The following is a 144179-nucleotide window of genomic DNA, read 5'->3' on the forward strand; positions in this document are numbered from 1 at the left end:
CACAAAACGTGCTTACCTCACAATACCTAACATAACCTAACCTTACCATCACCGAAGTCAGAGAATTCGACATTGCCAAAATATCCACAAAAAGTTCTTATCCTACCAATCCTCACCCATCTGAGCCTAACCATCAACGAAATTAAAGAATTAGACATTGCCAAAATATCTCCAAAACATGCTTACCCCTTAATACCTAACCCAACCTAACCTTACCATCACCGAAGTCAGAGAATTCGACATTGCCAAAATATCCACAAAAAGTTCTTATCCTACCAAACCTCACCCATCTGAGCCTAACCATCAACGAAATTAAAGAATTAGACATTGCCAAAATATCTACAAAACATGCTTACCCCTTAATACCTAACCCAACCTAACCTTACCATCACCGAAGTCAGAGAATTCGACATTGCCAAATTATCCACAAAAAGTTCTTATCCTACCAAACCTCACCCATCTGAACCTAACCATCACCGAAATCAAAGAATTGGACATTGCCAAAATATCCACAAAACGTGCTTACCTCACAATACCTAACCCAACCTAACCTTACCATCACCGAAGTCAGAGAATTCAACATTGCCAAAATATCTATAAAAAGTTCATACCCCACCAAACCTCACCCATCTGAACCTAACCATCACCGAAATCGAAGAAATGGACATTGCCAAAATATCCACAAAACGTGCTTACCTCACTATACCTTATCCAACCTAACCTAACCATCACCGAAAATAGAGAATTCGACATTGCCAAAATATCCACAAAAAGTTCTTATCCTACCAAACCTCACCCAATTGAACCTAACCATCACCGAAATCAAAGAATTGGACATTGCAAAAATATCCACAAAACGTGCTTACCTCACAATACCTAACATAACCTAACCTAACCATCACCGAAGTCAGAGAATTCGACATTGCCAAAATATCCACAAAAAGTTCTTATCCTACCAAACCTCACCCATCTGAGCCTAACCATCAACGAAATTAAAGAATTAGACATTGCCAAAATATCTACAAAACATGCTTACCCCTTAATACCTAACCCAACCTAACCTTACCATCACCGAAGTCAGAGAATTCGACATTGCCAAAATATCCACAAAAAGTTCTTATCCTACCAAACCTCACCCAATTGAACCTAACCATCACCGAAATCAAAGAATTGGACATTGCAAAAATATCCACAAAACGTGCTTACCTCACAATACCTAACCTAACCTAACCTAACCATCACCGAAGTCAGAGAATTCGACTTTGCCAAAATATCCACAAAAAGTTCTTATCCTACCAAACCTCACCCATCTGAACCTAACCATCACCGAAATCAAAGAATTGGACATTGCCAAAATATCCACAAAACGTGCTTACCTCACAATACCTAAGCCAACCTAACCTAACCATCACTGAAGTCAGAGAATCCAACATTGCCAAAATATCCACAAAAAGTTCATACCCCACCAAACCTCACCCAATTGAACCTAACCATCACCGAAATCAAAGAATTGGACATTGCAAAAATATCCACAAAACGTGCTTACCTCACAATACCTAACCTAACCTAACCTAACCATCACCGAAGTCAGAGAATTCGACTTTGCCAAAATATCCACAAAAAGTTCTTATCATACCAAACCTCACCCATCTGAACCTTACCATCACCGAAATCAAAGAAATGGACATTGCAAAAATATCCACAAAACGTGCTTACCTTACAATACCTAACCCAACCTAACCTAACCATCACCGAAGTCAGAGAATTCGACATTGCCAAAATATCCACAAAAAGTTCTTATCCTATTAAACCTCACTTATCTGAACCTAACCATCACCGAAATCAAAGAATTGGACAATGATAAAATATCCACAAAACGTGCTTACCTCACAATACCTAACCCAACCTAACCTAACCATCACCGAAGTCAAAGAATTCGACATTGCCAAAATATCCACAAAAAGTTCTTATCCTACCAAACCTCACCCATCTGAACCTAACCATCACCGAAATCAAAGAATTCGACATTGCCAAAATATCCACAAAACGTGCTTACCTCACAATACCTAACCTAACCTAACCTAACCATCACCGAAGTCAGAGAATTCAACATTGCCAAAATATCTACAAAAAGTTCATACCCCACCAAACCTCACCCATCTGAACCTAACCATCACCGAAATCGAAGAAATGGACATTGCCAAAATATCCACAAAACGTGCTTACCTCACTATACCTTATCCAACCTAACCTAACCATCACCAAAAATAGAGAATTCGACATTACCAAAATATCCACAAAAAGTTCTTATCCTACCAAACCTCTCCCATCTGAACCTAACCATCACCGAAATCAAAGAATTGGACATCGCCAAAATAACAACAAAACGTGCTTACCTCACAATTCCTAACCCAACCTAACCTAACCATCACCGAAGTCAGAGAATTCGACATTGCCAAAATATCCACAAAAAGTTCTTATCCTACCAAACCTCACCCATCTGAACCTAACCATCACCGAAATCAAAGAATTGGACATTGCAAAAATATACACAAAACGTGCTTACCTCAAAATACCTAACCTAACCTAACCTAACCATCACCGAAGTCAGAGAATTCGACATTGCCAAAATATCCACAAAAAGTTCTTATCCTACCAAACCTCACCCATCTGAGCCTAACCATCAACGAAATTAAAGAATTAGACATTGCCAAAATATCTACAAAACATGCTTACCCCTTAATACCTAACCCAACCTAACCTTACCATCACCGAAGTCAGAGAATTCGACATTGCCAAAATATCCACAAAAAGTTCTTATCCTACCAAACCTCACCCAATTGAACCTAACCATCACCGAAATTAAAGAATTGGACATTGCAAAAATATCCACAAAACGTGCTTACCTCACAATACCTAACCTAACCTAACCTAACCATCACCGAAGTCAGAGAATTCGACTTTGCCAAAATATCCACAAAAAGTTCTTATCCTACCAAACCTCACCCATCTGAACCTAACCATCACCGAAATCAAAGAATTGGACATTGCCAAAATATCCACAAAACGTGCTTACCTCTTAATACCTAAGCCAACCTAACCTAACCATCACTGAAGTCAGAGAATCCAACATTGCCAAAATATCCACAAAAAGTTCATACCCCACCAAACCTCACCCAATTGAACCTAACCATCACCGAAATCAAAGAATTGGACATTGCAAAAATATCCACAAAACGTGCTTACCTCACAATACCTAACCTAACCTAACCTAACCATCACCGAAGTCAGAGAATTCGACTTTGCCAAAATATCCACAAAAAGTTCTTATCCTACCAAACCTCACCCATCTGAACCTTACCATCACCGAAATCAAAGAAATGGACATTGCAAAAATATCCACAAAACGTGCTTACCTAACAATACCTAACCCAACCTAACCTAACCATCACCGAAGTCAGAGAATTCGACATTGCCAAAATATCCACAAAAAGTTCTTATCCTATTAAACCTCACTTATCTGAACCTAACCATCACCGAAATCAAAGAATTGGACAATGATAAAATATCCACAAAACGTGCTTACCTCACAATACCTAACCCAACCTAACCTAACCATCACCGAAGTCAAAGAATTCGACATTGCCAAAATATCCACAAAAAGTTCTTATCCTACCAAACCTCACCCATCTGAACCTAACCATCACCGAAATCAAAGAATTCGACATTGCCAAAATATCCACAAAACGTGCTTACCTCACAATACCTAACCTAACCTAACCTAACCATCACCGAAGTCAGAGAATTCAACATTGCCAAAATATCTACAAAAAGTTCATACCCCACCAAACCTCACCCATCTGAACCTAACCATCACCGAAATCGAAGAAATGGACATTGCCAAAATATCCACAAAACGTGCTTACCTCACTATACCTTATCCAACCTAACCTAACCATCACCAAAAATAGAGAATTCGACATTACCAAAATATCCACAAAAAGTTCTTATCCTACCAAACCTCTCCCATCTGAACCTAACCATCACCGAAATCAAAGAATTGGACATCGCCAAAATAACAACAAAACGTGCTTACCTCACAATTCCTAACCCAACCTAACCTAACCATCACCGAAGTCAGAGAATTCGACATTGCCAAAATATCCACAAAAAGTTCTTATCCTACCAAACCTCACCCATCTGAACCTAACCATCACCGAAATCAAAGAATTGGACATTGCAAAAATATACACAAAACGTGCTTACCTCAAAATACCTAACCTAACCTAACCTAACCATCACCGAAGTCAGAGAATTCGACATTGCCAAAATATCCACAAAAAGTTCTTATCCTACCAAACCTCACCCATCTGAGCCTAACCATCAACGAAATTAAAGAATTAGACATTGCCAAAATATCTACAAAACATGCTTACCCCTTAATTCCTAACCCAACCTAACCTTACCATCACCGAAGTCAGAGAATTCGACATTGCCAAAATATCCACAAAAAGTTCTTATCCTACCAAACCTCACCCAATTGAACCTAACCATCACCGAAATCAAAGAATTGGACATTGCAAAAATATCCACAAAACGTGCTTACCTCACAATACCTAACCTAACCTAACCTAACCATCACCGAAGTCAGAGAATTCGACTTTGCCAAAATATCCACAAAAAGTTCTTATCCTACCAAACCTCACCCATCTGAACCTAACCATCACCGAAATCAAAGAATTGGACATTGCCAAAATATCCACAAAACGTGCTTACCTCACAATACCTAAGCCAACCTAACCTAACCATCACTGAAGTCAGAAAATCCAACATTGCCAAAATATCCACAAAAAGTTCATACCCCACCAAACCTCACCCAATTGAACCTAACCATCACCGAAATCAAAGAATTGGACATTGCCAAAATATCCACAAAACGTGCTTACCTCACAATACCTAACCCAACCTAACCTTACCATCACCGAAGTCAGAGAATTCAACATTGCCAAAATATCTATAAAAAGTTCATACCCCACCAAACCTCACCCATCTGAACCTAACCATCACCGAAATCGAAGAAATGGACATTGCCAAAATATCCACAAAACGTGCTTACCTCACTATACCTTATCCAACCTAACCTAACCATCACCGAAAATAGAGAATTCGACATTGCCAAAATATCCACAAAAAGTTCTTATCCTACCAAACCTCACCCAATTGAACCTAACCATCACCGAAATCAAAGAATTGGACATTGCAAAAATATCCACAAAACGTGCTTACCTCACAATACCTAACATAACCTAACCTTACCATCACCGAAGTCAGAGAATTCGACATTGCCAAAATATCCACAAAAAGTTCTTATCCTACCAATCCTCACCCATCTGAGCCTAACCATCAACGAAATTAAAGAATTAGACATTGCCAAAATATCTCCAAAACATGCTTACCCCTTAATACCTAACCCAACCTAACCTTACCATCACCGAAGTCAGAGAATTCGACATTGCCAAAATATCCACAAAAAGTTCTTATCCTACCAAACCTCACCCATCTGAGCCTAACCATCAACGAAATTAAAGAATTAGACATTGCCAAAATATCTACAAAACATGCTTACCCCTTAATACCTAACCCAACCTAACCTTACCATCACCGAAGTCAGAGAATTCGACATTGCCAAATTATCCACAAAAAGTTCTTATCCTACCAAACCTCACCCATCTGAACCTAACCATCACCGAAATCAAAGAATTGGACATTGCCAAAATATCCACAAAACGTGCTTACCTCACAATACCTAACCCAACCTAACCTTACCATCACCGAAGTCAGAGAATTCAACATTGCCAAAATATCTATAAAAAGTTCATACCCCACCAAACCTCACCCATCTGAACCTAACCATCACCGAAATCGAAGAAATGGACATTGCCAAAATATCCACAAAACGTGCTTACCTCACTATACCTTATCCAACCTAACCTAACCATCACCGAAAATAGAGAATTCGACATTGCCAAAATATCCACAAAAAGTTCTTATCCTACCAAACCTCACCCAATTGAACCTAACCATCACCGAAATCAAAGAATTGGACATTGCAAAAATATCCACAAAACGTGCTTACCTCACAATACCTAACATAACCTAACCTAACCATCACCGAAGTCAGAGAATTCGACATTGCCAAAATATCCACAAAAAGTTCTTATCCTACCAAACCTCACCCATCTGAGCCTAACCATCAACGAAATTAAAGAATTAGACATTGCCAAAATATCTACAAAACATGCTTACCCCTTAATACCTAACCCAACCTAACCTTACCATCACCGAAGTCAGAGAATTCGACATTGCCAAAATATCCACAAAAAGTTCTTATCCTACCAAACCTCACCCAATTGAACCTAACCATCACCGAAATCAAAGAATTGGACATTGCAAAAATATCCACAAAACGTGCTTACCTCACAATACCTAACCTAACCTAACCTAACCATCACCGAAGTCAGAGAATTCGACTTTGCCAAAATATCCACAAAAAGTTCTTATCCTACCAAACCTCACCCATCTGAACCTAACCATCACCGAAATCAAAGAATTGGACATTGCCAAAATATCCACAAAACGTGCTTACCTCACAATACCTAAGCCAACCTAACCTAACCATCACTGAAGTCAGAGAATCCAACATTGCCAAAATATCCACAAAAAGTTCATACCCCACCAAACCTCACCCAATTGAACCTAACCATCACCGAAATCAAAGAATTGGACATTGCAAAAATATCCACAAAACGTGCTTACCTCACAATACCTAACCTAACCTAACCTAACCATCACCGAAGTCAGAGAATTCGACTTTGCCAAAATATCCACAAAAAGTTCTTATCCTACCAAACCTCACCCATCTGAACCTTACCATCACCGAAATCAAAGAAATGGACATTGCAAAAATATCCACAAAACGTGCTTACCTTACAATACCTAACCCAACCTAACCTAACCATCACCGAAGTCAGAGAATTCGACATTGCCAAAATATCCACAAAAAGTTCTTATCCTATTAAACCTCACTTATCTGAACCTAACCATCACCGAAATCAAAGAATTGGACAATGATAAAATATCCACAAAACGTGCTTACCTCACAATACCTAACCCAACCTAACCTAACCATCACCGAAGTCAAAGAATTCGACATTGCCAAAATATCCACAAAAAGTTCTTATCCTACCAAACCTCACCCATCTGAACCTAACCATCACCGAAATCAAAGAATTCGACATTGCCAAAATATCCACAAAACGTGCTTACCTCACAATACCTAACCTAACCTAACCTAACCATCACCGAAGTCAGAGAATTCAACATTGCCAAAATATCTACAAAAAGTTCATACCCCACCAAACCTCACCCATCTGAACCTAACCATCACCGAAATCGAAGAAATGGACATTGCCAAAATATCCACAAAACGTGCTTACCTCACTATACCTTATCCAACCTAACCTAACCATCACCAAAAATAGAGAATTCGACATTACCAAAATATCCACAAAAAGTTCTTATCCTACCAAACCTCTCCCATCTGAACCTAACCATCACCGAAATCAAAGAATTGGACATCGCCAAAATAACAACAAAACGTGCTTACCTCACAATTCCTAACCCAACCTAACCTAACCATCACCGAAGTCAGAGAATTCGACATTGCCAAAATATCCACAAAAAGTTCTTATCCTACCAAACCTCACCCATCTGAACCTAACCATCACCGAAATCAAAGAATTGGACATTGCAAAAATATACACAAAACGTGCTTACCTCAAAATACCTAACCTAACCTAACCTAACCATCACCGAAGTCAGAGAATTCGACATTGCCAAAATATCCACAAAAAGTTCTTATCCTACCAAACCTCACCCATCTGAGCCTAACCATCAACGAAATTAAAGAATTAGACATTGCCAAAATATCTACAAAACATGCTTACCCCTTAATACCTAACCCAACCTAACCTTACCATCACCGAAGTCAGAGAATTCGACATTGCCAAAATATCCACAAAAAGTTCTTATCCTACCAAACCTCACCCAATTGAACCTAACCATCACCGAAATCAAAGAATTGGACATTGCAAAAATATCCACAAAACGTGCTTACCTCACAATACCTAACCTAACCTAACCTAACCATCACCGAAGTCAGAGAATTCGACTTTGCCAAAATATCCACAAAAAGTTCTTATCCTACCAAACCTCACCCATCTGAACCTAACCATCACCGAAATCAAAGAATTGGACATTGCCAAAATATCCACAAAACGTGCTTACCTCTTAATACCTAAGCCAACCTAACCTAACCATCACTGAAGTCAGAGAATCCAACATTGCCAAAATATCCACAAAAAGTTCATACCCCACCAAACCTCACCCAATTGAACCTAACCATCACCGAAATCAAAGAATTGGACATTGCAAAAATATCCACAAAACGTGCTTACCTCACAATACCTAACCTAACCTAACCTAACCATCACCGAAGTCAGAGAATTCGACTTTGCCAAAATATCCACAAAAAGTTCTTATCCTACCAAACCTCACCCATCTGAACCTTACCATCACCGAAATCAAAGAAATGGACATTGCAAAAATATCCACAAAACGTGCTTACCTTACAATACCTAACCCAACCTAACCTAACCATCACCAAAGTCAGAGAATTCGACATTGCCAAAATATCCACAAAAAGTTCTTATCCTATTAAACCTCACTTATCTGAACCTAACCATCACCGAAATCAAAGAATTGGACAATGATAAAATATCCACAAAACGTGCTTACCTCACAATACCTAACCCAACCTAACCTAACCATCACCGAAGTCAAAGAATTCGACATTGCCAAAATATCCACAAAAAGTTCTTATCCTACCAAACCTCACCCATCTGAACCTAACCATCACCGAAATCAAAGAATTCGACATTGCCAAAATATCCACAAAACGTGCTTACCTCACAATACCTAACCTAACCTAACCTAACCATCACCGAAGTCAGAGAATTCAACATTGCCAAAATATCTACAAAAAGTTCATACCCCACCAAACCTCACCCATCTGAACCTAACCATCACCGAAATCGAAGAAATGGACATTGCCAAAATATCCACAAAACGTGCTTACCTCACTATACCTTATCCAACCTAACCTAACCATCACCAAAAATAGAGAATTCGACATTACCAAAATATCCACAAAAAGTTCTTATCCTACCAAACCTCTCCCATCTGAACCTAACCATCACCGAAATCAAAGAATTGGACATCGCCAAAATAACAACAAAACGTGCTTACCTCACAATTCCTAACCCAACCTAACCTAACCATCACCGAAGTCAGAGAATTCGACATTGCCAAAATATCCACAAAAAGTTCTTATCCTACCAAACCTCACCCATCTGAACCTAACCATCACCGAAATCAAAGAATTGGACATTGCAAAAATATACACAAAACGTGCTTACCTCAAAATACCTAACCTAACCTAACCTAACCATCACCGAAGTCAGAGAATTCGACATTGCCAAAATATCCACAAAAAGTTCTTATCCTACCAAACCTCACCCATCTGAGCCTAACCATCAACGAAATTAAAGAATTAGACATTGCCAAAATATCTACAAAACATGCTTACCCCTTAATACCTAACCCAACCTAACCTTACCATCACCGAAGTCAGAGAATTCGACATTGCCAAAATATCCACAAAAAGTTCTTATCCTACCAAACCTCACCCAATTGAACCTAACCATCACCGAAATCAAAGAATTGGACATTGCAAAAATATCCACAAAACGTGCTTACCTCACAATACCTAACCTAACCTAACCTAACCATCACCGAAGTCAGAGAATTCGACTTTGCCAAAATATCCACAAAAAGTTCTTATCCTACCAAACCTCACCCATCTGAACCTAACCATCACCGAAATCAAAGAATTGGACATTGCCAAAATATCCACAAAACGTGCTTACCTCACAATACCTAAGCCAACCTAACCTAACCATCACTGAAGTCAGAAAATCCAACATTGCCAAAATATCCACAAAAAGTTCATACCCCACCAAACCTCACCCAATTGAACCTAACCATCACCGAAATCAAAGAATTGGACATTGCAAAAATATCCACAAAACGTGCTTACCTCACAATACCTAACCTAACCTAACCTAACCATCACCGAAGTCAGAGAATTCGACTTTTCCAAAATATCCACAAAAAGTTCTTATCCTACCAAACCTCACCCATCTGAACCTTACCATCACCGAAATCAAAGAAATGGACATTGCAAAAATATCCACAAAACGTGCTTACCTTACAATACCTAACCCAACCTAACCTAACCATCACCGAAGTCAGAGAATTCGACATTGCCAAAATATCCACAAAAAGTTCTTATCCTACCAAACCTCACCCATCTGAACCTAACCATCACCGAAATCAAAGAATTGGACATTGCAAAAATATACACAAAACGTGCTTACCTCACAATACTTAACCTAACCTAACCTAACCATCACCGAAGTCAGAAAATTCGACATTGCCAAAATATCCACAAAAAGTTCTTATCCTACCAAACCTCACCCATCTGAGCCTAACCATCAACGAAATTAAAGAATTAGACATTGCCAAAATATCTACAAAACATGCTTACCCCTTAATACCTAACCCAACCTAACCTAACCATCACCGAAGTCAGAGAATTCGACATTGCCAAAATATCCACAAAAAGTTCATATCCTAGCAAACCTCACCCATCTGAACCTAACCATCACCGAAATCAAAGAATTAGGCATTGCCAAAATATCCACAAAACGTGCTTACCTCACAATACCTAACCCAACCTAACCTATTCATCACCGAAGTCCGAGAATTCGACATTATCAAAATATCCACAAAAAGTTCTTATCCTACCAAACCTCACTTATCTGAACCTAACCATCACCGAAGTCAAAGAATTGGACAATGATAAAATATCCACAAAACGTGCTTACCTCACAATACCTAACCCAACCTAACCTAACCATCACCGAAGTCAAAGAATTCGACATTGCCAAAATATCCACAAAAAGTTCTTATCCTACCAAACCTCACCCATCTGAACCTAACTATCACCGAAATCAAAGAATTCGACATTGCCAAAATATCCACAAAACGTGCTTACCTCACAATACCTAACCTAACCTAACCTAACCATCACCGAAGTCAGAGAATTGAACATTGCCAAAATATCTACAAAAAGTTCATACCCCACCAAACCTCACCCATCTGAACCTAACCATCACCGAAATCGAAGAAATGGACATTGCCAAAATATCCACAAATAGTGCTTACCTCACTATACCTTATCCAACCTAACCTAACCATCACCGAAAATAGAGAATTCGACATTGCCAAAATATCCACAAAAAGTTCTTATCCTACCAAACCTCACCCAATTGAACCTAACCATCACCGAAATCAAAGAATTGGACATTGCAAAAATATCCACAAAACGTGCTTACCTCACAATACCTAACCTTACCTAACCTAACCATCACCGAAGTCAGAGAATTCTACATTGCCAAAATATCCACAAAAAGTTCTTATCCTACCAAACCTCACCCATCTGAGCCTAACCATCAACGAAATTAAAGAATTAGACATTGCCAAAATATCTACAAAACATGATTACCCCTTAAAACCTAACCCAACCTAACCTGACCATCACCGAAGTCAGAGAATTCGACATTGCCAAAATATCCACAAAAAGTTCTTATCCTACCAAACCTCTCCCATCTGAACCTAACCATCACCGAAATCAAAGAATTGGACATTGCAAAAATATCCAAAAAACGTGCCTACCTCACAATACCTAACCTAACCTAACCTAACCATCACCGAAGTCAGAGAATTCGACATTGCCAAAATATCCACAAAAAGTTCTTATCCTACCAAACCTCACCCATCTGAGCCTAACCATCAACGAAATTAAAGAATAAGACATTGCCAAAATATCTACAAAACATGCTTACCCCTTAATACCTAACCCATCCTAACCTTACCATCACCGAAGTCAGAGAATTCGACATTGCCAAAATATCCACAAAAAGTTCTTATCCTACCAAACCTCACCCAATTGAACCTAACCATCACCGAAATCAAAGAATTGGACATCGCCAAAATAACAACAAAACGTGCTTACCTCACAATACCTAACCCAACCTAACCTAACCATCACCGAAGTCAGAGAATTAGACATTGCCAAAATATCCACAAAAAGTTCTTATCCTACCAAACCTCACCCATCTGAACCTAACCATCACCGAAATCAAAGAATTGGACATTGCAAAAATATACACAAAACGTGCTTACCTCACAATACTTAACCTAACCTAACCTAACCATCACCGAAGTCAGAGAATTCGACATTGCCAAAATATTCACAAAAAGTTCTTATCCTACCAAACCTCACCCATCTGAGCCTAACCATCAACGAAATTAAAGAATTAGACATTGCCAAAATATCTACAAAACATGCTTACCCCTTAATACCTAACCCAACCTAACCTAACCATCACCGAAGTCAGAGAATTCGACATTGCCAAAATATCCACAAAAAGTTCATATCCTACCAAACCTCACCCATCTGAACCTAACCATCACCGAAATCAAAGAATTAGGCATTGCCAAAATATCCACAAAACGTGCTTACCTCACAATACCTAACCCAACCTAACCTATCCATCACCGAAGTCCGAGAATTTGACATTGCCAAAATATCCACAAAAAGTTCTTATCCTACCAAACCTCACCCATCTGAACCTAACCATCACCGAAATCAAAGAATTCGACATTGCCAAAATATCCACAAAACGTGCTTACCTCACAATACCTAACCCAACCTAACCTATCCATCACCGAAGTCCGAGAATTCGACATTGCCAAAATATCCACAAAAAGTTCTTATCCTACCAAACCTCACCCAATTGAACCTAACCATCACCGAAATCAAAGAATTGGACATCGCCAAAATAACAACAAAACGTGCTTACCTCACAATACCTAACCCAACCTAACCTAACCATCACCGAAGTCAGAGAATTAGACATTGCCAAAATATCCACAAAAAGTTCTTATCCTACCAAACCTCACCCATCTGAGCCTAACCATCAACGAAATTAAAGAATTAGACATTGCCAAAATATCTACAAAACATGCTTACCCCTTAATACCTAACCCAACCTAACCTTACCATCACCGAAGTCAGAGAATTCGACATTGCCAAAATATCCACAAAAAGTTCTTATCCTACCAAACCTCACCCATCTGAACCTAAACCATCACCGAAATCAAAGAATTGGACATTGCAAAAATATAAACAAAACGTGCTTACCTCACAATACTTAACCTAACCTAACCTTACCATCACCGAAGTCAGAGAATTCGACATTGCCAAAATATCCACAAAAAGTTCTTATCCTACCAAACCTCACCCATCTGAGCCTAACCATCAACGAAATTAAAGAATTAGACATTGCCAAAATATCTACAAAACATGCTTACCCCTTAATACCTAACCCAACCTAACCTTACCATCACCGAAGTCAGAGAATTCGACATTGCCAAAATATCCACAAAAAGTTCTTATCCTACCAAACCTCACCCAATTGAACCTAACCATCACCGAAATCAAAGAATTGGACATTGCAAAAGTTTTACAAAACGTGCTTACCTCACAATACCTAACCTTACCTAACCTAACCATCACCGAAGTCAGAGAATTCGACTTTGCCAAAATATCCACAAAAAGTTCTTATCCTACCAAACCTCACCCATCTGAACCTAACCATCACCGAAATCAAAGAATTGGACATTGCCAAAATATCCACAAAACGTGCTTACCTCACAATACCTAAGCCAACCTAACCTAACCATCACTGAAGTCAGAGAATCCAACATTGCCAAAATATCCACAAAAAGTTCATACCCCACCAAACCTCACCCAATTGAACCTAACCATCACCGAAATCAAAGAATTGGACATTGCAAAAGTATCCACAAAACGTGCTTACCTCACAATACCTAACCTAACCTAACCTAACCATCACCCAAGTCAGAGAATTCGACTTTGCCAAAATATCCACAAAAAGTTCTTATCCTACCAAACCTCACCCATCTGAACCTTACCATCACCGAAATCAAAGAATTGGACATTGCAAAAATATCCACAAAACGTGCTTACCTTACAATACCTAACCCAACCTAACCTAACCATCACCGAAGTCAGAGAATTCGACATTGCCAAAATATCCACAAAAAGTTCTTATCCTACCAAACCTCACTTATCTGAACCTAACCATCACCGAAATCAAAGAATTGGACAATGATAAAATATCCACAAAACGTGCTTACCTCACAATACCTAACCCAACCTAACCTAACCATCACCGAAGTCAAAGAATTCGACATTGCCAAAATATCCACAAAACGTGCTTACCTCACAATACCTAACCTAACCTAACCTAATTATCACCGAAGTCAGAGAATTCAACATTGCCAAAATATCAACAAAAAGTTCATACCCCACCAAACCTCACCCATCTGAACCTAACCATCACCGAAATCGAAGAAATGGACATTGCCAAAATATCCACAAAACGTGCTTACCTCACTATACCTTATCCAACCTAACCTAACCATCACCAAAAATAGAGAATTCGACATTGCCAAAATATCCACAAAAAGTTCTTATCCTACCAAATCTCTCCCATCTGAACCTAACCATCACCGAAATCAAAGAATTGGACATCGCCAAAATAACAACAAAACGTGCTTACCTCACAATTCCTAACCCAACCTAACCTAACCATCACCGAAGTCAGAGAATTCGACATTGCCAAAATATCCACAAAAAGTTCTTATCCTACCAAACCTCACCCATCTGAACCTAACCATCACCGAAATCAAAGAATTGGACATTGCAAAAATATACACAAAACGTGCTTACCTCACAATACTTAACCTAACCTAACCTAACCATCACCGAAGTCAGAGAATTCGACATTGCCAAAATATCCACAAAAAGTTCTTATCCTACCAAACCTCACCCATCTGAGCCTAACCATCAACGAAATTAAAGAATTAGACATTGCCAAAATATCTACAAAACATGCTTACCCCTTATTACCTTACCCAACCTAACCTAACCATCACCGAAGTCAGAGAATTCGACATTGCCAAAATATCCACAAAAAGTTCATATCCTACCAAACCTCACCCATCTGAACCTTACCATCACCGAAATCAAAGAATTAGGCATTGCCAAAATATCCACAAAACGTTCTTACCTCACAATACCTAACCCAACCTAACCTATTCATCACCGAAGTCCGAGAATTCGACATTATCAAAATATCCACAAAAAGTTCTTATCCTACCAAACCTCACTTATCTGAACCTAACCATCACCGAAGTCAAAGAATTGGACAATGATAAAATATCCACAAAACGTGCTTACCTCACAATACCTAACCCAACCTAACCTAACCATCACCGAAGTCAAAGAATTCGACATTGCCAAAATATCCACAAAAAGTTCTTATCCTACCAAACCTCACCCATCTGAACCTAACCATCACCGAAATCAAAGAATTCGACATTGCCAAAATATCCACAAAACGTGCTTACCTCACAATACCTAACCTTACCTAACCTAACCATCACCGAAGTCAGAGAATTCAACATTGCCAAAATATCTACAAAAAGTTCATACCCCACCAAACCTCACCCATCTGAACCTAACCATCACCGAAATCGAAGAAATGGACATTGCCAAAATATCCACAAAACGTGCTTACCTCACTATACCTTATCCAACCTAACCTAACCATCACCAAAAATAGAGAATTCGACATTGCCAAAATATCCACAAAAAGTTCTTATCCTACCAAACCTCTCCCATCTGAACCTAACCATCACCGAAATCAAAGAATTGGACATCGCCAAAATAACAACAAAACGTGCTTACCTCACAATTCCTAACCCAACCTAACCTAACCATCACCGAAGTCAGAGAATTCGACATTGCCAAAATATCCACAAAAAGTTCTTATCCTACCAAACCTCACCCATCTGAACCTAACCATCACCGAAATCAAAGAATTGGACATTGCAAAAATATACACAAAACGTGCTTACCTTACAATACTTAACCTAACCTAACCTAACCATCACCGAAGTCAGAGAATTCGACATTGCCAAAATATCCACAAAAAGTTCTTATCCTACCAAACCTCACCCATCTGAACCTAACCATCACCGAAATCAAAGAATTGGACATTGCAAAAATATCCACAAAACGTGCTTACCTCACAATACCTAACTTTACCTAACCTAACCATCACCGAAGTCAGAGAATTCTACATTGCCAAAATATCCACAAAAAGTTCTTATCCTACCAAACCTCACCCATCTGAGCCTAACCATCAACGAAATTAAAGAATTAGACATTGCCAAAATATCTACAAAACATGTTTACCCCTTAAAACCTAACCCAACCTAACCTAACCATCACCGAAGTCAGAGAATTCGACATTGCCAAAATATCCACAAAAAGTTCTTATCCTACCAAACCTCACCCATCTGAGCCTAACCATCAACGAAATTAAAGAATTAGACATTGCCAAAATATCTACAAAACATGCTTACCCCTTAAAACCTAACCCAACCTAACCTGACCATCACCGAAGTCAGAGAATTCGACATTGCCAAAATATCCACAAAAAGTTCTTATCCTACCAAACCTCTCCCATCTGAACCTAACCATCACCGAAATCAAAGAATTGGACATTGCAAAAATATCCAAAAAACGTGCCTACCTCACAATACCTAACCTAACCTAACCTAACCATCACCGAAGTCAGAGAATTCGACATTGCCAAAATATCCACAAAAAGTTCTTATCCTACCAAACCTCACCCATCTGAGCCTAACCATCAACGAAATTAAAGAATTAGACATTGCCAAAATATCTACAAAACATGCTTACCCCTTAATACCTAACCCAACCTAACCTTACCATCACCGAAGTCAGAGAATTCGACATTGCCAAAATATCCACAAAAAGTTCTTATCCTACCAAACCTCACCCATCTGAACCTAACCATCACCGAAATCAAAGAATTGGACATTGCAAAAATATCCACAAAACGTGCTTACCTTACAATAACTAACCCAACCTAACCTAACCATCACCGAAGTCAGAGAATTTGACATTGCCAAAATATCCACAAAAAGTTCTTATCCTACCAAACCTCACCCAATTGAACCTAACCATCACCGAAATCAAAGAATTGGACATTGCAAAAATATCCACAAAACGTGCTTACCTCACAATACCTAACCTAACCTAACCTAACCATCACCGAAGTCAGAGAATTCGACATTGCCAAAATATCCACCAAAAGTTCTTATCCTACCAAACCTCACCCATCTGAACCTAACCATCACCGAAATCGAAGAAATGGACATTGCCAAAATATCCACAAAACGTGCTTACCTCACTATACCTTATTCAACCTAACCTAACCATCACCGAAGTCAGAGAATTCGACATTGCCAAAATATCCACAAAAAGTTCTTATCCTACCAAACCTCACCCATCTGAACCTTACCATCACCGAAATCAAAGAATTGGACATTAAATAAATATCCACAAAACGTGCTTACCTTACAATACCTAACCCAACCTAACCTAACCATCACCGAAGTCAGAGAATTCGACATTGCCAAAATATCCACAAAAAGTTCTTATCCTACCAAACCTCACCCATCTGAGCCTAACCATCAACGAAATTAAAGAATTAGACATTGCCAAAATATCTACAAAACATGCTTACCCCTTAATACCTAACCAAACCTAACCTAACCATCACCGAAGTCAGAGAATTCGACATTGCCAAAATATCCACAAAAAGTTCTTATCCTACCAAACCTCACCCATCTGAACCTAACCATCACCGAAATCAAAGAATTGGACATTTCAAAAATATCCACAAAACGTGCTTACCCCACAATACCTAACCTAACCTAACCTAACCATCACCGAAGTCAGAGAATTCGACATTGCCAAAATATCCACAAAAAGTTCTTATCCTACCAAACCTCACCCATCTGAACCTAACCATCACCGAAATCAAAGAATTGGACATTGCAAAAATATCCACAAAACGTGCTTACCTCACAATACCTAACTTTACCTAACCTAACCATCACCGAAGTCAGAGAATTCTACATTGCCAAAATATCCACAAAAAGTTCTTATCCTACCAAACCTCACCCATCTGAGCCTAACCATCAACGAAATTAAAGAATTAGACATTGCCAAAATATCTACAAAACATGTTTACCCCTTAAAACCTAACCCAACCTAACCTAACCATCACCGAAGTCAGAGAATTCGACATTGCCAAAATATCCACAAAAAGTTCTTATCCTACCAAACCTCACCCATCTGAGCCTAACCATCAACGAAATTAAAGAATTAGACATTGCCAAAATATCTACAAAACATGCTTACCCCTTAAAACCTAACCCAACCTAACCTGACCATCACCGAAGTCAGAGAATTCGACATTGCCAAAATATCCACAAAAAGTTCTTATCCTACCAAACCTCTCCCATCTGAACCTAACCATCACCGAAATCAAAGAATTGGACATTGCAAAAATATCCAAAAAACGTGCCTACCTCACAATACCTAACCTAACCTAACCTAACCATCACCGAAGTCAGAGAATTCGACATTGCCAAAATATCCACAAAAAGTTCTTATCCTACCAAACCTCACCCATCTGAGCCTAACCATCAACGAAATTAAAGAATTAGACATTGCCAAAATATCTACAAAACATGCTTACCCCTTAATACCTAACCCAACCTAACCTTACCATCACCGAAGTCAGAGAATTCGACATTGCCAAAATATCCACAAAAAGTTCTTATCCTACCAAACCTCACCCATCTGAACCTAACCATCACCGAAATCAAAGAATTGGACATTGCAAAAATATCCACAAAACGTGCTTACCTTACAATAACTAACCCAACCTAACCTAACCATCACCGAAGTCAGAGAATTTGACATTGCCAAAATATCCACAAAAAGTTCTTATCCTACCAAACCTCACCCAATTGAACCTAACCATCACCGAAATCAAAGAATTGGACATTGCAAAAATATCCACAAAACGTGCTTACCTCACAATACCTAACCTAACCTAACCTAACCATCACCGAAGTCAGAGAATTCGACATTGCCAAAATATCCACCAAAAGTTCTTATCCTACCAAACCTCACCCATCTGAACCTAACCATCACCGAAATCGAAGAAATGGACATTGCCAAAATATCCACAAAACGTGCTTACCTCACTATACCTTATTCAACCTAACCTAACCATCACCGAAGTCAGAGAATTCGACATTGCCAAAATATCCACAAAAAGTTCTTATCCTACCAAACCTCACCCATCTGAACCTTACCATCACCGAAATCAAAGAATTGGACATTAAATAAATATCCACAAAACGTGCTTACCTTACAATACCTAACCCAACCTAACCTAACCATCACCGAAGTCAGAGAATTCGACATTGCCAAAATATCCACAAAAAGTTCTTATCCTACCAAACCTCACCCATCTGAGCCTAACCATCAACGAAATTAAAGAATTAGACATTGCCAAAATATCTACAAAACATGCTTACCCCTTAATACCTAACCAAACCTAACCTAACCATCACCGAAGTCAGAGAATTCGACATTGCCAAAATATCCACAAAAAGTTCTTATCCTACCAAACCTCACCCATCTGAACCTAACCATCACCGAAATCAAAGAATTGGACATTTCAAAAATATCCACAAAACGTGCTTACCCCACAATACCTAACCTAACCTAACCTAACCATCACCGAAGTCAGAGAATTCGACATTGCCAAAATATCCACAAAAAGTTCTTATCCTACCAAACCTCACCCATCTGAACCTAACCATCAACGAAATTAAAGAATTAGACATTGCCAAAATATCTACAAAACATGCTTACCCCTTAATACCTAACCAAACCTAACCTAACCATCACCGAAGTCAGAGAATTCGACATTGCCAAAATATCCACAAAAAGTTCTTATCCTACCAAACCTCACCCATCTGAACCTAACCATCACCGAAATCAAAGAATTGGACATTGCCAAAATATCCACAAAACGGGCTTACCTCACAATACCTAACCCAACCTAACCTAACCATCACTGAAGTCAAAGAATCCAACATTGCCAAAATATCCACAAAAAGTTCATACCCCACCAAACCTCACCCATCTGAACCTAACCATCACCGAAATCGAAGAAATGGACATTGCCAAAATATCCACAAAACGTGCTTACCTCACTATACCTTATTCAACCTAACCTAACCATCACCGAAGTCAGAGAATTCGACATTGCCAAAATATCCACAAAAAGTTCTTATCCTACCAAACCTCACCCATCTGAGCCTAACCATCAACGAAATTAAAGAATTAGACATTGCCAAAATATCTACAAAACATGCTTTCCCCTTAATACCTAACCAAACCTAACCTAACCATCACCGAAGTCAGAGAATTCGACATTGCCAAAATATCCACAAAAAGTTCTTATCCTACCAAACCTCACCCATCTGAAACTAACCATCACCGAAATCAAAGAATTGGACATTAATAAAATATCCACAAAACGTGCTTACCTTACAATACCTAACCCAACCTAACCTAACCATCACCGAAGTCAGAGAATTCGACATTGCCAAAATATCCACAAAAAGTTCTTATCCTACCAAACCTCACTTATCTGAACCTAACCATCACCGAAATCAAAGAATTGGACAATGCTAAAATATCCACAAAACGTGCTTACCTCACAATACCTAACCCAACCTAACCTAACCATCACCGAAGTCAAAGAATTCGACATTGCCAAAATATCCACAAAAAGTTCTTATCCTACCAAACCTCACCCATCTGAACCTAACCCTCACCGAAATCAAAGAATTCGACATTGCCAAAATATCCACAAAAAGTTCTTATCCTACCAAACCTCACTTATCTGAACCTAACCATCACCGAAATCAAAGAATTCGACATTGCCAAAATATCCACAAAACGTGCTTACCTCACAACACCTAACCTAACCTAACCTAACGATCACCGAAGTCAGAGAATTCAACATAGCCAAAATATCTACAAAAAGTTCATACCCCACCAAACCTCACCCATCTGAACCTAACCATCACCGAAATCGAAGAAATGGACATTGCCAAAATATCTACAAAACGTGCATACCTCACTATACCATATCCAACCTAACCTAACCATCACCGAAAATAGAGAATTCGACATTGCCAAAATATCCACAAAAAGTTCTTATCCTACCAAACCTCACCCAATTGAACCTAACCATAGCCGAAATCAAAGAATTGGACATTGCAAAAATATCCACAAATTGTGCTTACCTCACAATACCTAACCTAACCTAACCTAATTATCACCGAATTTAGAGAATTCGACATTGCCAAAATATCCACAAAAAGTTCTTATCCTACCAAACCTCACCCATCTGAGCCTAACCATCAACGAAATTAAAGAATTAGACATTGCCAAAATATCTACAAAACATGCTTACCCCTTAATACCTAACCCAACCTAACCTAACCATCACCGAAGTCAGAGAATTCGACATTGCCAAAATATCCACAAAAAGTTCTTATCCTACCAAACCTCACCCATCTAAAACTAACCATCACCGAAATCAAAGAATTGGACATTAATAAAATATCCACAAAACGTGCTTACCTTACAATACCTAACCCAACCTAACCTAACCATCACCGAAGTCAGAGAATTCGACATTGCCAAAATATCCACAAAAAGTTCTTATCCTACCAAACCTCACTTATCTGAACCTAACCATCACCGAAATCAAAGAATTGGACAATGCTAAAATATCCACAAAACGTGCTTACCTCACAATACCTAACCCAAACGAACCTAACCATCACCGAAGTCAAAGAATTCGACATTGCCAAAATATCCACAAAAAGTTCTTATCCTTCCAAACCGCACCCATCTGAACCTAACCATCACCGAAATCAAAGAATTGGACATTGCAAAAATATCCACAAATTGTGCTTACCTCACAATACCTAACCTAACCTAACCTAACCATCACCGAAGTCAGAGAATTCGACATTGCCAAAATATCCACAAAAAGTTCTTATCCTACCAAACCTCACTTATCTGAACCTAACCATCACCGAAATCAAAGAATTGGACAATGATAAAATATCCACAAAACGTGCTTACCTCACAATACCTAACCTAAACTAACCTAACCATCACCGAAGTCAGAGAATTCAACATTGCCAAAATATCTACAAAAAGTTCATACCCCACTAAACCTCACCCATCTGAACCTAACCATCACCGAAATCGAAGAAAAGGACATTGCCAAAATATCCACAAAACGTGCTTACCTCACTATACCTTATCCAACCTAACCTAACCATCACCGAAAATAGAGAATTCGACATTGCCAAAATATCCACTAAAAGTTCTTATCCTACCAAACCTCACCCAATTGAACCTAACCATCACCGAAATCGAAGAAATGGACATTGCCAAAATATCCACAAAACGTGCTTACCTTACAATACCTAACCCAACCTAACCTAACCATCACCGAAGTCAGAGAATTCGACATTGCCAAAATATCCACAAAAAGTTCTTATCCTACCAAACCTCACCCATCTGAAACTAACCATCACCGAAATCAAAGAATTGGACATTAATAAAATATCCACAAAACGTGCTTACCTTACAATACCTAACCCAACCTAACCTAACCATCACCGAAGTCAGAGAATTCGACATTGCCAAAATATCCACAAAAAGTTCTTATCCTACCAAACCTCACTTATCTGAACCTAACCATCACCGAAATCAAAGAATTGGACAATGCTAAAATATCCACAAAACGTGCTTACCTCACAATACCTAACCCAACCTAACCTAACCATCACCGAAGTCAAAGAATTCGACATTGCCAAAATATCCACAAAAAGTTCTTATCCTACCAAACCTCACCCATCTGAACCTAACCCTCACCGAAATCAAAGAATTCGACATTGCCAAAATATCCACAAAAAGTTCTTATCCTACCAAACCTCACTTATCTGAACCTAACCATCACCGAAATCAAAGAATTCGACATTGCCAAAATATCCACAAAACGTGCTTACCTCACAACACCTAACCTAACCTAACCTAACGATCACCGAAGTCAGAGAATTTAACATAGCCAAAATATCTACAAAAAGTTCATACCCCACCAAACCTCACCCATCTGAACCTAACCATCACCGAAATCGAAGAAATGGACATTGCCAAAATATCTACAAAACGTGCATACCTCACTATACCATATCCAACCTAACCTAACCATCACCGAAAATAGAGAATTCGACATTGCCAAAATATCCACAAAAAGTTCTTATCCTACCAAACCTCACCCAATTGAACCTAACCATAGCCGAAATCAAAGAATTGGACATTGCAAAAATATCCACAAATTGTGCTTACCTCACAATACCTAACCTAACCTAACCTAATTATCACCGAATTTAGAGAATTCGACATTGCCAAAATATCCACAAAAAGTTCTTATCCTACCAAACCTCACCCATCTGAGCCTAACCATCAACGAAATTAAAGAATTAGACATTGCCAAAATATCTACAAAACATGCTTACCCCTTAATACCTAACCCAACCTAACCTAACCATCACCGAAGTCAGAGAATTCGACATTGCCAAAATATCCACAAAAAGTTCTTATCCTACCAAACCTCACCCAATTGAACCTAACCATCACCGAAATCAAAGAATTGGACATTTCAAAAATATCCGCAAAACGTGCTTACCTCACAATACCTAACCAAACCTAACCTAACCATCACCGAAGTCAGAGAATTCGACATTGCCAAAATATCCACAAAAAGTTCTTATCCTACCAAACCTCACCCATCTGAACCTAACCATCACCGAAATCAAAGAATTGGACATTGCCAAAATATCTACAAAACGGGCTTACCTCACAATACCTAACCCAACCTAACCTTACCATCACTGAAGTCAAAGAATCCAACATTGCCAAAATATCCACAAAAAGTTCATACCCCACCAAACCTCACCCATCTGAACCTAACCATCACCGAAATCGAAGAAATGGACATTGTCAAAATATCCACAAAACGTGCTTACCTCACTATACCTTATTCAACCTAACCTAACCATCACCGAAGTCAGAGAATTCGACATTGCCAAAATATCCACAAAAAGTTCTTATCCTACCAAACCTCACCCATCTAAAACTAACCATCACCGAAATCAAAGAATTGGACATTAATAAAATATCCACAAAACGTGCTTACCTTACAATACCTAACCCAACCTAACCTAACCATCACCGAAGTCAGAGAATTCGACATTGCCAAAATATCCACAAAAAGTTCTTATCCTACCAAACCTCACTTATCTGAACCTAACCATCACCGAAATCAAAGAATTGGACAGTGCTAAAATATCCACAAAACGTGCTTACCTCACAATACCTAACCCAAACGAACCTAACCATCACCGAAGTCAAAGAATTCGACATTGCCAAAATATCCACAAAAAGTTCTTATCCTTCCAAACCGCACCCATCTGAACCTAACCATCACCGAAATCAAAGAATTGGACATTGCAAAAATATCCACAAATTGTGCTTACCTCACAATACCTAACCTAACCTAACCTAACCATCACCGAAGTCAGAGAATTCGACATTGCCAAAATATCCACAAAAAGTTCTTATCCTACCAAACCTCACTTATCTGAACCTAACCATCACCGAAATCAAAGAATTGGACAATGATAAAATATCCACAAAACGTGCTTACCTCACAATACCTAACCTAAACTAACCTAACCATCACCGAAGTCAGAGAATTCAACATTGCCAAAATATCTACAAAAAGTTCATACCCCACTAAACCTCACCCATCTGAACCTAACCATCACCGAAATCGAAGAAAAGGACATTGCCAAAATATCCACAAAACGTGCTTACCTCACTATACCTTATCCAACCTAACCTAACCATCACCGAAAATAGAGAATTCGACATTGCCAAAATATCCACAAAAAGTTCTTATCCTACCAAACCTCACCCAATTGAACCTAACCATCACCGAAATCGAAGAAATGGACATTGCCAAAATATCCACAAAACGTGCTTACCTTACAATACCTAACCCAACCTAACCTAACCATCACCGAAGTCAGAGAATTCGACATTGCCAAAATATCCACAAAAAGTTCTTATCCTACCAAACCTCACTTATCTGAACCTAACCATCACCGAAATCAAAGAATTGGACAATGCTAAAATATCCACAAAACGTGCTTACCTCACAATACCTAACCCAAACGAACCTAACCATCACCGAAGTCAAAGAATTCGACATTGCCAAAATATCCACAAAAAGTTCTTATCCTTCCAAACCGCACCCATCTGAACCTAACCATCACCGAAATCAAAGAATTGGACATTGCAAAAATATCCACAAATTGTGCTTACCTCACAATACCTAACCTAACCTAACCTAACCATCACCGAAGTCAGAGAATTCGACATTGCCAAAATATCCACAAAAAGTTCTTATCCTACCAAACCTCACCCATCTGAGCCTAACCATCAACGAAATTAAAGAATTAGACATTGCCAAAATATCTACAAAACATGCTTACCCCTTAATACCTAACCCAACCTAACCTTACCATCACCGAAGTCAGAGAATTCGACATTGCCAAATTATCCACAAAAAGTTCTTATCCTACCAAACCTCACCCATCTGAACCTAACCATCACCGAAATCAAAGAATTGGACATTGCCAAAATATCCACAAAACGTGCTTACCTCACAATACCTAACCCAACCTAACCTAACCATCACCGAAGTCAGAGAATTCAACATTGCCAAAATATCTATAAAAAGTTCATACCCCACCAAACCTCACCCATCTGAACCTAACCATCACCGAAATCGAAGAAATGGACATTGCCAAAATATCCACAAAACGAGCTTACCTCACTATACCTTATCCAACCTAACCTAACCATCACCGAAAATAGAGAATTCGACATTGCCAAAATATCCACAAAAAGTTCTTATCCTACCAAACCTCACCCAATTGAACCTCACCATCACCGAAATCAAAGAATTGGACTATGCAAAAATATCCACAAATTGTGCTTACCTCACAATACCTAACCTAACCTAACCTAACCATCACCGAAGTCAGAGAATTCGACATTGCCAAAATATCCACAAAAAGTTCTTATCCTACCAAATCTCACCCATCTGAGCCTAACCATCAACGAAATTAAAGAATTAGACATTGCCAAAATATCTACAAAGAATGCTTACCCCTTAAAACCTAACCCAACCTAACCTAACCATCACCGAAGTCAGAGAATTCGACATTGCCAAAATATCCACAAAAAGTTCTTATCCTACCAAACCTCTCCCATCTGAACCTAACCATCACCGAAATCAAAGAATTGGACATTGCAAAAATATCCACAAAACGTGCTTACCTCAAAATACCTAACCTAACCTAACCTAACCATCACCGAAGTCAGAGAATTCGACATTGCCAAAATATCCACAAAAAGTTCTTATCCTACCAAACCTCACCCATCTGAGCCTAACCATCAACGAAATTAAAGAATTAGACATTGCCAAAATATCTACAAAACATGCTTACCCCTTAATACCTAACCCAACCTAACCTTACCATCACCGAAGTCAGAGAATTCGACATTGCCAAAATATCCACAAAAAGTTCTTATCCTACCAAACCTCACCCAATTGAACCTAACCATCACCGAAATCAAAGAATTGGACATTGCAAAAATATCCACAAAACGTGCTTACCTCACAATACCTAACCTAACCTAACCTAACCATCACCGAAGTCAGAGAATTCGACTTTGCCAAAATATCCACAAAAAGTTCTTATCCTACCAAACCTCACCCATCTGAACCTAACCATCACCGAAATCAAAGAATTGGACATTGCCAAAATATCCACAAAACGTGCTTACCTCACAATACCTAAGCCAACCTAACCTAACCATCACTGAAGTCAGAGAATCCAACATTGCCAAAATATCCACAAAAAGTTCATACCCCACCAAACCTCACCCAATTGAACCTAACCATCACCGAAATCAAAGAATTGGACATTGCAAAAATATCCACAAAACGTGCTTACCTCACAATACCTAACCCAACCTAACCTAACCATCACCGAAGTCAAAGAATTCGACATTGCCAAAATATCCACAAAAAGTTCTTATCCTACCAAACCTCACCCATCTGAACCTAACCATCACCGAAATCAAAGAATTGGACAATGATTTAATATCCACAAAACGTGCTTACCTCACTATACCTAACCCAACCTAACCTAACCATCACCGAAGTCAAAGAATTCGACATTGCCAAAATATCCACAAAAAGTTCTTATCCTACCAAACCTCACCCATCTGAACCTAACCATCACCGAAATCAAAGAATTCGACATTGCCAAAATATCCACAAAACGTGCTTTCCTCACAATACCTAACCTAACCTAACCTAACCATCACCGAAGTCAGAGAATTGAACATTGCCAAAATATCTACAAAAAGTTCATACCCCACCAAACCTCACCCATCTGAACCTAACCATCACCGAAATCGAAGAAATGGACATTGCCAAAATAACCACAAAACGTGCTTACCTCACTATACCTTATCCAACCTAACCTAACCATCACCGAAAATAGAGAATTCGACATTGCCAAAATATCCACAAAAAGTTCTTATCCTACCAAACCTCACCCAATTGAACCTAACCATCACCGAAATCAAAGAATTGGACATTGCAAAAATATCCACAAAACGTGCTTACCTCACAATACCTAACCTTACCTAACCTAACCATCACCGAAGTCAGAGAATTCTACATTGCCAAAATATCCACAAAAAGTTCTTATCCTACCAAACCTCACCCATCTGAGCCTAACCATCAACGAAATTAAAGAATTAGACATTGCCAAAATATCAACAAAACATGCTTACCCCTTAAAACCTAACCCAACCTAACCTAACCATCACCGAAGTCAGAGAATTCGACATTGCCAAAATATCCACAAAAAGTTCTTATCCTACCAAACCTCACCCATCTGAGCCTAACCATCAACGAAATTAAAGAATTAGACATTGCCAAAATATCTACAAAACATGCTTACCCCTTAAAACCTAACCCAACCTAACCTGACCATCACCGAAGTCAGAGAATTCGACATTGCCAAAATATCCACAAAAAGTTCTTATCCTACCAAACCTCTCCCATCTGAACCTAACCATCACCGAAATCAAAGATTTGGACATTGCAAAAATATCCAAAAAACGTGCCTACCTCACAATACCCTTTTTTTTTTTTTTTTTTTTTTTCCTATGCGTGGGAGGAGAAAATCTTCAATAAGACTCCCTCTAGTCCGCACTTGAGGGAAGTGTCAGATTTTTACTGACTAAAAAACTCCCCCGACTCACCTCACCCCTTTGGGGACCCCACTCGTTGGTGGATTGCTTCCGCAGGGGCTGATTTCGTCCTTGTTGGCTTCTCCTTTTTGTGCGGATCCCTCCTTTCCAGTTCATCTAGTTGACCCGCTTGGTTTCTGTTTCCTGAAAAACATTCATTTGCAGTATTAATCATAGGCTGGTAATAGTATATCTATATCTATGGGTTGACATCTATTCATTTCCTTCTATAAGTCTTTCCGCTTTCCTTAGCCGTTCGGCCTCCTCCTTCTGCTTCATGACGCTCCTTGCGAACTCTGCGAATGCTTCCCAAGAGGCTACGTCTTTAGTGATGTTCTGTGCTATGTCTTCAGTGTTGACCGGGGTGCTTTCTTCGAGTGTCGCTCTTTCAGATTCCCATGCAGGGCATACGAGGAGTGTATGTTCTGCGTCATCTCTGATTGATGCACAGTGGTGACATTCTGCTGTCGTTTCCTTTCCGATGCGGTTGAGGAATGCTCCGAAACACCCATGGCTGGTTAGTAGCTGGGTTGTGTGGTAGTCCGGTTTTGCGCTTTTCCTCCTTGTCCAGGCTGCGATTGATGGGATCAGTCGATGTGTCCATCTACCTTTGTCTGCGCCGTCCCAGCGGACCTGCCATACCTCACAATACCTAACCTAACCTAACCTTACCATCACCGAAGTCAGAGAATTCGACATTGCCAAAATATCCACAAAAAGTTCTTATCCTACCAAACCTCACCCATCTGAGCCTAACCATCAACGAAATTAAAGAATAAGACATTGCCAAAATATCTACAAAACATGCTTACCCCTTAATACCTAACCCAACCTAACCTTACCATCACCGAAGTCAGAGAATTCGACATTACCAAAATATCCACAAAAAGTTCTTATCCTACCAAACCTCACCCAATTGAACCTAACCATCACCGAAATCAAAGAATTGGACATCGCCAAAATAACAACAAAACGTGCTTACCTCACAATACCTAACCCAACCTAACCTAACCATCACCGAAGTCAGAGAATTAGACATTGCCAAAATATCCACAAAAAGTTCTTATCCTACCAAACCTCACCCATCTGAACCTAACCATCACCGAAATCAAAGAATTGGACATTGCAAAAATATACACAAAACGTGCTTACCTCACAATACTTAACCTAACCTAACCTAACCATCACCGAAGTCAGAGAATTCGACATTGCCAAAATATCCACAAAAAGTTCTTATCCTACCAAACCTCACCCATCTGAGCCTAACCATCAACGAAATTAAAGAATTAGACATTGCCAAAATAACTACAAAACATGCTTACCCCTTAATACCTAACCCAACCTAACCTAACCATCACCGAAGTCAGAGAATTCGACATTGCCAAAATATCCACAAAAAGTTCTTATCCTACCAAACCTCACCCATCTGAGCCTAACCATCAACGAAATTAAAGAATTAGACATTGCCAAAATATCTACAAAACATGCTTACCCCTTAAAACCTAACCCAACCTAACCTGACCATCACCGAAGTCAGAGAATTCGACATTGCCAAAATATCCACAAAAAGTTCTTATCCTACCAAACCTCTCCCATCTGAACCTAACCATCACCGAAATCAAAGAATTGGACATTGCAAAAATATCCACAAAACGTGCTTACCTCACAATACCTAACTTAACCTAACCTAACCATCACCGAAGTCAGAGAATTCGACATTGCCAAAATATCCACAAAAAGTTCTTATCCTACCAAACCTCACCCATCTGAGCCTAACCATCAACGAAATAAAAGAATTAGACATTGCCAAAATATCTACAAAACATGCTTACCCCTTAAAACCTAACCCAACCTAACCTTACCATCACCGAAGTCAGAGAATTCGACATTGCCAAAATATCCACAAAAAGTTCTTATCCTACCAAACCTCACCCAATTGAACCTAACCATCACCGAAATCAAAGATTTGGACATTGCAAAAATATCCACAAAACGTGCTTACCTCACAATACCTAACCCAACCTAACCTAACCATCACTGAAGTCAGAGAATCCAACATTGCCAAAATATCCACAAAAAGTTCATACCCCACCAAACCTCACCCATCTGAACCTAACCATCACCGAAATCGAAAAATGGACATTGCCAAAATATCCACAAAACGTGCTTACCTCACTATACCTTATCCAACCTAACCTAACCATCACCGAAAATAGAGAATTCGACATTGCCAAAATATCCACAAAAAGTTCTTATCCTACCAAACCTCACCCAATTGAACCTAACCATCACCGAAATCAAAGAATTGGACATTGCAAAAATATCCACAAATTGTGCTTACCTCACAATACCTAACCTAACCTAACCTAACCATCACCGAAGTCAGAGAATTCGACATTGCCAAAATATCCACAAAAAGTTCTTATCCTACCAAACCTCACCCATCTGAGCCTTACCATCAACGAAATTAAAGAATTAGACATTGCCAAAATATCTACAAAACATGCTTACCCCTTAAAACCTAACCCAACCTAACCTGACCATCACCGAAGTCAGAGAATTCGACATTGCCAAAATATCCACAAAAAGTTCTTATCCTACCAAACCTCACCCATCTGAGCCTAACCATCAACGAAATTAAAGAATTAGACATTGCCAAAATATCTACAAAACATGCTTACCCCTTAAAACCTAACCCAACCTAACCTGACCATCACCGAAGTCAGAGAATTCGACATTGCCAAAATATCCACAAAAAGTTCTTATCCTACCAAACCTCACCCATCTGAGCCTAACCATCAACGAAATTAAAGAATTAGACATTGCCAAAATATCTACAAAACATGCTTACCCCTTAAAACCTAACCCAACCTAACCTGACCATCACCGAAGTCAGAGAATTCGACATTGCCAAAATATCCACAAAAAGTTCTTATCCTACCAAACCTCACCCATCTGAGCCTAACCATCAACGAAATTAAAGAATTAGACATTGCCAAAATATCTACAAAACATGCTTACCCCTTAAAACCTAACCCAACCTAACCTAACCATCACCGAAGTCAGAGAATTCGACATTGCCAAAATATCCACAAAAAGTTCTTATCCTACCAAACCTCACCCATCTGAGCCTAACCATCAACGAAATTAAAGAATTAGACATTGCCAAAATATCTACAAAACATGCTTACCCCTTAAAACCTAACCCAACCTAACCTGACCATCACCGAAGTCAGAGAATTCGACATTGCCAAAATATCCACAAAAAGTTCTTATCCTACCAAACCTCACCCATCTGAACCTAACCATCACCGAAATCAAAGAATTAGACATTGCCAAAATATCCACAAAACGTGCTTACCTCACAATACCTAACCAAACCTAACCTAACCATCACTGAAGTCAGAGAATCCAACATTGCCAAAATATCCACAAAAAGTTCATACCCCACCAAACCACACCCATCTGAACCTAACCATCACCGAAATCGAAAAAATGGACATTGCCAAAATATCCACAAAACGTGCTTACCTCACTATACCTTATTCAACCTAACCTAACCATCACCGAAGTCAGAGAATTCGACATTGCCAAAATATCCACAAAAAGTTCTTATCCTACCAAACCTCACCCATCTGAGCCTAACCATCAACGAAATTAAAGAATTAGACATTGCCAAAATATCTACAAAACATGCTTACCCCTTAATACCTAACCCAACCTAACCTTACCATCACCGAAGTCAGAGAATTCGACATTGCCAAAATATCCACAAAAAGTTCTTATCCTACCAAACCTCACCCAATTGAACCTAACCATCACCGAAATCAAAGAATTGGACATTGCAAAAATATCCACAAAACGTGCTTACCTCACAATACCTAACCTAACCTAACCTAACCATCACCGAAGTCAGAGAATTCGACTTTGCCAAAATATCCACAAAAAGTTCTTATCCTACCAAACCTCACCCAATTGAACCTAACCATCACCGAAATCAAAGAATTGGACATTGCAAAAATATCCACAAAACGTGCTTACCTCACAATACCTAACCTAACCTAACCTAACCATCACCGAAGTCAGAGAATTCGACTTTGCCAAAATATCCACAAAAAGTTCTTATCCTAACAAACCTCACCCATCTGAACCTAACCATCACCGAAATCAAAGAATTGGACATTGCAAAAATATCCACAAAACGTGCTTACCTCACAATACCTAACCTAACCTAACCTAACCATCACCGAAGTCAGAGAATTGAACATTGCCAAAATATCTACAAAAAGTTCATACCCCACCAAACCTCACCCATCTGAACCTAACCATCACCGAAATCGAAGAAATGGACATTGCCAAAATATCCACAAAACGTGCTTACCTCACTATACCTTATCCAACCTAACCTAACCATCACCGAAAATAGAGAATTCGACATTGCCAAAATATCCACAAAAAGTTCTTATCCTACCAAACCTCACCCAATTGAACCTAACCATCACCGAAATCAAAGAATTGGACATTGCAAAAATATCCACAAAACGTGCTTACCTCACAATACCTAACCTTACCTAACCTAACCATCACCGAAGTCAGAGAATTCTACATTGCCAAAATATCCACAAAAAGTTCTTATCCTAACAAACCTCACCCATCTGAGCCTAACCATCAACGAAATTAAAGAATTAGACATTGCCAAAATATCTACAAAACATGCTTACCCCTTTAAACCTAACCCAACCTAACCTTACCATCACCGAAGTCAGAGAATTCGACATTGCCAAAATATCCACAAAAAGTTCTTATCCTACCAAACCTCACCCATCTGAGCCTAACCATCAACGAAATTAAAGAATTAGACATTGCCAAAATATCAACAAAACATGCTTACCCCTTTAAACCTAACCCAACCTAACCTTACCATCACCGAAGTCAGAGAATTCGACATTGCCAAAATATCCACAAAAAGTTCTTATCCTACCAAACCTCACCCATCTGAACCTAACCATCACCGAAATCAAAGAATTAAGCATTGCCAAAATATCCACAAAACGTGCTTACCTCACAATACCTAACCCAACCTAACCTATCCATCACCGAAGTCCGAGAATTTGACATTGCCAAAATATCCACAAAAAGTTCTTATCCTACCAAACCTCACCCATCTGAACCTAACCATCACCGAAATCAAAGAATTCGACATTGCCAAAATATCCACAAAACGTGCTTACCTCACAATACCTAACCTAACCTAACCTAACCATCACCGAAGTCAGAGAATTGAACATTGCCAAAATATCTACAAAAAGTTCATACCCCACCAAACCTCACCCATCTGAACCTAACCATCACCGAAATCGAAGAAATGGACATTGCCAAAATAACCACAAAACGTGCTTACCTCACTATACCTTATCCAACCTAACCTAACCATCACCGAAAATAGAGAATTCGACATTGCCAAAATATCCACAAAAAGTTCTTATCCTACCAAACCTCACCCAATTGAACCTAACCATCACCGAAATCAAAGAATTGGACATTGCAAAAATATCCACAAAACGTGCTTACCTCACAATACCTAACCTTACCTAACCTAACCATCACCGAAGTCAGAGAATTCTACATTGCCAAAATATCCACAAAAAGTTCTTATCCTACCAAACCTCACCCATCTGAGCCTAACCATCAACGAAATTAAAGAATTAGACATTGCCAAAATATCAACAAAACATGCTTACCCCTTAAAACCTAACCCAACCTAACTTAACCATCACCGAAGTCAGAGAATTCGACATTGCCAAAATATCCACAAAAAGTTCTTATCCTACCAAACCTCACCCATCTGAGCCTAACCATCAACGAAATTAAAGAATTAGACATTGCCAAAATATCTACAAAACATGCTTACCCCTTAAAACCTAACCCAACCTAACCTGACCATCACCGAAGTCAGAGAATTCGACATTGCCAAAATATCCACAAAAAGTTCTTATCCTACCAAACCTCACCCATCTGAGCCTAACCATCAACGAAATTAAAGAATAAGACATTGCCAAAATATCTACAAAACATGCTTACCCCTTAATACCTAACCCAACCTAACCTTACCATCACCGAAGTCAGAGAATTCGACATTACCAAAATATCCACAAAAAGTTCTTATCCTACCAAACCTCACCCAATTGAACCTAACCATCACCGAAATCAAAGAATTGGACATCGCCAAAATAACAACAAAACGTGCTTACCTCACAATACCTAACCCAACCTAACCTAACCATCACCGAAGTCAGAGAATTAGACATTGCCAAAATATCCACAAAAAGTTCTTATCCTACCAAACCTCACCCATCTGAACCTAACCATCACCGAAATCAAAGAATTGGACATTGCAAAAATATACACAAAACGTGCTTACCTCACAATACTTAACCTAACCTAACCTAACCATCACCGAAGTCAGAGAATTCGACATTGCCAAAATATCCACAAAAAGTTCTTATCCTACCAAACCTCACCCATCTGAGCCTAACCATCAACGAAATTAAAGAATTAGACATTGCCAAAATAACTACAAAACATGCTTACCCCTTAATACCTAACCCAACCTAACCTAACCATCACCGAAGTCAGAGAATTCGACATTGCCAAAATATCCACAAAAAGTTCATATCCTACCAAACCTCACCCATCTGAACCTAACCATCACCGAAAACAAAGAATAAGCATTGCCAAAATATCCACAAAACGTGCTTACCTCACAATACCTAACCCAACCTAACCTATCCATCACCGAAGTCCGAGAATTCGACATTGCCAAAATATCCACAAAAAGTTCTTATCCTACCAAACCTCACCCATCTGAGCCTAACCATCAACGAAATTAAAGAATTAGACATTGCCAAAATATCTACAAAACATGCTTACCCCTTAAAACCTAACCCAACTAAACCTAACCATCACCGAAGTCAGAGAATTCGACATTGCCAAAATATCCACAAAAAGTTCTTATCCTACCAAACCTCACCCATCTGAGCCTAACCATCAACGAAATTAAAGATCTAGACATTGCCAAAATATCTACAAAACATGCTTACCCCTTAAAACCTAACCCAACCTAACCTGACCATCACCGAAGTCAGAGAATTCGACATTGCCAAAATATCCACAAAAAGTTCTTATCCTACCAAACCTCACCCAATTGAACCTAACCATCACCGAAATCAAAGATTTGGACATTGCAAAAATATCCACAAAACGTGCTTACCTCACAATACCTAACCCAACCTAACCTAACCATCACTGAAGTCAGAGAATCCAACATTGCCAAAATATCCACAAAAAGTTCATACCCCACCAAACCTCACCCATCTGAACCTAACCATCACCGAAATCGAAAAATGGACATTGCCAAAATATCCACAAAACGTGCTTACCTCACTATACCTTATCCAACCTAACCTAACCATCACCGAAAATAGAGAATTCGACATTGCCAAAATATCCACAAAAAGTTCTTATCCTACCAAACCTCACCCAATTGAACCTAACCATCACCGAAATCAAAGAATTGGACATTGCAAAAATATCCACAAATTGTGCTTACCTCACAATACCTAACCTAACCTAACCTAACCATCACCGAAGTCAGAGAATTCGACATTGCCAAAATATCCACAAAAAGTTCTTATCCTACCAAACCTCACCCATCTGAGCCTTACCATCAACGAAATTAAAGAATTAGACATTGCCAAAATATCTACAAAACATGCTTACCCCTTAAAACCTAACCCAACCTAACCTGACCATCACCGAAGTCAGAGAATTCGACATTGCCAAAATATCCACAAAAAGTTCTTATCCTACCAAACCTCACCCATCTGAGCCTAACCATCAACGAAATTAAAGAATTAGACATTGCCAAAATATCTACAAAACATGCTTACCCCTTAAAACCTAACCCAACCTAACCTGACCATCACCGAAGTCAGAGAATTCGACATTGCCAAAATATCCACAAAAAGTTCTTATCCTACCAAACCTCTCCCATCTGAACCTAACCATCACCGAAATCAAAGAATTGGACATTGCAAAAATATCCACAAAACGTGCTTACTTCACAATACCTAACCTAACCTAACCTAACCATCACCGAAGTCAGAGAATTCGACATTGCCAAAATATCCACAAAAAGTTCTTATCCTACCAAACCTCACCCATCTGAGCCTAACCATCAACGAAATTAAAGAATTAGACATTGCCAAAATATCTACAAAACATGCTTACCCCTTAAAACCTAACCCAACCTAACCTAACCATCACCGAAGTCAGAGAATTCGACATTGCCAAAATATCCACAAAAAGTTCTTATCCTACCAAACCTCACCCATCTGAGCCTAACCATCAACGAAATTAAAGAATTAGACATTGCCAAAATATCTACAAAACATGCTTACCCCTTAAAACCTAACCCAACCTAACCTGACCATCACCGAAGTCAGAGAATTCGACATTGCCAAAATATCCACAAAAAGTTCTTATCCTACCAAACCTCACCCATCTGAGCCTAACCATCAACGAAATTAAAGAATTAGACATTGCCAAAATATCTACAAAACATGCTTACCCCTTAAAACCTAACCCAACCTAACCTAACCATCACCGAAGTCAGAGAATTCGACATTGCCAAAATATCCACAAAAAGTTCTTATCCTACCAAACCTCACCCATCTGAACCTAACCATCACCGAAATCAAAGAATTGGACATTGCCAAAATATCCACAAAACGTGCTTACCTCACAATACCTAACCAAACCTAACCTAACCATCACTGAAGTCAGAGAATCCAACATTGCCAAAATATCCACAAAAAGTTCATACCCCACCAAACCACACCCATCTGAACCTAACCATCACCGAAATCGAAAAAATGGACATTGCCAAAATATCCACAAAACGTGCTTACCTCACTATACCTTATTCAACCTAACCTAACCATCACCGAAGTCAGAGAATTCGACATTGCCAAAATATCCACAAAAAGTTCTTATCCTACCAAACCTCACCCATCTGAGCCTAACCATCAACGAAATTAAAGAATTAGACATTGCCAAAATATCTACAAAACATGCTTACCCCTTAATACCTAACCCAACCTAACCTTACCATCACCGAAGTCAGAGAATTCGACATTGCCAAAATATCCACAAAAAGTTCTTATCCTACCAAACCTCACCCAATTGAACCTAACCATCACCGAAATCAAAGAATTGGACATTGCAAAAATATCCACAAAACGTGCTTACCTCACAATACCTAACCTAACCTAACCTAACCATCACCGAAGTCAGAGAATTCGACTTTGCCAAAATATCCACAAAAAGTTCTTATCCTACCAAACCTCACCCATCTGAACCTAACCATCACCGAAATCAAAGAATTGGACATTGCCAAAATATCCACAAAACGTGCTTACCTCACAATACCTTACCCAACCTAACCTAACCATCACTGAAGTCAGAGAATCCAACATTGCCAAAATATCCACAAAAAGTTCATACCTTACCAAACCTCACCCAATTGAACCTAACCATCACCGAAATCAAAGAATTGGACATTGCAAAAATATCCACAAAACGTGCTTACCTCACAATACCTAACCTAACCTAACCTAACCATCACCGAAGTCAGAGAATTCGACTTTGCCAAAATATCCACAAAAAGTTCTTATCCTACCAAACCTCACCCATCTGAACCTTACCATCACCGAAATCAAAGAATTGGACATTGCAAAAATATCCACAAAACGTGCTTACCTTACAATACCTAACCCAACCTAACCTAACCATCACCGAAGTCAGAGAATTCGACATTGCCAAAATATCCACAAAAAGTTCTTATCCTACCAAACCTCACTTATCTGAACCTAACCATCACCGAAATCAAAGAATTGGACAATGATAAAATATCCACAAAACGTGCTTACCTCACAATACCTAACCCAACCTAACCTAACCATCACCGAAGTCAAAGAATTCAACATTGCCAAAATATCCACAAAAAGTTCTTATCCTACCAAACCTCACCCATCTGAACCTAACCATCACCGAAATCAAAGAATTCGACATTGCCAAAATATCCACAAAACGTGCTTACCTCACAATACCTAACCTTACCTAACCTAACCATCACCGAAGTCAGAGAATTCAACATTGCCAAAATATCTACAAAAAGTTCATACCCCACCAAACCTCACCCATCTGAACCTAACCATCACCGAAATCGAAGAAATGGACATTGCCAAAATATCCACAAAACGTGCTTACCTCACTATACCTTATCCAACCTAACCTAACCATCACCAAAAATAGAGAATTCGACATTGCCAAAATATCCACAAAAAGTTCTTATCCTACCAAACCTCTCCCATCTGAACCTAACCATCACCGAAATCAAAGAATTGGACATCGCCAAAATAACAACAAAACGTGCTTACCTCACAATTCCTAACCCAACCTAACCTAACCATCACCGAAGTCAGAGAATTCGACATTGCCAAAATATCCACAAAAAGTTCTTATCCTACCAAACCTCACCCATCTGAACCTAACCATTACCGAAATCAAAGAATTGGACATTGCAAAAATATCCACAAAACGTGCTTACCTTACAATACCTTACCCAACCTAACCTAACCATCACCGAAGTCAGAGAATTCGACATTGCCAAAATATCCACAAAAAGTTCTTATCCTACCAAACCTCACTTATCTGAACCTATCCATCACCGAAATCAAAGAATTGGACAATGATTAAATATCCACAAAACGTGCTTACCTCACAATACCTAACCCAACCTAACCTAACCATCACCGAAGTCAAAGAATTCAACATTGCCAAAATATCCACAAAAAGTTCTTATCCTACCAAACCTCACCCATCTGAACCTAACCATCACCGAAATCAAAGAATTCGACATTGCCAAAATATCCACAAAACGTGCTTACCTCACAATACCTAACCTTACCTAACCTAACCATCACCGAAGTCAGAGAATTCAACATTGCCAAAATATCTACAAAAAGTTCATACCCCACCAAACCTCACCCATCTGAACCTAACCATCACCGAAATCGAAGAAATGGACATTGCCAAAATATCCACAAAACGTGCTTACCTCACTATACCTTATCCAACCTAACCTAACCATCACCAAAAATAGAGAATTCGACATTGCCAAAATATCCACAAAAAGTTCTTATCCTACCAAACCTCTCCCATCTGAACCTAACCATCACCGAAATCAAAGAATTGGACATCGCCAAAATAACAACAAAACGTGCTTACCTCACAATTCCTAACCCAACCTAACCTAACCATCACCGAAGTCAGAGAATTCGACATTGCCAAAATATCCACAAAAAGTTCTTATCCTACCAAACCTCACCCATCTGAACCTAACCATCACCGAAATCAAAGAATTGGACATTGCAAAAATATACACAAAACGTGCTTACCTCACAATACTTAACCTAACCTAACCTAACCATCACCGAAGTCAGAGAATTCGACATTGCCAAAATATCCACAAAAAGTTCTTATCCTACCAAACCTCACCCATCTGAGCCTAACCATCAACGAAATTAAAGAATTAGACATTGCCAAAATATCTACAAAACATGCTTACCCCTTAATACCTAACCCAACCTAACCTAACCATCACCGAAGTCAGAGAATTCGACATTGCCAAAATATCCACAAAAAGTTCATATCCTACCAAACCTCACCCATCTGAACCTAACCATCACCGAAATCAAAGAATTAGGCATTGCCAAAATATCCACAAAACGTGCTTACCTCACAATACCTAACCCAACCTAACCTATTCATCACCGAAGTCCGAGAATTCGACATTATCAAAATATCCACAAAAAGTTCTTATCCTACCAAACCTCACTTATCTGAACCTAACCATCACCGAAGTCAAAGAATTGGACAATGATAAAATATCCACAAAACGTGCTTACCTCACAATACCTAACCCAACCTAACCTAACCATCACCGAAGTCAAAGAATTCGACATTGCCAAAATATCCACAAAAAGTTCTTATCCTACCAAACCTCACCCATCTGAACCTAACCATCACCGAAATCAAAGAATTCGACATTGCCAAAATATCCACAAAACGTGCTTACCTCACAATACCTAACCTAACCTAACCTTACCATCACCGAAGTCAGAGAATTGAACATTGCCAAAATATCTACAAAAAGTTCATACCCCACCAAACCTCACCCATCTGAACCTAACCATCACCGAAATCGAAGAAATGGACATTGCCAAAATATCCACAAAACGTGCTTACCTCACTATACCTTATCCAACCTAACCTAACCATCACCGAAAATAGAGAATTCGACATTGCCAAAATATCCACAAAAAGTTCTTATCCTACCAAACCTCACCCATCTGAACCTAACCATCACCGAAATCAAAGAATTGGACATTGCAAAAATATCCACAAAACGTGCTTACCTCACAATACCTAACCTTACCTAACCTAACCATCACCGAAGTCAGAGAATTCTACATTGCCAAAATATCCACAAAAAGTTCTTATCCTACCAAACCTCACCCATCTGAGCCTAACCATCAACGAAATTAAAGAATTAGACATTGCCAAAATATCTACAAAACATGCTTACCCCTTAAAACCTAACCCAACCTAACCTAACCATCACCGAAGTCAGAGAATTCGACATTGCCAAAATATCCACAAAAAGTTCTTATCCTACCAAACCTCACCCATCTGAGCCTAACCATCAACGAAATTAAAGAATTAGACATTGCCAAAATATCTACAAAACATGCTTACCCCTTAAAACCTAACCCAACCTAACCTGACCATCACCGAAGTCAGAGAATTCGACATTGCCAAAATATCCACAAAAAGTTCTTATCCTACCAAACCTCTCCCATCTGAACCTAACCATCACCGAAATCAAAGAATTGGACATTGCAAAAATATCCAAAAAACGTGCCTACCTCACAATACCTAACCTAACCTAACCTAACCATCACCGAAGTCAGAGAATTGAACATTGCCAAAATATCTACAAAAAGTTCATACCCCACCAAACCTCACCCATCTGAACCTAACCATCACCGAAATCGAAGAAATGGACATTGCCAAAATATCCACAAAACGTGCTTACCTCACTATACCTTATCCAACCTAACCTAACCATCACCGAAAATAGAGAATTCGACATTGCCAAAATATCCACAAAAAGTTCTTATCCTACCAAACCTCACCCAATTGAACCTAACCATCACCGAAATCAAAGAATTGGACATTGCAAAAATATCCACAAAACGTGCTTACCTCACAATACCTAACCTTACCTAACCTAACCATCACCGAAGTCAGAGAATTCTACATTGCCAAAATATCCACAAAAAGTTCTTATCCTACCAAACCTCACCCATCTGAGCCTAACCATCAACGAAATTAAAGAATTAGACATTGCCAAAATATCTACAAAACATGCTTACCCCTTTAAACCTAACCCAACCTAACCTTACCATCACCGAAGTCAGAGAATTCGACATTGCCAAAATATCCACAAAAAGTTCTTATCCTACCAAACCTCACCCATCTGAGCCTAACCATCAACGAAATTAAAGAATTAGACATTGCCAAAATATCTACAAAACATGCTTACCCCTTTAAACCTAACCCAACCTAACCTTACCATCACCGAAGTCAGAGAATTCGACATTGCCAAAATATCCACAAAAAGTTCTTATCCTACCAAACCTCACCCATCTGAACCTAACCATCACCGAAATCAAAGAATTGGACATTGCAAAAATATACACAAAACGTGCTTACCTCACAATACTTAACCTAACCTAACCTAACCATCACCGAAGTCAGAGAATTCGACATTGCCAAAATATCCACAAAAAGTTCTTATCCTACCAAACCTCACCCATCTGAGCCTAACCATCAACGAACTTAAAGAATTAGACATTGCCAAAATATCTACAAAACATGCTTACCCCTTAATACCTAACCCAACCTAACCTAACCATCACCGAAGTCAGAGAATTCGACATTGCCAAAATATCCACAAAAAGTTCATATCCTACCAAACCTCACCCATCTGAACCTAACCATCACCGAAATCAAAGAATTAGGCATTGCCAAAATATCCACAAAACGTGCTTACCTCACAATACCTAACCCAACCTAACCTATTCATCACCGAAGTCCGAGAATTCGACATTATCAAAATATCCACAAAAAGTTCTTATCCTACCAAACCTCACTTATCTGAACCTAACCATCACCGAAGTCAAAGAATTGGACAATGATAAAATATCCACAAAACGTGCTTACCTCACAATACCTAACCCAACCTAACCTAACCATCACCGAAGTCAAAGAATTCGACATTGCCAAAATATCCACAAAAAGTTCTTATCCTACCAAACCTCACCCATCTGAACCTAACCATCACCGAAATCAAAGAATTCGACATTGCCAAAATATCCACAAAACGTGCTTACCTCACAATACCTAACCTAACCTAACCTAACCATCACCGAAGTCAGAGAATTGAACATTGCCAAAATATCTACAAAAAGTTCATACCCCACCAAACCTCACCCATCTGAACCTAACCATCACCGAAATCGAAGAAATGGACATTGCCAAAATATCCACAAAACGTGCTTACCTCACTATACCTTATCCAACCTAACCTAACCATCACCGAAAATAGAGAATTCGACATTGCCAAAATATCCACAAAAAGTTCTTATCCTACCAAACCTCACCCATCTGAACCTAACCATCACCGAAATCAAAGAATTGGACATTGCAAAAATATCCACAAAACGTGCTTACCTCACAATACCTAACCTTACCTAACCTAACCATCACCGAAGTCAGAGAATTCTACATTGCCAAAATATCCACAAAAAGTTCTTATCCTACCAAACCTCACCCATCTGAGCCTAACCATCAACGAAATTAAAGAATTAGACATTGCCAAAATATCTACAAAACATGCGTACCCCTTAAAACCTAACCCAACCTAACCTAACCATCACCGAAGTCAGAGAATTCGACATTGCCAAAATATCCACAAAAAGTTCTTATCCTACCAAACCTCACCCATCTGAGCCTAACCATCAACGAAATTAAAGAATTAGACATTGCCAAAATATCTACAAAACATGCTTACCCCTTAAAACCTAACCCAACCTAACCTGACCATCACCGAAGTCAGAGAATTCGACATTGCCAAAATATCCACAAAAAGTTCTTATCCTACCAAACCTCTCCCATCTGAACCTAACCATCACCGAAATCAAAGAATTGGACATTGCAAAAATATCCAAAAAACGTGCCTACCTCACAATACCTAACCTAACCTAACCTAACCATCACCGAAGTCAGAGAATTGAACATTGCCAAAATATCTACAAAAAGTTCATACCCCACCAAACCTCACCCATCTGAACCTAACCATCACCGAAATCGAAGAAATGGACATTGCCAAAATATCCACAAAACGTGCTTACCTCACTATACCTTATCCAACCTAACCTAACCATCACCGAAAATAGAGAATTCGACATTGCCAAAATATCCACAAAAAGTTCTTATCCTACCAAACCTCACCCAATTGAACCTAACCATCACCGAAATCAAAGAATTGGACATTGCAAAAATATCCACAAAACGTGCTTACCTCACAATACCTAACCTTACCTAACCTAACCATCACCGAAGTCAGAGAATTCTACATTGCCAAAATATCCACAAAAAATTCTTATCCTACCAAACCTCACCCATCTGAGCCTAACCATCAACGAAATTAAAGAATTAGACATTGCCAAAATATCTACAAAACATGCTTACCCCTTTAAACCTAACCCAACCTAACCTTACCATCACCGAAGTCAGAGAATTCGACATTGCCAAAATATCCACAAAAAGTTCTTATCCTACCAAACCTCACCCATCTGAGCCTAACCATCAACGAAATTAAAGAATTAGACATTGCCAAAATATCTACAAAACATGCTTACCCCTTAATACCTAACCCAACCTAACCTTACCATCACCGAAGTCAGAGAATTCGACATTGCCAAAATATCCACAAAAAGTTCTTATCCTACCAAACCTCACCCAATTGAACCTAACCATCACCGAAATCAAAGAATTGGACATCGCCAAAATAACAACAAAACGTGCTTACCTCACAATACCTAACCCAACCTAACCTAACCATCACCGAAGTCAGAGAATTAGACATTGCCAAATAGCCACAAAAAGTTCTTATCCTACCAAACCTCACCCATCTGAACCTAACCATCACCGAAATCAAAGAATTGGACATTGCAAAAATATACACAAAACGTGCTTACCTCACAATACTTAACCTAACCTAACCTAACCATCACCGAAGTCAGAGAATTCGACATTGCCAAAATATCCACAAAAAGTTCTTATCCTACCAAACCTCACCCATCTGAGCCTAACCATCAACGAAATTAAAGAATTAGACATTGCCAAAATATCTACAAAACATGCTTACCCCTTAATACCTAACCCAACCTAACCTTACCATCACCGAAGTCAGAGAATTCGACATTGCCAAAATATCCACAAAAAGTTCTTATCCTACCAAACCTCACCCAATTGAACCTAACCATCACCGAAATCAAAGAATTAGACATTGCAAAAATATCCACAAAACGTGCTTACCTCACAATACCTAACCTAACCTAACCTAACCATCACCGAAGTCAGAGAATTCGACTTTGCCAAAATATCCACAAAAAGTTCTTATCCTACCAAACCTCACCCATCTGAACCTAACCATCACCGAAATCAAAGAATTGGACATTGCCAAAATATCCACAAAACGTGCTTACCTCACAATACCTTACCCAACCTAACCTAACCATCACTGAAGTCAGAGAATCCAACATTGCCAAAATATCCACAAAAAGTTCATACCTTACCAAACCTCACCCAATTGAACCTAACCATCACCGAAATCAAAGAATTGGACATTGCAAAAATATCCACAAAACGTGCTTACCTCACAATACCTAACCTAACCTAACCTAACCATCACCGAAGTCAGAGAATTCGACTTTGCCAAAATATCCACAAAAAGTTCTTATCCTACCAAACCTCACCCATCTGAACCTTACCATCACCGAAATCAAAGAATTGGACATTGCAAAAATATCCACAAAACGTGCTTACCTTACAATACCTAACCCAACCTAACCTAACCATCACCGAAGTCAGAGAATTCGACATTGCCAAAATATCCACAAAAAGTTCTTATCCTACCAAACCTCACTTATCTGAACCTAACCATCACCGAAATCAAAGAATTGGACAATGATAAAATATCCACAAAACGTGCTTACCTCACAATACCTAACCCAACCTAACCTAACCATCACCGAAGTCAAAGAATTCGACATTGCCAAAATATCCACAAAAAGTTCTTATCCTACCAAACCTCACCCATCTGAACCTAACCATCACCGAAATCAAAGAATTCGACATTGCCAAAATATCCACAAAACGTGCTTACCTCACAATACCTAACCTTACCTAACCTAACCATCACCGAAGTCAGAGAATTTAACATTGCCAAAATATCTACAAAAAGTTCATACCCCACCAAACCTCACCCATCTGAACCTAACCATCACCGAAATCGAAGAAATGGACATTGCCAAAATATCCACAAAACGTGCTTACCTCACTATACCTTATCCAACCTAACCTAACCATCACCAAAAATAGAGAATTCGACATTGCCAAAATATCCACAAAAAGTTCTTATCCTACCAAACCTCTCCCATCTGAACCTAACCATCACCGAAATCAAAGAATTGGACATCGCCAAAATAACAACAAAACGTGCTTACCTCACAATTCCTAACCCAAACTAACCTAACCATCACCGAAGTCAGAGAATTCGACATTGCCAAAATATCCACAAAAAGTTCTTATCCTACCAAACCTCACCCATCTGAACCTAACCATCACCGAAATCAAAGAATTGGACATTGCAAAAATATACACAAAACGTGCTTACCTCACAATACTTAACCTAACCTAACCTTACCATCACCGAAGTCAGAGAATTCGACATTGCCAAAATATCCACAAAAAGTTCTTATCCTACCAAACCTCACCCATCTGAGCCTAACCATCAACGAAATTAAAGAATAAGACATTGCCAAAATATCTACAAAACATGCTTACCCCTTAATACCTAACCCAACCTAACCTAACCATCACCGAAGTCAGAGAATTCGACATTGCCAAAATATCCACAAAAAGTTCATATCCTACCAAACCTCACCCATCTGAACCTAACCATCACCGAAATCAAAGAATTAGGCATTGCCAAAATATCCAAAAAACGTGCTTACCTCACAATACCTAACCCAACCTAACCTATTCATCACCGAAGTCCGAGAATTCGACATTATCAAAATATCCACAAAAAGTTCTTATCCTACCAAACCTCACTTATCTGAACCTAACCATCACCGAAGTCAAAGAATTGGACAATGATAAAATATCCACAAAACGTGCTTACCTCACAATACCTAACCCAACCTAACCTAACCATCACCGAAGTCAAAGAATTCGACATTGCCAAAATATCCACAAAAAGTTCTTATCCTACCAAACCTCACCCATCTGAACCTAACCATCACCGAAATCAAAGAATTCGACATTGCCAAAATATTCACAAAACGTGCTTACCTCACAATACCTAACCTAACCTAACCTAACCATCACCGAAGTCAGAGAATTGAACATTGCCAAAATATCTACAAAAAGTTCATACCCCACCAAACCTCACCCATCTGAACCTAACCATCACCGAAATCGAAGAAATGGACATTGCCAAAATATCCACAAAACGTGCTTACCTCACTATACCTTATCCAACCTAACCTTACCATCACCGAAAATAGAGAATTCGACATTGCCAAAATATCCACAAAAAGTTCTTATCCTACCAAACCTCACCCATCTGAACCTAACCATCACCGAAATCAAAGAATTGGACATTGCAAAAATATCCACAAAACGTGCTTACCTCACAATACCTAACCTTACCTAACCTAACCATCACCGAAGTCAGAGAATTCTACATTGCCAAAATATCCACAAAAAGTTCTTATCCTACCAAACCTCACCCATCTGAGCCTAACCATCAACGAAATTAAAGAATTAGACATTGCCAAAATATCTACAAAACATGCTTACCCCTTAAAACCTAACCCAACCTAACCTAACCATCACCGAAGTCAGAGAATTCGACATTGCCAAAAAATCCACAAAAAGTTCTTATCCTACCAAACCTCACCCATCTGAGCCTAACCATCAACTAAATTAAAGAATTAGACATTGCCAAAATATCTACAAAACATGCTTACCCCTTAAAACCTAACCTAACCTAACCTGACCATCACCGAAGTCAGAGAATTCGACATTGCCAAAATATCCACAAAAAGTTCTTATCCTACCAAACCTCTCCCATCTGAACCTAACCATCACCGAAATCAAAGAATTGGACATTGCCAAAATATTCACAAAACGTGCTTACCTCACAATACCTAACCTAACCTAACCTAACCATCACCGAAGTCAGAGAATTGAACATTGCCAAAATATCTACAAAAAGTTCATACCCCACCAAACCTCACCCATCTGAACCTAACCATCACCGAAATCGAAGAAATGGACATTGCCAAAATATCCACAAAACGTGCTTACCTCACTATACCTTATCCAACCTAACCTAACCATCACCGAAAATAGAGAATTCGACATTGCCAAAATATCCACAAAAAGTTCTTATCCTACCAAACCTCACCCATCTGAACCTAACCATCACCGAAATCAAAGAATTCGACATTGCCAAAATATACACAAAACGTGCTTACCTCACAATACCTAACCTAACCTAACCTAACCATCACCGAAGTCAGAGAATTGAACATTGCCAAAATATCTACAAAAAGTTCATACCCCACCAAACCTCACCCATCTGAACCTAACCATCACCGAAATCGAAGAAATGGACATTGCCAAAATATCCACAAAACGTGCTTACCTCACTATACCTTATCCAACCTAACCTAACCATCACCGAAAATAGAGAATTCGACATTGCCAAAATATCCACAAAAAGTTCTTATCCTACCAAACCTCACCCATCTGAACCTAACCATCACCGAAATCAAAGAATTCGACATTGCCAAAATATTCACAAAACGTGCTTACCTCACAATACCTAACCTAACCTAACCTAACCATCACCGAAGTCAGAAAATTGAACATTGCCAAAATATCTACAAAAAGTTCATACCCCACCAAACCTCACCCATCTGAACCTAACCATCACCGAAATCGAAGAAATGGACATTGCCAAAATATCCACAAAACGTGCTTACCTCACTATACCTTATCCAACCTAACCTAACCATCACCGAAAATAGAGAATTCGACATTGCCAAAATATCCACAAAAAGTTCTTATCCTACCAAACCTCACCCATCTGAACCTAACCATCACCGAAATCAAAGAATTGGACATTGCAAAAATATCCACAAAACGTGCTTACCTCACAATACCTAACCTTACCTAACCTAACCATCACCGAAGTCAGAGAATTCTACATTGCCAAAATATCCACAAAAAGTTCTTATCCTACCAAACCTCACCCATCTGAGCCTAACCATCAACGAAATTAAAGAATTAGACATTGCCAAAATATCTACAAAACATGCTTACCCCTTAAAACCTAACCCAACCTAACCTAACCATCACCGAAGTCAGAGAATTCGACATTGCCAAAATATCCACAAAAAGTTCTTATCCTACCAAACCTCACCCATCTGAGCCTAACCATCAACTAAATTAAAGAATTAGACATTGCCAAAATATCTACAAAACATGCTTACCCCTTAATACCTAACCCAACCTAACCTAACCATCACCGAAGTCAGAGAATTCGACATTGCCAAAATATCCACAAAAAGTTCATATCCTACCAAACCTCACCCATCTGAACCTAACCATCACCGAAATCAAAGAATTAGGCATTGCCAAAATATCCACAAAACGTGCTTACCTCACAATACCTAACCCAACCTAACCTATTCATCACCGAAGTCCGAGAATTCGACATTATCAAAATATCCACAAAAAGTTCTTATCCTACCAAACCTCACTTATCTGAACCTAACCATCACCGAAGTCAAAGAATTGGACAATGATAAAATATCCACAAAACGTGCTTACCTCACAATACCTAACCCAACCTAACCTAACCATCACCGAAGTCAAAGAATTCGACATTGCCAAAATATCCACAAAAAGTTCTTATCCTACCAAACCTCACCCATCTGAACCTAACCATCACCGAAATCAAAGAATTCGACATTGCCAAAATATTCACAAAACGTGCTTACCTCACAATACCTAACCTAACCTAACCTAACCATCACCGAAGTCAGAGAATTGAACATTGCCAAAATATCTACAAAAAGTTCATACCCCACCAAACCTCACCCATCTGAACCTAACCATCACCGAAATCGAAGAAATGGACATTGCCAAAATATCCACAAAACGTGCTTACCTCACTATACCTTATCCAACCTAACCTAACCATCACCGAAAATAGAGAATTCGACATTGCCAAAATATCCACAAAAAGTTCTTATCCTACCAAACCTCACCCATCTGAACCTAACCATCACCGAAATCAAAGAATTCGACATTGCCAAAATATCCACAAAACGTGCTTACCTCACAATACCTAACCTTACCTAACCTAACCATCACCGAAGTCAGAGAATTTAACATTGCCAAAATATCTACAAAAAGTTCATACCCCACCAAACCTCACCCATCTGAACCTAACCATCACCGAAATCGAAGAAATGGACATTGCCAAAATATCCACAAAACGTGCTTACCTCACTATACCTTATCCAACCTAACCTAACCATCACCAAAAATAGAGAATTCGACATTGCCAAAATATCCACAAAAAGTTCTTATCCTACCAAACCTCTCCCATCTGAACCTAACCATCACCGAAATCAAAGAATTGGACATCGCCAAAATAACAACAAAACGTGCTTACCTCACAATTCCTAACCCAAACTAACCTAACCATCACCGAAGTCAGAGAATTCGACATTGCCAAAATATCCACAAAAAGTTCTTATCCTACCAAACCTCACCCATCTGAACCTAACCATCACCGAAATCAAAGAATTGGACATTGCAAAAATATACACAAAACGTGCTTACCTCACAATACTTAACCTAACCTAACCTAACCATCACCGAAGTCAGAGAATTCGACATTGCCAAAATATCCACAAAAAGTTCTTATCCTACCAAACCTCACCCATCTGAGCCTAACCATCAACGAAATTAAAGAATAAGACATTGCCAAAATATCTACAAAACATGCTTACCCCTTAATACCTAACCCAACCTAACCTAACCATCACCGAAGTCAGAGAATTCGACATTGCCAAAATATCCACAAAAAGTTCATATCCTACCAAACCTCACCCATCTGAACCTAACCATCACCGAAATCAAAGAATTAGGCATTGCCAAAATATCCAAAAAACGTGCTTACCTCACAATACCTAACCCAACCTAACCTATTCATCACCGAAGTCCGAGAATTCGACATTATCAAAATATCCACAAAAAGTTCTTATCCTACCAAACCTCACTTATCTGAACCTAACCATCACCGAAGTCAAAGAATTGGACAATGATAAAATATCCACAAAACGTGCTTACCTCACAATACCTAACCCAACCTAACCTAACCATCACCGAAGTCAAAGAATTCGACATTGCCAAAATATCCACAAAAAGTTCTTATCCTACCAAACCTCACCCATCTGAACCTAACCATCACCGAAATCAAAGAATTCGACATTGCCAAAATATTCACAAAACGTGCTTACCTCACAATACCTAACCTAACCTAACCTAACCATCACCGAAGTCAGAGAATTGAACATTGCCAAAATATCTACAAAAAGTTCATACCCCACCAAACCTCACCCATCTGAACCTAACCATCACCGAAATCGAAGAAATGGACATTGCCAAAATATCCACAAAACGTGCTTACCTCACTATACCTTATCCAACCTAACCTTACCATCACCGAAAATAGAGAATTCGACATTGCCAAAATATCCACAAAAAGTTCTTATCCTACCAAACCTCACCCATCTGAACCTAACCATCACCGAAATCAAAGAATTGGACATTGCAAAAATATCCACAAAACGTGCTTACCTCACAATACCTAACCTTACCTAACCTAACCATCACCGAAGTCAGAGAATTCTACATTGCCAAAATATCCACAAAAAGTTCTTATCCTACCAAACCTCACCCATCTGAGCCTAACCATCAACGAAATTAAAGAATTAGACATTGCCAAAATATCTACAAAACATGCTTACCCCTTAAAACCTAACCCAACCTAACCTAACCATCACCGAATTCAGAGAATTCGACATTGCCAAAATATCCACAAAAAGTTCTTATCCTACCAAACCTCACCCATCTGAGCCTAACCATCAACTAAATTAAAGAATTAGACATTGCCAAAATATCTACAAAACATGCTTACCCCTTAAAACCTAACCTAACCTAACCTGACCATCACCGAAGTCAGAGAATTCGACATTGCCAAAATATCCACAAAAAGTTCTTATCCTACCAAACCTCTCCCATCTGAACCTAACCATCACCGAAATCAAAGAATTGGACATTGCCAAAATATTCACAAAACGTGCTTACCTCACAATACCTAACCTAACCTAACCTAACCATCACCGAAGTCAGAGAATTGAACATTGCCAAAATATCTACAAAAAGTTCATACCCCACCAAACCTCACCCATCTGAACCTAACCATCACCGAAATCGAAGAAATGGACATTGCCAAAATATCCACAAAACGTGCTTACCTCACTATACCTTATCCAACCTAACCTAACCATCACCGAAAATAGAGAATTCGACATTGCCAAAATATCCACAAAAAGTTCTTATCCTACCAAACCTCACCCATCTGAACCTAACCATCACCGAAATCAAAGAATTCGACATTGCCAAAATATTCACAAAACGTGCTTACCTCACAATACCTAACCTAACCTAACCTAACCATCACCGAAGTCAGAGAATTGAACATTGCCAAAATATCTACAAAAAGTTCATACCCCACCAAACCTCACCCATCTGAACCTAACCATCACCGAAATCGAAGAAATGGACATTGCCAAAATATCCACAAAACGTGCTTACCTCACTATACCTTATCCAACCTAACCTAACCATCACCGAAAATAGAGAATTCGACATTGCCAAAATATCCACAAAAAGTTCTTATCCTACCAAACCTCACCCATCTGAACCTAACCATCACCGAAATCAAAGAATTCGACATTGCCAAAATATTCACAAAACGTGCTTACCTCACAATACCTAACCTAACCTAACCTAACCATCACCGAAGTCAGAGAATTGAACATTGCCAAAATATCTACAAAAAGTTCATACCCCACCAAACCTCACCCATCTGAACCTAACCATCACCGAAATCGAAGAAATGGACATTGCCAAAATATCCACAAAACGTGCTTACCTCACTATACCTTATCCAACCTAACCTAACCATCACCGAAAATAGAGAATTCGACATTGCCAAAATATCCACAAAAAGTTCTTATCCTACCAAACCTCACCCATCTGAACCTAACCATCACCGAAATCAAAGAATTGGACATTGCAAAAATATCCACAAAACGTGCTTACCTCACAATACCTAACCTTACCTAACCTAACCATCACCGAAGTCAGAGAATTCTACATTGCCAAAATATCCACAAAAAGTTCTTATCCTACCAAACCTCACCCATCTGAGCCTAACCATCAACGAAATTAAAGAATTAGACATTGCCAAAATATCTACAAAACATGCTTACCCCTTAAAACCTAACCCAACCTAACCTAACCATCACCGAAGTCAGAGAATTCGACATTGCCAAAATATCCACAAAAAGTTCTTATCCTACCAAACCTCACCCATCTGAGCCTAACCATCAACTAAATTAAAGAATTAGACATTGCCAAAATATCTACAAAACATGCTTACCCCTTAAAACCTAACCCAACCTAACCTGACCATCACCGAAGTCAGAGAATTCGACATTGCCAAAATATCCACAAAAAGTTCTTATCCTACCAAACCTCTCCCATCTGAACCTAACCATCACCGAAATCAAAGAATTGGACATTGCAAAAATATCCAAAAAACGTGCCTACCTCACAATACCTAACCTAACCTAACCTAACCATCACCAAAGTCAGAGAATTCGACATTGCCAAAATATCCACAAAAAGTTCTTATCCTACCAAACCTCACCCATCTGAGCCTAACCATCAACGAAATTAAAGAATTAGAACTTGCCAAAATATCTACAAAACATGCTTACCCCTTAATACCTAACCCAACCTAACCTTACCATCACCGAAGTCAGAGAATTCGACATTGCCAAAATATCCACAAAAAGTTCTTATCCTACCAAACCTCACCCAATTGAACCTAACCATCACCGAAATCAAAGAATTGGACATCGCCAAAATAACAACAAAACGTGCTTACCTCACAATACCTAACCCAACCTAACCTAACCATCACCGAAGTCAGAGAATTAGACATTGCCAAAATATCCACAAAAAGTTCTTATCCTACCAAACCTCACCCATCTGAACCTAACCATCACCGAAATCAAAGAATTGGACATTGCAAAAATATACACAAAACGTGCTTACCTCACAATACTTAACCTAACCTAACCTAACCATCACCGAAGTCAGAGAATTCGACATTGCCAAAATATCCACAAAAAGTTCTTATCCTACCAAACCTCACCCATCTGAGCCTAACCATCAACGAAATTAAAGAATTAGACATTGGCAAAATATCTACAAAACATGCTTACCCCTTAATACCTAACCCAATCTAACCTAACCATCACCGAAGTTAGAGAATTCGACATTGCCAAAATATCCACAAAAAGTTCATATCCTACCAAACCTCACCCATCTGAACCTAACCATCACCGAAATCAAAGAATTAGGCATTGCCAAAATATCCACAAAACGTGCTTACCTCACAATACCTAACCCAACCTAACCTATCCATCACCGAAGTCCGAGAATTCGACATTGCCAAAATATCCACAAAAAGTTCTTATCCTACCAAACCTCACCCATCTGAACCTAACCATCACCGAAATCAAAGAATTCGACATTGCTAAAATATCCACAAAACGTGCTTACCTCACTATACCTTATCCAACCTAACCTAACCATCACCGAAAATAGAGAATTCGACATTGCCAAAATATCCACAAAAAGTTCTTATCCTACCAAACCTCACCCATCTGAGCCTAACCATCAACGAAATTAAAGAATTAGACATTGCCAAAATATCTACAAAACATGCTTACTCCTTAATACCTAACCCAACCTAACCTTACCATCACCGAAGTCAGAGAATTCGACATTGCCAAAATATCCACAAAAAGTTCTTATCCTACCAAACCTCACCCAATTGAACCTAACCATCACCGAAATCAAAGAATTGGACATCGCCAAAATAACAACAAAACGTGCTTACCTCACAATACCTAACCCAACCTAACCTAACCATCACCGAAGTCAGAGAATTAGACATTGCCAAAATATCCACAAAAAGTTCTTATCCTACCAAACCTCACCCATCTGAACCTAACCATCACCGAAATCAAAGAATTGGACATTGCAAAAATATACACAAAACGTGCTTACCTCACAATACTTAACCTAACCTAACCTAACCATCACCGAAGTCAGAGAATTCGACATTGCCAAAATATCCACAAAAAGTTCTTATCCTACCAAACCTCACCCATCAGAGCCTAACCATCAACGAAATTAAAGAATTAGACATTGGCAAAATATCTACAAAACATGCTTACCCCTTAATACCTAACCGAACCTAACCTAACCATCACCGAAGTCAGAGAATTCGACATTGCCAAAATATCCACAAAAAGTTCATATCCTACCAAACCTCACCCATCTGAACCTAACCATCACCGAAATCAAAGAATTAGGCATTGCTAAAATATCCACAAAACGTGCTTACCTCACAATACCTAACCCAACCTAACCTATCCATCACCGAAGTCCGAGAATTCGACATTGCCAAAATATCCACAAAAAGTTCTTATCCTACCAAACCTCACCCATCTGAACCTAACCATCACCGAAATCAAAGAATTCGACATTGCCAAAATATCCACAAAACGTGCTTACCTCACTATACCTTATCCAACCTAACCTAACCATCACCGAAAATAGAGAATTCGACATTGCCAAAATATCCACAAAAAGTTCTTATCCTACCAAACCTCACCCAATTGAACCTAACCATCACCGAAATCAAAGAATTGGACATTGCAAAAATATCCACAAAACGTGCTTACCTCACAATACTTAACCTAACCTAACCTAACCATCACCGAAGTCAGAGAATTCGACATTGCCAAAATATCCACAAAAAGTTCTTATCCTACCAAACCTCACCCATCAGAGCCTAACCATCAACGAAATTAAAGAATTAGACATTGCCAAAATATCTACAAAACATGCTTACCCCTTAAAACCTAACCCAACCTAACCTGACCATCACCGAAGTCAGAGAATTCGACATTGCCAAAATATCCACAAAAAGTTCTTATCCTACCAAACCTCTCCCATCTGAACCTAACCATCACCGAAATCAAAGAATTGGACATTGCAAAAATATCCACAAAACGTGCTTACCTCACAATACCTAACCCAACCTAACCTATCCATCACCGAAGTCCGAGAATTCGACATTGCCAAAATATCCACAAAAAGTTCTTATCCTACCAAACCTCACCCATCTGAACCTAACCATCACCGAAATCAAAGAATTCGACATTGCCAAAATATCCACAAAACGTGCTTACCTCACTATACCTTATCCAACCTAACCTAACCATCACCGAAAATAGAGAATTCGACATTGCCAAAATATCCACAAAAAGTTCTTATCCTACCAAACCTCACCCAATTGAACCTAACCATCACCGAAATCAAAGAATTCGACATTGCTAAAATATCCACAAAACGTGCTTACCTCACTATACCTTATCCAACCTAACCTAACCATCACCGAAAATAGAGAATTCGACATTGCCAAAATATCCACAAAAAGTTCTTATCCTACCAAACCTCACCCATCTGAGCCTAACCATCAACGAAATTAAAGAATTAGACATTGCCAAAATATCTACAAAACATGCTTACCCCTTAATACCTAACCCAACCTAACCTAACCATCACCGAAGTCAGAGAATTCGACATTGCCAAAATATCCACAAAAAGTTCATATCCTACCAAACCTCACCCATCTGAACCTAACCATCACCGAAATCAAAGAATTAGGCATTGCTAAAATATCCACAAAACGTGCTTACCTCACAATACCTAACCCAACCTAACCTATCCATCACCGAAGTCCGAGAATTCGACATTGCCAAAATATCCACAAAAAGTTCTTATCCTACCAAACCTCACCCATCTGAACCTAACCATCACCGAAATCAAAGAATTCGACATTGCCAAAATATCCACAAAACGTGCTTACCTCACTATACCTTATCCAACCTAACCTAACCATCACCGAAAATAGAGAATTCGACATTGCCAAAATATCCACAAAAAGTTCTTATCCTACCAAACCTCACCCAATTGAACCTAACCATCACCGAAATCAAAGAATTGGACATTGCAAAAATATCCACAAAACGTGCTTACCTCACAATACTTAACCTAACCTAACCTAACCATCACCGAAGTCAGAGAATTCGACATTGCCAAAATATCCACAAAAAGTTCTTATCCTACCAAACCTCACCCATCAGAGCCTAACCATCAACGAAATTAAAGAATTAGACATTGCCAAAATATCTACAAAACATGCTTACCCCTTAAAACCTAACCCAACCTAACCTGACCATCACCGAAGTCAGAGAATTCGACATTGCCAAAATATCCACAAAAAGTTCTTATCCTACCAAACCTCTCCCATCTGAACCTAACCATCACCGAAATCAAAGAATTGGACATTGCAAAAATATCCAAAAAACGTGCCTACCTCACAATACCTAACCTAACCTTACCTAACCATCACCGAAGTCAGAGAATTCGACATTGCCAAAATATCCACAAAAAGTTCTTATCCTACCAAACCTCACCCATCTGAGCCTAACCATCAACGAAATTAAAGAATTAGACATTGCCAAAATATCTACAAAACATGCTTACCCCTTAATACCTAACCCAACCTAACCTTACCATCACCGAAGTCAGAGAATTCGACATTGCCAAAATATCCACAAAAAGTTCTTATCCTACCAAACCTCACCCAATTGAACCTAACCATCACCGAAATCAAAGAATTGGACATCGCCAAAATAACAACAAAACGTGCTTACCTCACAATACCTAACCCAACCTAACCTAACCATCACCGAAGTCAGAGAATTAGACATTGCCAAAATATCCACAAAAAGTTCTTATCCTACCAAACCTCACCCATCTGAACCTAACCATCACCGAAATCAAAGAATTGGACATTGCAAAAATATACACAAAACGTGCTTACCTCACAATACTTAACCTAACCTAACCTAACCATCACCGAAGTCAGAGAATTCGACATTGCCAAAATATCCACAAAAAGTTCTTATCCTACCAAACCTCACCCATCTGAGCCTGACCATCAACGAAATTAAAGAATAAGACATTGCCAAAATATCTACAAAACATGCTTACCCCTTAATACCTAACCTAACCTAACCTAACCATCACCGAAGTCAGAGAATTCGACATTGCCAAAATATCCACAAAAAGTTCATATCCTACCAAACCTCACCCATCTGAACCTAACCATCACCGAAATCAAAGAATTAGGCATTGCCAAAATATCCACAAAACGTGCTTACCTCTTAATTCCTAACCCAACCTAACCTATCCATCACCGAAGTCCGAGAATTCGACATTGCCAAAATATCCACAAAAAGTTCTTATCCTACCAAACCTCACCCATCTGAACCTAACCATCACCGAAATCAAAGAATTCGACATTGCCAAAATTTCCACAAAACGTGCTTACTTCACAATACCTAACCCAACCTAACCTAACCATCACCGAAGTCAGAGAATTAGACATTGCCAAAATATCCACAAAAAGTTCTTATCCTACCAAACCTCACCCATCTGAACCTAACCATCACCGAAATCGAAGAAATGGACATTGCCAAAATATCCACAAAACGTGCTTACCTCACTATACCTTATCCAACCTTACCTAACCATCACCGAAAATAGAGAATTCGACATTGCCAAAATATCCACAAAAAGTTCTTATCCTACCAAACCTCACCCATCTGAACCTAACCATCACCGAAATCAAAGAATTGGACATTGCAAAAATATCCACAAAACGTGCTTACCTCACAATACCTAACCTTACCTAACCTAACCATCACCGAAGTCAGAGAATTCTACATTGCCAAAATATCCACAAAAAGTTCTTATCCTACCAAACCTCACCCATCTGAGCCTAACCATCAACGAAATTAAAGAATTAGACATTGCCAAAATATCTACAAAACATGCTTTCCCCTTAAAACCTAACCCAACCTAACCTTACCATCACCGAAGTCAGAGAATTCGACATTGCCAAAATATCCACAAAAAGTTCTTATCCTACCAAACCTCACCCATCTGAGCCTAACCATCAACGAAATCAAAGAATTGGACATTGCAAAAATATCCAAAAAACGTGCCTACCTCACAATACCTAACCTTACCTAACCTAACCATCACCGAAGTCAGAGAATTCGACATTGCCAAAATATCCACAAAAAGTTCTTATCCTACCAAACCTCACCCATCTGAACCTAACCATCACCGAAATCAAAGAATTCGACATTGCCAAAATATCCACAAAACGTGCTTACCTCACATTACCTAACCTTACCTAACCTAACCATCACCGAAGTCAGAGAATTCAACATTGCCAAAATATCTACAAAAAGTTCATACCCCACCAAACCTCACCCATCTGAACCTAACCATCACCGAAATCGAAGAAATGGACATTGCCAAAATATCCACAAAACGTGCTTACCTCACTATACCTTATCCAACCTAACCTAACCATCACCAAAAATAGAGAATTCGACATTGCCAAAATATCCACAAAAAGTTCTTATCCTACCAAACCTCTCCCATCTGAACCTAACCATCACCGAAATCAAAGAATTGGACATCGTCAAAATAACAACAAAACGTGCTTACCTCACAATTTCTAACCCAACCTAACCTAACCATCACCGAAGTCAGAGAATTCGACATTGCCAAAATATCCACAAAAAGTTCTTATCCTACCAAACCTCACCCATCTGAACCTAACCATCACCGAAATCAAAGAATTGGACATTGCAAAAATATACACAAAACGTGCTTACCTCACAATACTTAACCTAACCTAACCTAACCATCACCGAAGTCAGAGAATTCGACATTGCCAAAATATCCACAAAAAGTTCTTATCCTACCAAACCTCACCCATCTGAGCCTAACCATCAACGAAATTAAAGAATTAGACATTGCCAAAATATCAACAAAACATGCTTACCCCTTAATACCTAACCCAACCTAACCTAACCATCACCGAAGTCAGAGAATTCGACATTGCCAAAATATCCACAAAAAGTTCATATCCTACCAAACCTCACCCATCTGAACCTAACCATCACCGAAATCAAAGAATTAGGCATTGCCAAAATATCCACAAAACGTGCTTACCTCACAATACCTAACCCAACCTAACCTATTCATCACCGAAGTCCGAGAATTCGACATTATCAAAATATCCACAAAAAGTTCTTATCCTACCAAACCTCACTTATCTGAACCTAACCATCACCGAAGTCAAAGAATTGGACAATGATAAAATATCCACAAAACGTGCTTACCTCACAATACCTAACCCAACCTAACCTAACCATCACCGAAGTCAAAGAATTCGACATTGCCAAAATATCCACAAAAAGTTCTTATCCTACCAAACCTCACCCATCTGAACCTAACCATCACCGAAATCAAAGAATTCGACATTGCCAAAATATCCACAAAACGTGCTTACCTCACAATACCTAACCTAACCTAACCTAACCATCACCGAAGTCAGAGAATTGAACATTGCCAAAATATCTACAAAAAGTTTATACCCCACCAAACCTCACCCATCTGAACCTAACCATCACCGAAATCGAAGAAATGGACATTGCCAAAATATCCACAAAACGTGCTTACCTCACTATACCTTATCCAACCTAACCTAACCATCACCGAAAATAGAGAATTCGACATTGCCAAAATATCCACAAAAAGTTCTTATCCTACCAAACCTCACCCATCTGAACCTAACCATCACCGAAATCAAAGAATTGGACATTGCAAAAATATCCACAAAACGTGCGTACCTCACAATACCTAACCTTACCTAACCTAACCATCACCGAAGTCAGAGAATTCTACATTGCCAAAATATCCACAAAAAGTTCTTATCCTACCAAACCTCACCCATCTGAGCCTAACCATCAACGAAATTAAAGAATTAGACATTGCCAAAATATCTACAAAACATGCTTACCCCTTAAAACCTAACCCAACCTAACCTAACCATCACCGAAGTCAGAGAATTCGACATTGCCAAAATATCCACAAAAAGTTCTTATCCTACCAAACCTCACCCATCTGAGCCTAACCATCAACGAAATTAAAGAATTAGACATTGCCAAAATATCTACAAAACATGCTTACCCCTTAAAACCTAACCCAACCTAACCTGACCATCACCGTAGTCAGAGAATTCGACATTGCCAAAATATCCACAAAAAGTTCTTATCCTACCAAACCTCTCCCATCTGAACCTAACCATCACCGAAATCAAAGAATTGGACATTGCAAAAATATCCAAAAAACGTGCCTACCTCACAATACCTAACCTAACCTAACCTAACCATCACCGAAGTCAGAGAATTCGACATTGCCAAAATATCCACAAAAAGTTCTTATCCTACCAAACCTCACCCATCTGAGCCTAACCATCAACGAAATTAAAGAATTAGACATTGCCAAAATATCTACAAAACATGCTTACCCCTTAATACCTAACCCAACCTAACCTTACCATCACCGAAGTCAGAGAATTCGACATTGCCAAAATATCCACAAAAAGTTCTTATCCTACCAAACCTCACCCAATTGAACCTAACCATCACCGAAATCAAAGAATTGGACATCGCCAAAATAACAACAAAACGTGCTTACCTCACAATACCTAACCCAACCTAACCTAACCATCACCGAAGTCAGAGAATTAGACATTGCCAAAATATCCACAAAAAGTTCTTATCCTACCAAACCTCACCCATCTGAACCTAACCATCACCGAATACAAAGAATTGGACATTGCAAAAATATACACAAAACGTGCTTACCTCACAATACTTAACCTAACCTAACCTAACCATCACCGAAGTCAGAGAATTCGACATTGCCAAAATATCCACAAAAAGTTCTTATCCTACCAAACCTCACCCATCTGAGCCTGACCATCAACGAAATTAAAGAATAAGACATTGCCAAAATATCTACAAAACATGCTTACCCCTTAATACCTAACCTAACCTAACCTAACCATCACCGAAGTCAGAGAATTCGACATTGCCAAAATATCCACAAAAAGTTCATATCCTACCAAACCTCACCCATCTGAACCTAACCATCACCGAAATCAAAGAATTAGGCATTGCCAAAATATCCACAAAACGTGCTTACCTCACAATACCTAACCCAACCTAACCTATCCATCACCGAAGTCCGAGAATTCGACATTGCCAAAATATCCACAAAAAGTTCTTATCCTACCAAACCTCACCCATCTGAACCTAACCATCACCGAAATCAAAGAATTCGACATTGCCAAAATATCCACAAAACGTGCTTACCTCACAATACCTAACCCAACCTAACCTAACCATCACCGAAGTCAGAGAATTAGACATTGCCAAAATATCCACAAAAAGTTCTTATCCTACCAAACCTCACCCATCTGAACCTAACCATCACCGAAATCAAAGAATTGGACAATGATAAAATATCCACAAAACGTGCTTACCTCACAATACCTAACCCAACCTAACCTAACCATCACCGAAGTCAAAGAATTCGACATTGCCAAAATATCCACAAAAAGTTCTTATCCTACCAAACCTCACCCATCTGAACCTAACCATCACCGAAATCAAAGAATTCGACATTGCCAAAATATCCACAAAACGTGCTTACCTCACAATACCTAACCTAACCTAACCTAACCATCACCGAAGTCAGAGAATTGAACATTGCCAAAATATCTACAAAAAGTTTATACCCCACCAAACCTCACCCATCTGAACCTAACCATCACCGAAATCGAAGAAATGGACATTGCCAAAATATCCACAAAACGTGCTTACCTCACTATACCTTATCCAACCTAACCTAACCATCACCGAAAATAGAGAATTCGACATTGCCAAAATATCCACAAAAAGTTCTTATCCTACCAAACCTCACCCATCTGAACCTAACCATCACCGAAATCAAAGAATTGGACATTGCAAAAATATCCACAAAACGTGCTTACCTCACAATACCTAACCTTACCTAACCTAACCATCACCGAAGTCAGAGAATTCTACATTGCCAAAATATCCACAAAAAGTTCTTATCCTACCAAACCTCACCCATCTGAGCCTAACCATCAACGAAATTAAAGAATTAGACATTGCCAAAATATCTACAAAACATGCTTACCCCTTAAAACCTAACCCAACCTAACCTAACCATCACCGAAGTCAGAGAATTCGACATTGCCAAAATATCCACAAAAAGTTCTTATCCTACCAAACCTCACCCATCTGAGCCTAACCATCAACGAAATTAAAGAATTAGACATTGCCAAAATATCTACAAAACATGTTTACCCCTTAAAACCTAACCCAACCTAACCTAACCATCACCGAAGTCAGAGAATTCGACATTGCCAAAATATCCACAAAAAGTTCTTATCCTACCAAACCTCACCCATCTGAGCCTAACCATCAACGAAATTAAAGAATTAGACATTGCCAAAATATCTACAAAACATGTTTACCCCTTAAAACCTAACCCAACCTAACCTAACCATCACCGAAGTCAGAGAATTCGACATTGCCAAAATATCCACAAAAAGTTCTTATCCTACCAAACCTCACACATCTGAGCCTAACCATCAACGAAATTAAAGAATTAGACATTGCCAAAATATCTACAAAACATGCTTACCCCTTAAAACCTAACCCAACCTAACCTGACCATCACCGAAGTCAGAGAATTCGACATTGCCAAAATATCCACAAAAAGTTCTTATCCTACCAAACCTCTCCCATCTGAACCTAACCATCACCGAAATCAAAGAATTGGACATTGCAAAAATATCCAAAAAACGTGCCTACCTCACAATACCTAACCTAACCTAACCTAACCATCACCGAAGTCAGAGAATTCGACATTGCCAAAATATCCACAAAAAGTTCTTATCCTACCAAACCTCACCCATCTGAGCCTAACCATCAACGAAATTAAAGAATTAGACATTGCCAAAATATCTACAAAACATGCTTACCCCTTAATACCTAACCCAACCTAACCTTACCATCACCGAAGTCAGAGAATTCGACATTGCCAAAATATCCACAAAAAGTTCTTATCCTACCAAACCTCACCCATCTGAACCTAACCATCACCGAAATCAAAGAATTGGACATTGCAAAAATATCCACAAAACGTGCTTACCTTACAATAACTAACCCAACCTAACCTAACCATCACCGAAGTCAGAGAATTCGACATTGCCAAAATATCCACAAAAAGTTCTTATCCTACCAAACCTCACCCAATTGAACCTAACCATCACCGAAATCAAAGAATTGGACATTGCAAAAATATCCACAAAACGTGCTTACCTCACAATACCTAACCTAACCTAACCTAACCATCACCGAAGTCAGAGAATTCGACATTGCCAAAATATCCACCAAAAGTTCTTATCCTACCAAACCTCACCCATCTGAACCTAACCATCACCGAAATCGAAGAAATGGACATTGCCAAAATATCCACAAAACGTGCTTACCTCACTATACCTTATTCAACCTAACCTAACCATCACCGAAGTCAGAGAATTCGACATTGCCAAAATATCCACAAAAAGTTCTTATCCTACCAAACCTCACCCATCTGAGCCTAACCATCAACGAAATTAAAGAATTAGACATTGCCAAAATATCTACAAAACATGCTTACCCCTTAATACCTAACCAAACCTAACCTAACCATCACCGAAGTCAGAGAATTCGACATTGCCAAAATATCCACAAAAAGTTCTTATCCTACCAAACCTCACCCATCTGAACCTAACCATCACCGAAATCAAAGAATTGGACATTTCAAAAATATCCACAAAACGTGCTTACCCCACAATACCTAACCTAACCTAACCTAACCATCACCGAAGTCAGAGAATTCGACATTGCCAAAATATCCACAAAAAGTTCTTATCCTACCAAACCTCACCCATCTGAACCTAACCATCAACGAAATTAAAGAATTAGACATTGCCAAAATATCTACAAAACATGCTTACCCCTTAATACCTAACCAAACCTAACCTAACCATCACCGAAGTCAGAGAATTCGACATTGCCAAAATATCCACAAAAAGTTCTTATCCTACCAAACCTCACCCATCTGAACCTAACCATCACCGAAATCAAAGAATTGGACATTGCCAAAATATCCACAAAACGGGCTTACCTCACAATACCTAACCCAACCTAACCTAACCATCACTGAAGTCAAAGAATCCAACATTGCCAAAATATCCACAAAAAGTTCATACCCCACCAAACCTCACCCATCTGAACCTAACCATCACCGAAATCGAAGAAATGGACATTGCCAAAATATCCACAAAACGTGCTTACCTCACTATACCTTATTCAACCTAACCTAACCATCACCGAAGTCAGAGAATTCGACATTGCCAAAATATCCACAAAAAGTTCTTATCCTACCAAACCTCACCCATCTGAGCCTAACCATCAACGAAATTAAAGAATTAGACATTGCCAAAATATCTACAAAACATGCTTTCCCCTTAATACCTAACCAAACCTAACCTAACCATCACCGAAGTCAGAGAATTCGACATTGCCAAAATATCCACAAAAAGTTCTTATCCTACCAAACCTCACCCATCTGAAACTAACCATCACCGAAATCAAAGAATTGGACATTAATAAAATATCCACAAAACGTGCTTACCTTACAATACCTAACCTAACCTAACCTAACCATCACCGAAGTCAGAGAATTCGACATTGCCAAAATATCCACAAAAAGTTCTTATCCTACCAAACCTCACTTATCTGAACCTAACCATCACCGAAATCAAAGAATTGGACAATGCTAAAATATCCACAAAACGTGCTTACCTCACAATACCTAACCTAACCTAACCTAACCATCACCGAAGTCAAAGAATTCGACATTGCCAAAATATCCACAAAAAGTTCTTATCCTACCAAACCTCACCCATCTGAACCTAACCCTCACCGAAATCAAAGAATTCGACATTGCCAAAATATCCACAAAAAGTTCTTATCCTACCAAACCTCACTTATCTGAACCTAACCATCACCGAAATCAAAGAATTCGACATTGCCAAAATATCCACAAAACGTGCTTACCTCACAACACCTAACCTAACCTAACCTAACGATCACCGAAGTCAGAGAATTCAACATAGCCAAAATATCTACAAAAAGTTCATACCCCACCAAACCTCACCCATCTGAACCTAACCATCACCGAAATCGAAGAAATGGACATTGCCAAAATATCCACAAAACGTGCATACCTCACTATACCATATCCAACCTAACCTAACCATCACCGAAAATAGAGAATTCGACATTGCCAAAATATCCACAAAAAGTTCTTATCCTACCAAACCTCACCCAATTGAACCTAACCATAGCCGAAATCAAAGAATTGGACATTGCAAAAATATCCACAAATTGTGCTTACCTCACAATACCTAACCTAACCTAACCTAATTATCACCGAATTTAGAGAATTCGACATTGCCAAAATATCCACAAAAAGTTCTTATCCTACCAAACCTCACCCATCTGAGCCTAACCATCAACGAAATTAAAGAATTAGACATTGCCAAAATATCTACAAAACATGCTTACCCCTTAATACCTAACCCAACCTAACCTAACCATCACCGAAGTCAGAGAATTCGACATTGCCAAAATATCCACAAAAAGTTCTTATCCTACCAAACCTCACCCAATTGAACCTAACCATCACCGAAATCAAAGAATTGGACATTTCAAAAATATCCGCAAAACGTGCTTACCTCACAATACCTAACCAAACCTAACCTAACCATCACCGAAGTCAGAGAATTCGACATTGCCAAAATATCCACAAAAAGTTCTTATCCTACCAAACCTCACCCATCTGAACCTAACCATCACCGAAATCAAAGAATTGGACATTGCCAAAATATCTACAAAACGGGCTTACCTCACAATACCTAACCCAACCTAACCTTACCATCACTGAAGTCAAAGAATCCAACATTGCCAAAATATCCACAAAAAGTTCATACCCCACCAAACCTCACCCATCTGAACCTAACCATCACCGAAATCGAAGAAATGGACATTGTCAAAATATCCACAAAACGTGCTTACCTCACTATACCTTATTCAACCTAACCTAACCATCACCGAAGTCAGAGAATTCGACATTGCCAAAATATCCACAAAAAGTTCTTATCCTACCAAACCTCACCCATCTAAAACTAACCATCACCGAAATCAAAGAATTGGACATTAATAAAATATCCACAAAACGTGCTTACCTTACAATACCTAACCCAACCTAACCTAACCATCACCGAAGTCAGAGAATTCGACATTGCCAAAATATCCACAAAAAGTTCTTATCCTACCAAACCTCACTTATCTGAACCTAACCATCACCGAAATCAAAGAATTGGACAATGCTAAAATATCCACAAAACGTGCTTACCTCACAATACCTAACCCAAACGAACCTAACCATCACCGAAGTCAAAGAATTCGACATTGCCAAAATATCCACAAAAAGTTCTTATCCTTCCAAACCGCACCCATCTGAACCTAACCATCACCGAAATCAAAGAATTGGACATTGCAAAAATATCCACAAATTGTGCTTACCTCACAATACCTAACCTAACCTAACCTAACCATCACCGAAGTCAGAGAATTCGACATTGCCAAAATATCCACAAAAAGTTCTTATCCTACCAAACCTCACTTATCTGAACCTAACCATCACCGAAATCAAAGAATTGGACAATGATAAAATATCCACAAAACGTGCTTACCTCACAATACCTAACCTAAACTAACCTAACCATCACCGAAGTCAGAGAATTCAACATTGCCAAAATATCTACAAAAAGTTCATACCCCACTAAACCTCACCCATCTGAACCTAACCATCACCGAAATCGAAGAAAAGGACATTGCCAAAATATCCACAAAACGTGCTTACCTCACTATACCTTATCCAACCTAACCTAACCATCACCGAAAATAGAGAATTCGACATTGCCAAAATATCCACAAAACGTGCTTACCTTACAATACCTAACCCAACCTAACCTAACCATCACCGAAGTCAGAGAATTCGACATTGCCAAAATATCCACAAAAAGTTCTTATCCTACCAAACCTCACTTATCTGAACCTAACCATCACCGAAATCAAAGAATTGGACAATGCTAAAATATCCACAAAACGTGCTTACCTCACAATACCTAACCCAAACGAACCTAACCATCACCGAAGTCAAAGAATTCGACATTGCCAAAATATCCACAAAAAGTTCTTATCCTTCCAAACCGCACCCATCTGAACCTAACCATCACCGAAATCAAAGAATTGGACATTGCAAAAATATCCACAAATTGTGCTTACCTCACAATACCTAACCTAACCTAACCTAACCATCACCGAAGTCAGAGAATTCGACATTGCCAAAATATCCACAAAAAGTTCTTATCCTACCAAACCTCACCCATCTGAGCCTAACCATCAACGAAATTAAAGAAATAGACATTGCCAAAATATCTACAAAACATGCTTACCCCTTAATACCTAACCCAACCTAACCTTACCATCACCGAAGTCAGAGAATTCGACATTGCCAAATTATCCACAAAAAGTTCTTATCCTACCAAACCTCACCCATCTGAACCTAACCATCACCGAAATCAAAGAATTGGACATTGCCAAAATATCCACAAAACGTGCTTACCTCACAATACCTAACCCAACCTAACCTAACCATCACCGAAGTCAGAGAATTCAACATTGCCAAAATATCTATAAAAAGTTCATACCCCACCAAACCTCACCCATCTGAACCTAACCATCACCGAAATCGAAGAAATGGACATTGCCAAAATATCCACAAAACGAGCTTACCTCACTATACCTTATCCAACCTAACCTAACCATCACCGAAAATAGAGAATTCGACATTGCCAAAATATCCACAAAAAGTTCTTATCCTACCAAACCTCACCCAATTGAACCTCACCATCACCGAAATCAAAGAATTGGACTATGCAAAAATATCCACAAATTGTGCTTACCTCACAATACCTAACCTAACCTAACCTAACCATCACCGAAGTCAGAGAATTCGACATTGCCAAAATATCCACAAAAAGTTCTTATCCTACCAAATCTCACCCATCTGAGCCTAACCATCAACGAAATTAAAGAATTAGACATTGCCAAAATATCTACAAAGAATGCTTACCCCTTAAAACCTAACCCAACCTAACCTAACCATCACCGAAGTCAGAGAATTCGACATTGCCAAAATATCCACAAAAAGTTCTTATCCTACCAAACCTCTCCCATCTGAACCTAACCATCACCGAAATCAAAGAATTGGACATTGCAAAAATATCCACAAAACGTGCTTACCTCAAAATACCTAACCTAACCTAACCTAACCATCACCGAAGTCAGAGAATTCGACATTGCCAAAATATCCACAAAAAGTTCTTATCCTACCAAACCTCACCCATCTGAGCCTAACCATCAACGAAATTAAAGAATTAGACATTGCCAAAATATCTACAAAACATGCTTACCCCTTAATACCTAACCCAACCTAACCTTACCATCACCGAAGTCAGAGAATTCGACATTGCCAAAATATCCACAAAAAGTTCTTATCCTACCAAACCTCACCCAATTGAACCTAACCATCACCGAAATCAAAGAATTGGACATTGCAAAAATATCCACAAAACGTGATTACCTCACAATACCTAACCTAACCTAACCTAACCATCACCGAAGTCAGAGAATTCGACTTTGCCAAAATATCCACAAAAAGTTCTTATCCTACCAAACCTCACCCATCTGAACCTAACCATCACCGAAATCAAAGAATTGGACATTGCCAAAATATCCACAAAACGTGCTTACCTCACAATACCTAAGCCAACCTAACCTAACCATCACTGAAGTCAGAGAATCCAACATTGCCAAAATATCCACAAAAAGTTCATACCCCACCAAACCTCACCCAATTGAACCTAACCATCACCGAAATCAAAGAATTGGACATTGCAAAAATATCCACAAAACGTGCTTACCTCACAATACCTAACCCAACCTAACCTAACCATCACCGAAGTCAAAGAATTCGACATTGCCAAAATATCCACAAAAAGTTCTTATCCTACCAAACCTCACCCATCTGAACCTAACCATCACCGAAATCAAAGAATTGGACAATGATTAAATATCCACAAAACGTGCTTACCTCACTATACCTAACCCAACCTAACCTAACCATCACCGAAGTCAAAGAATTCGACATTGCCAAAATATCCACAAAAAGTTCTTATCCTACCAAACCTCACCCATCTGAACCTAACCATCACCGAAATCAAAGAATTCGACATTGCCAAAATATCCACAAAACGTGCTTACCTCACAATACCTAACCTAACCTAACCTAACCATCACCGAAGTCAGAGAATTGAACATTGCCAAAATATCTACAAAAAGTTCATACCCCACCAAACCTCACCCATCTGAACCTAACCATCACCGAAATCGAAGAAATGGACATTGCCAAAATAACCACAAAACGTGCTTACCTCACTATACCTTATCCAACCTAACCTAACCATCACCGAAAATAGAGAATTCGACATTGCCAAAATATCCACAAAAAGTTCTTATCCTACCAAACCTCACCCAATTGAACCTAACCATCACCGAAATCAAAGAATTGGACATTGCAAAAATATCCACAAAACGTGCTTACCTCACAATACCTAACCTTACCTAACCTAACCATCACCGAAGTCAGAGAATTCTACATTGCCAAAATATCCACAAAAAGTTCTTATCCTACCAAACCTCACCCATCTGAGCCTAACCATCAACGAAATTAAAGAATTAGACATTGCCAAAATATCAACAAAACATGCTTACCCCTTAAAACCTAACCCAACCTAACCTAACCATCACCGAAGTCAGAGAATTCGACATTGCCAAAATATCCACAAAAAGTTCTTATCCTACCAAACCTCACCCATCTGAGCCTAACCATCAACGAAATTAAAGAATTAGACATTGCCAAAATATCTACAAAACATGCTTACCCCTTAAAACCTAACCCAACCTAACCTGACCATCACCGAAGTCAGAGAATTCGACATTGCCAAAATATCCACAAAAAGTTCTTATCCTACCAAACCTCTCCCATCTGAACCTAACCATCACCGAAATCAAAGATTTGGACATTGCAAAATTATCCAAAAAACGTGCCTACCTCACAATACCTTTTTTTTTTTTTTTTTTTTTTTTCCTATGCGTGGGAGGAGAAAATCTTCAATAAGACTCCCTCTAGTCCGCACTAGAGGGAAGTGTCAGATTTTTACTGACTAAAAAACTCCCCCGACTCACCTCACCCCTTTGGGGACCCCACTCGTTGGTGGATTGCTTCCGCAGGGGCTGATTTCGTCCTTGTTGGCTTCTCCTTTTTGTGCGGATCCCTCCTTTCCAGTTCATCTAGTTGACCCGCTTGGTTTCTGTTTCCTGAAAAACATTCATTTGCAGTATTAATCATAGGCTGGTAATAGTATATCTATATCTATGGGTTGACATCTATTCATTTCCTTCTATAAGTCTTTCCGCTTTCCTTAGCCGTTCGGCCTCCTCCTTCTGCTTCATGACGCTCCTTGCGAACTCTGCGAATGCTTCCCAAGAGGCTACGTCTTTAGTGATGTTCTGTGCTATGTCTTCAGTGTTGACCGGGGTGCTTTCTTCGAGTGTCGCTCTTTCAGATTCCCATGCAGGGCATACGAGGAGTGTATGTTCTGCGTCATCTCTGATTGATGCACAGTGGTGACATTCTGCTGTCGTTTCCTTTCCGATGCGGTTGAGGAATGCTCCGAAACACCCATGGCTGGTTAGTAGCTGGGTTGTGTGGTAGTCCGGTTTTGCGCTTTTCCTCCTTGTCCAGGCTGCGATTGATGGGATCAGTCGATGTGTCCATCTACCTTTGTCTGCGCCGTCCCAGCGGACCTGCCATACCTCACAATACCTAACCTAACCTAACCTTACCATCACCGAAGTCAGAGAATTCGACATTGCCAAAATATCCACAAAAAGTTCTTATCCTACCAAACCTCACCCATCTGAGCCTAACCATCAACGAAATTAAAGAATAAGACATTGCCAAAATATCTACAAAACATGCTTACCCCTTAATACCTAACCCAACCTAACCTTACCATCACCGAAGTCAGAGAATTCGACATTACCAAAATATCCACAAAAAGTTCTTATCCTACCAAACCTCACCCAATTGAACCTAACCATCACCGAAATCAAAGAATTGGACATCGCCAAAATAACAACAAAACGTGCTTACCTCACAATACCTAACCCAACCTAACCTAACCATCACCGAAGTCAGAGAATTAGACATTGCCAAAATATCCACAAAAAGTTCTTATCCTACCAAACCTCACCCATCTGAACCTAACCATCACCGAAATCAAAGAATTGGACATTGCAAAAATATACACAAAACGTGCTTACCTCACAATACTTAACCTAACCTAACCTAACCATCACCGAAGTCAGAGAATTCGACATTGCCAAAATATCCACAAAAAGTTCTTATCCTACCAAACCTCACCCATCTGAGCCTAACCATCAACGAAATTAAAGAATTAGACATTGCCAAAATAACTACAAAACATGCTTACCCCTTAAAACCTAACCCAACCTAACCTGACCATCACCAAAGTCAGAGAATTCGACATTGCCAAAATATCCACAAAAAGTTCTTATCCTACCAAACCTCTCCCATCTGAACCTAACCATCACCGAAATCAAAGAATTAGACATTGCAAAAATATCCACAAAACGTGCTTACCTCACAATACCTAACCTAACCTAACCTAACCATCACCGAAGTCAGAGAATTCGACATTGCCAAAATATCCACAAAAAGTTCTTATCCTACCAAACCTCACCCATCTGAGCCTAACCATCAACGAAATTAAAGAATTAGACATTGCCAAAATATCTACAAAACATGCTTACCCCTTAAAACCTAACCCAACCTAACCTAACCATCACCGAAGTCAGAGAATTCGACATTGCCAAAATATCCACAAAAAGTTCTTATCCTACCAAACCTCACCCATCTGAGCCTAACCATCAACGAAATTAAAGAATTAGACATTGCCAAAATATCTACAAAACATGCTTACCCCTTAAAACCTAACCCAACCTAACCTGACCATCACCGAAGTCAGAGAATTCGACATTGCCAAAATATCCACAAAAAGTTCTTATCCTACCAAACCTCACCCATCTGAGCCTAACCATCAACGAAATTAAAGAATTAGACATTGCCAAAATATCTACAAAACATGCTTACCCCTTAAAACCTAACCCAACCTAACCTAACCATCACCGAAGTCAGAGAATTCGACATTGCCAAAATATCCACAAAAAGTTCTTATCCTACCAAACCTCACCCATCTGAGCCTAACCATCAACGAAATTAAAGAATTAGACATTGCCAAAATATCTACAAAACATGCTTACCCCTTAAAACCTAACCCAACCTAACCTGACCATCACCGAAGTCAGAGAATTCGACATTGCCAAAATATCCACAAAAAGTTCTTATCCTACCAAACCTCACCCATCTGAACCTAACCATCACCGAAATCAAAGAATTAGACATTGCCAAAATATCCACAAAACGTGCTTACCTCACAATACCTAACCAAACCTAACCTAACCATCACTGAAGTCAGAGAATCCAACATTGCCAAAATATCCACAAAAAGTTCATACCCCACCAAACCACACCCATCTGAACCTCACCATCACCGAAATCGAAAAAATGGACATTGCCAAAATATCCACAAAACGTGCTTACCTCACTATACCTTATTCAACCTAACCTAACCATCACCGAAGTCAGAGAATTCGACATTGCCAAAATATCCACAAAAAGTTCTTATCCTACCAAACCTCACCCATCTGAGCCTAACCATCAACGAAATTAAAGAATTAGACATTGCCAAAATATCTACAAAACATGCTTACCCCTTAATACCTAACCCAACCTAACCTTACCATCACCGAAGTCAGAGAATTCGACATTGCCAAAATATCCACAAAAAGTTCTTATCCTACCAAACCTCACCCAATTGAACCTAACCATCACCGAAATCAAAGAATTGGACATTGCAAAAATATCCACAAAACGTGCTTACCTCACAATACCTAACCTAACCTAACCTAACCATCACCGAAGTCAGAGAATTCGACTTTGCCAAAATATCCACAAAAAGTTCTTATCCTACCAAACCTCACCCAATTGAACCTAACCATCACCGAAATCAAAGAATTGGACATTGCAAAAATATCCACAAAACGTGCTTACCTCACAATACCTAACCTAACCTAACCTAACCATCACCGAAGTCAGAGAATTCGACATTGCCAAAATATCCACAAAAAGTTCTTATCCTACCAAACCTCACCCATCTGAGCCTAACCATCAACGAAATTAAAGAATTAGACATTGCCAAAATATCTACAAAACATGCTTACCCCTTAAAACCTAACCCAACCTAACCTGACCATCACCGAAGTCAGAGAATTCGACATTGCCAAAATATCCACAAAAAGTTCTTATCCTACCAAACCTCACCCATCTGAGCCTAACCATCAACGAAATTAAAGAATTAGACATTGCCAAAATATCTACAAAACATGCTTACCCCTTAAAACCTAACCCAACCTAACCTAACCATCACCGAAGTCAGAGAATTCGACATTGCCAAAATATCCACAAAAAGTTCTTATCCTACCAAACCTCACCCATCTGAGCCTAACCATCAACGAAATTAAAGAATTAGACATTGCCAAAATATCTACAAAACATGCTTACCCCTTAAAACCTAACCCAACCTAACCTGACCATCACCGAAGTCAGAGAATTCGACATTGCCAAAATATCCACAAAAAGTTCTTATCCTACCAAACCTCACCCATCTGAACCTAACCATCACCGAAATCAAAGAATTAGACATTGCCAAAATATCCACAAAACGTGCTTACCTCACAATACCTAACCAAACCTAACCTAACCATCACTGAAGTCAGAGAATCCAACATTGCCAAAATATCCACAAAAAGTTCATACCCCACCAAACCACACCCATCTGAACCTCACCATCACCGAAATCGAAAAAATGGACATTGCCAAAATATCCACAAAACGTGCTTACCTCACTATACCTTATTCAACCTAACCTAACCATCACCGAAGTCAGAGAATTCGACATTGCCAAAATATCCACAAAAAGTTCTTATCCTACCAAACCTCACCCATCTGAGCCTAACCATCAACGAAATTAAAGAATTAGACATTGCCAAAATATCTACAAAACATGCTTACCCCTTAATACCTAACCCAACCTATCCTTACCATCACCGAAGTCAGAGAATTCGACATTGCCAAAATATCCACAAAAAGTTCTTATCCTACCAAACCTCACCCAATTGAACCTAACCATCACCGAAATCAAAGAATTGGACATTGCAAAAATATCCACAAAACGTGCTTACCTCACAATACCTAACCTAACCTAACCTAACCATCACCGAAGTCAGAGAATTCGACTTTGCCAAAATATCCACAAAAAGTTCTTATCCTACCAAACCTCACCCAATTGAACCTAACCATCACCGAAATCAAAGAATTGGACATTGCAAAAATATCCACAAAACGTGCTTACCTCACAATACCTAACCTAACCTAACCTAACCATCACCGAAGTCAGAGAATTCGACTTTGCCAAAATATCCACAAAAAGTTCTTATCCTACCAAACCTCACCCATCTGAACCTAACCATCACCGAAATCAAAGAATTGGACATTGCAAAAATATCCACAAAACGTGCTTACCTCACAATACCTAACCTAACCTAACCTAACCATCACCGAAGTCAGAGAATTGAACATTGCCAAAATATCTACAAAAAGTTCATACCCCACCAAACCTCACCCATCTGAACCTAACCATCACCGAAATCGAAGAAATGGACATTGCCAAAATATCCACAAAACGTGCTTACCTCACTATACCTTATCCAACCTAACCTAACCATCACCGAAAATAGAGAATTCGACATTGCCAAAATATCCACAAAAAGTTCTTATCCTACCAAACCTCACCCAATTGAACCTAACCATCACCGAAATCAAAGAATTGGACATTGCAAAAATATCCACAAAACGTGCTTACCTCACAATACCTAACCTTACCTAACCTAACCATCACCGAAGTCAGAGAATTCTACATTGCCAAAATATCCACAAAAAGTTCTTATCCTAACAAACCTCACCCATCTGAGCCTAACCATCAACGAAATTAAAGAATTAGACATTGCCAAAATATCTACAAAACATGCTTACCCCTTTAAACCTAACCCAACCTAACCTTACCATCACCGAAGTCAGAGAATTCGACATTGCCAAAATATCCACAAAAAGTTCTTATCCTACCAAACCTCACCCATCTGAGCCTAACCATCAACGAAATTAAAGAATTAGACATTGCCAAAATATCTACAAAACATGCTTACCCCTTTAAACCTAACCCAACCTAACCTTACCATCACCGAAGTCAGAGAATTCGACATTGCCAAAATATCCACAAAAAGTTCTTATCCTACCAAACCTCACCCATCTGAACCTAACCATCACCGAAATCAAAGAATTGGACATTGCAAAAATATACACAAAACGTGCTTACCTCACAATACTTAACCTAACCTAACCTAACCATCACCGAAGTCAGAGAATTCGACATTGCCAAAATATCCACAAAAAGTTCTTATCCTACCAAACCTCACCCATCTGAGCCTAACCATCAACGAAATTAAAGAATTAGACATTGCCAAAATATCTACAAAACATGCTTACCCCTTAATACCTAACCCAACCTAACCTAACCATCACCGAAGTCAGAGAATTCGACATTGCCAAAATATCCACAAAAAGTTCATATCCTACCAAACCTCACCCATCTGAACCTAACCATCACCGAAATCAAAGAATAAGGCATTGCCAAAATATCCACAAAACGTGCTTACCTCACAATACCTAACCCAACCTAACCTATTCATCACCGAAGTCCGAGAATTCGACATTATCAAAATATCCACAAAAAGTTCTTATCCTACCAAACCTCACTTATCTGAACCTAACCATCACCGAAGTCAAAGAATTGGACAATGATAAAATATCCACAAAACGTGCTTACCTCACAATACCTAACCCAACCTAACCTAACCATCACCGAAGTCAAAGAATTCGACATTGCCAAAATATCCACAAAAAGTTCTTATCCTACCAAACCTCACCCATCTGAACCTAACCATCACCGAAATCAAAGAATTCGACATTGCCAAAATATCCACAAAACGTGCTTACCTCACAATACCTAACCTAACCTAACCTAACCATCACCGAAGTCAGAGAATTGAACATTGCCAAAATATCTACAAAAAGTTCATACCCCACCAAACCTCACCCATCTGAACCTAACCATCACCGAAATCGAAGAAATGGACATTGCCAAAATATCCACAAAACGTGCTTACCTCACTATACCTTATCCAACCTAACCTAACCATCACCGAAAATAGAGAATTCGACATTGCCAAAATATCCACAAAAAGTTCTTATCCTACCAAACCTCACCCATCTGAACCTAACCATCACCGAAATCAAAGAATTGGACATTGCAAAAATATCCACAAAACGTGCTTACCTCACAATACCTAACCTTACCTAACCTAACCATCACCGAAGTCAGAGAATTCTACATTGCCAAAATATCCACAAAAAGTTCTTATCCTACCAAACCTCACCCATCTGAGCCTAACCATCAACGAAATTAAAGAATTAGACATTGCCAAAATATCTACAAAACATGCTTACCCCTTAAAACCTAACCCAACCTAACCTAACCATCACCGAAGTCAGAGAATTCGACATTGCCAAAATATCCACAAAAAGTTCTTATCCTACCAAACCTCACCCATCTGAGCCTAACCATCAACGAAATTAAAGAATTAGACATTGCCAAAATATCTACAAAACATGCTTACCCCTTAAAACCTAACCCAACCTAACCTGACCATCACCGAAGTCAGAGAATTCGACATTGCCAAAATATCCACAAAAAGTTCTTATCCTACCAAACCTCTCCCATCTGAACCTAACCATCACCGAAATCAAAGAATTGGACATTGCAAAAATATCCAAAAAACGTGCCTACCTCACAATACCTAACCTAACCTAACCTAACCATCACCGAAGTCAGAGAATTGAACATTGCGAAAATATCTACAAAAAGTTCATACCCCACCAAACCTCACCCATCTGAACCTAACCATCACCGAAATCGAAGAAATGGACATTGCCAAAATATCCACAAAACGTGCTTACCTCACTATACCTTATCCAACCTAACCTAACCATCACCGAAAATAGAGAATTCGACATTGCCAAAATATCCACAAAAAGTTCTTATCCTACCAAACCTCACCCAATTGAACCTAACCATCACCGAAATCAAAGAATTGGACATTGCAAAAATATCCACAAAACGTGCTTACCTCACAATACCTAACCTTACCTAACCTAACCATCACCGAAGTCAGAGAATTCTACATTGCCAAAATATCCACAAAAAGTTCTTATCCTACCAAACCTCACCCATCTGAGCCTAACCATCAACGAAATTAAAGAATTAGACATTGCCAAAATATCTACAAAACATGCTTACCCCTTAATACCTAACCCAACCTAACCTAACCATCACCGAAGTCAGAGAATTCGACATTGCCAAAATATCCACAAAAAGTTCATATCCTACCAAACCTCACCCATCTGAACCTAACCATCACCGAAATCAAAGAATTAAGCATTGCCAAAATATCCACAAAACGTGCTTACCTCACAATACCTAACCCAACCTAACCTATCCATCACCGAAGTCCGAGAATTTGACATTGCCAAAATATCCACAAAAAGTTCTTATCCTACCAAACCTCACCCATCTGAACCTAACCATCACCGAAATCAAAGAATTCGACATTGCCAAAATATCCACAAAACGTGCTTACCTCACAATACCTAACCTAACCTAACCTAACCATCACCGAAGTCAGAGAATTGAACATTGCCAAAATATCTACAAAAAGTTCATACCCCACCAAACCTCACCCATCTGAACCTAACCATCACCGAAATCGAAGAAATGGACATTGCCAAAATAACCACAAAACGTGCTTACCTCACTATACCTTATCCAACCTAACCTAACCATCACCGAAAATAGAGAATTCGACATTGCCAAAATATCCACAAAAAGTTCTTATCCTACCAAACCTCACCCAATTGAACCTAACCATCACCGAAATCAAAGAATTGGACATTGCAAAAATATCCACAAAACGTGCTTACCTCACAATACCTAACCTTACCTAACCTAACCATCACCGAAGTCAGAGAATTCTACATTGCCAAAATATCCACAAAAAGTTCTTATCCTACCAAACCTCACCCATCTGAGCCTAACCATCAACGAAATTAAAGAATTAGACATTGCCAAAATATCAACAAAACATGCTTACCCCTTAAAACCTAACCCAACCTAACTTAACCATCACCGAAGTCAGAGAATTCGACATTGCCAAAATATCCACAAAAAGTTCTTATCCTACCAAACCTCACCCATCTGAGCCTAACCATCAACGAAATTAAAGAATTAGACATTGCCAAAATATCTACAAAACATGCTTACCCCTTAAAACCTAACCCAACCTAACCTGACCATCACCGAAGTCAGAGAATTCGACATTGCCAAAATATCCACAAAAAGTTCTTATCCTACCAAACCTCTCCCATCTGAACCTAACCATCACCGAAATCAAAGATTTGGACATTGCAAAAATATCCAAAAAACGTGCCTACCTCACAATACCTTTTTTTTTTTTTTTTTTTTTTTTCCTATGCGTGGGAGGAGAAAATCTTCAATAAGACTCCCTCTAGTCCGCACTAGAGGGAAGTGTCAGATTTTTACTGACTAAAAAACTCCCCCGACTCACCTCACCCCTTTGGGGACCCCACTCGTTGGTGGATTGCTTCCGCAGGGGCTGATTTCGTCCTTGTTGGCTTCTCCTTTTTGTGCGGATCCCTCCTTTCCAGTTCATCTAGTTGACCCGCTTGGTTTCTGTTTCCTGAAAAACATTCATTTGCAGTATTAATCATAGGCTGGTAATAGTATATCTATATCTATGGGTTGACATCTATTCATTTCCTTCTATAAGTCTTTCCGCTTTCCTTAGCCGTTCGGCCTCCTCCTTCTGCTTCATGACGCTCCTTGCGAACTCTGCGAATGCTTCCCAAGAGGCTACGTCTTTAGTGATGTTCTGTGCTATGTCTTCAGTGTTGACCGGGGTGCTTTCTTCGAGTGTCGCTCTTTCAGATTCCCATGCAGGGCATACGAGGAGTGTATGTTCTGCGTCATCTCTGATTGATGCACAGTGGTGACATTCTGCTGTCGTTTCCTTTCCGATGCGGTTGAGGAATGCTCCGAAACACCCATGGCTGGTTAGTAGCTGGGTTGTGTGGTAGTCCGGTTTTGCGCTTTTCCTCCTTGTCCAGGCTGCGATTGATGGGATCAGTCGATGTGTCCATCTACCTTTGTCTGCGCCGTCCCAGCGGACCTGCCATACCTCACAATACCTAACCTAACCTAACCTTACCATCACCGAAGTCAGAGAATTCGACATTGCCAAAATATCCACAAAAAGTTCTTATCCTACCAAACCTCACCCATCTGAGCCTAACCATCAACGAAATTAAAGAATAAGACATTGCCAAAATATCTACAAAACATGCTTACCCCTTAATACCTAACCCAACCTAACCTTACCATCACCGAAGTCAGAGAATTCGACATTACCAAAATATCCACAAAAAGTTCTTATCCTACCAAACCTCACCCAATTGAACCTAACCATCACCGAAATCAAAGAATTGGACATCGCCAAAATAACAACAAAACGTGCTTACCTCACAATACCTAACCCAACCTAACCTAACCATCACCGAAGTCAGAGAATTAGACATTGCCAAAATATCCACAAAAAGTTCTTATCCTACCAAACCTCACCCATCTGAACCTAACCATCACCGAAATCAAAGAATTGGACATTGCAAAAATATACACAAAACGTGCTTACCTCACAATACTTAACCTAACCTAACCTAACCATCACCGAAGTCAGAGAATTCGACATTGCCAAAATATCCACAAAAAGTTCTTATCCTACCAAACCTCACCCATCTGAACCTAACCATCAACGAAATTAAAGAATTAGACATTGCCAAAATAACTACAAAACATGCTTACCCCTTAATACCTAACCCAACCTAACCTAACCATCACCGAAGTCAGAGAATTCGACATTGCCAAAATATCCACAAAAAGTTCATATCCTACCAAACCTCACCCATCTGAACCTAACCATCACCGAAAACAAAGAATTAGGCATTGCCAAAATATCCACAAAACGTGCTTACCTCACAATACCTAACCCAACCTAACCTATCCATCACCGAAGTCCGAGAATTCGACATTGCCAAAATATCCACAAAAAGTTCTTATCCTACCAAACCTCACCCATCTGAGCCTAACCATCAACGAAATTAAAGAATTAGACATTGCCAAAATATCTACAAAACATGCTTACCCCTTAAAACCTAACCCAACCAAACCTAACCATCACCGAAGTCAGAGAATTCGACATTGCCAAAATATCCACAAAAAGTTCTTATCCTACCAAACCTCACCCATCTGAGCCTAACCATCAACGAAATTAAAGAATTAGACATTGCCAAAATATCTACAAAACATGCTTACCCCTTAAAACCTAACCCAACCTAACCTGACCATCACCGAAGTCAGAGAATTCGACATTGCCAAAATATCCACAAAAAGTTCTTATCCTACCAAACCTCTCCCATCTGAACCTAACCATCACCGAAATCAAAGAATTGGACATTGCAATAATATCCACAAAACGTGCTTACCTCACAATACCTAACTTAACCTAACCTAACCATCACCGAAGTCAGAGAATTCGACATTGCCAAAATATCCACAAAAAGTTCTTATCCTACCAAACCTCACCCATCTGAGCCTAACCATCAACGAAATTAAAGAATTAGACATTGCCAAAATATCTACAAAACATGCTTACCCCTTAATACCTAACCCAACCTAACCTTAGCATCACCGAAGTCAGAGAATTCGACATTGCCAAAATATCCACAAAAAGTTCTTATCCTACCAAACCTCACCCAATTGAACCTAACCATCACCGAAATCAAAGATTTGGACATTGCAAAAATATCCACAAAACGTGCTTACCTCACAATACCTAACCCAACCTAACCTAACCATCACTGAAGTCAGAGAATCCAACATTGCCAAAATATCCACAAAAAGTTCATACCCCACCAAACCTCACCCATCTGAACCTAACCATCACCGAAATCGAAAAATGGACATTGCCAAAATATCCACAAAACGTGCTTACCTCACTATACCTTATCCAACCTAACCTAACCATCACCGAAAATAGAGAATTCGACATTGCCAAAATATCCACAAAAAGTTCTTATCCTACCAAACCTCACCCAATTGAACCTAACCATCACCGAAATCAAAGAATTGGACATTGCAAAAATATCCACAAATTGTGCTTACCTCACAATACCTAACCTAACCTAACCTAACCATCACCGAAGTCAGAGAATTCGACATTGCCAAAATATCCACAAAAAGTTCTTATCCTACCAAACCTCACCCATCTGAGCCTTACCATCAACGAAATTAAAGAATTAGACATTGCCAAAATATCTACAAAACATGCTTACCCCTTAAAACCTAACCCAACCTAACCTGACCATCACCGAAGTCAGAGAATTCGACATTGCCAAAATATCCACAAAAAGTTCTTATCCTACCAAACCTCACCCATCTGAGCCTAACCATCAACGAAATTAAAGAATTAGACATTGCCAAAATATCTACAAAACATGCTTACCCCTTAAAACCTAACCCAACCTAACCTGACCATCACCGAAGTCAGAGAATTCGACATTGCCAAAATATCCACAAAAAGTTCTTATCCTACCAAACCTCTCCCATCTGAACCTAACCATCACCGAAATCAAAGAATTGGACATTGCAAAAATATCCACAAAACGTGCTTACTTCACAATACCTAACCTAACCTAACCTAACCATCACCGAAGTCAGAGAATTCGACATTGCCAAAATATCCACAAAAAGTTCTTATCCTACCAAACCTCACCCATCTGAGCCTAACCATCAACGAAATTAAAGAATTAGACATTGCCAAAATATCTACAAAACATGCTTACCCCTTAAAACCTAACCCAACCTAACCTAACCATCACCGAAGTCAGAGAATTCGACATTGCCAAAATATCCACAAAAAGTTCTTATCCTACCAAACCTCACCCATCTGAGCCTAACCATCAACGAAATTAAAGAATAAGACATTGCCAAAATATCTACAAAACATGCTTACCCCTTAAAACCTAACCCAACCTAACCTGACCATCACCGAAGTCAGAGAATTCGACATTGCCAAAATATCCACAAAAAGTTCTTATCCTACCAAACCTCACCCATCTGAGCCTAACCATCAACGAAATTAAAGAATTAGACATTGCCAAAATATCTACAAAACATGCTTACCCCTTAAAACCTAACCCAACCTAACCTAACCATCACCGAAGTCAGAGAATTCGACATTGCCAAAATATCCACAAAAAGTTCATACCCCACCAAACCACACCCATCTGAACCTAACCATCACCGAAATCGAAAAAATGGACATTGCCAAAATATCCACAAAACGTGCTTACCTCACTATACCTTATTCAACCTAACCTAACCATCACCGAAGTCAGAGAATTCGACATTGCCAAAATATCCACAAAAAGTTCTTATCCTACCAAACCTCACCCATCTGAGCCTAACCATCAACGAAATTAAAGAATTAGACATTGCCAAAATATCTACAAAACATGCTTACCCCTTAATACCTAACCCAACCTAACCTTACCATCACCGAAGTCAGAGAATTCGACATTGCCAAAATATCCACAAAAAGTTCTTATCCTACCAAACCTCACCCAATTGAACCTAACCATCACCGAAATCAAAGAATTGGACATTGCAAAAATATCCACAAAACGTGCTTACCTCACAATACCTAACCTAACCTAACCTAACCATCACCGAAGTCAGAGAATTCGACTTTGCCAAAATATCCACAAAAAGTTCTTATCCTACCAAACCTCACCCATCTGAACCTAACCATCACCGAAATCAAAGAATTGGACATTGCCAAAATATCCACAAAACGTGCTTACCTCACAATACCTTACCCAACCTAACCTAACCATCACTGAAGTCAGAGAATCCAACATTGCCAAAATATCCACAAAAAGTTCATACCTTACCAAACCTCACCCAATTGAACCTAACCATCACCGAAATCAAAGAATTGGACATTGCAAAAATATCCACAAAACGTGCTTACCTCACAATACCTAACCTAACCTAACCTAACCATCACCGAAGTCAGAGAATTCGACTTTGCCAAAATATCCACAAAAAGTTCTTATCCTACCAAACCTCACCCATCTGAACCTTACCATCACCGAAATCAAAGAATTGGACATTGCAAAAATATCCACAAAACGTGCTTACCTTACAATACCTAACCCAACCTAACCTAACCATCACCGAAGTCAGAGAATTCGACATTGCCAAAATATCCACAAAAAGTTCTTATCCTACCAAACCTCACTTATCTGAACCTAACCATCACCGAAATCAAAGAATTGGACAATGATAAAATATCCACAAAACGTGCTTACCTCACAATACCTAACCCAACCTAACCTAACCATCACCGAAGTCAAAGAATTCAACATTGCCAAAATATCCACAAAAAGTTCTTATCCTACCAAACCTCACCCATCTGAACCTAACCATCACCGAAATCAAAGAATTCGACATTGCCAAAATATCCACAAAACGTGCTTACCTCACAATACCTAACCTTACCTAACCTAACCATCACCGAAGTCAGAGAATTCAACATTGCCATAATATCTACAAAAAGTTCATACCCCACCAAACCTCACCCATCTGAACCTAACCATCACCGAAATCGAAGAAATGGACATTGCCAAAATATCCACAAAACGTGCTTACCTCACTATACCTTATCCAACCTAACCTAACCATCACCAAAAATAGAGAATTCGACATTGCCAAAATATCCACAAAAAGTTCTTATCCTACCAAACCTCTCCCATCTGAACCTAACCATCACCGAAATCAAAGAATTGGACATCGCCAAAATAACAACAAAACGTGCTTACCTCACAATTCCTAACCCAACCTAACCTAACCATCACCGAAGTCAGAGAATTCGACATTGCCAAAATATCCACAAAAAGTTCTTATCCTACCAAACCTCACCCATCTGAACCTAACCATCACCGAAATCAAAGAATTGGACATTGCAAAAATATCCACAAAACGTGCTTACCTTACAATACCTTACCCAACCTAACCTAACCATCACCGAAGTCAGAGAATTCGACATTGCCAAAATATCCACAAAAAGTTCTTATCCTACCAAACCTCACTTATCTGAACCTATCCATCACCGAAATCAAAGAATTGGACAATGATAAAATATCCACAAAACGTGCTTACCTCACAATACCTAACCCAACCTAACCTAACCATCACCGAAGTCAAAGAATTCAACATTGCCAAAATATCCACAAAAAGTTCTTATCCTACCAAACCTCACCCATCTGAACCTAACCATCACCGAAATCAAAGAATTCGACATTGCCAAAATATCCACAAAACGTGCTTACCTCACAATACCTAACCTTACCTAACCTAACCATCACCGAAGTCAGAGAATTCAACATTGCCAAAATATCTACAAAAAGTTCATACCCCACCAAACCTCACCCATCTGAACCTAACCATCACCGAAATCGAAGAAATGGACATTGCCAAAATATCCACAAAACGTGCTTACCTCACTAAACCTTATCCAACCTAACCTAACCATCACCAAAAATAGAGAATTCGACATTGCCAAAATATCCACAAAAAGTTCTTATCCTACCAAACCTCTCCCATCTGAACCTAACCATCACCGAAATCAAAGAATTGGACATCGCCAAAATAACAACAAAACGTGCTTACCTCACAATTCCTAACCCAACCTAACCTAACCATCACCGAAGTCAAAGAATTCGACATTGCCAAAATATCCACAAAAAGTTCTTATCCTACCAAACCTCACCCATCTGAACCTAACCATCACCGAAATCAAAGAATTCGACATTGCCAAAATATTCACAAAACGTGCTTACCTCACAATACCTAACCTAACCTAACCTAACCATCACCGAAGTCAGAGAATTGAACATTGCCAAAATATCTACAAAAAGTTCATACCCCACCAAACCTCACCCATCTGAACCTAACCATCACCGAAATCGAAGAAATGGACATTGCCAAAATATCCACAAAACGTGCTTACCTCACTATACCTTATCCAACCTAACCTTACCATCACCGAAAATAGAGAATTCGACATTGCCAAAATATCCACAAAAAGTTCTTATCCTACCAAACCTCACCCATCTGAACCTAACCATCACCGAAATCAAAGAATTGGACATTGCAAAAATATCCACAAAACGTGCTTACCTCACAATACCTAACCTTACCTAACCTAACCATCACCGAAGTCAGAGAATTCTACATTGCCAAAATATCCACAAAAAGTTCTTATCCTACCAAACCTCACCCATCTGAGCCTAACCATCAACGAAATTAAAGAATTAGACATTGCCAAAATATCTACAAAACATGCTTACCCCTTAAAACCTAACCCAACCTAACCTAACCATCACCGAAGTCAGAGAATTCGACATTGCCAAAATATCCACAAAAAGTTCTTATCCTACCAAACCTCACCCATCTGAGCCTAACCATCAACTAAATTAAAGAATTAGACATTGCCAAAATATCTACAAAACATGCTTACCCCTTAAAACCTAACCTAACCTAACCTGACCATCACCGAAGTCAGAGAATTCGACATTGCCAAAATATCCACAAAAAGTTCTTATCCTACCAAACCTCTCCCATCTGAACCTAACCATCACCGAAATCAAAGAATTGGACATTGCCAAAATATTCACAAAACGTGCTTACCTCACAATACCTAACCTAACCTAACCTAACCATCACCGAAGTCAGAGAATTGAACATTGCCAAAATATCTACAAAAAGTTCATACCCCACCAAACCTCACCCATCTGAACCTAACCATCACCGAAATCGAAGAAATGGACATTGCCAAAATATCCACAAAACGTGCTTACCTCACTATACCTTATCCAACCTAACCTAACCATCACCGAAAATAGAGAATTCGACATTGCCAAAATATCCACAAAAAGTTCTTATCCTACCAAACCTCACCCATCTGAACCTAACCATCACCGAAATCAAAGAATTCGACATTGCCAAAATATTCACAAAACGTGCTTACCTCACAATACCTAACCTAACCTAACCTAACCATCACCGAAGTCAGAGAATTGAACATTGCCAAAATATCTACAAAAAGTTCATACCCCACCAAACCTCACCCATCTGAACCTAACCATCACCGAAATCGAAGAAATGGACCATGCCAAAATATCCACAAAACGTGCTTACCTCACTATACCTTATCCAACCTAACCTAACCATCACCGAAAATAGAGAATTCGACATTGCCAAAATATCCACAAAAAGTTCTTATCCTACCAAACCTCACCCATCTGAACCTAACCATCACCGAAATCAAAGAATTCGACATTGCCAAAATATTCACAAAACGTGCTTACCTCACAATACCTAACCTAACCTAACCTAACCATCACCGAAGTCAGAGAATTGAACATTGCCAAAATATCTACAAAAAGTTCATACCCCACCAAACCTCACCCATCTGAACCTAACCATCACCGAAATCGAAGAAATGGACATTGCCAAAATATCCACAAAACGTGCTTACCTCACTATACCTTATCCAACCTAACCTAACCATCACCGAAAATAGAGAATTCGACATTGCCAAAATATCCACAAAAAGTTCTTATCCTACCAAACCTCACCCATCTGAACCTAACCATCACCGAAATCAAAGAATTGGACATTGCAAAAATATCCACAAAACGTGCTTACCTCACAATACCTAACCTTACCTAACCTAACCATCACCGAAGTCAGAGAATTCTACATTGCCAAAATATCCACAAAAAGTTCTTATCCTACCAAACCTCACCCATCTGAGCCTAACCATCAACGAAATTAAAGAATTAGACATTGCCAAAATATCTACAAAACATGCTTACCCTTTAAAACCTAACCCAACCTAACCTAACCATCACCGAAGTCAGAGAATTCGACATTGCCAAAATATCCACAAAAAGTTCTTATCCTACCAAACCTCACCCATCTGAGCCTAACCATCAACTAAATTAAAGAATTAGACATTGCCAAAATATCTACAAAACATGCTTACCCCTTAATACCTAACCCAACCTAACCTAACCATCACCGAAGTCAGAGAATTCGACATTGCCAAAATATCCACAAAAAGTTCATATCCTACCAAACCTCACCCATCTGAACCTAACCATCACCGAAATCAAAGAATTAGGCATTGCCAAAATATCCACAAAACGTGCTTACCTCACAATACCTAACCCAACCTAACCTATTCATCACCGAAGTCCGAGAATTCGACATTATCAAAATATCCACAAAAAGTTCTTATCCTACCAAACCTCACTTATCTGAACCTAACCATCACCGAAGTCAAAGAATTGGACAATGATAAAATATCCACAAAACGTGCTTACCTCACAATACCTAACCCAACCTAACCTAACCATCACCGAAGTCAAAGAATTCGACATTGCCAAAATATCCACAAAAAGTTCTTATCCTACCAAACCTCACCCATCTGAACCTAACCATCACCGAAATCAAAGAATTCGACATTGCCAAAATATTCACAAAACGTGCTTACCTCACAATACCTAACCTAACCTAACCTAACCATCACCGAAGTCAGAGAATTGAACATTGCCAAAATATCTACAAAAAGTTCTTACCCCACCAAACCTCACCCATCTGAACCTAACCATCACCGAAATCGAAGAAATGGACATTGCCAAAATATCCACAAAACGTGCTTACCTCACTATACCTTATCCAACCTAACCTAACCATCACCGAAAATAGAGAATTCGACATTGCCAAAATATCCACAAAAAGTTCTTATCCTACCAAACCTCACCCATCTGAACCTAACCATCACCGAAATCAAAGAATTGGACATTGCAAAAATATCCACAAAACGTGCTTACCTCACAATACCTAACCTTACCTAACCTAACCATCACCGAAGTCAGAGAATTCTACATTGCCAAAATATCCACAAAAAGTTCTTATCCTACCAAACCTCACCCATCTGAGCCTAACAATCAACGAAATTAAAGAATTAGACATTGCCAAAATATCTACAAAACATGCTTACCCCTTAAAACCTAACCCAACCTAACCTAACCATCACCGAAGTCAGAGAATTCGACATTGCCAAAATATCCACAAAAAGTTCTTATCCTACCAAACCTCACCCATCTGAGCCTAACCATCAACTAAATTAAAGAATTAGACATTGCCAAAATATCTACAAAACATGCTTACCCCTTAAAACCTAACCCAACCTAACCTGACCATCACCGAAGTCAGAGAATTCGACATTGCCAAAATATCCACAAAAAGTTCTTATCCTACCAAACCTCTCCCATCTGAACCTAACCATCACCGAAATCAAAGAATTGGACATTGCAAAAATATCCAAAAAACGTGCCTACCTCACAATACCTAACCTAACCTAACCTAACCATCACCGAAGTCAGAGAATTCGACATTGCCAAAATATCCACAAAAAGTTCTTATCCTACCAAACCTCACCCATCTGAGCCTAACCATCAACGAAATTAAAGAATTAGAACTTGCCAAAATATCTACAAAACATGCTTACCCCTTAATACCTAACCCAACCTAACCTTACCATCACCGAAGTCAGAGAATTCGACATTGCCAAAATATCCACAAAAAGTTCTTATCCTACCAAACCTCACCCAATTGAACCTAACCATCACCGAAATCAAAGAATTGGACATCGCCAAAATAACAACAAAACGTGCTTACCTCACAATACCTAACCCAACCTAACCTAACCATCACCGAAGTCAGAGAATTAGACATTGCCAAAATATCCACAAAAAGTTCTTATCCTACCAAACCTCACCCATCTGAACCTAACCATCACCGAAATCAAAGAATTGGACATTGCAAAAATATCCACAAAACGTGCTTACCTCACAATACCTAACCCAACCTAACCTATCCATCACCGAAGTCCGAGAATTCGACATTGCCAAAATATCCACAAAAAGTTCTTATCCTACCAAACCTCACCCATCTGAACCTAACCATCACCGAAATCAAAGAATTCGACATTGCTAAAATATCCACAAAACGTGCTTACCTCACTATACCTTATCCAACCTAACCTAACCATCACCGAAAATAGAGAATTCGACAATGCCAAAATATCCACAAAAAGTTCTTATCCTACCAAACCTCACCCATCTGAGCCTAACCATCAACGAAATTAAAGAATTAGACATTGCCAAAATATCTACAAAACATGCTTACCCCTTAATACCTAACCCAACCTAACCTTACCATCACCGAAGTCAGAGAATTCGACATTGCCAAAATATCCACAAAAAGTTCTTATCCTACCAAACCTCACCCAATTGAACCTAACCATCACCGAAATCAAAGAATTGGACATCGCCAAAATAACAACAAAACGTTCTTACCTCACAATACCTAACCCAACCTAACCTAACCATCACCGAAGTCAGAGAATTAGACATTGCCAAAATATCCACAAAAAGTTCTTATCCTACCAAACCTCACCCATCTGAACCTAACCATCACCGAAATCAAAGAATTGGACATTGCAAAAATATACACAAAACGTGCTTACCTCACAATACTTAACCTAACCTAACCTAACCATCACCGAAGTCAGAGAATTCGACATTGCCAAAATATCCACAAAAAGTTCTTATCCTACCAAACCTCACCCATCAGAGCCTAACCATCAACGAAATTAAAGAATTAGACATTGGCAAAATATCTACAAAACATGCTTACCCCTTAATACCTAACCCAACCTAACCTAACCATCACCGAAGTCAGAGAATTCGACATTGCCAAAATATCCACAAAAAGTTCATATCCTACCAAACCTCACCCATCTGAACCTAACCATCACCGAAATCAAAGAATTAGGCATTGCTAAAATATCCACAAAACGTGCTTACCTCACAATACCTAACCCAACCTAACCTATCCATCACCGAAGTCCGAGAATTCGACATTGCCAAAATATCCACAAAAAGTTCTTATCCTACCAAACCTCACCCATCTGAACCTAACCATCACCGAAATCAAAGAATTCGACATTGCCAAAATATCCACAAAACGTGCTTACCTCACTATACCTTATCCAACCTAACCTAACCATCACCGAAAATAGAGAATTCGACATTGCCAAAATATCCACAAAAAGTTCTTATCCTACCAAACCTCACCCAATTGAACCTAACCATCACCGAAATCAAAGAATTGGACATTGCAAAAATATCCACAAAACGTGCTTACCTCGCAATACTTAACCTAACCTAACCTAACCATCACCGAAGTCAGAGAATTCGACATTGCCAAAATATCCACAAAAAGTTCTTATCCTACCAAACCTCACCCATCAGAGCCTAACCATCAACGAAATTAAAGAATTAGACATTGCCAAAATATCTACAAAACATGCTTACCCCTTAAAACCTAACCCAACCTAACCTGACCATCACCGAAGTCAGAGAATTCGACATTGCCAAAATATCCACAAAAAGTTCTTATCCTACCAAACCTCTCCCATCTGAACCTAACCATCACCGAAATCAAAGAATTGGACATTGCAAAAATATCCACAAAACGTGCTTACCTCACAATACCTAACCCAACCTAACCTATCCATCACCGAAGTCCGAGAATTCGACATTGCCAAAATATCCACAAAAAGTTCTTATCCTACCAAACCTCACCCATCTGAACCTAACCATCACCGAAATCAAAGAATTCGACATTGCCAAAATATCCACAAAACGTGCTTACCTCACTATACCTTATCCAACCTAACCTAACCATCACCGAAAATAGAGAATTCGACATTGCCAAAATATCCACAAAAAGTTCTTATCCTACCAAACCTCACCCAATTGAACCTAACCATCACCGAAATCAAAGAATTCGACATTGCTAAAATATCCACAAAACGTGCTTACCTCACTATACCTTATCCAACCTAACCTAACCATCACCGAAAATAGAGAATTCGACATTGCCAAAATATCCACAAAAAGTTCTTATCCTACCAAACCTCACCCATCTGAGCCTAACCATCAACGAAATTAAAGAATTAGACATTGCCAAAATATCTACAAAACATGCTTACCCCTTAATACCTAACCCAACCTAACCTTACCATCACCGAAGTCAGAGAATTCGACATTGCCAAAATATCCACAAAAAGTTCTTATCCTACCAAACCTCACCCAATTGAACCTAACCATCACCGAAATCAAAGAATTGGACATCGCCAAAATAACAACAAAACGTGCTTACCTCACAATACCTAACCCAACCTAACCTAACCATCACCGAAGTCAGAGAATTAGACATTGCCAAAATATCCACAAAAAGTTCTTATCCTACCAAACCTCACCCATCTGAACCTAACCATCACCGAAATCAAAGAATTGGACATTGCAAAAATATACACAAAACGTGCTTACCTCACAATACTTAACCTAACCTAACCTAACCATCACCGAAGTCAGAGAATTCGACATTGCCAAAATATCCACAAAAAGTTCTTATCCTACCAAACCTCACCCATCAGAGCCTAACCATCAACGAAATTAAAGAATTAGACATTGGCAAAATATCTACAAAACATGCTTACCCCTTAATACCTAACCCAACCTAACCTAACCATCACCGAAGTCAGAGAATTCGACATTGCCAAAATATCCACAAAAAGTTCATATCCTACCAAACCTCACCCATCTGAACCTAACCATCACCGAAATCAAAGAATTAGGCATTGCTAAAATATCCACAAAACGTGCTTACCTCACAATACCTAACCCAACCTAACCTATCCATCACCGAAGTCCGAGAATTCGACATTGCCAAAATATCCACAAAAAGTTCTTATCCTACCAAACCTCACCCATCTGAACCTAACCATCACCGAAATCAAAAAATTCGACATTGCCAAAATATCCACAAAACGTGCTTACCTCACTATACCTTATCCAACCTAACCTAACCATCACCGAAAATAGAGAATTCGACATTGCCAAAATATCCACAAAAAGTTCTTATCCTACCAAACCTCACCCAATTGAACCTAACCATCACCGAAATCAAAGAATTGGACATTGCAAAAATATCCACAAAACGTGCTTACCTCACAATACTTAACCTAACCTAACCTAACCATCACCGAAGTCAGAGAATTCGACATTGCCAAAATATCCACAAAAAGTTCTTATCCTACCAAACCTCACCCATCAGAGCCTAACCATCAACGAAATTAAAGAATTAGACATTGCCAAAATATCTACAAAACATGCTTACCCCTTAAAACCTAACCCAACCTAACCTGACCATCACCGAAGTCAGAGAATTCGACATTGCCAAAATATCCACAAAAAGTTCTTATCCTACCAAACCTCTCCCATCTGAACCTAACCATCACCGAAATCAAAGAATTGGACATTGCAAAAATATCCAAAAAACGTGCCTACCTCACAATACCTAACCTAACCTTACCTAACCATCACCGAAGTCAGAGAATTCGACATTGCCAAAATATCCACAAAAAGTTCTTATCCTACCAAACCTCACCCATCTGAGCCTAACCATCAACGAAATTAAAGAATTAGACATTGCCAAAATATCTACAAAACATGCTTACCCCTTAATACCTAACCCAACCTAACCTTACCATCACCGAAGTCAGAGAATTCGACATTGCCAAAATATCCACAAAAAGTTCTTATCCTACCAAACCTCACCCAATTGAACCTAACCATCACCGAAATCAAAGAATTGGACATCGCCAAAATAACAACAAAACGTGCTTACCTCACAATACCTAACCCAACCTAACCTAACCATCACCGAAGTCAGAGAATTAGACATTGCCAAAATATCCACAAAAAGTTCTTATCCTACCAAACCTCACCCATCTGAACCTAACCATCACCGAAATCAAAGAATTGGACATTGCAAAAATATACACAAAACGTGCTTACCTCACAATACTTAACCTAACCTAACCTAACCATCACCGAAGTCAGAGAATTCGACATTGCCAAAATATCCACAAAAAGTTCTTATCCTACCAAACCTCACCCATCTGAGCCTGACCATCAACGAAATTAAAGAATAAGACATTGCCAAAATATCTACAAAACATGCTTACCCCTTAATACCTAACCTAACCTAACCTAACCATCACCGAAGTCAGAGAATTCGACATTGCCAAAATATCCACAAAAAGTTCATATCCTACCAAACCTCACCCATCTGAACCTAACCATCACCGAAATCAAAGAATTCGACATTGCCAAAATTTCCACAAAACGTGCTTACTTCACAATACCTAACCCAACCTAACCTAACCATCACCGAAGTCAGAGAATTAGACATTGCCAAAATATCCACAAAAAGTTCTTATCCTACCAAACCTCACCCATCTGAACCTAACCATCACCGAAATCGAAGAAATGGACATTGCCAAAATATCCACAAAACGTGCTTACCTCACTATACCTTATCCAACCTTACCTAACCATCACCGAAAATAGAGAATTCGACATTGCCAAAATATCCACAAAAAGTTCTTATCCTACCAAACCTCACCCATCTGAACCTAACCATCACCGAAATCAAAGAATTGGACATTGCAAAAATATCCACAAAACGTGCTTACCTCACAATACCTAACCTTACCTAACCTAACCATCACCGAAGTCAGAGAATTCTACATTGCCAAAATATCCACAAAAAGTTCTTATCCTACCAAACCTCACCCATCTGAGCCTAACCATCAACGAAATTAAAGAATTAGACATTGCCAAAATATCTACAAAACATGCTTTCCCCTTAAAACCTAACCCAACCTAACCTTACCATCACCGAAGCCAGAGAATTCGACATTGCCAAAATATCCACAAAAAGTTCTTATCCTACCAAACCTCACCCATCTGAGCCTAACCATCAACGAAATCAAAGAATTGGACATTGCAAAAATATCCAAAAAACGTGCCTACCTCACAATACCTAACCTTACCTAACCTAACCATCACCGAAGTCAGAGAATTCGACATTGCCAAAATATCCACAAAAAGTTCTTATCCTACCAAACCTCACCCATCTGAACCTAACCATCACCGAAATCAAAGAATTCGACATTGCCAAAATATCCACAAAACGTGCTTACCTCACAATACCTAACCTTACCTAACCTAACCATCACCGAAGTCAGAGAATTCAACATTGCCAAAATATCTACAAAAAGTTCATACCCCACCAAACCTCACCCATCTGAACCTAACCATCACCGAAATCGAAGAAATGGACATTGCCAAAATATCCACAAAACGTGCTTACCTCACTATACCTTATCCAACCTAACCTAACCATCACCAAAAATAGAGAATTCGACATTGCCAAAATATCCACAAAAAGTTCTTATCCTACCAAACCTCACCCATCTGAGCCTAACCATCAACGAAATTAAAGAATTAGACATTGCCAAAATATCTACAAAACATGCTTACCCCTTAATACCTAACCCAACCTAACCTAACCATCACCGAAGTCAGAGAATTCGACATTGCCAAAATATCCACAAAAAGTTCATATCCTACCAAACCTCACCCATCTGAACCTAACCATCACCGAAATCAAAGAATTAGGCATTGCCAAAATATCCACAAAACGTGCTTACCTCACAATACCTAACCCAACCTAACCTATTCATCACCGAAGTCCGAGAATTCGACATTATCAAAATATCCACAAAAAGTTCTTATCCTACCAAACCTCACTTATCTGAACCTAACCATCACCGAAGTCAAAGAATTGGACAATGATAAAATATCCACAAAACGTGCTTACCTCACAATACCTAACCCAACCTAACCTAACCATCACCGAAGTCAAAGAATTCGACATTGCCAAAATATCCACAAAAAGTTCTTATCCTACCAAACCTCACCCATCTGAACCTAACCATCACCGAAATCAAAGAATTCGACATTGCCAAAATATCCACAAAACGTGCTTACCTCACAATACCTAACCTAACCTAACCTAACCATCACCGAAGTCAGAGAATTGAACATTGCCAAAATATCTACAAAAAGTTTATACCCCACCAAACCTCACCCATCTGAACCTAACCATCACCGAAATCGAAGAAATGGACATTGCCAAAATATCCACAAAACGTGCTTACCTCACTATACCTTATCCAACCTAACCTAACCATCACCAAAAATAGAGAATTCGACATTGCCAAAATATCCACAAAAAGTTCTTATCCTACCAAACCTCACCCATCTGAACCTAACCATCACCGAAATCAAAGAATTGGACATTGCAAAAATATCCACAAAACGTGCTTACCTCACAATACCTAACCTTACCTAACCTAACCATCACCGAAGTCAGAGAATTCTACATTGCCAAAATATCCACAAAAAGTTCTTATCCTACCAAACCTCACCCATCTGAGCCTAACCATCAACGAAATTAAAGAATTAGACATTGCCAAAATATCTACAAAACATGCTTACCCCTTAAAACCTAACCCAACCTAACCTAACCATCACCGAAGTCAGAGAATTCGACATTGCCAAAATATCCACAAAAAGTTCTTATCCTACCAAACCTCACCCATCTGAGCCTAACCATCAACGAAATTAAAGAATTAGACATTGCCAAAATATCTACAAAACATGCTTACCCCTTAAAACCTAACCCAACCTAACCTGACCATCACCGAAGTCAGAGAATTCGACATTGCCAAAATATCCACAAAAAGTTCTTATCCTACCAAACCTCTCCCATCTGAACCTAACCATCACGGAAATCAAAGAATTGGACATTGCAAAAATATCCAAAAAACGTGCCTACCTCACAATACCTAACCTAACCTAACCTAACCATCACCGAAGTCAGAGAATTCGACATTGCCAAAATATCCACAAAAAGTTCTTATCCTACCAAACCTCACCCATCTGAGCCTAACCATCAACGAAATTAAAGAATTAGACATTGCCAAAATATCTACAAAACATGCTTACCCCTTAAAACCTAACCCAACCTAACCTAACCATCACCGAAGTCAGAGAATTCGACATTGCCAAAATATCCACAAAAAGTTCTTATCCTACCAAACCTCACCCATCTGAGCCTAACCATCAACGAAATTAAAGAATTAAACATTGCCAAAATATCTACAAAACATGCTTACCCCTTAAAACCTAACCCAACCTAACCTGACCATCACCGAAGTCAGAGAATTCGACATTGCCAAAATATCCACAAAAAGTTCTTATCCTACCAAACCTCTCCCATCTGAACCTAACCATCACCGAAATCAAAGAATTGGACATTGCAAAAATATCCAAAAAACGTGCCTACCTCACAATACCTAACCTAACCTAACCTAACCATCACCGAAGTCAGAGAATTCGACATTGCCAAAATATCCACAAAAAGTTCTTATCCTACCAAACCTCACCCATCTGAGCCTAACCATCAACGAAATTAAAGAATTAGACATTGCCAAAATATCTACAAAACATGCTTACCCCTTAATACCTAACCCAACCTAACCTTACCATCACCGAAGTCAGAGAATTCGACATTGCCAAAATATCCACAAAAAGTTCTTATCCTACCAAACCTCACCCAATTGAACCTAACCATCACCGAAATCAAAGAATTGGACATCGCCAAAATAACAACAAAACGTGCTTACCTCACAATACCTAACCCAACCTAACCTAACCATCACCGAAGTCAGAGAATTAGACATTGCCAAAATATCCACAAAAAGTTCTTATCCTACCAAACCTCACCCATCTGAACCTAACCATCACCGAAATCAAAGAATTGGACATTGCAAAAATATACACAAAACGTGCTAACCTCACAATACTTAACCTAACCTAACCTAACCATCACCGAAGTCAGAGAATTCGACATTGCCAAAATATCCACAAAAAGTTCTTATCCTACCAAACCTCACCCATCTGAGCCTGACCATCAACGAAATTAAAGAATAAGACATTGCCAAAATATCTACAAAACATGCTTACCCCTTAATACCTAACCTAACCTAACCTAACCATCACCGAAGTCAGAGAATTCGACATTGCCAAAATATCCACAAAAAGTTCATATCCTACCAAACCTCACCCATCTGAACCTAACCATCACCGAAATCAAAGAATTAGGCATTGCCAAAATATCCACAAAACGTGCTTACCTCACAATACCTAACCCAACCTAACCTATCCATCACCGAAGTCCGAGAATTCGACATTGCCAAAATATCCACAAAAAGTTCTTATCCTACCAAACCTCACCCATCTGAACCTAACCATCACCGAAATCAAAGAATTCGACATTGCCAAAATATCCACAAAACGTGCTTACCTCACAATACCTAACCCAACCTAACCTAACCATCACCGAAGTCAGAGAATTAGACATTGCCAAAATATCCACAAAAAGTTCTTATCCTACCAAACCTCACCCATCTGAACCTAACCATCACCGAAATCAAAGAATTGGACATTGCAAAAATATACACAAAACGTGCTTACTTCACAATACTTAACCTAACCTAACCTAACCATCACCGAAGTCAGAGAATTCGACATTGCCAAAATATCCACAAAAAGTTCTTATCCTACCAAACCTCACCCATCTGAGCCTAACCATCAACGAAATTAAAGAATTAGACATTGCCAAAATAACTACAAAACATGCTTACCCCTTAATACCTAACCCAACCTAACCTAACCATCACCGAAGTCAGAGAATTCGACATTGCCAAAATATCCACAAAAAGTTCATATCCTACCAAACCTCACCCATCTGAACCTAACCATAACCGAAAACAAAGAATTAGGCATTGCCAAAATATCCACAAAACGTGCTTACCTCACAATACCTAACCCAACCTAACCTATCCATCACCGAAGTCCGAGAATTCGACATTGCCAAAATATCCACAAAAATTTCTTATCCTACCAAACCTCACCCATCTGAGCCTAACCATCAACGAAATTAAAGAATTAGACATTGCCAAAATATCTACAAAACATGCTCACCCCTTAAAACCTAACCCAACCAAACCTAACCATCACCGAAGTCAGAGAATTCGACATTGCCAAAATATCCACAAAAAGTTCTTATCCTACCAAACCTCACCCATCTGAGCCTAACCATCAACGAAATTAAAGAATTAGACATTGCCAAAATATCTACAAAACATGCTTACCCCTTAAAACCTAACCCAACCTAACCTGACCATCACCGAAGTCAGAGAATTCGACATTGCCAAAATATCCACAAAAAGTTCTTATCCTACCAAACCTCTCCCATCTGAACCTAACCATCACCGAAATCAAAGAATTGGACATTGCAAAAATATCCACAAAACGTGCTTACCTCACAATACCTAACTTAACCTAACCTAACCATCACCGAAGTCAGAGAATTCGACATTGCCAAAATATCCACAAAAAGTTCTTATCCTACCAAACCTCACCCATCTGAGCCTAACCATCAACGAAATTAAAGAATTAGACATTGCCAAAATATCTACAAAACATGCTTACCCCTTAATACCTAACCCAACCTAACCTTACCATCACCGAAGTCAGAGAATTCGACATTGCCAAAATATCCACAAAAAGTTCTTATCCTACCAAACCTCACCCAATTGAACCTAACCATCACCGAAATCAAAGATTTGGACATTGCAAAAATATCCACAAAACGTGCTTACCTCACAATACCTAACCCAACCTAACCTAACCATCACTGAAGTCAGAGAATCCAACATTGCCAAAATATCCACAAAAAGTTCATACCCCACCAAACCTCACCCATCTGAACCTAACCATCACCGAAATCGAAAAATGGACATTGCCAAAATATCCACAAAACGTGCTTACCTCACTATACCTTATCCAACCTAACCTAACCATCACCGAAAATAGAGAATTCGACATTGCCAAAATATCCACAAAAAGTTCTTATCCTACCAAACCTCACCCAATTGAACCTAACCATCACCGAAATCAAAGAATTGGACATTGCAAAAATATCCACAAATTGTGCTTACCTCACAATACCTAACCTAACCTAACCTAACCATCACCGAAGTCAGAGAATTCGACATTGCCAAAATATCCACAAAAAGTTCTTATCCTACCAAACCTCACCCATCTGAGCCTTACCATCAACCAAATTAAAGAATTAGACATTGCCAAAATATCTACAAAACATGCTTACCCCTTAAAACCTAACCCAACCTAACCTAACCATCACCGAAGTCAGAGAATTCGACATTGCCAAAATATCCACAAAAAGTTCTTATCCTACCAAACCTCACCCATCTGAGCCTAACCATCAACGAAATTAAAGAATTAGACATTGCCAAAATATCTACAAAACATGCTTACCCCTTAAAACCTAACCCAACCTAACCTGACCATCACCGAAGTCAGAGAATTCGACATTGCCAAAATATCCACAAAAAGTTCTTATCCTACCAAACCTCTCCCATCTGAACCTAACCATCACCGAAATCAAAGAATTGGACATTGCAAAAATATCCACAAAACGTGCTTACCTCACAAAACCTAACCTAACCTAACCTAACCATCACCGAAGTCAGAGAATTCGACATTGCCAAAATATCCACAAAAAGTTCTTATCCTACCAAACCTCACCCATCTGAGCCTAACCATCAACGAAATTAAAGAATTAGACATTGCCAAAATATCTACAAAACATGCTTACCCCTTAAAACCTAACCCAACCTAACCTAACCATCACCGAAGTCAGAGAATTCGACATTACAAAATATCCACAAAAAGTTCTTATCCTACCAAACCTCACCCATCTGAGCCTAACCATCAACGAAATTAAAGAATTAGACATTGCCAAAATATCTACAAAACATGCTTACCCCTTAAAACCTAACCCAACCTAACCTGACCATCACCGAAGTCAGAGAATTCGACATTGCCAAAATATCCACAAAAAGTTCTTATCCTACCAAACCTCACCCATCTGAGCCTAACCATCAACGAAATTAAAGAATTAGACATTGCCAAAATATCTACAAAACATGCTTACCCCTTAAAACCTAACCCAACCTAACCTGACCATCACCGAAGTCAGAGAATTCGACATTGCCAAAATATCCACAAAAAGTTCTTATCCTACCAAACCTCTCCCATCTGAACCTAACCATCACCGAAATCAAAGAATTGGACATTGCAAAAATATCCAAAAAACGTGCCTACCTCACAATACCTAACCTAACCTAACCTAACCATCACCGAAGTCAGAGAATTCGACATTGCCAAAATATCCACAAAAAGTTCTTATCCTACCAAACCTCACCCATCTGAGCCTAACCATCAACGAAATTAAAGAATTAGACATTGCCAAAATATCTACAAAACATGCTTACCCCTTAATACCTAACCCAACCTAACCTTACCATCACCGAAGTCAGAGAATTCGACATTGCCAAAATATCCACAAAAAGTTCTTATCCTACCAAACCTCACCCAATTGAACCTAACCATCACCGAAATCAAAGAATTGGACATCGCCAAAATAACAACAAAACGTGCTTACCTCACAATACCTAACCCAACCTAACCTAACCATCACCGAAGTCAGAGAATTAGACATTGCCAAAATATCCACAAAAAGTTCTTATCCTACCAAACCTCACCCATCTGAACCTAACCATCACCGAAATCAAAGAATTGGACATTGCAAAAATATACACAAAACGTGCTAACCTCACAATACTTAACCTAACCTAACCTAACCATCACCGAAGTCAGAGAATTCGACATTGCCAAAATATCCACAAAAAGTTCTTATCCTACCAAACCTCACCCATCTGAGCCTGACCATCAACGAAATTAAAGAATAAGACATTGCCAAAATATCTACAAAACATGCTTACCCCTTAATACCTAACCTAACCTAACCTAACCATCACCGAAGTCAGAGAATTCGACATTGCCAAAATATCCACAAAAAGTTCATATCCTACCAAACCTCACCCATCTGAACCTAACCATCACCGAAATCAAAGAATTAGGCATTGCCAAAATATCCACAAAACGTGCTTACCTCACAATACCTAACCCAACCTAACCTATCCATCACCGAAGTCCGAGAATTCGACATTGCCAAAATATCCACAAAAAGTTCTTATCCTACCAAACCTCACCCATCTGAACCTAACCATCACCGAAATCAAAGAATTCGACATTGCCAAAATATCCACAAAACGTGCTTACCTCACAATACCTAACCCAACCTAACCTAACCATCACCGAAGTCAGAGAATTAGACATTGCCAAAATATCCACAAAAAGTTGTTATCCTACCAAACCTCACCCATCTGAACCTAACCATCACCGAAATCAAAGAATTGGACATTGCAAAAATATACACAAAACGTGCTTACCTCACAATACTTAACCTAACCTAACCTAACCATCACCGAAGTCAGAGAATTCGACATTGCCAAAATATCCACAAAAAGTTCTTATCCTACCAAACCTCACCCATCTGAGCCTAACCATCAACGAAATTAAAGAATTAGACATTGCCAAAATAACTACAAAACATGCTTACCCCTTAATACCTAACCCAACCTAACCTAACCATCACCGAAGTCAGAGAATTCGACATTGCCAAAATATCCACAAAAGGTTCATATCCTACCAAACCTCACCCATCTGAACCTAACCATAACCGAAAACAAAGAATTAGGCATTGCCAAAATATCCACAAAACGTGCTTACCTCACAATACCTAACCCAACCTAACCTATCCATCACCGAAGTCCGAGAATTCGACATTGCCAAAATATCCACAAAAATTTCTTATCCTACCAAACCTCACCCATCTGAGCCTAACCATCAACGAAATTAAAGAATTAGACATTGCCAAAATATCTACAAAACATGCTTACCCCTTAAAACCTAACCCAACCAAACCTAACCATCACCGAAGTCAGAGAATTCGACATTGCCAAAATATCCACAAAAAGTTCTTATCCTACCAAACCTCACCCATCTGAGCCTAACCATCAACGAAATTAAAGAATTAGACATTGCCAAAATATCTACAAAACATGCTTACCCCTTAAAACCTAACCCAACCTAACCTGACCATCACCGAAGTCAGAGAATTCGACATTGCCAAAATATCCACAAAAAGTTCTTATCCTACCAAACCTCTCCCATCTGAACCTAACCATCACCGAAATCAAAGAATTGGACATTGCAAAAATATCCACAAAACGTGCTTACCTCACAATACCTAACTTAACCTAACCTAACCATCACCGAAGTCAGAGAATTCGACATTGCCAAAATATCCACAAAAAGTTCTTATCCTACCAAACCTCACCCATCTGAGCCTAACCATCAACGAAATTAAAGAATTAGACATTGCCAAAATATCTACAAAACATGCTTACCCCTTAATACCTAACCCAACCTAACCTTACCATCACCGAAGTCAGAGAATTCGACATTGCCAAAATATCCACAAAAAGTTCTTATCCTACCAAACCTCACCCAATTGAACCTAACCATCACCGAAATCAAAGATTTGGACATTGCAAAAATATCCACAAAACGTGCTTACCTCACAATACCTAACCCAACCTAACCTAACCATCACTGAAGTCAGAGAATCCAACATTGCCAAAATATCCACAAAAAGTTCATACCCCACCAAACCTCACCCATCTGAACCTAACCATCACCGAAATCGAAAAATGGACATTGCCAAAATATCCACAAAACGTGCTTACCTCACTATACCTTATCCAACCTAACCTAACCATCACCGAAAATAGAGAATTCGACATTGCCAAAATATCCACAAAAAGTTCTTATCCTACCAAACCTCACCCAATTGAACCTAACCATCACCGAAATCAAAGAATTGGACATTGCAAAAATATCCACAAATTGTGCTTACCTCACAATACCTAACCTAACCTAACCTAACCATCACCGAAGTCAGAGAATTCGACATTGCCAAAATATCCACAAAAAGTTCTTATCCTACCAAACCTCACCCATCTAAACCTTACCATCAACGAAATTAAAGAATTAGACATTGCCAAAATATCTACAAAACATGCTTACCCCTTAAAACCTAACCCAACCTAACCTAACCATCACCGAAGTCAGAGAATTCGACATTGCCAAAATATCCACAAAAAGTTCTTATCCTACCAAACCTCACCCATCTGAGCCTAACCATCAACGAAATTAAAGAATTAGACATTGCCAAAATAACTACAAAACATGCTTACCCCTTAATACCTAACCCAACCTAACCTAACCATCACCGAAGTCAGAGAATTCGACATTGCCAAAATATCCACAAAAAGTTCATATCCTACCAAACCTCACCCATCTGAACCTAACCATAACCGAAAACAAAGAATTAGGCATTGCCAAAATATCCACAAAACGTGCTTACCTCACAATACCTAACCCAACCTAACCTATCCATCACCGAAGTCCGAGAATTCGACATTGCCAAAATATCCACAAAAATTTCTTATCCTACCAAACCTCACCCATCTGAGCCTAACCATCAACGAAATTAAAGAATTAGACATTGCCAAAATATCTACAAAACATGCTCACCCCTTAAAACCTAACCCAACCAAACCTAACCATCACCGAAGTCAGAGAATTCGACATTGCCAAAATATCCACAAAAAGTTCTTATCCTACCAAACCTCACCCATCTGAGCCTAACCATCAACGAAATTAAAGAATTAGACATTGCCAAAATATCTACAAAACATGCTTACCCCTTAAAACCTAACCCAACCTAACCTGACCATCACCGAAGTCAGAGAATTCGACATTGCCAAAATATCCACAAAAAGTTCTTATCCTACCAAACCTCTCCCATCTGAACCTAACCATCACCGAAATCAAAGAATTGGACATTGCAAAAATATCCACAAAACGTGCTTACCTCACAATACCTAACTTAACCTAACCTAACCATCACCGAAGTCAGAGAATTCGACATTGCCAAAATATCCACAAAAAGTTCTTATCCTACCAAACCTCACCCATCTGAGCCTAACCATCAACGAAATTAAAGAATTAGACATTGCCAAAATATCTACAAAACATGCTTACCCCTTAATACCTAACCCAACCTAACCTTACCATCACCGAAGTCAGAGAATTCGACATTGCCAAAATATCCACAAAAAGTTCTTATCCTACCAAACCTCACCCAATTGAACCTAACCATCACCGAAATCAAAGATTTGGACATTGCAAAAATATCCACAAAACGTGCTTACCTCACAATACCTAACCCAACCTAACCTAACCATCACTGAAGTCAGAGAATCCAACATTGCCAAAATATCCACAAAAAGTTCATACCCCACCAAACCTCACCCATCTGAACCTAACCATCACCGAAATCGAAAAATGGACATTGCCAAAATATCCACAAAACGTGCTTACCTCACTATACCTTATCCAACCTAACCTAACCATCACCGAAAATAGAGAATTCGACATTGCCAAAATATCCACAAAAAGTTCTTATCCTACCAAACCTCACCCAATTGTACCTAACCATCACCGAAATCAAAGAATTGGACATTGCAAAAATATCCACAAATTGTGCTTACCTCACAATACCTAACCTAACCTAACCTAACCATCACCGAAGTCAGAGAATTCGACATTGCCAAAATATCCACAAAAAGTTCTTATCCTACCAAACCTCACCCATCTGAGCCTTACCATCAACCAAATTAAAGAATTAGACATTGCCAAAATATCTACAAAACATGCTTACCCCTTAAAACCTAACCCAACCTAACCTAACCATCACCGAAGTCAGAGAATTCGACATTGCCAAAATATCCACAAAAAGTTCTTATCCTACCAAACCTCACCCATCTGAGCCTAACCATCAACGAAATTAAAGAATTAGACATTGCCAAAATATCTACAAAACATGCTTACCCCTTAAAACCTAACCCAACCTAACCTGACCATCACCGAAGTCAGAGAATTCGACATTGCCAAAATATCCACAAAAAGTTCTTATCCTACCAAACCTCTCCCATCTGAACCTAACCATCACCGAAATCAAAGAATTGGACATTGCAAAAATATCCACAAAACGTGCTTACCTCACAAAACCTAACCTAACCTAACCTAACCATCACCGAAGTCAGAGAATTCGACATTGCCAAAATATCCACAAAAAGTTCTTATCCTACCAAACCTCACCCATCTGAGCCTAACCATCAACGAAATTAAAGAATTAGACATTGCCAAAATATCTACAAAACATGCTTACCCCTTAAAACCTAACCCAACCTAACCTAACCATCACCGAAGTCAGAGAATTCGACATTACAAAATATCCACAAAAAGTTCTTATCCTACCAAACCTCACCCATCTGAGCCTAACCATCAACGAAATTAAAGAATTAGACATTGCCAAAATATCTACAAAACATGCTTACCCCTTAAAACCTAACCCAACCTAACCTGACCATCACCGAAGTCAGAGAATTCGACATTGCCAAAATATCCACAAAAAGTTCTTATCCTACCAAACCTCACCCATCTGAGCCTAACCATCAACGAAATTAAAGAATTAGACATTGCCAAAATATCTACAAAACATGCTTACCCCTTAAAACCTAACCCAACCTAACCTGACCATCACCGAAGTCAGAGAATTCGACATTGCCAAAATATCCACAAAAAGTTCTTATCCTACCAAACCTCTCCCATCTGAACCTAACCATCACCGAAATCAAAGAATTGGACATTGCAAAAATATCCAAAAAACGTGCCTACCTCACAATACCTAACCTAACCTAACCTAACCATCACCGAAGTCAGAGAATTCGACATTGCCAAAATATCCACAAAAAGTTCTTATCCTACCAAACCTCACCCATCTGAGCCTAACCATCAACGAAATTAAAGAATTAGACATTGCCAAAATATCTACAAAACATGCTTACCCCTTAATACCTAACCCAACCTAACCTAACCATCACCGAAGTCAGAGAATTAGACATTGCCAAAATATCCACAAAAAGTTCTTATCCTACCAAACCTCACCCATCTGAACCTAACCATCACCGAAATCAAAGAATTGGACATTGCAAAAATATACACAAAACGTGCTAACCTCACAATACTTAACCTAACCTAACCTAACCATCACCGAAGTCAGAGAATTCGACATTGCCAAAATATCCACAAAAAGTTCTTATCCTACCAAACCTCACCCATCTGAGCCTAACCATCAACGAAATTAAAGAATTAGACATTGCCAAAATATCTACAAAACATGCTTACCCCTTAAAACCTAACCCAACCTAACCTGACCATCACCGAAGTCAGAGAATTCGACATTGCCAAAATATCCACAAAAAGTTCTTATCCTACCAAACCTCTCCCATCTGAACCTAACCATCACCGAAATCAAAGAATTGGACATTGCAAAAATATCCACAAAACGTGCTTACCTCACAAAACCTAACCTAACCTAACCTAACCATCACCGAAGTCAGAGAATTCGACATTGCCAAAATATCCACAAAAAGTTCTTATCCTACCAAACCTCACCCATCTGAGCCTAACCATCAACGAAATTAAAGAATTAGACATTGCCAAAATATCTACAAAACATGCTTACCCCTTAAAACCTAACCCAACCTAACCTAACCATCACCGAAGTCAGAGAATTCGACATTACAAAATATCCACAAAAAGTTCTTATCCTACCAAACCTCACCCATCTGAGCCTAACCATCAACGAAATTAAAGAATTAGACATTGCCAAAATATCTACAAAACATGCTTACCCCTTAAAACCTAACCCAACCTAACCTGACCATCACCGAAGTCAGAGAATTCGACATTGCCAAAATATCCACAAAAAGTTCTTATCCTACCAAACCTCACCCATCTGAGCCTAACCATCAACGAAATTAAAGAATTAGACATTGCCAAAATATCTACAAAACATGCTTACCCCTTAAAACCTAACCCAACCTAACCTGACCATCGACGAAGTCAGAGAATTCGACATTGCCAAAATATCCACAAAAAGTTCTTATCCTACCAAACCTCTCCCATCTGAACCTAACCATCACCGAAATCAAAGAATTGGACATTGCAAAAATATCCAAAAAACGTGCCTACCTCACAATACCTAACCTAACCTAACCTAACCATCACCGAAGTCAGAGAATTCGACATTGCCAAAATATCCACAAAAAGTTCTTATCCTACCAAACCTCACCCATCTGAGCCTAACCATCAACGAAATTAAAGAATTAGACATTGCCAAAATATCTACAAAACATGCTTACCCCTTAATACCTAACCCAACCTAACCTTACCATCACCGAAGTCAGAGAATTCGACATTGCCAAAATATCCACAAAAAGTTCTTATCCTACCAAACCTCACCCAATTGAACCTAACCATCACCGAAATCAAAGAATTGGACATCGCCAAAATAACAACAAAACGTGCTTACCTCACAATACCTAACCCAACCTAACCTAACCATCACCGAAGTCAGAGAATTAGACATTGCCAAAATATCCACAAAAAGTTCTTATCCTACCAAACCTCACCCATCTGAACCTAACCATCACCGAAATCAAAGAATTGGACATTGCAAAAATATACACAAAACGTGCTAACCTCACAATACTTAACCTAACCTAACCTAACCATCACCGAAGTCAGAGAATTCGACATTGCCAAAATATCCACAAAAAGTTCTTATCCTACCAAACCTCACCCATCTGAGCCTGACCATCAACGAAATTAAAGAATAAGACATTGCCAAAATATCTACAAAACATGCTTACCCCTTAATACCTAACCTAACCTAACCTAACCATCACCGAAGTCAGAGAATTCGACATTGCCAAAATATCCACAAAAAGTTCATATCCTACCAAACCTCACCCATCTGAACCTAACCATCACCGAAATCAAAGAATAAGGCATTGCCAAAATATCCACAAAACGTGCTTACCTCACAATACCTAACCCAACCTAACCTATCCATCACCGAAGTCCGAGAATTCGACATTGCCAAAATATCCACAAAAAGTTCTTATCCTACCAAACCTCACCCATCTGAACCTAACCATCACCGAAATCAAAGAATTCGACATTGCCAAAATATCCACAAAACGTGCTTACCTCACAATACCTAACCCAACCTAACCTAACCATCACCGAAGTCAGAGAATTAGACATTGCCAAAATATCCACAAAAAGTTCTTATCCTACCAAACCTCACCCATCTGAACCTAACCATCACCGAAATCAAAGAATTGGACATTGCAAAAATATACACAAAACGTGCTTACCTCACAATACTTAACCTAACCTAACCTAACCATCACCGAAGTCAGAGAATTCGACATTGCCAAAATATCCACAAAAAGTTCTTATCCTACCAAACCTCACCCATCTGAGCCTAACCATCAACGAAATTAAAGAATTAGACATTGCCATAATAACTACAAAACATGCTTACCCCTTAATACCTAACCCAACCTAACCTAACCATCACCGAAGTCAGAGAATTCGACATTGCCAAAATATCCACAAAAAGTTCATATCCTACCAAACCTCACCCATCTGAACCTAACCATAACCGAAAACAAAGAATTAGGCATTGCCAAAATATCCACAAAACGTGCTTACCTCACAATACCTAACCCAACCTAACCTATCCATCACCGAAGTCCGAGAATTCGACATTGCCAAAATATCCACAAAAATTTCTTATCCTACCAAACCTCACCCATCTGAGCCTAACCATCAACGAAATTAAAGAATTAGACATTGCCAAAATATCTACAAAACATGCTTACCCCTTAAAACCTAACCCAACCAAACCTTACCATCACCGAAGTCAGAGAATTCGACATTGCCAAAATATCCACAAAAAGTTCTTATCCTACCAAACCTCACCCATCTGAGCCTAACCATCAACGAAATTAACGAATTAGACATTGCCAAAATATCTACAAAACATGCTTACCCCTTAAAACCTAACCCAACCTAACCTGACCATCACCGAAGTCAGAGAATTCGACATTGCCAAAATATCCACAAAAAGTTCTTATCCTACCAAACCTCTCCCATCTGAACCTAACCATCACCGAAATCAAAGAATTGGACATTGCAAAAATATCCACAAAACGTGCTTACCTCACAATACCTAACTTAACCTAACCTAACCATCACCGAAGTCAGAGAATTCGACATTGCCAAAATATCCACAAAAAGTTCTTATCCTACCAAACCTCACCCATCTGAGCCTAACCATCAACGAAATTAAAGAATTAGACATTGCCAAAATATCTACAAAACATGCTTACCCCTTAATACCTAACCCAACCTAACCTTACCATCACCGAAGTCAGAGAATTCGACATTGCCAAAATATCCACAAAAAGTTCTTATCCTACCAAACCTCACCCAATTGAACCTAACCATCACCGAAATCAAAGATTTGGACATTGCAAAAATATCCACAAAACGTGCTTACCTCACAATACCTAACCCAACCTAACCTAACCATCACTGAAGTCAGAGAATCCAACATTGCCAAAATATCCACAAAAAGTTCATACCCCACCAAACCTCACCCATCTGAACCTAACCATCACCGAAATCGAAAAATGGACATTGCCAAAATATCCACAAAACGTGCTTACCTCACTATACCTTATCCAACCTAACCTAACCATCACCGAAAATAGAGAATTCGACATTGCCAAAATATCCACAAAAAGTTCTTATCCTACCAAACCTCACCCAATTGAACCTTACCATCACCGAAATCAAAGAATTGGACATTGCAAAAATATCCACAAATTGTGCTTACCTCACAATACCTAACCTAACCTAACCTAACCATCACCGAAGTCAGAGAATTCGACATTGCCAAAATATCCACAAAAAGTTCTTATCCTACCAAACCTCACCCATCTGAGCCTTACCATCAACGAAATTAAAGAATTAGACATTGCCAAAATATCTACAAAACATGCTTACCCCTTAAAACCTAACCCAACCTAACCTAACCATCACCGAAGTCAGAGAATTCGACATTGCCAAAATATCCACAAAAAGTTCTTATCCTACCAAGCCTCACCCATCTGAGCCTAACCATCAACGAAATTAAAGAATTAGACATTGCCAAAATATCTACAAAACATGCTTACCCCTTAAAACCTAACCCAACCTAACCTGACCATCACCGAAGTCAGAGAATTCGACATTGCCAAAATATCCACAAAAAGTTCTTATCCTACCAAACCTCTCCCATCTGAACCTAACCATCACCGAAATCAAAGAATTGGACATTGCAAAAATATCCACAAAACGTGCTTACCTCACAAAACCTAACCTAACCTAACCTAACCATCACCGAAGTCAGAGAATTCGACATTGCCAAAATATCCACAAAAAGTTCTTATCCTACCAAACCTCACCCATCTGAGCCTAACCATCAACGAAATTAAAGAATTAGACATTGCCAAAATATCTACAAAACATGCTTACCCCTTAAAACCTAACCCAACCTAACCTAACCATCACCGAAGTCAGAGAATTCGACATTACAAAATATCCACAAAAAGTTCTTATCCTACCAAACCTCACCCATCTGAGCCTAACCATCAACGAAATTAAAGAATTAGACATTGCCAAAATATCTACAAAACATGCTTACCCCTTAAAACCTAACCCAACCTAACCTGACCATCACCGAAGTCAGAGAATTCGACATTGCCAAAATATCCACAAAAAGTTCTTATCCTACCAAACCTCACCCATCTGAGCCTAACCATCAACGAAATTAAAGAATTAGACATTGCCAAAATATCTACAAAACATGCTTACCCCTTAAAACCTAACCCAACCTAACCTAACCATCACCGAAGTCAGAGAATTCGACATTGCCAAAATATCCACAAAAAGTTCTTATCCTACCAAACCTCACCCATCTGAACCTAACCATCACCGAAATCAAAGAATTGGACATTGCCAAAATATCCACAAAACGTGCTTACCTCACAATACCTAACCAAACCTAACCTAACCATCACTGAAGTCAGAGAATCCAACATTGCCAAAATATCCACAAAAAGTTCATACCCCACCAAACCACACCCATCTGAACCTAACCATCACCGAAATCGAAAAAATGGACATTGCCAAAATATCCACAAAACGTGCTTACCTCACTTTACCTTATTCAACCTAACCTAACCATCACCGAAGTCAGAGAATTCGACATTGCCAAAATATCCACAAAAAGTTCTTATCCTACCAAACTTCACCCATCTGAACCTAACCATCACCGAAATCAAAGAATTGGACATTGCAAAAATATCCACAAAACGTGCTTACCTTACAATAACTAACCCAACCTAACCTAACCATCACCGAAGTCAGAGAATTCGACATTGCCAAAATATCCACAAAAAGTTCTTATCCTACCAAACCTCACCCATCTGAACCTAACCATCACCGAAATCAAAGAATTGGACATTGCAAAAATATCCACAAAACGTGCTTACCTTACAATAACTAACCCAACCTAACCTAACCATCACCGAAATCAGAGAATTCGACATTGCCAAAATATCCACAAAAAGTTCTTATCCTACCAAACCTCCCCCAATTGAACCTAACCATCACCGAAATCAAAGAATTGGACATTGCAAAAATATCCACAAAACGTGCTTACCTCACAATACCTAACCTAACCTAACCTAACCATCACCGAAGTCAGAGAATTCGACATTGCCAAAATATCCACAAAAAGTTCTTATCCTACCAAAACTCACCCATCTGAGCCTAACCATCACCGAAATCAAAGAATTGGACATTGCAAAAATATCCACAAAACGTGCTTACCTTACAATAACTAACCCAACCTAACCTAACCATCACCGAAATCAGAGAATTCGACATTGCCAAAATATCCACAAAAAGTTCTTATCCTACCAAACCTCCCCCAATTGAACCTAACCATCACCGAAATCAAAGAATTGGACATTGCAAAAATATCCACAAAACGTGCTTACCTCACAATACCTAACCTAACCTAACCTAACCATCACCGAAGTCAGAGAATTCGACATTGCCAAAATATCCACAAAAAGTTCTTATCCTACCAAACCTCACCCATCTGAGCCTAACCATCAACGAAATTAAAGAATATGACATTGCCAAAATATCTACAAAACATGCTTACCCCTTAAAACCTAACCCAACCTAACCTAACCATCACCGAAGTCAGAGAATTCGACATTGCCAAAATATCCACAAAAAGTTCTTATCCTACCAAACCTCACCCATCTGAACCTAACCATCACCGAAATCAAAGAATTGGACATTGCAAAAATATCCACAAAACGTGCTTACCTTACAATAACTAACCCAACCTAACCTAACCATCACCGAAGTCAGAGAATTCGACATTGCCAAAATATCCACAAAAAGTTCTTATCCTACCAAACCTCCCCCAATTGAACCTAACCATCACCGAAATCAAAGAATTGGACATTGCAAAAATATCCACAAAACGTGCTTACCTCACAATACCTAACCTAACCTAACCTAACCATCACCGAAGTCAGAGAATTCGACATTGCCAAAATATCCACCAAAAGTTCTTATCCTACCAAACCTCACCCATCTGAACCTAACCATCACCGAAATCGAAGAAATGGACATTGCCAAAATATCCACAAAACGTGCTTACCTCACTATACCTTATACAACCTAACCTAACCATCACCGAAAATAGAGAATTCGACATTGCCAAAATATCCACAAAAAGTTCTTATCCTACCAAATCTCACCCAATTGAACCTAACCATCACCGAAATCAAAGAATTGGACATTGCAAAAATATCCACAAAACGTGCTTACCTCACAATACCTAACCTAACCTAACCTAACCATCACCGAAGTCAGAGAATTCGACATTGCCAAAATATCCACAAAAAGTTCTTATCCTACCAAACCTCACCCATCTGAGCCTAACCATCAACGAAATTAAAGAATTAGACATTGCCAAAATATCTACAAAACATGCTTACCCCTTAAAACCTAACCCAACCTAACCTGACCATCACCGAAAACAGAGAATTCGACATTGCCAAAATATCCACAAAAAGTTCTTATCCTACCAAACCTCTCCCATCTGAACCTAACCATCACCGAAATCAAAGAATTGGACATTGCAAAAATATCCACAAAACGTGCTTACCTCACAATACCTAACCTAACCTAACCTAACCATCACCGAAGTCAGAGAATTCGACATTGCCAAAATATCCACAAAAAGTTCTTATCCTACCAAACCTCACCCATCTGAGCCTAACCATCAACGAAATTAAAGAATTAGACATTGCCAAAATATCTACAAGACATGCTTACCCCTTAAAACCTAACCCAACCTAACCTGACCATCACCGAAGTCAGAGAATTCGACATTGCCAAAATATCCACAAAAAGTTCATATCCTACCAAACCTCTCCCATCTAAACCTAACCATCACCGAAATCAAAGAATTGGACATTGCAAAAATATCCACAAAACGTGCTTACCTCACAATACCTAACCTAACCTAACCTAACCATCACCGAAGTCAGAGAATTCGACATTGCCAAAATATCCACAAAAAGTTCTTATCCTACCAAACCTCACCCATCTGAGCCTAACCATCAACGAAATTAAAGAATTAGACATTGCCAAAATATCTACAAAACATGCTTACCCCTTAATACCTAACCCAACCTAACCTAACCATCACCGAAGTCAGAGAATTCGACATTGCCAAAATATCCACAAAAAGTTCATATCCTACCAAACCTCACCCATCTGAACCTAACCATAACCGAAATCAAAGAATTAGGCATTGCCAAAATATCCACAAAACGTGCTTACCTCACAATACCTAACCCAACCTAACCTATTCATCACCGAAGTCCGAGAATTCGACATTATCAAAATATCCACAAAAAGTTCTTATCCTACCAAACCTCACTTATCTGAACCTAACCATCACCGAAGTCAAAGAATTGGACAATGATAAAATATCCACAAAACGTGCTTACCTCACAATACCTAACCCAACCTAACCTAACCATCACCGAAGTCAAAGAATTCGACATTGCCAAAATATCCACAAAATGTTCTTATCCTACCAAACCTCACCCATCTGAACCTAACCATCACCGAAATCAAAGAATTCGACATTGCCAAAATATCCACAAAACGTGCTTACCTCACAATACCTAACCTAACCTAACCTAACCATCACCGAAGTCAGAGAATTGAACATTGCCAAAATATCTACAAAAAGTTCATACCCCACCAAACCTCACCCATCTGAACCAAACCATCACCGAAATCGAAGAAATGGACATTGCCAAAATATCCACAAAACGTGCCCACCTCACTATACCTTATCCAACCTAACCTAACCATCACCGAAAATAGAGAATTCGACATTGCCAAAATATCCACAAAAAGTTCTTATCCTACCAAACCTCACCCATCTGAACCTAACCATCACCGAAATCAAAGAATTGGACATTGCAAAAATATCCACAAAACGTGCTTACCTCACAATACCTAACCTTACCTAACCTAACCATCACCGAAGTCAGAGAATTCTACATTGCCAAAATATCCACAAAAAGTTCTTATCCTACCAAACCTCACCCATCTGAGCCTAACCATCAACGAAATTAAAGAATTAGACATTGCCAAAATATCTACAAAACATGCTTACCCCTTAAAACCTAACCCAACCTAACCTAACCATCACCGAAGTCAGAGAATTCGACATTGCCAAAATATCCACAAAAAGTTCTTATCCTACCAAACCTCACCCATCTGAGCCTAACCATCAACGAAATTAAAGAATTAGACATTGCCAAAATATCTACAAAACATGCTTACCCCTTAAAACCTAACCCAACCTAACCTGACCATCACCGAAGTCAGAGAATTCGACATTGCCAAAATATCCACAAAAAGTTCTTATCCTACCAAACCTCTCCCATCTGAACCTAACCATCACCGAAATCAAAGAATTGGACATTGCAAAAATATCCAAAAAACGTGCCTACCTCACAATACCTAACCCAACCTAACCTAACCATCACCGAAGTCAAAGAATTCGACATTGCCAAAATATCCACAAAAAGTTCTTATCCTACCAAACCTCACCCATCTGAACCTAACCATCACCGAAATCAAAGAATTCGACATTGCCAAATTATCCACAAAACGTGCTTACCTCACAATACCTAACCTAACCTAACCTAACCATCACCGAAGTCAGAGAATTGAACATTGCCAAAATATCTACAAAAAGTTCATACCCCACCAAACCTCACCCATCTGAACCTAACCATCACCGAAATCGAAGAAATAGACATTGCCAAAATATCCACAAAACGTGCTTACCTCACTATACCTTATCCAAACTAACCTAACCATCACCGAAAATAGAGAATTCGACATTGCCAAAATATCCACAAAAAGTTCTTATCCTACCAAACCTCACCCAATTGAACCTAAACATCACCGAAATCAAAGAATTGGACATTGCAAAAATATCCACAAAACGTGCTTACCTCACAATACCTAACCTAACCTAACCTCACCATCACCGAAGTCAGAGAATTCGACATTGCCAAAATATCCATAAAAAGTTCTTATCTTACCAAACCTCACCCATCTGAACCTTACCATCACCGAAATCAAAGAATTCGACATTGCCAAAATATCCACAAAACGTGCTTACCTCACAATACCTAACCTAACCTAACCTAACCATCACCGAAGTCAGAGAATTCAACATTGCCAAAATATCTACAAAAAGTTCATACCCCACCAAACCTCACCCATCTGAACCTAACCATCACCGAAATCAAAGAATTCGACATTAATAAAATATCCACAAAACGTGTTTACCTCACAATACCTAACCCAACCTAACCTAACCATCACCGAAGTCAGAGAATTCGACATTGCCAAAATATCCACAAAAAGTTATTATCCTACCAAACCTCACCCATCTGAACCTAACCATCACCGAAATCAAAGAATTCGACATTGCCAAAATATCCACAAAACGTGCTTACCTCACAATACCTAACCTAACCTAACCTAACCATCACCGAAGTCAGAGAATTCAACATTGCCAAAATATCTACAAAAAGTTCATACCCCACCAAACCTCACCCATCTGAACCTAACCATCACCGAAATCAAAGAATTCGACATTAATAAAATATCCACAAAACGTGTTTACCTCACAATACCTAACCCAACCTAACCTAACCATCACCAAAGTCAGAGAATTCGACATTGCTAAAATATCCACAAAAAGTTCTTATCCTACCAAACCTCACCCATCTGAACCTAACCATCACCGAAATCAAAGAATTAGACATTGCCAAAATATCAAAAAAACATGCTTACCCCTTAATACCTAACCCAACCTAACCTAACCATCACCGAAGTCAGAGAATTCGACATTGCCAAAATATCCACAAAAAGTTCATTTCCTACCAAACCTCACCCATCTGAACCTAACCATCACCGAAATCAAAGAATTAGGCATTGCCAAAATATCCACAAAACGTGCTTACCTCACAATACCTAACCCAACCTAACCTAACCATCACCGAAGTCAGAGAATTCGACATTGCCAAAATATCCACAAAAAGTTCTTATCCTACCAAACCTCACTTATCTGAACCTAACCATCACCGAAATCAAAGAATTGGACAATGATAAAATATCCACAAAACGTGCTTACCTCACAATACCTAACCCAACCTAACCTAACCATCACCGAAGTCAAAGAATTCGACATTGCCAAAATATCCACAAAAAGTTCTTATCCTACCAAACCCCACCCATCTGAACCTAACCATCACCGAAATCAATGAATTGGACATTGCGAAAATATCCACAAAACGTGCTTACCTCACAATACCTAACCCAACCTAACCTTACCATCACCGAAGTCAGAGAATTCGACATTGCCAAAATATCCACAAAAAGTTCTTATCCTACCAAACCTCACCCATCTGATCCTAACCATCACCGAAATCAATGAATTGGACATTGCGAAAATATCCACAAAACGTGCTTACCTCACAATACCTAACCCTACCTAACCTTACCATCACCGAAGTCAGAGAATTCGACATTGCCAAAATATCCACAAAAAGTTCTTATCCTACCAAACCTCACCCATCTGAACCTAACCATCACCGAAATCAAAGAATTGGACATTGCTAAAATATCCACAAAACGTGCTTACCTCACAATACCTAACCCAACCTAACCTAAGCATCACTGAAGTCAGAGAATCCAACATTGCCAAAATATCCACAAAAAGTTCATACCCCACCAAACCTCACCCATCTGATCCTAACCATCACCGAAATCGAAGAAATGGACATTGCCAAAATATCCACAAAACGTGCTTACCTCACTATACCTTATTCAACCTAACCTAACCATCACCGAAGTCAGAGAATTCGACATTGCCAAAATATCCACAAAAAGTTCTTATCCTACCAAACCTCACCCATCTGAACCTAACCATCACCGAAATCAAAGAATTGGACATTGCAAAGATATCCACAAAACGTGCTTACCTCACAATACCTAACCCTACCTAACCTTACCATCACCGAAGTCAGAGAATTCGACATTGCCAAAATATCCACAAAAAGTTCATATCCTACCAAACCTCACCAATCTGAACCTAACCATCACCGAAATCAAAGAATTGGACATTGCCAAAATATCCACAAAACGTGCTTACCTCACAATACCTAACCCAACCTAACCTAAGCATCACTGAATTCAGAGAATCCAACATTGCCAAAATATCCACAAAAAGTTCATACCCCACCAAACCTCACCCATCTGATCCTAACCATGACCGAAATCGAGGAAATGGACATTGCCAAAATATCCACAAAACGTGCTTACCTCACTATACCTTATTCAACCTAACCTAACCATCACCGAAGTCAGAGAATTCGACATTGCCAAAATATCCACAAAAAGTTCTTATCCTACCAAACCTCACCCATCTGAGCCTAACCATCACCGAAATCAATGAATTGGACATTGCGAAAATTTCCACAAAACGTGCTTGCCTCACAATACCTAACCTAACCTAACCTAACCATCACCGAAGTCAGAGAATTCGACATTGCCAAAATATCCACAAAAAGTTCTTATCCTACCAAACCTCACTTATCTGAACCTAACCATCACCGAAATCAAAGAATTGGACAATGATAAAATATCCACAAAACGTGCTTACCTCACAATACCTAACCCAACCTAACCTAACCATCACCGAAGTCAAAGAATTCGACATTGCCAAAATATCCACAAAAAGTTCTTATCCTACCAAACCTCACCCATCTGAACCTAACCATCACCGAAATCAAAGAATTGGACATTAATAAAATATTCACAAAACGTGCTTACCTCACAATACCTAACCCAACCTAACCTAACTATCACCGAAGTCAGAGAATTCGACATTGCCAAAATATCCACAAAAAGTTTTTATCCTACCAAACCTCTCCCATCTGAACCTAACCATCACCGAAATCAAAGAATTAGACATCGCCAAAATAACAACAAAACGTGCTTACCTCACAATACCTAACCCAACCTAACCTAACCATCACCGAAGTCAGAGAATTCGACATTGCCAAAATATCCACAAAAAGTTCTTATCCTACCAAACCTCACCCATCTGAGCCTAACCATCAACGAAATTAAAGAATTAGACATTGCCAAAATATCTACAAAACATGCTTACCCCTTAATACCTAACCCAACCTAACCTAACCATCACCGAAGTCAGAGAATTCGACATTGCCAAAATATCCACAAAAAGTTCTTATCCTACCAAACCTTTCCCATCTGAACCTAACCATCACCGAAATCAAAGAATTGGACATCGCCAAAATAACAACAAAACGTGCTTACCTCACAATACCTAACCCAACCTAACCTTACCATCACCGAAGTCAGAGAATTCGACATTGCCAAAATATCCACAAAAAGTTCATATCCTACCAAACCTCACCCATCTGAATCTAACCATCACCGAAATCAAAGAATAAGGCATTGCCAAAATATCCACAAAACGTGCTTACCTCACAATACCTAACCCAACCTAACCTAACCATCACCGAAGTCAGAGAATTCGACATTGCCAAAATATCCACAAAAAGTTCTTATCCTACCAAACCTCACTTATCTGAACCTAACCATCACCGAAATCAAAGAATTGGACAATGATAAAATATCAACAAAACGTGCTTACCTCACAATACCTAACCCAACCTAACCTAACCATCACCGAAGTCAAAGAATTCGACCTTGCCAAAATATCCACAAAAAGTTCTTATCCTACCAAACCCCACCCATCTGAACCTAACCATCACCGATATCAATGAATTGGACATTGCGAAAATATCCACAAAACGTGTTTACCTCACAATACCTAACCGAACCTAACCTTACCATCACCGAAGTCAGAGAATTCGACATTGCCAAAATATCCACAAAAAGTTCTTATCCTACCAAACCTCACCCATCTGATCCTAACCATCACCGAAATCAAAGAATTGGACATTGCCAAAATATCCACAAAACGTGCTTACCTCACAATACCTAACCTAACCTAACCTAACCATCACCGAAGTCAGAGAATTTGACATTGCCAAAATATCCACAAAAAGTTCTTATCCTACCAAACCTCACTTATCTGAACCTAACCATCACCCAAATCAAAGAATTGGACAATGATAAAATATCCACAAAACGTGCTTACCTCACAATACCTAACCCAACCTAACCTAACCATCACCGAAGTCAAAGAATTCGACATTGCCAAAATATCCACAAAAAGTTCTTATCCTACCAAACCTCACCCATCTGAACCTAACCATCACCGAAATCAAAGAATTGGACATTAATAAAATATCCACAAAACGTGCTTACCTCACAATACCTAACCCAACCTAACCTAACTGTCACCGAAGTCAGAGAATTCGACATTGCCAAAATATCCACAAAAAGTTCTTATCCTACCAAACCTCTCCCATCTGAACCTAACCATCACCGAAATCAAAGAATTAGACATCGCCAAAATAACAACAAAACGTGCTTACCTCACAATACCTAACCCAACCTAACCTAACCATCACCGAAGTCAGAGAATTCGACATTGCCAAAATATCCACAAAAAGTTCTTATCCTACCAAACCTCACCCATCTGAGCCTAACCATCAACGAAATTAAAGAATTAGACATTGCCAAAATATCTACAAAACATGCTTACCCCTTAATACCTAACCCAACCTAACCTAACCATCACCGAAGTCAGAGAATTCGACATTGCCAAAATATCCACAAAAAGTTCTTATCCTACCAAACCTTTCCCATCTGAACCTAACCATCACCGAAATCAAAGAATTGGACATCGCCAAAATAACAACAAAACGTGCTTACCTCACAATACCTAACCCAACCTAACCTAACCATCACCGAAGTCAGAGAATTCGACATTGCCAAAATATCCACAAAAAGTTCATATCCTACCAAACCTCACCCATCTGAATCTAACCATCACCGAAATCAAAGAATTAGGCATTGCCAAAATATCCACAAAACGTGCTTACCTCACAATACCTAACCCAACCTAACCTAACCATCACCGAAGTCAGAGAATTCGACATTGCCAAAATATCCACAAAAAGTTCTTATCCTACCAAACCTCACTTATCTGAACCTAACCATCACCGAAATCAAAGAATTGGACAATGATAAAATATCAACAAAACGTGCTTACCTCACAATACCTAACCCAACCTAACCTAACCATCACCGAAGTCAAAGAATTCGACCTTGCCAAAATATCCACAAAAAGTTCTTATCCTACCAAACCCCACCCATCTGAACCTAACCATCACCGAAATCAATGAATTGGACATTGCGAAAATATCCACAAAACGTGTTTACCTCACAATACCTAACCCAACCTAACCTTACCATCACCGAAGTCAGAGAATTCGACATTGCCAAAATATCCACAAAAAGTTCTTATCCTACCAAACCTCACCCATCTGATCCTAACCATCACCGAAATCAAAGAATTGGACATTGCCAAAATATCCACAAAACGTGCTTACCTCACAATACCTAACCTAACCTAACCTAACCATCACCGAAGTCAGAGAATTCGACATTGCCAAAATATCCACAAAAAGTTCTTATCCTACCAAACCTCACTTATCTGAACCTAACCATCACCCAAATCAAAGAATTGGACAATAATAAAATATCCACAAAACGTGCTTACCTCACAATACCTAACCCAACCTAACCTAACCATCACCGAAGTCAAAGAATTCGACATTGCCAAAATATCCACAAAAAGTTCTTATCCTACCAAACCTCACCCATCTGAACCTAACCATCACCGAAATCAAAGAATTGGACATTAATAAAATATCCACAAAACGTGCTTACCTCACAATACCTAACCCAACCTAACCTAACTATCACCGAAGTCAGAGAATTCGACATTGCCAAAATATCCACAAAAAGTTCTTATCCTACCAAACCTCTCCCATCTGAACCTAACCATCACCGAAATCAAAGAATTGGACATCGCCAAAATAACAACAAAACGTGCTTACCTCACAATTCCTAACCCAACCTAACCTAACCATCACCGAAGTCAGAGAATTCGACATTGCCAAAATATCCACAAAAAGTTCTTATCCTACCAAACCTCACCCATCTGAACCTAACCATCACCGAAATCAAAGAATTGGACATTGCAAAAATATACACAAAACGTGCTTACCTCACAATACTTAACCTTACCTAACCTAACCATCACCGAAGTCAGAGAATTCGACATTGCCAAAATATCCACAAAAAGTTCTTATCCTACCAAACCTCACCCATCTGAGCCTAACCATCAACGAATTTAAAGAATTAGACATTGCGAAAATATCTACAAAACATGCTTACCCCTTAATACCTAACCCAACCTAACCTAACCATCACCGAAGTCAGAGAATTCGACATTGCCAAAATATCCACAAAAAGTTCATATCCTACCAAACCTCACCCATCTGAACCTAACCATCACCGAAATCAAAGAATAAGGCATTGCCAAAATATCCACAAAACGTGCTTACCTCACAATACCTAACCCAACCTAACCTAACCATCACCGAAGTCAGAGAATTCGACTGTGCCAAAATATCCACAAAAAGTTCTTATCCTACCAAACCTCACTTATCTGAACCTAACCATCACCGAAATCAAAGAATTGGACAATGATAAAATATCCACAAAACGTGCTTACCTCACAATACCTAACCCAACCTAACCTAACCATCACCGAAGTCAAAGAATTCGACATTGCCAAAATATCCACAAAAAGTTCTTATCCTACCAAACCTCACCCATCTGAACCTAACCATCACCGAAATCAATGAAATGGACATTGCGAAAATATCCACAAAACGTGCTTACCTCACAATACCTAACCCTACCTAACCTTACCATCACCGAAGTCAGAGAATTCGACATTGCCAAAATATCCACAAAAAGTTCATATCCTACCAAACCTCACCCATCTGAACCTAACCATCACCGAAATCAAAGAATTAGGCATTGCCAAAATATCCACAAAACGTGCTTACCTCACAATACCTAACCCAACCTAACCTATCCATCACCGAAGTCCGAGAATTCGACATTATCAAAATATCCAAAAAAGTTCTAATCCTACCAAACCTCACTTATCTGAACCTAACCATCACCGAAGTCAAAGAATTGGACAATGATAAAATATCCACAAAACGTGCTTACCTCACAATACCTAACCCAACCTAACCTAACCATCACCGAAATCAAAGAATTCGACATTGCCAAAATATCCACAAAACGTGCTTACCTCACAATACCTAACCTAACCTAACCTAACCATCACCGAAGTCAGAGGATTCAACATTGCCAAAACATCTACAAAAAGTTCATACCCCACCAAACCTCACCCATCTGAACCTAACCATCACCGAAATCGAAGAAATGGACATTGCCAAAATATCCACAAAACGTGCTTACCTCACTATACTTTATCCAACCTAACCTAACCATCACGAAAAATAGAGAATTCGACATTGCCAAAATATCCACAAAGAGTTCTTATCCTACCAAACCTCACCCAATTGAACCTAACCATCACCGAAATGAAAGAATTAGACATTGCCAAAATATCTACAAAACATGCTTACCCCTTAATACCTAACCCAACCAAACCTAACCATCACCGAAGTCAGAGAATTCGACATTGCCAAAATATCCACAAAAAGTTCATATCCTACCAAACCTCACCCATCTGAACCTAACCATCACCGAAATCAAAGAATAAGGCATTGCCAAAATATCCACAAAACGTGCTTAACTCACAATACCTAACCCAACCTAACCTATCCATCACCGAAGTCCGAGAATTCGACATTCTCAAAATATCCACAAAAAGTTCTTATCCTACCAAACCTCACTTATCTGAACCTTACCATCACCGAAGTCAAAGAATTGGACAATGATAAAATATCCACAAAACGTGCTTACCTCACAATACCTAACCCAACCTAACCTAACCATCACCGAAGTCAAAGAATTCGACATTGCCAAAATATCCACAAAAAGTTCTTATCCTACCAAACCTCACCCATCTGAACCTAACCATCAACGAAATTAAAAAATTAGACATTGCCAAAATATCTACAAAACATGCTTACCCCTTAATACCTAACCCAACCTAACCTAACCATCACCGAAGTCAGAGAATTCGACATTGCCAAAATATCCACAAAAAGTTCATATCCTACCAAACCTCACCCATCTGAACCTAACCATCACCGAAATCAAAGAATTAGGCATTGCCAAAATATCCACAAAACGTGCTTACCTCACAATACCTAACCCAACCTAACCTATCCATCACCGAAGTCCGAGAATTCGACATTGCCAAAATATCCACAAAAAGTTCTTATCCTACCAAACCTCACTTATCTGAACCTAACTATCACCGAAGTCAAAGAATTGGACAATGATAAAATATCCACAAAACGTGCTTACCTCACAATACCTAACCCAACCTAACCTAACCATCACCGAAGTCAAAGAATTCGACATTGCCAAAATATCCACAAAAAGTTCTTATCCTACCAAACCTCACCCATCTGAACCTAACCATCACCGAAATCAAAGAATTCGACATTGCCAAAATATACACAAAACGTGCTTACCTCACAATACCTAACCTTACCTAACCTAACCATCACCGAAGTCAGAGAATTCAACATTGCCAAAATATCTACAAAAAGTTCATACCCCACCAAACCTCACCCATCTGAACCTAACCATCACCGAAATCGAAGAAATGGACATTGCCAAAATATCCACAAAACGTGCTTACTTCACTATACCTTATCCAACCTAACCTAACCATCACCGAAAATAGAGAATTCGACATTGCCAAAATATCCACAAAAAGTTCTTATCCTACCAAACCTCACCCATCTGAGCCTAACCATCAACGAAATTAAAGAATAAGACATTGCCAAAATATCTACAAAACATGCTTACCCCTTAATACCTAACCCAACCTAACCTAACCATCACCGAAGTCAGAGAATTCGACATTGCCAAAATATCCACAAAAAGTTCATATCCTACCAAACCTCACCCATCTGAACCTAACCATCACCGAAATCAAAGAATAAGCATTGCCAAAATATCCACAAAACGTGCTTACCTCACAATACCTAACCCAACCTAACCTATCCATCACCGAAGTCCGAGAATTCGACATTGCCAAAATATCCACAAAAAGTTCTTATCCTACCAAACCTCACCCATCTGAGCCTAACCATCAACGAAATTAAAGAATAAGACATTGCCAAAATATCAACAAAACATGCTTACCCCTTAAAACCTAACCCAACCTAACCTAACCATCACCGAAGTCAGAGAATTCGACATTGCCAAAATATCCACAAAAAGTTCTTATCCTACCAAACCTCACCCATCTGAGCCTAACCATCAACGAAATTAAAGAATTAGACATTGCCAAAATATCTACAAAACATGCTTACCCCTTAAAACCTAACCCAACCTAACCTGACCATCACCGAAGTCAGAGAATTCGACATTGCCAAAATATCCACAAAAAGTTCTTATCCTACCAAACCTCTCCCATCTGAACCTAACCATCACCGAAATCGAAGAAATGGACATTGCCAAAATATCCACAAAACGTGCTTACCTCACTATACCTTATCCAACCTAACCTAACCATCACCGAAAATAGAGAATTCGACATTGCCAAAATATCCACAAAAAGTTCTTATCCTACCAAACCTCACCCAATTGAACCTAACCATCACCGAAATCAAGGAATTGGACATTGCAAAAATATCCACAAATTGTGCTTACCTCACAATACCTAACCTAACCTAACCTTACCATCACCGAAGTCAGAGAATTCGACATTGCCAAAATATCAACAAAAAGTTCTTATCCTACCAAACCTCACCCATCTGAGCCTTACCATCAACGAAATTAAAGAATTAGACATTGCCAAAAAATCTACAAAACATGCTTACCCCTTAAAACCTAACCCAACCTAACCTAACCATCACCGAAGTCAGAGAATTCGACATTGCCAAAATATCCACAAAAAGTTCTTATCCTACCAAACCTCACCCAATTGAACCTAACCATCACCGAAATCAAAGAATTGGACATTGCAAAAATATCACAAAACGTGCTTAACTCACATTACCTAACCTAACCTAACCTAACCATCACCGAAGTCAGAGTATTCGACATTGCCAAAATATCCACAAAAAGTTCTTATCCTACCAAACCTCACCCATCTGAACCTAACCATCACCGAAATCAAAGAATTGGACATTGCCAAAATATCCACAAAACGTGCTTACCTCACAATACCTAACCCAACCTAACCTAACCATCACTGAAGTCAGAGAATCCAACATTGCCAAAATATCCACAAAAAGTTCATACCCCACCAAACCTCACCCATCTGAACCTAACCATCATCGAATTCGAAAAAATGGACATTGCCAAAATATCCACAAAACGTGCTTACCTCACTATACCTTATTCAACCTAACCTAACCATCACCGAAGTCAGAGAATTCGACATTGCCAAAATATCCACCAAAAGTTCTTATCCTACCAAACCTCACCCATCTGAACCTAACCATCACCGAAATCGAAGAAATGGACATTGCCAAAATATCCACAAAACGTGCTTACCTCACTCTACCTTATTCAACCTAACCTAACCATCACCGAAGTCAGAGAATTCGACATTGCCAAAATATCCACAAAAAGTTCTTATCCTACCAAACCTCACCCATCTGAACCTTACCATCACCGAAATCAAAGAATTGGACATTAATAAAATATCCACAAAACGTGGTTACCTTACAATACCTAACCCAACCTAACCTAACCATCACCGAAGTCAGAGAATTCGACATTGCCAAAATATCCACAAAAAGTTCTTATCCTACCAAACCTCACCCATCTGAGCCTAACCATCAACGAAATTAAAGAATTAGACATTGCCAAAATATCTACAAAACATGCTTTCCCCTTAATACCTAACCAAACCTAACCTAACCATCACCGAAGTCAGAGAATTCGACATTGCCAAAATATCCACAAAAAGTTCTTATCCTACCAAATCTCTCCCATCTGAACCTAACCATCACCGAAATCAAAGAATTGGACATTGCCAAAATATCCACAAAACGAGCTTACCTCACAATACCTAACCTAACCTAACCTAACCATCACTGAAGTCAGAGAATCCAACATTGTCAAAATATCCACAAAAAGTTCATACCCCACCAAACCACACCCATCTGAACCTAACCATCACCGAAATCGAAGAAATGGACATTGCCAAAATAACCTCAAAACGTGCTTACCTCACTATACCTTATTCAACCTAAGCTAACCATCACCGAAGTCAGAGAATTCGACATTGCCAAAATATCCACAAAAAGTTCTTATCCTACCAAACCTCACCCATCTGAACCTAACCATCACCGAAATCAAAGAATTGGACATTGCAAAAATATCCACAAAACGTGCTTACCTTACAATACCTAACCCAACCTAACCTAACCATCACCGAAGTCAGAGAATTCGACATTGCCAAAATATCCACAAAAAGTTCTTATCCTACAAAACCTCACTTATCTGAACCTAACCATCACCGAAATCAAAGAATTGGACATTGCAAAAATATCCACAAAACGTGCTTACCTCACAATACCTAACCTAACCTAACCTAACCATCACCGAAGTCAGAGAATTCGACATTGCCAAAATATCCACCAAAAGTTCTTATCCTACCAAACCTCACCCATCTGAACCTAACCATCACCGAAATCGAAGAAATGGACATTGCCAAAATATCCACAAAACGTGCTTACCTCACTATACCTTATTCAACCTAACCTAACAATCACCGAAGTCAGAGAATTCGACATTGCCAAAATATCCACAAAAAGTTCTTATCCTACCAAACCTCACCCATCTGAACCTTACCATCACCGAAATCAAAGAATTGGACATTAATAAAATATCCACAAAACGTGCTTACCTTACAATACCTAACCCAACCTAACCTAACCATCACCGAAGTCAGAGAATTCGACATTGCCAAAATATCCACAAAAAGTTCTTATCCTACCAAACCTCACCCATCTGAGCCTAACCATCAACGAAATTAAAGAATTAGACATTGCCAAAATATCTACAAAACATGCTTACCCCTTAATACCTAACCAAACCTAACCTTACCATCACCGAAGTCAAAGAATTCGACATTGCCAAAATATCCACAAAAAGTTCTTTTCCTACCAAATCTCTCCCATCTGAACCTAACCATCACCGAAATCAAAGAATTGGACATTGCCAAAATATCCACAAAACGGGCTTACCTCACAATACTTAACCCAACCTAACCTAACCATCACTGAAGTCAGAAAATCCAACATTGCCAAAATATCCACAAAAAGTTCATACCCCACCAAACCACACCCATCTGAACCTAACCATCACCGAAATCGAAGAAATGGACATTGCCAAAATATCCTCAAAACGTGCTTACCTCACTATACCTTATTCAACCTAACCTAACCATCACCGAAGTCAGAGAATTCGACATTGCCAAAATATCCACAAAAAGTTCTTATCCTACCAAACCTCACCCATCTGAGCCTAAACATCAACGAAATTAAAGAATTAGACATTGCCAAAATATCTACAAAACATGCTTACCCCTTAAAACCTAACCCAACCTAACCTGACCATCACCGAAGTCAGAGAATTCGACATTGCCAAAATATCCACAAAAAGTTCTTATCCTACCAAACCTCTCCCATCTGAACCTAACCATCACCGAAATCAAAGAATTGGACATTGCAAAAATATCCACAAAACGTGCTCACCTCACAATACCTAACCTAACCTAACCTAACCATCACCGAAGTCAGAGAATTCGACATTGCCTAAATATCCACAAAAAGTTCTTATCCTACCAAACCTCACCCATCTGAGCCTAACCATCAACAAAATTAAAGAATTAGACATTGCCAAAATATCTACAAAACATGCTTACCCCTTAATACCTAACCCAACCTAACCTTACCATCACCGAAATCAGAGAATTCGACATTGCCAAAATATCCACAAAAAGTTCTTATCCTACCAAACCTCTCCCATCTGAACCTAACCATCACCGAAATCAAAGAATTGGACATTGCAAAAATATCCACAAAACGTGCTTACCTCACAATACCTAACCTAACCTAACCTAACCATCACCGAAGTCAGAGAATTCGACATTGCCAAAATATCCACAAAAAGTTCTTATCCTACCAAACCTCACCCATCTGAGCCTAACCATCAACGAAATTAAAGAATTAGACATTGCCAAAATATCTACAAAACATGCTTTCCCCTTAATACCTAACCAAACCTAACCTAACCATCACCGAAGTCAGAGAATTCGACATTGCCAAAATATCCACCAAAAGTTCTTATCCTACCAAACCTCACCCATCTGAACCTAACCATCACCGAAATCGAAGAAATGGACATTGCCAAAATATCCACAAAACGTGCTTACCTCACTCTACCTTATTCAACCTAACCTAACCATCACCGAAGTCAGAGAATTCGACATTGCCAAAATATCCACAAAAAGTTCTTATCCTACCAAACCTCACCCATCTGAACCTTACCATCACCGAAATCAAAGAATTGGACATTAATAAAATATCCACAAAACGTGGTTACCTTACAATACCTAACCCAACCTAACCTAACCATCACCGAAGTCAGAGAATTCGACATTGCCAAAATATCCACAAAAAGTTCTTATCCTACCAAACCTCACCCATCTGAGCCTAACCATCAACGAAATTAAAGAATTAGACATTGCCAAAATATCTACAAAACATGCTTTCCCCTTAATACCTAACCAAACCTAACCTAACCATCACCGAAGTCAGAGAATTCGACATTGCCAAAATATCCACAAAAAGTTCTTATCCTACCAAATCTCTCCCATCTGAACCTAACCATCACCGAAATCAAAGAATTGGACATTGCCAAAATATCCACAAAACGAGCTTACCTCACAATACCTAACCTAACCTAACCTAACCATCACTGAAGTCAGAGAATCCAACATTGTCAAAATATCCACAAAAAGTTCATACCCCACCAAACCACAGCCATCTGAACCTAACCATCACCGAAATCGAAGAAATGGACATTGCCAAAATAACCTCAAAACGTGCTTACCTCACTATACCTTATTCAACCTAAGCTAACCATCACCGAAGTCAGAGAATTCGACATTGCCAAAATATCCACAAAAAGTTCTTATCCTACCAAACCTCACCCATCTGAACCTAACCATCACCGAAATCAAAGAATTGGACATTGCAAAAATATCCACAAAACGTGCTTACCTTACAATACCTAACCCAACCTAACCTAACCATCACCGAAGTCAGAGAATTCGACATTGCCAAAATATCCACAAAAAGTTTTTATCCTACAAAACCTCACTTATCTGAACCTAACCATCACCGAAATCAAAGAATTGGACATTGCAAAAATATCCACAAAACGTGCTTACCTCACAATACCTAACCTAACCTAACCTAACCATCACCGAAGTCAGAGAATTCGACATTGCCAAAATATCCACAAAAAGTTCTTATCCTACCAAACCTCACCCATCTGAACCTTACCATCACCGAAATCAAAGAATTGGACATTAATAAAATATCCACAAAACGTGCTTACCTTACAATACCTAACCCAACCTAACCTAACCATCACCGAAGTCAGAGAATTCGACATTGCCAAAATATCCACAAAAAGTTCTTATCCTACCAAACCTCACCCATCTGAGCCTAACCATCAACGAAATTAAAGAATTAGACATTGCCAAAATATCTACAAAACATGCTTACCCCTTAATACCTAACCAAACCTAACCTTACCATCACCGAAGTCAAAGAATTCGACATTGCCAAAATATCCACAAAAAGTTCTTATCCTACCAAACCTCACCCATCTGAACCTTACCATCACCGAAATCAAAGAATTGGACATTAATAAAATATCCACAAAACGTGCTTACCTCACAATTCCTAACCCAACCTAACCTAACCATCACTGAAGTCAGAAAATCCAACATTGCCAAAATATCCACAAAAAGTTCATACCCCACCAAACCACACCCATCTGAACCTAACCATCACCGAAATCGAAGAAATGGACATTGCCAAAATATCCTCAAAACGTGCTTACCTCACTATACCTTATTCAACCTAACCTAACCATCACCGAAGTCAGAGAATTCGACATTGCCAAAATATCCACAAAAAGTTCTTATCCTACCAAACCTCACCCATCTGAGCCTAAACATCAACGAAATTAAAGAATTAGACATTGCCAAAATATCTACAAAACATGCTTACCCCTTAAAACCTAACCCAACCTAACCTGACCATCACCGAAGTCAGAGAATTCGACATTGCCAAAATATCCACAAAAAGTTCTTATCCTACCAAACCTCTCCCATCTGAACCTAACCATCACCGAAATCAAAGAATTGGACATTGCAAAAATATCCACAAAACGTGCTCACCTCACAATACCTAACCTAACCTAACCTAACCATCACCGAAGTCAGAGAATTCGACATTGCCTAAATATCCACAAAAAGTTCTTATCCTACCAAACCTCACCCATCTGAGCCTAACCATCAACAAAATTAAAGAATTAGACATTGCCAAAATATCTACAAAACATGCTTACCCCTTAATACCTAACCCAACCTTACCTTACCATCACCGAAATCAGAGAATTCGACATTGCCAAAATATCCACAAAAAGTTCTTATCCTACCAAACCTCTCCCATCTGAACCTAACCATCACCGAAATCAAAGAATTGGACATTGCAAAAATATCCACAAAACGTGCTTACCTCACAATACCTAACCTAACCTAACCTAACCATCACCGAAGTCAGAGAATTCGACATTGCCAAAATATCCACAAAAAGTTCTTATCCTACCAAACCTCACCCATCTGAGCCTAACCATCAACGAAATTAAAGAATTAGACATTGCCAAAATATCTACAAAACATGCTTTCCCCTTAATACCTAACCAAACCTAACCTAACCATCACCGAAGTCAGAGAATTCGACATTGCCAAAATATCCACCAAAAGTTCTTATCCTACCAAACCTCACCCATCTGAACCTAACCATCACCGAAATCGAAGAAATGGACATTGCCAAAATATCCACAAAACGTGCTTACCTCACTCTACCTTATTCAACCTAACCTAACCATCACCGAAGTCAGAGAATTCGACATTGCCAAAATATCCACAAAAAGTTCTTATCCTACCAAACCTCACCCATCTGAACCTTACCATCACCGAAATCAAAGAATTGGACATTAATAAAATATCCACAAAACGTGGTTACCTTACAATACCTAACCCAACCTAACCTAACCATCACCGAAGTCAGAGAATTCGACATTGCCAAAATATCCACAAAAAGTTCTTATCCTACCAAACCTCACCCATCTGAGCCTAACCATCAACGAAATTAAAGAATTAGACATTGCCAAAATATCTACAAAACATGCTTTCCCCTTAATACCTAACCAAACCTAACCTAACCATCACCGAAGTCAGAGAATTCGACATTGCCAAAATATCCACAAAAAGTTCTTATCCTACCAAATCTCTCCCATCTGAACCTAACCATCACCGAAATCAAAGAATTGGACATTGCCAAAATATCCACAAAACGAGCTTACCTCACAATACCTAACCTAACCTAACCTAACCATCACTGAAGTCAGAGAATCCAACATTGTCAAAATATCCACAAAAAGTTCATACCCCACCAAACCACACCCATCTGAACCTAACCATCACCGAAATCGAAGAAATGGACATTGCCAAAATAACCTCAAAACGTGCTTACCTCACTATACCTTATTCAACCTAAGCTAACCATCACCGAAGTCAGAGAATTCGACATTGCCAAAATATCCACAAAAAGTTCTTATCCTACCAAACCTCACCCATCTGAACCTAACCATCACCGAAATCGAAGAAATGGACATTGCCAAAATAACCTCAAAACGTGCTTACCTCACTATACCTTATTCAACCTAAGCTAACCATCACCGAAGTCAGAGAATTCGACATTGCCAAAATATCCACAAAAAGTTCTTATCCTACCAAACCTCACCCATCTGAGCCTAACCATCAACGAAATTAAAGAATTAGACATTGCCAAAATATCTAAAAAACATGCTTACCCCTTAATACCTAACCAAACCTAACCTTACCATCACCGAAGTCAAAGAATTCGACATTGCCAAAATATCCACAAAAAGTTCTTTTCCTACCAAATCTCTCCCATCTGAACCTAACCATCACCGAAATCAAAGAATTGGACATTGCCAAAATATCCACAAAACGGGCTTACCTCACAATACTTAACCCAACCTAACCTAACCATCACTGAAGTCAGAAAATCCAACATTGCCAAAATATCCACAAAAAGTTCATACCCCACCAAACCACACCCATCTGAACCTAACCATCACCGAAATCGAAGAAATGGACATTGCCAAAATATCCTCAAAACGTGCTTACCTCACTATACCTTATTCAACCTAACCTAACCATCACCGAAGTCAGAGAATTCGACATTGCCAAAATATCCACAAAAAGTTCTTATCCTACCAAACCTCACCCATCTGAGCCTAAACATCAACGAAATTAAAGAATTAGACATTGCCAAAATATCTACAAAACATGCTTACCCCTTAAAACCTAACCCAACCTAACCTGACCATCACCGAAGTCAGAGAATTCGACATTGCCAAAATATCCACAAAAAGTTCTTATCCTACCAAACCTCTCCCATCTGAACCTAACCATCACCGAAATCAAAGAATTGGACATTGCAAAAATATCCACAAAACGTGCTCACCTCACAATACCTAACCTAACCTAACCTAACCATCACCGAAGTCAGAGAATTCGACATTGCCTAAATATCCACAAAAAGTTCTTATCCTACCAAACCTCACCCATCTGAGCCTAACCATCAACAAAATTAAAGAATTAGACATTGCCAAAATATCTACAAAACATGCTTACCCCTTAATACCTAACCCAACCTAACCTTACCATCACCGAAATCAGAGAATTCGACATTGCCAAAATATCCACAAAAAGTTCTTATCCTACCAAACCTCTCCCATCTGAACCTAACCATCACCGAAATCAAAGAATTGGACATTGCAAAAATATCCACAAAACGTGCTTACCTCACAATACCTAACCTAACCTAACCTAACCATCACCGAATTCAGAGAATTCGACATTGCCAAAATATCCACAAAAAGTTCTTATCCTACCAAACCTCACCCATCTGAGCCTAACCATCAACGAAATTAAAGAATTAGACATTGCCAAAATATCTACAAAACATGCTTTCCCCTTAATACCTAACCAAACCTAACCTAACCATCACCGAAGTCAGAGAATTCGACATTGCCAAAATATCCACCAAAAGTTCTTATCCTACCAAACCTCACCCATCTGAACCTAACCATCACCGAAATCGAAGAAATGGACATTGCCAAAATATCCACAAAACGTGCTTACCTCACTCTACCTTATTCAACCTAACCTAACCATCACCGAAGTCAGAGAATTCGACATTGCCAAAATATCCACAAAAAGTTCTTATCCTACCAAACCTCTCCCATCTGAACCTAACCATCACCGAAATCAAAGAATTGGACATTGCAAAAATATCCACAAAACGTGCTCACCTCACAATACCTAACCTAACCTAACCTAACCATCACCGAAGTCAGAGAATTCGACATTGCCTTAATATCCACAAAAAGTTCTTATCCTACCAAACCTCACCCATCTGAGCCTAACCATCAACAAAATTAAAGAATTAGACATTGCCAAAATATCTACAAAACATGCTTACCCCTTAATACCTAACCCAACCTAACCTTACCATCACCGAAATCAGAGAATTCGACATTGCCAAAATATCCACAAAAAGTTCTTATCCTACCAAACCTCTCCCATCTGAACCTAACCATCACCGAAATCAAAGAATTGGACATTGCAAAAATATCCACAAAACGTGCTTACCTCACAATACCTAACCTAACCTAACCTAACCATCACCGAAGTCAGAGAATTCGACATTGCCAAAATATCCACAAAAAGTTCTTATCCTACCAAACCTCACCCATCTGAGCCTAACCATCAACGAAATTAAAGAATTAGACATTGCCAAAATATCTACAAAACATGCTTTCCCCTTAATACCTAACCAAACCTAACCTAACCATCACCGAAGTCAGAGAATTCGACATTGCCAAAATATCCACCAAAAGTTCTTATCCTACCAAACCTCACCCATCTGAACCTAACCATCACCGAAATCGAAGAAATGGACATTGCCAAAATATCCACAAAACGTGCTTACCTCACTCTACCTTATTCAACCTAACCTAACCATCACCGAAGTCAGAGAATTCGACATTGCCAAAATATCCACAAAAAGTTCTTATCCTACCAAACCTCTCCCATCTGAACCTAACCATCACCGAAATCAAAGAATTGGACATTGCAAAAATATCCACAAAACGTGCTCACCTCACAATACCTAACCTAACCTAACCTAACCATCACCGAAGTCAGAGAATTCGACATTGCCTAAATATCCACAAAAAGTTCTTATCCTACCAAACCTCACCCATCTGAGCCTAACCATCAACAAAATTAAAGAATAAGACATTGCCAAAATATCTACAAAACATGCTTACCCCTTAAAACCTAACCCAACCTAACCTTACCATCACCGAAATCAGAGAATTCGACATTGCCAAAATATCCACAAAAAGTTCTTATCCTACCAAACCTCTCCCATCTGAACCTAACCATCACCGAAATCAAAGAATTGGACATTGCAAAAATATCCACAAAACGTGCTTACCTCACAATACCTAACCTAACCTAACCTAACCATCACCGAAGTCAGAGAATTCGACATTGCCAAAATATCCACCAAAAGTTCTTATCCTACCAAACCTCACCCATCTGAACCTAACCATCACCGAAATCGAAGAAATGGACATTGCCAAAATATCCACAAAACGTGCTTACCTCACTATACCTTATTCAACCTAACCTAACCATCACCGAAGTCAGAGAATTCGACATTGCCAAAATATCCACAAAAAGTTCTTATCCTACCAAACCTCACCCATCTGAACCTTACCATCACCGAAATCAAAGAATTGGACATTAATAAAATATCCACAAAACGTGCTTACCTTACAATACCTAACCCAACCTAACCTAACCATCACCGAAGTCAGAGAATTCGACATTGCCAAAATATCCACAAAAAGTTCTTATCCTACCAAACCTCACCCATCTGAGCCTAACCATCAACGAAATTAAAGAATAAGACATTGCCAAAATATCTACAAAACATGCTTACCCCTTAATACCTAACCAAACCTAACCTTACCATCACCGAAGTCAAAGAATTCGACATTGCCAAAATATCCACAAAAAGTTCTTTTCCTACCAAATCTCTCCCATCTGAACCTAACCATCACCGAAATCAAAGAATTGGACATTGCCAAAATATCCACAAAACGGGCTTACCTCACAATACTTAACCCAACCTAACCTAACCATCACTGAAGTCAGAAAATCCAACATTGCCAAAATATCCACAAAAAGTTCATACCCCACCAAACCACACCCATCTGAACCTAACCATCACCGAAATCGAAGAAATGGACATTGCCAAAATATCCTCAAAACGTGCTTACCTCACTATACCTTATTCAACCTAACCTAACCATCACCGAAGTCAGAGAATTCGACATTGCCAAAATATCCACAAAAAGTTCTTATCCTACCAAACCTCACCCATCTGAGCCTAAACATCAACGAAATTAAAGAATTAGACATTGCCAAAATATCTACAAAACATGCTTACCCCTTAAAACCTAACCCAACCTAACCTGACCATCACCGAAGTCAGAGAATTCGACATTGCCAAAATATCCACAAAAAGTTCTTATCCTACCAAACCTCTCCCATCTGAACCTAACCATCACCGAAATCAAAGAATTGGACATTGCAAAAATATCCACAAAACGTGCTCACCTCACAATACCTAACCTAACCTAACCTAACCATCACCGAAGTCAGAGAATTCGACATTGCCTAAATATCCACAAAAAGTTCTTATCCTACCAAACCTCACCCATCTGAGCCTAACCATCAACAAAATTAAAGAATTAGACATTGCCAAAATATCTACAAAACATGCTTACCCCTTAATACCTAACCCAACCTAACCTTACCATCACCGAAATCAGAGAATTCGACATTGCCAAAATATCCACAAAAAGTTCTTATCCTACAAAACCTCTCCCATCTGAACCTAACCATCACCGAAATCAAAGAATTGGACATTGCAAAAATATCCACAAAACGTGCTTACCTCACAATACCTAACCTAACCTAACCTAACCATCACCGAAGTCAGAGAATTCGACATTGCCAAAATATCCACAAAAAGTTCTTATCCTACCAAACCTCACCCATCTGAGCCTAACCATCAACGAAATTAAAGAATTAGACATTGCCAAAATATCTACAAAACATGCTTTCCCCTTAATACCTAACCAAACCTAACCTAACCATCACCGAAGTCAGAGAATTCGACATTGCCAAAATATCCACCAAAAGTTCTTATCCTACCAAACCTCACCCATCTGAACCTAACCATCACCGAAATCGAAGAAATGGACATTGCCAAAATATCCACAAAACGTGCTTACCTCACTCTACCTTATTCAACCTAACCTAACCATCACCGAAGTCAGAGAATTCGACATTGCCAAAATATCCACAAAAAGTTCTTATCCTACCAAACCTCACCCATCTGAACCTTACCATCACCGAAATCAAAGAATTGGACATTAATAAAATATCCACAAAACGTGGTTACCTTACAATACCTAACCCAACCTAACCTAACCATCACCGAAGTCAGAGAATTCGACATTGCCAAAATATCCACAAAAAGTTCTTATCCTACCAAACCTCACCCATCTGAGCCTAACCATCAACGAAAATAAAGAATTAGACATTGCCAAAATATCTACAAAACATGCTTTCCCCTTAATACCTAACCAAACCTAACCTAACCATCACCGAAGTCAGAGAATTCGACATTGCCAAAATATCCACAAAAAGTTCTTATCCTACCAAACCTCTCCCATCTGAACCTAACCATCACCGAAATCAAAGAATTGGACATTGCAAAAATATCCACAAAACGTGCTCACCTCACAATACCTAACCTAACCTAACCTAACCATCACCGAAGTCAGAGAATTCGACATTGCCAAAATATCCACAAAAAGTTCTTATCCTACCAAACCTCACCCATCTGAGCCTAACCATCAAGGAAATTAAAGAATTAGACATTGCCAAAATATCTACAAAACATGCTTACCCCTTAATACCTAACCCAACCTAACCTTACCATCACCGAAGTCAGAGAATTCGACATTGCCAAAATATCCACAAAAAGTTCTTATCCTACCAAACCTCACCCAATTGAACCTAACAATCACCGAAATCAAATAATTGGACATTGCAAAAATATCCACAAAACGTGCTTACCTCACAATACCTAACCTAACCTAACCTAACCATCACTGAAGTCAGAGAATCCAACATTGCCAAAATATCCACAAAAAGTTCATACCCCACCAAACCTCACCCATCTGAACCTAACCATCACCGAAATCGAAGAAATGGACATTGCCAAAATATCCACAAAACGTGCTTACCTCACTATACCTTATTCAACCTAACCTAACCATCACCGAAGTCAGAGAATTCGACATTGCCAAAATATCCACAAAAAGTTCTTATCCTACCAAACCTAACCCATCTGAACCTAACGATCACCGAAATCAAAGAATTGGACATTGCAAAAATATCCACAAAACGTGCTTACTTTACAATACCTAACCCAACCTAACCTAACCATCACCGAAGTCAGAGAATTCGACATTGCCAAAATATCCACAAAAAGTTCTTATCCTACCAAACCTCACCCATCTGAACCTAACCATCACCGAAATCAAAGAATTGGACATTGCCAAAATATCCACAAAACGGGCTTACCTCACAATATTTAACCCAACCTAACCTAACCATCACTGAAGTCAGAAAATCCAACATTGCCAAAATATCCACAAAAAGTTCATACCCCACCAAACCACACCCATCTGAACCTAACCATCACCGAAATCGAAGAAATGGACATTGCCAAAATATCCTCAAAACGTGCTTACCTCACTATACCTTATTCAACCTAACCTAACCATCACCGAAGTCAGAGAATTCGACATTGCCAAAATATCCACAAAAAGTTCTTATCCTACCAAACCTCACCCATCTGAGCCTAAACATCAACGAAATTAAAGAATTAGACATTGCCAAAATATCTACAAAACATGCTTACCCCTTAATACCTAACCCAACCTAACCTTACCATCACCGAAGTCAGAGAATTCGACATTGCCAAAATATCCACAAAAAGTTCTTATCCTACCAAACCTCTCCCATCTGAACCTAACCATCACCGAAATCAAAGAATTGGACATTGCAAAAATATCCACAAAACGTGCTTACCTCACAATACCTAACCTAACCTAACCTAACCATCACCGAAGTCAGAGAATTCGACATTGCCAAAATATCCACAAAAAGTTCTTATCCTACCAAACCTCACCCATCTGAGCCTAACCATCAACGAAATTAAAGAATTAGACATTGCCAAAATATCTACAAAACATGCTTACCCCTTAATACCTAACCCAACCTAACCTTACCATCACCGAAGTCAGAGAATTCGACATTGCCAAAATATCCACAAAAAGTTCTTATCCTACCAAACCTCACCCAATTGAACCTAACAATCACCGAAATCAAATAATTGGACATTGCAAAAATATCCACAAAACGTGCTTACCTCACAATACCTAACCTAACCTAACCTAACCATCACTGAAGTCAGAGAATCCAACATTGCCAAAATATCCACAAAAAGTTCATACCCCACCAAACCTCACCCATCTGATCCTAACCATGACCGAAATCGAAGAAATAAACATTGCCAAAATATCCACAAAACGTGCTTACCTCACTATACCTTATTCAACCTAACCTAACCATCACCGAAGTCAGAGAATTCGACATTGCCAAAATATCCACAAAAAGTTCTTATCCTACCAAACCTCACCCATCTGAACCTAACCATCACCAAAATCAAAGAATTGGACATTGCCAAAATATCCACAAAACGTGCTTACCTCACAATACCTAACCCAACCTAACCTAACCATCACTGAAAACAGAGAATCCAACATTGCCAAAATATCCACAAAAAGTTCATACCCCACCAAACCTCACCCATCTGAACCTAACCATCACCGAATTCGAAAAAATGGACATTGCCAAAATATCCACAAAACGTGCTTACCTCACTATACCTTATTCAACCTAACCTAACCATCACCGAAGTCAGAGAATTAAACATTGCCAAAATATCCACAAAAAGTTCTTATCCTACCAAACCTCACCCATCTGAACCTAACCATCACCGAAATCAAAGAATTGGACATTGCAAAAATATCCACAAAACGTGCTTACCTTACAATAACTAACCCAACCTAACCTAACCATCACCGAAGTCAGAGAATTCGACATTGCCAAAATATCCACAAAAAGTTCTTATCCTACCAAACCTCACCCAATTGAACCTAACCATCACCGAAATCAAAGAATTGGACATTGCAAAAATATCCACAAAACGTGCTTACCTCACAATACCTAACCTAACCTAACTTAACCATCACCGAAGTCAGAGAATTCGACATTGCCAAAATATCCACCAAAAGTTCTTATCCTACCAAACCTCACCCATCTGAACCTAACCATCACCGAAATCGAAGAAATGGACATTGCCAAAATATCCACAAAACGTGCTTACCTCACTATACCTTATTCAACCTAACCTAACCATCACCGAAGTCAGAGAATTCGACATTGCCAAAATATCCACAAAAAGTTCTTATCCTACCAAACCTCACCCATCTGAACCTTACCATCACCGAAATCAAAGAATTGGACATTAAATAAATATCCACAAAACGTGCTTACCTTACAATACCTAACCCAACCTAACCTAACCATCACCGAAGTCAGAGAATTCGACATTGCCAAAATATCCACAAAAAGTTCTTATCCTACCAAACCTCACCCATCTGAGCCTAACCATCAACGAAATTAAAGAATTAGACATTGCCAAAATATCTACAAAACATGCTTACCCCTTAATACCTAACCAAACCTAACCTAACCATCACCGAAGTCAGAGAATTCGACATTGCCAAAATATCCACAAAAAGTTCTTATCCTACAAAATCTCTCCCATCTGAACCTAACCATCACCGAAATCAAAGAATTGGACATTGCCAAAATATCCACAAAACGGGCTTACCTCACAATACCTAACCCAACCTAACCTAACCATCACTGAAGTCAGAAAATCCAACATTGCCAAAATATCCACAAAAAGTTCATACCCCACCAAACCACACCCATCTG

This window comes from Arctopsyche grandis, chromosome 11, assembly GCF_051622035.1.
Source record: "Arctopsyche grandis isolate Sample6627 chromosome 11, ASM5162203v2, whole genome shotgun sequence".
NCBI lineage: Eukaryota > Metazoa > Arthropoda > Insecta > Trichoptera > Hydropsychidae > Arctopsyche > Arctopsyche grandis.